The sequence below is a fragment of the Nyctereutes procyonoides genome, unplaced genomic scaffold (genome assembly GCF_905146905.1).
Source record: "Nyctereutes procyonoides isolate TBG_1078 unplaced genomic scaffold, NYPRO_anot_genome, whole genome shotgun sequence".
Classification (NCBI taxonomy): domain Eukaryota; kingdom Metazoa; phylum Chordata; class Mammalia; order Carnivora; family Canidae; genus Nyctereutes; species Nyctereutes procyonoides.
This window is the reverse complement of record NW_026575140.1, coordinates 48,508,580-48,649,517: the sequence shown is the minus strand read 5'-3', so window position 1 is coordinate 48,649,517 and position 140,938 is coordinate 48,508,580. Positions and strand designations below refer to the sequence as shown.

General features: G+C 51.7%; 3 protein-coding genes and 2 pseudogenes across 4 annotated transcripts; 3 read left to right on the top strand and 2 right to left on the bottom strand.

Annotated features, from left to right (window-relative positions):
• The first annotated feature begins 129 nt into the window (after window positions 1-129).
• On the top strand, window positions 130-283 carry LOC129498002 (U4 spliceosomal RNA; annotated as a pseudogene).
• A 42,408-nt stretch (window positions 284-42,691) lies between these two features.
• GRAP (GRB2 related adaptor protein) lies at window positions 42,692-67,447 on the top strand. Of its 2 annotated transcripts, none has more exons than XM_055304822.1 (5): window positions 42,692-42,829; window positions 50,398-50,495; window positions 54,911-55,033; window positions 64,414-64,582; window positions 66,251-67,447. In XM_055304822.1, the coding sequence occupies exons 1-5, from the start codon at window positions 42,752-42,754 to the stop codon at window positions 66,410-66,412; spliced, it is 630 nt and encodes a 209-aa protein (XP_055160797.1). In that variant the 5' UTR covers window positions 42,692-42,751; the 3' UTR covers window positions 66,413-67,447. The 2 variants fall into 2 exon arrangements, with proteins under 2 accessions (XP_055160797.1, XP_055160796.1); XM_055304821.1 differs by having other exon boundaries at window positions 66,227-67,445.
• Window positions 67,448-67,620: 173 nt separating this feature from the next.
• SLC5A10 (solute carrier family 5 member 10) lies at window positions 67,621-123,841 on the bottom strand. Its single transcript, XM_055304819.1, has 15 exons — window positions 123,710-123,841; window positions 118,534-118,605; window positions 118,137-118,241; window positions 117,691-117,750; window positions 116,901-117,005; window positions 113,168-113,273; window positions 112,821-112,901; window positions 111,207-111,412; window positions 107,413-107,548; window positions 74,371-74,478; window positions 72,318-72,468; window positions 68,806-68,974; window positions 68,413-68,628; window positions 68,114-68,171; window positions 67,621-67,992 (listed from the first exon to the last, which is right to left on the bottom strand). The coding sequence occupies exons 1-15, from the start codon at window positions 123,821-123,823 to the stop codon at window positions 67,886-67,888; spliced, it is 1,794 nt and encodes a 597-aa protein (XP_055160794.1). The 5' UTR covers window positions 123,824-123,841; the 3' UTR covers window positions 67,621-67,885.
• FAM83G (family with sequence similarity 83 member G) lies at window positions 83,210-111,168 on the top strand. The gene is made up of 6 exons (XM_055304818.1): window positions 83,210-83,295; window positions 83,757-84,432; window positions 97,338-97,505; window positions 104,789-104,913; window positions 105,665-106,913; window positions 110,631-111,168. The coding sequence occupies exons 2-6, from the start codon at window positions 83,911-83,913 to the stop codon at window positions 111,036-111,038; spliced, it is 2,472 nt and encodes an 823-aa protein (XP_055160793.1). The 5' UTR covers window positions 83,210-83,295; window positions 83,757-83,910; the 3' UTR covers window positions 111,039-111,168.
• Window positions 123,842-137,109: 13,268 nt separating the features above from the next.
• Window positions 137,110-137,838, bottom strand: LOC129496891 (juxtaposed with another zinc finger protein 1-like; annotated as a pseudogene).
• Window positions 137,839-140,938: the final 3,100 nt, after the last annotated feature.

The window sequence follows — 140,938 nt, the reverse complement described above, 5'->3', positions numbered from 1 at the left end:
CTTCCTTTTCTGAGCCCCTACTCCCTGATGCTGGGGACTAGGGCTGGAACAGGATGGTTCCAGGGACTACCAAATCTCCAAATCTTTTTTTTCTCCTGCCTCTTTCTCTTTCTTGTTTCCTCCCTCCCAAGCTTTGTGCAGTGGCAGTATTGTAGCCAATGAGGTTTATCCGAGGCGCAATTATTGCTAATTGAAAACTTATTTCCTCCCTCCCTCTCTCCTTTCTTCTCTCTACTTCTTTCTTTAATCCAAAGGAAATGCAATTTAAGAACATAAAACAATAGCGTTATCAATTTTTGTAAATGTGCTTAGCTGAGAGGCCCCAAGTAGAAGGATGAGAACAAAACTCCATTCTCTTGGTCTGGGCTGTTGGATCAGGGTCTCCCACATACTCAGATGAAGGCAGGAGGGAGAAGTGGGCCAGCCCGGACCTGCCCAGCCAGCCTGAGGCCCTCCCAGTGCCCCTTCCCATCCCTGGTCTCATACTTCCTTCTGATCACCCACTGAATAGATTAGGAAACAGCTCCAGAGTGGGGAAGGGATTGCCCTTTCTTGGCTCATCTATTAGCACTGCTCCCCCACCATCCCACATTATAGGCCCACCAATCATCCCCTTATACGACCTGCACATGCTTGCCTCTGAGCTTCCCTGTGTGCTGTTCCCTCTGCCTGGAGTTTCCTCTCCACCCCCTCAGGCCCCTTCTAGCAGTTGACCTGGCTGAGTGCTGATGGGGCTTTTAGGATTCAGTCGGCATCCTGCCTTTGGTGTGGCCTTCTCCAGCTGCAGATCCTCCGAGCACCTGCTTCCCAGATGGTGACACAGTTTAGTTTCTGTCGCTCTGTGGTTTGGCAGTTTCTTGAGGGAGGACTTGTTGGTACTGGCCCATGCAAGGTTCTGGCCCCAGGCATAATGTCTAAGTATGTGAGTGGCAGAAGCCAGTCTGTAAGCGCTGGGTTAATGGAATGTGGTCCCCTGGGGAGGGCCTTGTAGCTTGCACCCAGCACCACACAAACAGTAGGTTTGGGAGTCTCGGACAAAGGCCTCAGACTTGCTCAGAGATGCTCTCAGAGCTCAGCTTCCTGACTGCAATTCAGGGGCACTAATCCTTGCTGGCAGGGTGGGTAGCTGGGAAGACCAAATAAGATCGAGTCACCTCCTTCATACCCTCCAAGGACTTTGTATGATCCTTAGAATCAAATCCCCAGGCCCTCTCATGGCTAGAAGGCCCTGCCCATCTTGCCCCACCCAACCCTCCCCCTGCACCTGGAGCCTCCCCAACATTGTCCCTCTCATTCCCTTGGCCTGGAATGCCCTCCCCCAGATGTCCACCCAGATGCCCTGTCCTCTGTACCCTTCAGCCCGGTGCTCCATCAGTCTTCCTGAACCACTAAGATGGTGCCGCCCCACCCTGCCCCTACATCTCTCTTCACCCCCTCCCTGCTTTGTGTGGACTTCACAGCATTGATCACCACTTGACTTATGTTATGCACTGATTTCTTTGTTTATTGTGTCTTTCCCTTCTGAGAGGGTGGGCTTTTCATTTGTCTTTATGGTGGCATCCCCAAGATCCTAGATCAGAGCCTGGCACCCCGCGGGTGCTCAACAAAGATCTAGCCAATCAATGGAGAGATCAAAGGCCTGGAGAAATGCTCTCTGACCTCCCTCCCGACCAGCCTGCATACCTAGGCATCCAGGTTCTTGCTGGTGGGTGGAGTCCAGGGCCCAGGGCTAGACACTATGACCTCCAAGAAAGCTGTCCCAGCCGCTCAGGGCATGCAGGCTCTGGGAGAGAGATGAGAGCTCTGTCATGGGGTGTGTGCCTTGCCTGGCCTGGTTTATTGCCCAAGGGTGCCCTGTTCACCAGACATGAGCCCAGGGAGCCCAGGCCCTCCCTAACCCCTACTCTGGCTTCACCTTGGGGTCCTCCAAATTCTGAGTCCACTGATTCACAGCCCTCTAGGCAGGGTGGCCAGCAGAGGTTCACTTATCCTCGCAGCTCACCTCCCCTGGTACTCAAGGAGCCTAAGAGGTCCTGCCTGGGTCTGACATCATACCTCAGGTGCAGGCAGGGCAACAGAGGACTGGGGACTCCAGTGCAAGCCTGGACGTCCCCCACAGTGCTAGAGACTGAGCCCAGGATGTGATCATGACCAGGCCAAGGCCTCAGAGGCCCAGGTTGAAATCCAGCTGCCCCTTCACAGACCACACATTTTCCCACAGCCTTGTCAAGCTGGCTGTGCCGAGGGACTAGGCCCCTTACTGGCTACTCTTGCCTCAACCATACTGTGTGCAGACGTCACCAAGTGCACTTCTATTTCTGAGAAAATAGGCCTTGGATTCCCCTCGGCATCCACTTACCCCTCCCACCTCCCCCTCTTCCTGCAAACTTGAGTCACAGCCGCCCTGTTGGCAGAGGGCCTCGAGGATGTCTGAGTCAGCCTGGCCTGGGTTTCCGTCCTGACACCGTGTCTCACCAGCTGTGAGACTCTGGGCAACCTTCAACTCCCGTCGAATCTCCATCTCCCATCTGTGAAGTGGAGGTGCGGAAGCATTTGCCTCATCGTGACTGTACGGATCGAGCCGGTCTGTGCGGGGCCAGAGCACGCAGTAGGTGCCTAATAATAACAGCAAAGCCCACATAGAGACACCATGGCAGCCCCTCCCCTAAACACTTCCCTATATTATCTCATTTAACTTTCATGCTAATATAGTGGGGAAGGCACCATCGTGCCCCCATTTCACCAATGAGAGAACTGCAGCATAGGGCAAGTGGCTTCGGAGCAGGTGGTGGAGGCCGCATGAGCCCAGAGTCTGCGCCCTTATCCGGTCCCTCCACAAATGGAGGCCAGAGGTAACACTCTTAGGGCCCGTCCTATGTTTGACAATGGGTGGAATGTCTTCAATGGGCACTCCTGGAAGCCCATGGAGAACAGGATTCAAGGGCAAGTTGTTTGTCAGGATGAGATCCCAGGACTCCTCTTTAGGAGAGTGGGAAGATGAGCTGGGGGGAGGGGAGGAGCTGACCACTGGGGGTGCTCCTGGAGCAGCTCTTGTGCTGTGTGACCTTGGCCCGGCTGCTGTCCCTCTCTGAAGCCGAGGTTCCTTCTCTACAAAACAGGGAGGCCAATCCCAGCCTCCCGGGATTGAAAGTGAGGGAGGTCTCCCGGGATTGAGGAGGGGCCCATCTGGACTCCCAGCCCAAGCTCTGGGAAACAGAACAGGCCCCGATGAGGACTGTGTGGGTGAAGAAGCCACAGGAGGCAGGCACAGGGCCCAGGCTGTGACCACAGGGGCCCTGCAAAAACCACATCACGGCCACCACAACCTCCAACATCCCACGGCGATTTCCGCTCCTGCCTGTCCCAGGGCAGCATCTCCTACCACCAGTGGGCTGTCCCCTCCATCAGCACCTGCCATCCCGCGGCCCTGCCTGGCAACAGCTGCCGCAGGAGAGGCTGGCCCTGACTCCCGGAGGGGTGTGCGAAGGGGTGTGTGGCAGTGGGTTGGCGTCAAGGAGCCATGGAGTCCCCTGTGGTTAGCAGCTCCTGTCCCTGCTCAGATCCTGGCTCTACTGCTCATGACCCTGGGCAGGTCACTTCGCTGCCTGGGTCCACTGGCCTTGTTGATCGAATGGAGTTACTAGTCTGTGGTGCCGCCTGGCAGTCTCTGCTCCAGGAGCCGGTCCCCTGCGTCCTCCCAACCTCCAACTTGCACTTGCTGTTCCTCCAATCTGGAACGTCCCCACCCTCCCTCTTGCTGACGTAAGCCTTGCTCATGCCTCCACAGTCATTTGGGAAGGGAGGCCCTGCTGACCACCTACCTCAGGCTAGCACAAGCTCCTTACCCCCCACCCCCCACCCCCGATTTCCTTTCCCTCAGTAGCTCTGCGCCCAGTTTGTCAGTTTACCTCCTCCTCGGACTCCCCTAGTGAAAACCCACGAGAGCACAAACCGATCTTGCCTCCTGCCCAAACCCCACTGGGCCTCCCATTGGGACTGGCACAAAGTAGCTGCTCAATAAATGCTTGTTGAATAAATGAATTCTTGTCTGAAACACTTGTCCTTGCTCAATACCATGCTCTTCCAGTCCAGACATAAACGTCACCTTCCCCAGGCAGCCCTCCCCGATTGCTTCCCTGATTCCTCTTCTGGGTTTCCAGAATGTCCCCAACGTTGCCGCCCATCACAGCAGTCACTTCTCGATGGGGTAGCAGCCTAGTTCCTGAGACCTCAGCCCGCCCCAGCCCTGCTCTCCACCTACCTTCTCCCAGCCTGAGAGTAAAGATTTGGAGGGGGGGGAAGGAGAGGGGAGGAGGCGCCGACCATCCAGAAGGCTCTGGTGGCCAGCGGGTGAGTGTCGAGGGCCAGGCAAGAGAGCGGGCACTGCCCTGGGACCGAGATGTTAGCAAAGGCCAGCGGCCGGAAGGGAAGGGCGGGGAGGAGCGGCGGGCGAGGAGCTGGGGCCAGCGGCTGCCGGCGGTGATGCGCCCCTGCGAGGACCGCGTTGGGGGGGGAGGGCTGGCATTTCCTGAGGCCGCCCCGGAAATGCTGGGGGCGGAACGGGCGGACCGAGTGAGTGCGGCTGGGAGGGGCCCGCGGTCGGTGGGTCGCAGCCCGCACACTGGTCCCGACCCTGCGCCTTTGCCCCCCACCCCACCTGTCCCTCCCCCCTGCACTGTGCCATCATCCCTCAGAACCCTCTCAACAGGTGGCAGAGGGGCTGTTCAAGCCCCAATTTACAGAAGAGGAAGCTGAGCCCCAGAGAGGGCCAGCGGGGTGGGCACAGAGCCTCCGGCATTTCAGCTGACCCTGGATCCAGGACCCGGCTGCTCCTCCGGATCCCCTGCCCCCAGCAGCCATCGTCCCCAGACTCCTTCCACCCCAGTGGGTGGCCGCCGCTCCTGGCAGGGTTCCTGGCTGGGCAGTGGGACCGAGATGGACCTGCAAGCGGAGGTGCCGGCTGGCTGACCCCAAGCCCCAGAAAGCAGTGCCTGCCTCCCCTGGCCTGCTGGGCCAGCGGAGGCCGGTTCACCCTGCTGGCACATCTCAGCACCCACCCCATGCCCCAGTGCCACCCACCCGTCTTGCCTCAGCCCTCACAAGGGCCACTCACAGAACGGCAGGTTCCTATTGCCCCAGTGCTGAGTAAGACGACCAGCCCCATTTCACACAGTGGGAGACTGAGCCCTAAGAGGGGCGTGTGCTTAGTCACCCGCTGCATTCACTAAGGAATCGAAGATTCCATTTTTGGCTGGACTCCATCTACTTGAATGCAGATCTGCCTCCGCTGCCTCATAGCTCTAGGACCTTTGGCCAAGTTGCTTTGCTTCTCTGGGCCAAGGTTCCCTCGGGGTGGTGGGGGCTAGAGCCAGTCCTGGCTCAGAATGTTGTGGTGAGAAATAAGTTGATCTCTGTAAATCCCTGTGCCCCACCCATCGTGTGTGCCCAATAAATATTAGTTATTATAAGAAAAACACATTCATCCCTCCCTTACCTTCAAACAAAGTCTCTGCCCTTGTTCTTGGTCCTCCATTGACTCCTATCCAACCTCTCCTTTTCCCTCCTCTTCTGAATTCTATCAAATATCCATGTTCTGTAAAGTTAAGGATGTATTTAGCTACAAAAAAAAAAAAAATGCAAAGCAGATCACAATGACTTAGACAAATACAAGTTAATTTCACCCCCATCGTGATGAGTTTGAGATGAACTCTGTCTGTCATTGTGTTACCAGGCCAATGATGTCAAGGCTGGTGTCTCTGCGATTTGCTTGGCTTTTCCCTCTTGTTTACAAGATAGCTGCTAGGGCTCCTGGCATTTCATCTGCATCCACTTTTAAGACGGGAAGGAAGGGGCATGGTAACATTTAGGGTTAAGTGAAAGCATTTGTCCTTTTTATCCTGAAGAACTCACACCCACCCCAACAAGACTCCTTAGATCTAATTGGCCAGACCTGGGTCCCATGACCACTCCTGCAACAGAGAGCAAAACTTGAGTCATTTGTCTTTCCATCCTATAAAGTGGGAGGTAGCAGCGGAGAGGAGGATTGGGAAGGCAGACAGGTCAGTCAGCTGGTGCGTCTCGTTCCCCCTCCTTAGATCCCACTCAGGCCACACCCTCCACAGTCACCTTGACCTCCTCCCTCACCCATCAGTCATCACATTCCCATTTCTCTCCTTGGAAAGCTGGAGCTGGGAGCTCAGACAACCTGGGCTGGCACCTCCATAAGGCAGCAAGCTGTTGATCCTGAGTAGGGCTTCCCCTTTAGGGAGAACAGGACTCTGCCTCGGCCCCTTACCACTTCCTAAAGGTGACTGTTTCACTCATTCACATTTGTCTGGCCCCCGGTGGCATTGGGAGTTCAGACCCCTGTTGTTAACATATTTGTTTCCCCCTCCCTGCCCTCGGTCAGGGAGATAACACACAAAATGTCCCTTTTAGATATTTTATTTTATTTAAGATTATTTATTTTTTTATTCATGAGAGACACAGGGAGAGAGGCAGAGACACAGGCAGAGGGAGAAGCAGGCTCCTCACAGGGAGCCGGATGCGGGACTTGATCCCAGAACCTCAGGATCATGCCCTGAGCTGAAGGCAGACGCTCAACCACTGAGCCACGCAGGCAGCCCCATTTTAAATATTTTACAGGTGTGCTGCAAAATACTTCCTTTTGATCGCAGACTCCAGGGACCTAGTTCTTCTCCCTAGGGATAAATAACATAATCCCTTGTTAGAAACTTTAGAGCTATTTTATACATGTACAGGTCAATCTCCCTATAATTTCTATCCTCCTGTCCCCCCCCTTTGTTTTAAGTAAACTCTAGTGTAGGGCTTGAGCCCGTGACCTCAAGATCAGGAGTCACAGGCTTCACCGACTGAGCCACCCAGGCACTCCTGCACAACAATCTTCTAAAGGAGGTGCTCTTATTATCTTCATTCTATAGAAGGGGAAACTGAGGCACAGAGCTGCTAAGTGATTTGCCTGGAATCACATAGCAGAGAGCAGTCATTTGGGATTTTAACCCACACTGTCACTCCAGGGCCTGTACCAGCCAGTACCAGCCAGCCAGGCCCCATCCCCCAACACAGGGCAGGCTGACAGGGAGGCCCTCCCTGGGAGGAGACCTCCAGAGCCACATATGTCTCTGTGCTCAGAGCAGGGCTAAGGTTTGGGGTCTCTTTACCCCTGCTTTAGGGGGCTGGGGCACTCAAATGACCTTAGGGACCCAGAGGCTGGAACCAGATACAGCTCATTCACAGCTGTGAGGCTTTGGCCAAGTCACCTCCCTCTCTGAGTCTGTTTCTTCATGTGTAGAAGAGAATTGGTAATTGTTCCTTACTCATGGTACTGTTGTGGGGATTAACCGATCAAATAAACACACACATCACTTAGAAAGTTCTTGGACTATAGAAACACCAAACAAAGACATTATTGTTATATAATAATTATTATTACTAACAACATTTTCCCTGAAAACTCTTGCAGTAGGAGGCAGGAGGGACAGTTTGCTGGGAGTGGGCCTCCAGGATCCAAGCCTTCCTGCTGACCTCCGACTCAGGGCCGGGAAGGCGCCTCAGACCATTCCCTGGAGCCCCATCCTACAGGTGATGAGACTGAGGCCTGCGGAGAGGCAGTCCCTGGGTCTGGCCACTCAGTGAAGCAGTCTGGGGTGTCTGCCCCCTGCCAGGCCCTCAGGCCCCCTCCCGCTGGGCCCCCTGCCCTACCCCCAAATCTCTCCAGTCTCTCAGGATGAGATGGCTTCAGCCTCTCCGACACTGTGGAGACCACAGACCTTCCAGAAGTTCAGGCAGTCCCCTGCCAGCCTTGATCTCTGAGTGGCAGGGACTTCAGGTTCTGACCCCAGTGTGGCAAAGCACCAGGGGGGGATGCTCTATGTGCCCCCTGGGGCAGCTCCCTGGCAGAGGATGGCCTCGTGGTCCAGACCCTCTGCTCAGATGGCCTCAGAGCAGGGTGGGAGGAGCTGGGACAGGTGGGGTTGCATGCTGCGAGGCAGGCTCCCCTGTGGGAGGCACCACTGTCCCCAGGCTCAGGGCAGGCGTGAGCCCTGGGGGAGCCTAAATGCTGATGCTGCCAGGGGGCCTGGGCCTGGACAGGGTGGGGGAGCCTGCCCAGCTCCTGCTGTGTATTTCTAACACATCCTCCGAGAGACCCATCAAGGCCGCTCATGCGGCGCTGACCAGATCATGGTCCCTGACCGAGCTGTACTTAACGGGTCCTAGACACCTGCTGGGGTCTTTACTGTCCACCCCCCACCCCCACCCCCAGGACTCCAAGCTCTACTCAAACCCCGCCTCCCACTTATTTTTCAGGACAGAGTTAAAAACTCATCACCTGGGAAGCCTGTCCTCATCCTGCTTCCATTCCGGGCTGGTAGAGGTCTCCCAGAGCCCCCTCCGGCCTCCGCGTCCCCATCGCGCCCCCCGCACCCCCATCGCCGACGGTCCGCTCCCTCCTCCCCTGCCGCTTGAGCCCGACGCGCGGCGGCAGCGCCCTCTAGCGGCGGCTCCCACGTCGCGCCGCGTGTCCGCCGACTTGGAACCCAGACCGGAATGGGACCAAATGAGGCCACAAGCGGGGGAAGGGGGTCAGCGGGATCTCGGTCTTGGAGCCTTGGGGCCCCAGGCCTTGCAGAAATCCCTGCCCTGCCTTCCCCCACGGGACCTCTGGAAAATCAACTTGCTTCCCCCTTCTGCAAAATGTGTTCCCCGCCTATCTCCTGTCCAGCGTGAGACTCTAGATACTGACCTGGGCCCTGGGGATACAGCAGTGACAGGGAGGAGTGAAGTCACTGCCTCAGGAAGCAGACACAGAGGGGACAGGCAATAAACAGAGCATGATGGCAGTTATACTGCACAGGGCGAGTGCTCTAATCAAGTAGAGAGGGGGACCGATCGTGCTGGAGGTGATACTCTGGGGGGACGTTGGGGGTGGCCTTGCACAGAGGGGAAGACATCAGTGGCCAGCCAATGGGTGGCAGTGGGATGGCATGGCTGTGCAACATGCTGGCCCTCCTGTCTGGTTCCTCCTTCTCTCTTGGTTAATATTAGGGTACCCCTGGGCACATCCTGGGCCTTTTCTTGGGCTACACTAACTCAGAAAGTGGCCTCAATCTAGAGACTCTAAACGCCAGCCAAGCAAGCCCTGATGATTCCTGAAATATCATCCTCAGACCCTCCCTCACCTCTCGACACTAGGCTTGTGAATCCAACATCTGAAAACAAGCTCTGCATCTTTTCCCCAGACCCGTTCCACCTTCTGTCTTCTCCCTCTCTATAAAACTCTATCCTGCCAACTGCTCAGGGCAAGAAATCCCTCTTTCTTTTAATCCCTGAGTCTGATCCACCAGCAAATCCTGTTGACTCCCTCTGGAATGTACCAGGTTTCTGACCCACCTTCCTCCAGGGCTCCAACACTTCACCTGGACTAGTTCAGTGTCCCTCACCTGCGTCCCTCCCTCCACTCAATCTTTTTTTTTTTTAAGAGATTTTATTTATTTATTTATTTGACAGAGAGAGAGAGAGAGAGAGAACAAGCAGAGATAGTGGGAGAGAAAGCAGGCTCTCTGCTGAGCAGGGAGCCCAATGCAGGACTCGATCCCAGGACCCTAGGATCATGACCTGAGCTGAAGGCAGATGCTTAACTGACTGAGCCACCCAGGCGCCCCCTCCTCCACCCAATCTGATCCACACACCTAACTCAGACCTCATCTCCCCCACCCCCCCGGGCTCAGGACCCTTTATCATCTCCCAGCGCACTCAGAACCTTCCCATCTTCTACAAAGCCACCCCTTTGGAGCAGAGGAAGATTTTTGCAGGGCCTGAAGCGTTTGTAATGTAGGAAGTCCTCTTTAAGAAAAAGAACATAATCTTCAAGTGCAAGATGAGAGACTCTGGGATGAAGGGGAAGCCAGAATGAGAAAAAGTGGTCTTGACCAGTTGTGAGCAGTATTGCTCCTTGTCTTGTAGGAGCACTTTGGAAAACAGCTCGGCAGCACCTAGCGAAGTAGAACACATGGCCACCCCTTAGAGCCAGCAGTTCCACTGTGTCAGCACCAACAGAAATGTGCAAGTGTGTGCACCAAGAGATGTGTTCTAGAATGTTCATGACACTATTCATCACAGCTCCACGCTGGAAACAGCCTAAATAAATGCCCGTCAGCAGAGGACAGGAGGTGAATGGTGGCCTTTTCATACCACCGACAACGATGTAACCACAGGAAGCAGTGATATCTACTCGTGTGAAGTTCAGAACCAGATAAATTAATCTGTGTGGTGAGAAGGCAGGATACGTGGTCACCCCTGTGGGGTGTCAGGGAGCTGGTCACATTCTGTTTTTTGATCTGGCGTTGGCCCCTCTGTGAAAATTCATCGAGCTGTACACTTATAATGCATGGCCTCTTCTGTATGCATATTATATTTCAACAGAAACACTTCCTAAGAGGATAAAATGAATTAAATACAGTAAATTAACTGAACGTGGTGAAATGGAGTGACACACATTACATCGCAATAACTGACCTGTGGTTCTTGGAAAATGTTTAAATTGGCTTTTTTAACACATAGAGTTTGAGAAAAGGCATTTAACTTTGGCAGATTTTACAAAAGCTTGTGACCAGGGTGCCTCGCTGGCTCAGTCAGAGGAAGCCCACGACTCTCCATCTCAGGGTCGTGAGTTCAAGCCCCATGTGGGGTGTAGAGATCACTCAAGTAGAGAAAACTAAAAGAAAAAAAAAAGCATGAACCCATTTCGAGACCCCTGCCACTGCAGCGGATGGCCCGGCAGATGACAGGACTGCAGCTTCAGCTTTATTAACTTCTCAGTGACTATGCCCCTGTCCCACCTCCCTGTTACCTCCCACCCTTTCTCCCTCACCCCGTCCCAGCCACAATGGCCTCCTCACTGCTCCTCAAACCCCCAGGTATACTCTGACCTCAGGGCCTTTGCACCTGCTGTTTCCTTTGCATGGAATGCTCTTCCCCCCAGGTCTTCCTGTGGCTTCCTCCTTCCTTCAGGTTTCTGTTCAAATCAGCTTTAAGGTAGAAGATAGAAGGCAGATGAGGACAGAGAAGAAGAGAGGAAAGCTCAGTGAGGCCATCCCTCCCTGCTCTCCTTATGTCCTCTCCCTGCTCCGCCTTGCTCTCCAGCACTTACTGGTGCTTACAGTCCTCACGTCTGACTTACCCATTGTCCATCTGCCCCATGAGAAGGTGGCCCTATGAGTGCAGGAGTCTGTTGGTCTCCTTCATTAGAGCAGTGCTGTGTAGACAGTAGGGGCCCAATGATGGCTGGTTTATAGATTTCTGTGTTGGCCATGGGCTAGTCCCAGGCCTGGGCAGGACAGTGCCTCTCACTCAGCTGTCCACTCCTCCACCCACATGTCCGAGTGTTGGCTGTGTCCCTTGTGTGTGCCCACCCTCATGCCAGCCCTAGGCTGGGCAGTGCTGGGATTCAGCAGGTGGGGACCCCGCCCTCAGACAGAAGCAACCCATGTGATCAAATGGGAGTGACTGGGAGCCCACGGAACCCAGAGGAGCCTGACCAAGCCTAGGGCAGATGCAGATAAAGCTTTCTGGAGGTGGTGGTGCATGCAGAAGGGAGACTCAAAAGTGGCAGCTACAAGGAGGAAGGGTGTTCAAGGTAGACAGAACAGAGGTGAAAAGTCATGGGTTCTTCCAAGGGTTCGAGTTGGCTGGAGAAGAGAGTGCAAGCGGCAGGGATGAGGCCTGGCAGGGACCAGGTCAGGAAAGGCTTGGATTTCATCCTGGGGCTCGGAGAGGCATTGTGGCCCAGTGTGGTTAGCACGGGGGCGCTGAGCCCTACCTCCTGGGTGGGAATCCTGCTTCTGTTGCATCCTAGCAGGGAGACATGGAGTCAATCACTTGACTGCTCCATGCCTCAGTTTCTCCATCTGTAAAATCAACTTAATGACACCTCAGAGGGGTGTTGGTGAGAAAAATACACCTAGAGTGTGTATCCAGTAAGTGTCCGATAAATGTTGGCTGAGACCATTACATTCCCCCACTGTGAGAGAAAGGAAGTCTGGTAACCCCAACTATTATTAGTATTATAGTTAACCTTTATTGAGTTCTTACTGTCTCAGCTTGGGTTCACCTAAAACCCACCCCGAGACAAGAATTTGGCTGAGGGGCAGTGACCCTCAGGAGCACCAGCAGGCATGGGGGGAAGTGAAGAGGGCAGAAGGAGAGCATAGAAGGAGCAGATCCCTGCTGCAGGCAGCAACTTCTCAGTCCCACCAGGGCCTCAAGAAATGGGTGGAGCACATCTCTGAGTTGTCCCATCAAGGGCCTGGAGGGATAGCATCTGTCCTCAGTGGTTGACATTTGTCCCTTTGCCTTTCACCTGAGCTAAGGGAGGGAGTTCTCAGGTCCTGGAGGTGTGAGGTTGTGCCTGTACCAAATAAAATACAGGACTCCCACTTCCATTTGACCCACAGGTTAATAATGGATAATTTTTTAAAAAGACTTTATCTATTTATTCATGAGAGACACACAGAAAGAGGCAGAAACACAGGCAGAGGGAGAAGCAGGCTCCATGCAGGGAGCTTGATGTGGCACTTGATCCCAGGACCCCAGGACAAAGGCAGACACTCAACCACTGAGCCACCCAGGGACCCCAATAATGAATAATTTTTTAAAAAATATTTTATTTGATGTAATCTCTCCACCCAACATGAGGTTCAAACTTACAACCCAGAGATCGAGAGTAACATATTCCATTGACTGAGCCAGCAAGAATCCCAATAATGAATACTTTTTAGTATAAGTATATCCCATGCAATATTTGAGATATACTTGTACTACAGAATGACTCATTGTCTATTTGAAAATCAAACTTACATGTGTGTCCTCTGATTTATCTGGCGACCTATTCAGGTGGGAAGCATGTATGGGAAATAAGGAGGGGGCAGTTGGTGCTAACTGGGGCTGAGAGTTAGCAGCATAGTTTTCCTCCACATGCATCCTTCTTGACTTTCCCCACAACGTAGTGGCTCATTCCAGGAAGGGGCATTCCAAGAGGAAGGAATCAGAAGCCTCTACTTCTCTTGAGGTCTTGACTCAGAAGTCCCAGAACATTGGGGCACCTGGCTGGCTTAGTTGGTGGAGCACACAATTCTCAGGGTTGTGAGTTTCAGCGCCATGCTGGGAGTAGAGATTACTTCAAAATAAAATCTTAAAAAAAAAAAAAAGACCTGGAACATTACTTAAAAAAAAAAGATTTTATTTATTTTTTCATGAGAGACACACAGAGAGAAGCAGAGACATGGGCAGAGGGAGAAGCAGGCTCCCTACAGGGACCCCGATACAGGACTCAATCCCAGGACCCTGGGCTCACACCCTGAGCTGAAGGTAGATGCTCAACCACTGAGCAACCCAGGCGCGCTGGAACATTATGTCCAGTGCATTCCATTGGTCTAGCCCAGATTCAAGGGGAGAGGAAATAGGCTTCCCTTCCTGATGTGGGAATGGCACATGTGTATGGGGAAGTCATCTTGGGAGATAATCTACTATAGTGAGAAGATATTTCCTTGTTTTTTGTTTTTGTTTTTTTTATTTTATTTATTTAATTGAGAGAGAAAGAGAGAGAGGGAGGCAGAGGGAGAGAGAGAGAATCTCAAGCAGGCTCTGCACTGAGCAGAGATCCTGATGCAAGGATCGATCCCCCAACTCTAAGTTCATGATCTGAGCTGAAACCCAGTCTGATGTTTGACGGAGTCACCCAGCAGCCCCATGGCATTTCCTTCTTAATTCTCTTTGATTCTGTTTAGGTGAAACATTTGCATGGTGTTAGGGTGATTTTAAATCTTCCAAAGGGATTTCCAGTTATGGGTTATGACCTGTTAGTGAGTTGTAAAATCAGTGTACTAAATACAAACCAGTAGTTCTTAAATTTTTAATCTTTTTGGGACACCTGGGTGGCTCAGTGGTTGAGCGCCTGCCTTCTGCCCAGGGTGTGATCCCGGGGTTCTGGGATGGAGCCCCACATCAGGCTCCCTGCATGAAGTCTGCTTCTCCCTTTGCCTGTGTCTCTGCCTCTCTGTGTGTGTCTCTCATGAATAAATACAATCTTTAAAAAAATAAATAAATAAATTTTAAATCTTTTTGACTTGCAATTTTGAGCATGCCCCAAAACAGAAAGTGTGAGCCCCTGTGTACCATCATTCAGTTTCAGTGTTCACCAGTGTTTTTTTCTTACTAGTGTTTTTTATATTTCTGTATCTACCTGCCTTTGAGCATTAAAAAAAATAAATAAATAAAATGAAATAGATTGAATAAAAGAGAAGATATCAGAAAACTAAGGGTATTGTTTTGTGAAATTTTTGTTTCATCTTTACATTCGTCTCCAGGGTTGGAATGTAAAATGCGCTTGAAAATCCCTGCTCTGCACTTCACTAATCTTCCTTTTGAACAAAGAACAGGCCACTGCACAGCTTTTGTGAGAAACAGTATCCGGTAGCATTTAATAACATTGTCTTGTTTTTATCTGAGCTTCATCGTTATTATGTATAAAGTGACACTCATTTTCCACTTAAGAGTAGCGACATGCAAATTCTCCCCTTTGCATACATTTATGGGCATTTTCAAAGACGGGTCCTGGTAAAACTATTTTAAGTTTTATTACAGTGGTGGTTCAGGAGGCGAGATGAAAGCCGGAGGAATGGCAGGAGAACAAAGGGAGGGGTGGGCTGCAGGCCTGGCGTGGGAGACCCCGGTCTGGGAGACCCCGGATCCAGACTGTGGGGGGGTGGTCAGGCTGGTTTCTGGAGACCGGGTTCCAGGCCTGGCTCTGCTTGCAGCGGCCCCCAGGGACATCCCTTCTTCCCTCTGTGCCTCGCTGCCTGCATCTGTGGGAAGCAGAGTAGGTGGGCTCCGTCCTTCTCAGGGGCTCTGGGTCTGCGTGGCCTGGGCACGGAGGAGTCTCCCTCTTCCTGGCTCGGCCCAGGCCACTGACCCCTCGTTTATCAGATGGGAAGGCGACCTGTAGTCCCGAGACGTGCCGCAAGGGGGCAGCGGCGGCCACCGACTGAGGCGCAGCCTGGGGGCTCGGGCCTCGGGATGCGATGACTGTGCGATCCCACCCCCAACCCCAACCCCAGCTCCGACGACCCAAGTTCGAACCCGCATCGAGATCCCGAGGCTGTCTCTTCATCCGGCCCCCGGGAAAATGGGTCACTGTAAGGATTAAATAATGTACCGACTATAGGAGTCTGCTTTCCCCTAACTTCATCTCAGATGGGAACAGTGGACCTCCCACAAGGGCTGGGAGCCCTTTAATAAGCTGGAAGAACTTAAGGTAGTTTTACTTAGCTGTGCGTGGTGTGGAAAGCTTGTGCGCAGAGGAATGGCGTGATTAAAAGTGGCAGGGGAGGGAGGGAGAAAAAAGAAAGAAAAGGAAAAATGAACTTTAAAAAAAGCCACCCATTATCCTATCATCTTGGCCTAAAGCTTGGCCAGTCTTTTATTTCACTGCCAACACATACATACGGATATAAATATATGAATACTTGCCTAGAACTCAGGGGTACAAGAAATGTCACATTACTTCATTAACATTTTTTTGGACTTTAAATTAAGGGAGTATTTATTTATTTATTTATTTATTTACTTATTTATTTAAAGTAGGCTCCACACCCAACTTGGAGCTCTACCAAGGACCAGAGATCAAGAGTTGGATGCTTGTGCTCGCTTCAGCAGTACATATACTAAAAAAAAGAGTTGGATGTTCTAGGAACTGAGCCAGCCAGGCACCCCCTAAATGATGATAGTTGGTTTTATTAAAATATGTAAGTATATATAAAAATAAAACTACATATAAATATATAATTAAAATATATTCAAAGAATATATGCTAATAGAAAAAAATCCAAGCAATTTACAAAGTACAAAGAAAATAAGCAATATACATCATCATAAGTGGGATTTTCTTTTTTTTTCTTTTAGAGAGAACAAGTGCCCAGGCATAAGCAGGGGGGCAGGAGGGGCAGAGGGAGAGAGAGAAAATCTTAAGCAGGCTCCATGCTCAGTGTGGACCCTGAGATCATGACCTGAGCCAAAATCAAGAGTCTGATGCTTAATAGACTGAGCCACCTAGGTGCCCCAAAGTGGGATTTTCTACTTTATGAATATCATTATAGAATTCTCTCTACACAGCCTCATCATATCTCTACAGGATGAAAGGATAGACAGACAGATATGATTGTGAGATCATAATCCATGCTATTTTTTTTCTATGCATAGCCTGTGACTTGCTTGCTCGCATGTGTGTTTAAAATTAATTGACAGATGCCGGGGAACCAGTTTTAGTTTTACAAAAAAGTTGAGCAGAAAGTACAGAGAATTCTTATATACCACTTCATGCATACCTGCACACCTCCATTTTCCTATTACTAATATCTTGCATTATAATGTGGCACATTTTTATAATTGATGAGTCGATATTGATATGTAATTTTTAAAAAGATTTTATTTTATTTTATTAGTTTTTTAAAGGATTTTATTTGTTTATTCATGGTACACAGAGAGAGAGGCAGAGACACAGGCAGAGGGAGAAGCAGGCTCCATGCAGGGAGCCCGATGTGGGCTCCATCCTGGGTCTCCAGGATCACGCCCTGGGCTGAAGGCGGCGCTAAACCGCTGAGCCACCCAGGGATCCCAAAAGATTTTATTTTTAAGTAATTTCTACACCTAATGTGAGGCTCCAGCTCACAACCCCAAGATCAAGAGTCACATGCTTCACTGACTGAGCCAGCCAAGTGCCCCTCGCTGTCTTGTTTCATGTAACTTTATAGTAACTCTTGAAGTTGGGTAATGTCAGTTTTCTGACTTTATTATTCTCTTCCAGTATTGTCATGGCTACTCTGGGTCTTTTGCCTTTCCATATAAACTTTAGTATCAGTTTTTTTTGTCCTAACAAGAGAACTTGCTGGGATTTTTTTTTTAAATTTTTATTTATTTATGATAGTCACACAGATAGAGAGAGAAGCAGAGACACAGGCAGAGGGAGAAGCAGGCTCCATGCACCGGGAGCCCGACGTGGGATTCGATCCTGGGACTCCAGGATCACGCCCTGGGCCAAAGGCAGGCGCCAAACTGCTGCGCCACCCAGGGATCCCACTTGCTGGGATTTTGATTGCGATTGCTTTGTATCTATAGATCAAGCTGGGAAGAACTGACGTTTTGATGTTACGGAGTCTTCTTATTCATGAACAGGGAATCTCTCTCCATTTATTTAGATCTTCTATAATTTCTTGCATTAAAGTCTTATAAACTTCCTCATATAAATTTCATACATTTTTTTAGATTTATCCCTAAGTATTTATCTTTTTTGATGCCAATGTAAAAGTTATTATGTTTTTTTTAATATTTTATTTATTCATGAGAGACACAGAGAGAGAGAGAGAGAGAGAGGCAGAGACACAGGAGGAGGGAGAAGCAGGCTTCATACAGGGAGCCCGACACGGGACTCGATCCCGGGACTCCAGGATCAGGCCCTGGCTGAAGGCGACACTAAACCGCCGAGCCACCCGGGCTGCCCAAGTATTATGTTTCTCATTTCAAATTTCAATTGATTATCGCTGGTATATAAAAGGACAATTGATTTTTATTAAACTTGTATCTTGCATCTTTGCTTTAATTGCTTGCTAGTTCCAGGAGTTTTTGTTGTTGATTCTTTGGGATTTTCTTGTGTTTTTTCCCCCTCTTTTAAAAAAAGATTTTATTTATTTATTTGAGAGAGTGAGAGAAAGAGAGAGAGCTTGAGCAGGGGGAGGGGGAGAGGGAGAAGGAGAGAATCTCAAGCATAATCCTTGCCAAGCATGGAGCCTGACTTGGGGCTCAATCCCATGACCCTGAGATCATCACCTGAGCCAAAATCAAGATCTTGTCAGTCACTCAACTGACTAAGCCACCCAGATGCCCCATTCTTTAGGATTTTCTATTTAGGCAATCATGCCATCTGTGAACAATGACAGTTTTATTTCTTCTTTCACAAGCTATATATCTTTTATTTCCTTTTTTGGTCTTATTGCATTATCTAGAACTTCCAATATAATGCTGAGTAAGAGTAGTCAAAGAGGATATCCTTTTTTTTTTTAAGATTTTATTTATTTATTTATTCATGAGAGACACAGAGAGGGAGAGAGAGGCAGAGACACAGGCAGAGGGAGAAGCAGGCTCCATACAGGGAGCCTGATGTGGAACTTGATCCCAGGACTCCAGGATCTTGCCCTGGGCCAAAGGCAGATGCTCAACCACTGAGCCACTCAGGGATCCCCCAAAGAGGACATCCTTATATTGTTCTTGATCTTAGAAGGAAAGCATCTAGTTTCTTATCCTTAAGAATGATGTTATAGATTTTTTGCGAATGTTCTTTATCAAGTTGAGGAATTTCTCCCCTGTTCCTCGTTTGCTAAGGTTTTTTGTTATGAATAGGTGTTGGATTTTGTTGGATTTTATGCTTTTTCTACATCTATTGATATGATTATATGATTTTTCTGCTTTAGCCTATTGATATGTTACACTAATTAATTTTCAAATGTTGAACCACCCTTGCATACCTGGAATAAATCCCACTTGATCATGGTGTATCTCTTTTTATACATTGTTGAATTTGACTTGTTAATATTTTGCCAAGGATTTTTGCATCTATGTTCACAAGAGATATTGGTAAGTTTTCTTTTCTTGTAATGCCTTTGTCTGGATTTGGTATGAAGATAATGATGACTTTGTAGAATTAGTTGGGAAGTATTACCGCAACTTCTTTTTTTTATTTTTTTATTTTTTCGCAACTTCTTTTTTTAAAAAAAGATTTTATTTATTTATTTGAGAGAGAGAGAGTGATAGAGCATGAGCTGCGGGGCGGGGAGGCACAGAGAGAGAGGGAGAAGCAGGGAACCTGAATGGGGCTTGATTCCAGGACCCCAGGACCATGACTTTAGCTGAAGGCAGACACTTAACTGTCTGAGCCACCCAGGTGTCCCTCTCAACTTCTATCTTTTAGAAAACATTGTAGAGAATTGGTATAATTTCTTCCTTAAATGTTGTCAGAGTTCACCAGTGAACCCGTCTGGGCTGGTGTTTTCTGTTTTGGAAGGTTATTAATTATTGATGCAATTTCTTTAATAGATATAGACCTATTCAGATTGTCCATGTCTTCTTGTGTGTGTTTTGGTAGGTTGTATCTTTCACAGAATTGATCCATTTCATCTAAACTATCAAATTTGTGGACAGAGAGTTGTTCATAGTATTCCTTTCTTATCCTTTTTTTTTTTTTTATGATAGGCACACAGTGAGAGAGAGAGAGGCAGAGACACAGGCAGAAGGAGAAGTAGGCTCCATGCACCGGGAGCCCGACGTGGGACCTGATCCTGGGTCTCCAGGATCGCGCCCTGGGCCAAAGGCAGGCGCCAAACCGCTGCGCCACCCAGGGATCCCCCTTTCTTATCCTTTTAATGTCCATAGGATCAGTAGTGATGGCCCCTCTTTTATTTCTTTTTTTTTTTTTTTTTTTTTTTTTTTTTTTTTTTTATTTACTTATGATAGTCACAGAGAGAGAGAGAGAGGCAGAGACACAGGCAGAGGGAGAAGCAGGCTCCATGCACCGGGAGCCCGACGTGGGATTCGATCCCGGGTCCCCAGGATCGCGCCCTGGGCCAAAGACAGGCGCCAAACCGCTGCGCCACCCAGGGATCCCTCCCTCTTTTATTTCTAATATTAAGAGTTTGTATCTTCTCTCTTTTTTTCTTAATTAACCTGAATAAAGATTTATCAATTTAATCCCTCTTTCAAAGCTTTTAGTTTCATCAATTGTCTCTATTGTCTTCCATTTTAAACTTTATTGTCTCTATTGTCTTCCATTTTAAACTTTATTGGTTTCTACTCTAATTTCCTTTCTTCTGTTTGATTATTTAAATTGTTCTTTTTCTCATTTTGCTTAGATTATTGATTTTAGATCTTCTTTTCTAGTATATACTTTCAATGCTGTGAATTTCCCTCTAAGTACAATTTTCACTGCCTCCCACAAGGTTTGATGAGTTGTATTCTCATTTTCATTTAGTTCAAAGTATTTAAAATTTTCTCTTGAGACGTCTTTGACCCATGTGCTATTTAGAAGTGTATTGTTCAATTTCCAAGTATTTGGGGGGGTATTTCCCAGTCATTTTTTCCTGTTATTGATTTCTATATTAATTCTACTGTGGTACAAGAGCAAAGTTGGTGTGATTTCAATTCTTTTAAAGTTGTCAAGGTACGACCCAGAATGTTATCTATCTTGATGAGTGCTCCATGTGAGCTTGAGAGGTGGGCATATTCTGCTGTTGTTGAATGAAATATTATATAGATGTTAATTAGATCAGTTGATTGATGATGTTATTCAGTTCAACCATGTTCTAACTGGTTTTCTGTCTGTTGGATCCATGAATTAATTATACTGGGGTGTCAAAGTCTCCCATGTAATAGTGGATTTATCTATTTCTGCCTGAAGTTTTGTCAGTATTTGCCTCACATATTTTGATGCTCTGTTGTTAGATGCATATATGTTAAGAGTGTTATGTCTTCTTGGATAATTATGCAATATTCCTCTTTATACCCAATAAATTTCCTTGCTCTGGAATCTGATCTGTCTGACATTAATATAGCTACTCCAAGGGTGGATAGTAGGCTCAAGTGGTAGAGCATGTGACTCTTTATCTCAGGGTTGTGAGTTTGAGCCCCACATTGGATGTAGAGATTGCTTAAAATGCATATATATATATGTGCATTTTAATACATATATACATATATATATTTAAAATATCTATCATCTATATATCTATATCTACATCTACTCTAGCATTCTTATGATAGTGTATGGTATATCTTTCTCTATTCCTTACTTTTAATCTCTCTGTATTTTTATATTTAAAATTAGTTTTTGTAAACACCATATAGTTTGGGTCTTGTTTTTTACTCACCCTGAAAGCTTTTGTCTTTTAATTGGTGTATTTTGACCATTGATTTTTTATATGATTTTTTAAAAGATTTTAAAAATTTATTTATTTTAGAAAGAGAGAGCTCAAGTGCTGAGAGGAGCAGAGGGTGAAAGACATCTATCCACATAGTTGCAAATGTCAAGATTTCATTCTTTTTGATGGCTGAGTAATATTCCATTGTATATATACACCATATCTTTTATTTATTTATTTTTTAAAAAAGATTTTTATTTATTTTCTCATGAGAGACACAGAGAGAGGGCAGAGACATAGGCAGAGGGAGAAGCAAGCTCTCCACCAGGAGCCCAATGCAGGACTCGATCTCGGAACTTGGGGATCACACCCTGAGCTGGAGACAGACACCCAACTACTGAGTCACCCAGGCATCCCTATACCACATCTTCTTTGCCCATTCATTTGTCAATGGATATCAGGGGCTCTTTCTATAGTTCGGCTATTGTGGACATTGCTGCTATAAACACCAGGGTGCATGGTGTCCCTTTGAATCATTATGTTTGTGTCCTTTGGATAAATACTTGATAGTGAAATTGCTGGGTTGTAGAGTAGCTTTACTTTTAACTTTTTGAGGAACCTCCATACTGTTTTCCAGAGTGGCTATACCAGTTTGCATTCCCACCAACAGTGTAAGAGGGTTACTCTTTCTCCACATCCTCACCATATCTGTTGTTTTCTGACTTATTTTAGCCATTCTGACTAATGTGAGGTGGTATCTCATTGTGGTTTTGATTTGTGATTCCCTGATACTGAGCACCGTTGAGCATTTTTTTCATGTGTCTGTTGGCCATTTGTATGTCTTCTTTGAAGAAATGTCGGTTCATGTCTTCTGCCCATTTCTTGACTGGATTTTTTTTTTTAGTTTTTTGGGTGTTGAGTTTTATAAGTTCTTTATAGATTTTGGATACTAGCCCTTTATCTGATGAGTCATTTGCAAATATCTTCTCTCATTCATAGGCTGTGTTTTAGTTTTGTTGACTGTTTCCTTTGCGGTGCAAAAGCTTTTGATCTTGATGAGGTCTCCATAGTTCATCTTTTTATTTGGTTTCTCTTGCCTTTGGAGACATGTCTAGCAAGAACTGAATAATTTCTTTTAATATTTATTTCTTTTTAAAAAATATTTATTTTTCATGAGAGACACACAGAGAGAGAGGCAAAGACATAGGCAGAAGGAGAAATGGGCTACCTGCAGGGAATATGATGTGGGACTCGATCCCAGGACCCCGGGATCACAACCTGAGCCAAAGGCAGACACTCAACCACTAAGCCACCCAGGCACCCCTCTTTTAATATTTCTTGCAGGGGTGATTTATTGGTTACACTCTGAGAAAGTCTTTATCTATTTTGCTTCTCTGAGAAAGTCTTTATCTTCTCCACTCTTAAAGGATAATTGTGCTGTATAGAGAATTCTAGGTTGGTGGTGGTTTTTTCAACACTTTAAATATTTCTCTCCACTCTCTTCTTGCTTGCATGGTTCCTGAAGAGAAGTCTGAAGCAATTCTCCTTGCTTCTCTATAGGCAAGATGGGTTTCCCTTCATCACCTGACTTCTCTTGGGATTTTTTTTCATTGTCTTTGATTTTTCTACCGTTTTTAAAAAAGATTTATTTATTTATTCATGATAGACATAGAGAGAGAGAGGCAGAGACACAGGAGGAGGGAGAAGCAGGCTCCATGCCGGGAGCCTGACGTGGGACTCGATCCCGGGACTCCAGGATCAGGCCCTGGGCCAAAGGCAGGCACTAAACCGCTGAGCCACCCAGGGATCCCCAGATTTTTCTACCATTTAAATATTATATGGTTAGATATAGATTCTTGTTTATCCTGCTTTGTGTTTCTGAGTTCTCTGGATTTCATATTTGAAATATGAAACTCTCTGGAGTTTCATATTTGACATTAATTTTTGGAAATTCTTAGTCATTATTGCTTCAAATATTTCTTTTCTTTGTTTCTCTCCTTTTTATTCTTCTGGTGCTCCTATTGTGTGTATGTTACACCTTTTGTACTTTTCTTACAGTCCTTGGATATTCTGTACTGTCTTTTACTTTTTTAAATTTTTTTTAAAGATTTTATTTATTTATTCATAGAGACAGAGAGAGAGAGAGAGAGGCAGAGACACAGGCAGAGAGAGAAGCAGGCTTCATGCAGAGAGCCTAACCTGGGACTCGATCCAGGGTCTCCAGGATCACACCCTGGGCTGCAGGCGGCACTAAACCGCTGCACCACCGGGGCTGCCTTGTTCTGTCTTTTAAAAATATTTTTTCTTTGCATTTCAGTTTTGGAAGTTTCTATCAATATTTCTTCAAGTGCACTGATTTTTTTCCCTCAGCTATGACCAGTCATTATTCCTTTCTATTCATGTTTTTTTATTCTTTTTCTAAATATTTTATTTATTTATTCATGAGAAACACACACACACACAGGCAGAGACACAAGCAGAGGGAGAAGCTTGACGCAGGACATGATCCCAGGATCCCGAGATCATGACCTGAGCTCAACCACTGAGCCACCCAGGTGCCTCGTGTTTTTTATTCCTTAGAATATCCATTTTTGGTTGCTCGGCTGCTCTTGCATGTTGTCCACTTTTTTCATTACAGCCTTTAGCATATTAATAATCATAGTTGTTTTAAATTTCCAATCTGATAATTCCAACATCTCTGCCATATCTGAGTGTGGTTCTTATGCCTGCTTGGTCTTTTCAAACTGTCTTTTTGTTGTTAGTATACTTTGTAATTTTTAAAATTCTTTCTTTTAAGATTGTATTTATTTATTTGAGAGAGACAGCGTGTATGTGAGAGAGAGATAGAGAGAGAGAACGAGCATGAGCAGGGGGAGGGGCAGAGGAAGAAGCAGACTTCTCACTGAGCAGGAAGCCTGACATGGGGGCTCCATCCCAGGACCTTGGGATCATGACCTGAGCCAAAGGCAGACACTTAGCCAACTGAGCCACGCAAGTGCCCCTAGTTTGTAATTTTTTGTTGAAAGCCAAACGTAATATGCTGGGTAAAAGGAACTGAGGTGGGATCCCTGGGTGGCGCAGCGGTTTGGTGCCTGCCTTTGGCCCAGGGCGCGATCCTGGAGACCCAGGATCAAATCCCACATCGGGTTCCCGGTGCATGGAGCCTGCTTCTCCCTCTGCCTGTGTCTCTGCCTCTCTCTCTGTGTGTGACTATCATAAATAAATAAAAATTAAAAAAAAAAAGGAACTGAGGTGAATAGGCTTTCAGTGTAAGTTTCTATGTTTATCTGGCTAGAAATTAGGCTATAATTACTATTTGTTGTAGTTGTAGGTGTCAGAGGCTAAAATGTCCACTAGGGTCCTTGATTTTGTCTTCTCTCTGGTATTTGGAGTTCCCTAGAGATGTATTAATTAATTATTATTATTTTTAAAATTTTATTAAAGTATAGACTTCTTAAAGTCTGAGATGTGTGTTCTGTCGGTTGGGTTCCTCTGTTATTACACAAGAGCCTTATTTATAAATAATAGGCCTTGTTAAGATAACTAGTTATAAGCCCTTGCTAAGAAAAGCAGAACATTCTGGCATATTTCAAAATAGCTACTTTTGTCCTCCTCCTGCCAGAAACATGAACAGATTTTCTCTAATATTCACTGTGAGAACCTATTCAAGATCTTGGAGGGGCGCCTAGGTGGCTTATTTGGTTGAATGTCTGCATTTGGCTCAGGTCATGATCCCAGGGTCCTGAGATCAAGCCCCATGTTGGGCTCTCTGCTCAGTGGAGAGTCTGCTTCTCTCTCTCCCTTTGCTCCCCCACCCCTCATTCGCTCCTGCTCTCTCTTTCTCTTTCTCTCTCTCTCATAAATAAATAAATAAATAGGCAGAGGGAGAAGCAGGCTCCCTGCGGGGAGCCCAATGCAGGACTCAATCCCAGGACCCCAGGATCACAACCTGAGCTGAAGGCAGATGCTCAACCTTTGAGCCACTGAGGTGCCCCAATAAATAAATCTTAAAACAAAACAAAAAAGATCGTAAAGATAAACTTGAGGATGAGGCCCCCTGGAGATTGTAATTCTCAAACTTGCCCAATGGGCTTCCAGCAATTCATTAACTACAGTTTCAGTTTCCTAACTTTAGTACTGAGTCCACTGTTCCTGAGCCTCTGCTCTGGTCAGCTGTGGCTCTCTGTATCTGTCTTTCTCTCCAGTTTTGGGGGTCGTGACTTGTCCTGTGCTCTCAGTCCTCCAGTAGATCTAAGGAGAGTTGTGATTTTCAGTTTGTCTATCTTTCTTCTTGCTGTGAGATCAGAGGTGTCACTGACTACTTCTGAGCTCCAGGGATGCCCAACCGCAAACCAGAACTCAGCCCATGTTGTTCTTAAAATAAAGGCCTTAAAATTAATTTCATTGGAATTTGGAAGATGAAGAAGAAAAATGAAATTGAATAAATCCTGACCTGAAATATTTTTTTTAAACCACAAGAAATATGAGTTCCTTAAAAAGAATTGTCTGTGGTTAAGATAGAGTTCATGAAAGTCATTAACAAATTGGTGTCTTTTTTTTTTTAATCGTATGTTTAAAATTTAGATGATATGAATAGCTCCCTGCAATGATAGATAAGGTGACTGGGTTTTTTTTTTAATGCTGAGCACTCACAACTTTGGTTGCTTTTAACTTTGTGAACATTCTGTTCTGTAATCACACGTCTCCCAGTTGAGTTTTATTTCTGTGTTGAAATAGATTCAATACACACCTCCACTCCTTTTTTTTTTAGAGAGATTTTATTTATTTATTCATGAGAGACACACAGAGAGAGGCAGAGACAAAGGCAGAGGGAGAAGCAGGTTCCCTGTGGGGAGCCCGATGTGGGACTTGATAACAGGACCCCAGGTGCACGACCTGAGCCAAAGGCAGATGCTCAACCACTGAGCCACCTAGGTGCCCCACCTCCACTCCTTTTAACATGACTTTTTTTGTTTCTGAGTTCTTTCTTTTGATTTATCCATGGGTTCGCCAGATATTATTATTGAGTAGTTTTTAAAGAAGGTCTGAAAGGTGCAGTATTTACTGCATGTAACAGGTAGTGTCTAATCAAGAGAGTGGACACCATATACTAAGCAGGGAAAGCTTGCCACAGTGAATCACTATGATAAAAGAATGACTATAAGGGAACTCTGTATAGTACCCTAGTGCTGAGGGAGAGTACCCAAGGATGAACAAATTTGGAAGAGGTGCAGATCTCACTGAGGAAGGTGTGGTTCAACCAGTGGATAATAGAGGAATTCTCTGGCTTAGTCAGAATGAAGCTGCTGGGCTGAAAAGAGGGCACTCTCCAGTACAGGAGGGAGACCAGGTAATCAGCAACTGCAAGTGGAGGGCAGGACAGTTTTCCAGCATGTGGCTCTCCTGAGGCCTACAGGGTGAGAAACTGCTTGGGGCATGACCCTCCAGGCCACAGGCAGTTGTGTGCAGACTCCGAGTCTTCGGTTTCCATTTTTCAAGAGGCCCACAGGGGGCGCCTGGATGGCCGAGTCAGTTAAGCGTCTGCCTTTGGCTCAGGTCATGATTCCAACGTGCTGGGATGGAGCCCCAAATTGGTTCCCTGCTCAGTGGGGAGCTTGCTTCTCCGTCTCCTCCCCACCCCTGCTCTCTCTAGCTATCTCTCTCTCAAATAAATAAATAAAATTTTAATATACACACAGATATATATAAAAGAGGGCCATAAAAAGGTTATCACCAGACTGAGGCTGAAATATGATCAAGTGGGCATCATTTTCTGGGTCCAAGGCTGGGGCAGGCTCCATCGAATGTCCTCGCGCCCACACTGCTGACCCTTTCCCTTCCCTATGCCAGAAATTGCAAGGAGCCTCTTCCTCCTGCAATGTCCCTCCAGCCTAACACTGTGTTGCTTTACAGAAGTGCCTAAAGAAGTCCCTTCATTTGTCATAGAGCATATTTAAGGGTGCCTTTGCAGCTGTGAGTCAATAAACTGATAACTCACACACTGAGATCATGTTTAGGAACCTCTGCCTACCACGTCCATGCTGGCTTGACATGTTGGCTGGTTATGATCGAGGCCAGCCCCTGGTTAAAAACCTTTGTGTGACTTTCCAGGCCTGAGCACAGGAGATGACAAAAGCTTTCCCAGGCAGGCCTCACAGGAGAAGCTTCCCCTCCACACGAGGCTTGGAGCATGGAGTCTCTGAGGGGAGTTGCAATCAGGGGCTCAGGCCCCCTGGCTAGCCATGCTCTTTGCATATTTCCATTTCCAGCACCCTACCTTCATTTGTAGGTCTTTTCATCAAGACCTCAGGCAGTGGTCTTCTCCAAGCACCTCTGTGAGGCCTCTTTATGGATGAGGGGAAACCCCCAAGGCACTGCTCTAGCTGACCCTCCACAGATGCACCATTCCATGGGGGAAATTAGAACAGGAGGAGTGAGAGCCTTCTCTGGTTTGAGATTCTTGCTTATATCACAATACATGATTAAAGCTCAACACTTTCACTTTTGGCTTGTTGCCTTAATCAGCTACTCTAACACCTTACAGCTCAGCTCTCCCTCCCAGCTCAGCTGAGCTCCTGACAGTGATATTCTTGGGGCACCCTTGCCCTCCAAATCTTGATGCTTTGCTGCAGTGTTTTCTGGTGTGAAGTGTTGCTTTGGAGAAGGCTGAGAACAGACTATTTTTTTCCCTTTGCATGACTTCAATTTTAAGGCAAATATTTTTTTTAATTCTTGCATTTTTACTGAGATATGTTCCTATTGCTATGCACAAACTTTATTAATTTTTTTGATATGTGGTATGCCCTATCAGTAATACGGTTCTTTTTTTTTTTTTTATTTTATTTATTTATTTATGATAGTCACAGAGAGAGAGGGGCAGAGACACAGGCAGAGGGAGAAGCAGGCTCCATGCACCGGGAGCCCGATGTGGGATTCGATCCCGGGTCTCCAGGATCGCACCCTGGGCCAAAGGCAGGCGCCAAACCGCTGCGCCACCCAGGGATCCCAATACGGTTCTTTTTTTATTTATTTTTGTAAATTTTTCCTGCTAAGTATGTCAAAATAGATTTTTAGATCCATGGTGCCTTTTCTTCAGGGGCATTGATCATCCTTATTTTAGATCATCCCCACTTTGATACTTATCACTTCATGCTTATTGCATTAATCTCTTTGTCTTTTGCCTCTGCATTCACTGTGACTTCCTCAACCCTTCCTCCATGTCCCTGATCTTGTTTTTATTCCATGATTGTTCCTTTTTATTTTCTGTTTGTAATTCGTTTAAGCCTGTGGTTGAGTCCTCTGGACCGATTTTCTTATCTTCTACCTCTTTTTGTCACTACAGTCATGTGATCACCTAGTCCATATTCTTTTTTTTTTTTTTTAAGATTTTATTTATTTATTTATTTATTTGAGAGAAAGAGAGAGCATATGAGCATGAATGTGGGGAGAGGCAGAGGGAGAGGGAGAGGTATACTCCCCACTGAGCAGAGAGCTCGACATGGAGTTTGATCCCAGGGCCCCGGATCATTACCTGAGCTGACGGCAGATGCTTAACTGACGAGGCCGGCCAGGTGCCCCTCTGGTCTTGTTAAGTCAAGGCACCTTTCTTAGTCAAGGTACTCATGTAGAATCTGCTTTTCATCATGTAATGTTTTCTTTCAGACCAAGTAGGTTTTGTATTTGTTTCTTTTGTTTTAATTTGTGGATTGAACTCTAAGTATGCCCAGGTTCCCTGAGTATGTGGCTACATCATTTCACCTCCTCTTGCTTGTGGGCCCTTTGGGCATCTCTGTCCAAAGTTTCCACTTGATTTGCCCTATAGCTTCCTGCCACATCCCCTTTCCCTCCACTGTGAGGTGGGGAGAGGTCCTTCTTAGGCCCTGAGATGGGCAACGGTAAATCCCACTCCTAGCTGAGCCTCAGACCTCTGCCCCTCCCCCTTGGATAGGAAGACTTCCTCTTTCCCATCCTTGCTTCTCCTGCTTATACCCCAAAAGGTGCTCACTCCTTCCTCCCTCCTCCAAATCCCCTATCATAATTCCTTATATGGACCCAAATGTCAGGGAGAGGGTCCACCACCTAACTTTGAGCCTCAAAACGTGTCCTGAGGGACCTGAAGGTCCTGGCTTTCTTCCTCGAAAGAAGAAGGACGGAGGCTCTGAGAGCAAAACAAAACCCAAATCATGTGAAGTTAGTAAAGTGTCAACCTAGTGAGCACTTGATGTGTAAACAGGAGAGCCCATGGGTGGTCCAGGACCCTACAAGAACAACTGGGTGGGTGAAGGGCCTTTATGGCTGGAGAACCTGAGAGAGAGAGAGCGCAAGAGGATGAGGAAGTGCTGTGTTCTGGCTGTCCATGGTACATTTGAGGGATGTTCGTATACCATTGTGTATACCACATCTTCTCTGTCCATTTATTTATCGATGGACACTTGGACAGCTTCCATAATTATTAATAAGGCCACTATAAACATAAGGGTGCATGTATCCTTTCAAAATAGCATTCTCATATGCTCTGAGTAAATACCCAGCCTCCCTGCTGGGACTGCAGTCTGACTGGTGTGTGTGCTTATCCTCCTCTCTTCCCTGGGCAAGAGTCACACTTTGGTGCAGTGCTGGCCTCCTTTGGGACTGCTTGCACACTGCGAAGCTTGTGGCACCACTTTGGATGAGCTCTGGCCAAGAGCATCTTGGGGGTGCGTGGGCAGATCTGCAACGTGCATGGGTCTAGAGATGTGGTGTTAACAAGGTTTGCGTACTGGTTTTCCAAGAGAGGGGACCTGCCACCACTGTTGGAACCACAGGCAGCCAGGTCAGAAGGGGGCAGCCCCACAAAGTGCCCCGGTCAGGAGATGTGGTTCCAGCAAGGTTTGTGCCAGTCCTGTGTTGGCAGGGACCTGCAGCCCTGGGACTGAGACAGGCCTGGCCTGAGGAGACAGAATCACTGAAGTGTGTGTGTGTGTGTGTGTGTGTGTGTGTGTGTGTGTGTGTGGCGGGGGGAGGGCAGGGCATGGTGTTAGCAGGTTAGATAGGAATATTGGCCCCACGCTTGTTCCCACAGGTGTCCATGTGTTTATGCTGGAGCATGGGGGAGAGAAATGGCTCCTGCCAGCTCCTTTATTCCTCGAGGAGTCTCCCAAGGATCTCTGTCCCTCCACACAGCTCTGAGATTAGTAACTCTCCCCGGTATTTTTCAAACTGTTGTTTCCATGCTCTATCTGCATGGCCTATTCGTTGCGCTGTCTCTTTAAGGGCAAGACTCAGTTTCCTCTTACTTTCCATACTCTGGGCGCCCCCAGAGCTGAGCCCACTGAATTTTTAAACTTTTTTTTTAAATTTTTATTTATTTATGATAGTCACACAGAGAGAGAGAGAGAGAGGCAGAGACATAGCAGAGGGAGAAGCAGGCTCCATGCACTGGGAGCCCGACGTGGGATTCGATCCCGGGTCTCCAGGATCGCGCCCTGGGCCAAAGGCAGGCGCCAAACCGCTGCGCCACCCAGGGATCCCTGAATTTTTAAATATCAGGTGTTCTCTCTCTCCCTCTCTCTCTCTCTCTCTCTCAAAAGTAAATAAATAAAAGGGAGTGGAGTTCCTGGGTGGTTCACTCAATTAAATGCCAGGCTCTTGATTTTGGCTCAGATCATGATCTCAGGGTTGTAAGATCAAGCCCCATATTGGGCTCTGTGCTGAGAGTGGAGTCTGCTTAAGATTCTCTCTCCCTCTCCTTCTGTACCCCCCTTGCTCAAGTGTGTGCTCTTTCTCTCAAAAATAATAAAATAAAATAAAATAAAAATTAAATTAAATTCCAGGTTTTAAGTCCTGCTGGTGATAAGAACTCATAAAATCTGGCCTCTCTGGTTTTCAAAATCAAGTGTTATGGGAACTTATCTTCCCAGTGTGATAGTCCGTTTCTTTCTTTCCTCTCCACTCTGTGGATGGTTCCAGAGGTCCATCTAGCTCTGCACTACATCTCCATCCTTCCTACCCTCTTTGATGTGGCCTCTTTTCTACCTTTAGTCGTTTTTTTTTTCTTCTGCCAGTCTTTGGGTCATTTTCTGGATTAGTTTCTGGATTAATTACACTTAATTATGCTTAGTGTTATCTATTTGTATCTGTGGGATGAGGTGAGCTTAGGGTTCTCCTACTCCACCATCTTCCCCTATATTTCTTCTAAACTATTATTATTTTTCTAGATTGTTTTGACTATTCTGGGCCACTTACAATTCCATATGCATTTTATTTTATTTTCCATATGAATTTTATTTTATTTTAAAGATTTTGTTTTATTTATTTATATATTCATGAGAGACACACAGAGAGAGGCAGACACACAGGCAGAAGGAGAAGAAGTTTCCTTGCAGGGAGCCTGATATGGGACTGGATCCCGGGACCGAGATTACACCCTGAGCCAAAAGCAGATCCTCAACTGCTGAGCCACCCAGGCACCCTCCATATGAATTTTAGAATAAGCCTGACTTCTGTAAGAAGTCAGCTGGTATTATGGTCATCCTAACAATGTTAAATCCTCTAGGGGCACCTGGGCAGTTCAGTTGGTTAAGCATCTGCCTTCAGCTCTGGTCATGATCCCAGGATCCTGGGATTGAGCCCCACATCTGGCTCCCTGCTCAGTGGACAGCCTGCTTCTCCTTCTCCCTCTGCCACTTTTCCTGCTTGCGCTCTCTTGCTTTCTCTCAAATAAATAAATAAAATCTTTAAAAAAAAACCTTCCAGTCCATGATTCCATAGGATGTTTTTCTAATTATTTTGATCTACTTTAATTTTTTTCAGCAATATTTGTAGTTTTTAAAAATTTTGCACTTTATTTGGTAAATTTATTCATAAGTATTTAATTCTTGCTACTGTAAGTTGAATTGTTTTCTTAATATCACTTTCAAGTTGTTTGATGTGAGTTATAGAAGTAAAATTGCTTTTTATATATTTATCTTTTATCCTGCAATTTTGATGAACTCATTTATTATTTTTAATATTTTTTAGTGAATTCCTTAGTATTTTCTTTATACAAGGTCATGCTCTCTGTAAATAGTTTTACTTTTTCCTTTCCAATGTTGGTGCCTTTTATTTCTTATTCTTACCCAATTGCAATGTCTAGACCCTCCACTAAAAGGTTGAACAGAAGTAGTGAGTATGAACACTCTTGTTTCTGATCCTAGGGGTAAAGCATTCAGTCTTTCACTGAGTATGGTGAGTATTTAAGTATGATGTTAGCTGTGGGTTTTTCACAGATAATTTTTATCATGTTGAGGAAGTTCTCTTCTATTCTTGGTTTGTTTAATGTTTTAATCATAAGAAGCATTGGATTTTTGTCAAAAAAATTTTTCTGAGTCTATTGAAATGACTTGTGGTATTTGTTTTTTGTTCTATTTATATGATATACTGCATTAATTGATTTTAGATGTTGAACAAACCTTATATCCTATGCTAAATCTCACTTAGTCTTGGCATATAATTCTTTTTACATATTGCCAGATTCAGTTTGCTAGTATTTTGTTCAGGATTTTTGCATCCATATTCATCCAGATATTGGTCTATAGTTTTCTTTGGTGTCATGGTTTTGATATCAGGTAATATTGGCCTCATAGGAAGTATTGTGTTGCTTCCTCTTCTGTTTTTTTTTTTTTTTGGAAGAGTTTGTGAGAAATTGGTACTACTTATTCTTTAAATATTTAGTAGAGTTTGGTAATGAAGCCATCTAGGCCTGGACATTTCTTTGTGGATAGTTTTTGTCATTTTTTTTTTTTTAACTATTACTACTTCAAACACTTCATTTATTATAGGTCTCTCAGATGTCTATTTCTCATTGATTCAGTTTGGTAGTTCATGCCTTTCCAGGAATTTTCCCATTTCTTCTTTTTTTTTTTTTAAGATTTATTTATTTATTTATTTATTTATTTATTTATTTATTTATTTATGATGGACATAGAGAGGCAGAGACACAGGAGGAGGGAGAAGCAGGCTCTATGCCTGGAGCCCAACGTGGGACTCGATCCAGGGACTCCAGGATCGCAGCTTAGGCCAAAGGCAGGCACTAAACCGCTGAGCCACCCAGGGATCCCCAATTTTCCCATTTCAACTAAGTTATCTAATTTGTTGGTGAACAATTGTTCATAGTATTCCTTCCTATTCCTTTTTATTACTGTAGGGTAAGTAGTAATGCCAGCCCCCTTTTATTTCTGATTTTAGTAATTTAAGTATTCTCTTTTTTTCTTGGTTGATCTGGCTAAAGGTTTGCCAATTTTGTTGATATTTTCAAAGAACTAGCTTTTTGTTTCAATTATTTCTCTATTTTTTCTATTCCCTACTTCTTTAATTTCATTTCTAAACTTTACTATTTCCTTGCTTCTGATTACTTTAGGTAGTTTGCTCTTCTTCCAATATCTCAGGTGGAAGGCTAAGTTATTGGTTTGATATCTTTCTTTTTTAATATAAGCATTTATAGCTATAAGTTTTCCTTTACTGATTTTATTGCAAAGTTTGGCAAAATATATCTTCATTTTCTTTTTTTAAGAATTTCTTTTTAAAAATATTTATTTATTTGGGAGAGAAAGCATGCATGCAGAACGAGAAAGAGTGAGAGAGAGAGAGAGAGAGAGAGAGAGAGAACAGGGGATGGAGCAGAGGGGAGAAGCAGACTCCCCAGTGAGTGGGAAGCCTGATAAAGGACTCAATCCCAGGACTCTGGGGTCATGACCTGAGCTGAAAGAAGGCAGACACTTAACTGACTGAGCCACCTAGGTGCCCCATATATCTTTATTTTCATTCACCTCAAAGTATTTTATGATTTCTCTTTTGATTTCTTCTATGATCCATTGGTTCTTTATGGTGTGTTGTTAAATTTCCCCATATCTGTGAGTTTCCCAAGTTTTTCGGTTTTGATTTCTTATTTAATTCCACTTTGTATTGTTTCTATCCCTTTATCCTTTTAAGGTTTGTTTTATGGCCTAGCATATGGTTTATCCCGGAGAAAGCTCCATGTTTACTTAAGAAGAATATATATTCTGCTGATGTTGGGTGGAGGGTTTCATAGATGCTTGTTAAATTTAGTTGGTTTATAGTGTTATTCAAGTCTTCTAATTCCTACTTGATCTCTGACCTAATTTTCCTTTTTATTTTGAAAGTGGGGTTTTTTAGTAGTATTTATAGTCTCCAAATTTTTTTTCATTTTCTGTTTTCCCTTTCACTTTGATCATTATGAAGATGTCCCTTTTTGCAGTGCCTGGCTAGCTCAGTCGTGGAGCATATGACTCAGTCTTGGGGTTATGAGTTCAAACCCCACATGGGGCATACAGCTTACTTTTTATTTTTTATTTTTATTTTTTAAGATTTTTTTATTTATTTATTCATGGGAGACACAGAGACAGAGGCAGAGGGAGAAGCAGGTTCCCTGTGGAGAGCCCAGTGTGGGACTCGATCCCAGGACCCTGGGATGACAACCTGAGCCAAAGGCAGATACTCAGATGCTGAACCATCTAGGTGCCCCTAGAGCTTACTTTTTAAAAAAGTCTCTCTTTGTGAAAACCTTGATGGTACAGTTGAGTGTCTAACTCTTGGTTTTAGCTCATGTCATGGTCTTGAGGTCAAGGAATTGAGCCCTGCATAGGGCTCGGCACTCAGTGTGAAGATTGCTTAAGATTTTCTCTTCCTTTGCCCCTTCCCCCTCTCAAATGAATAATTAAATCTTCAAAAAAAATTTAAGTCCCTCTTTGTCTAGTAACATTTTTTGTTTTAAAGTCTATTTTGTCTAAAGAGGGGAAGGTGCAGAAAAAAAATATTCAAAGAGATAATGGCAGAAATATTCCCAAGTTTATTGAAAAACATTAGCCTATACATTAAAGAAGCTCAACAAACTCCAAGTAAGATAAATGCAAAGAGAACCACAAACAGACAGTACATAGCAAAAGCTAGAGTACCACTCTAGCTTTCTAATAGTTGTTGTTTGCATGATATACCTTTAAAACATTTTTTTTACTTTTAATGTATTTGTATCTTTGAAAGTGTCTCCCATAGACAGTGTATAGTTTGATTTTGTTTGTTATTCCAATATGACAGTCTCTGCCTCGTAAATGCATTACTTAATCCATTTACACTTAATGTTATTGCTGATGTAGTTGGATTTATGTTTGCTATTTAACTTGTTGTTTTCTATATTTCATGTCTTTTTGTTTCTGTATTCCTCCTTTATGGCTTTCTTTTGCATTAAGAGAATATTTTCTAATGTGGAACTTTAATTCCTTTAATTATTTTTTAATTATTTTTCACTTTTTTCAAGTATTTTAGTAGTTGCTCTAGGATTTGCCACATACATCATAACTTATCTGAATCAGCTTCTGATTTATATCAGCTTAATTCTAGTGACATATAGAAATGATACTCCTATATAGCTCTATACTCCTCCTCCTTATGGTATTATTGTGTATATTGTTATATTACATCTATTAATGTTATAAACCTAACAATACATTGTTATAATTATTACTTTATATATTTATATATTATACATTTATATATATTTTAAATTTTTATAAATTTATATAAATATATATATATTTATATATATGGAAATATATAGTTATTTCCATAGCCCAACACAGCTTTGCTCAACCCACTTTCTTTGTGCTGTCATTGACAAATACATTGTAAATGTATACAATGTATTTAAATGTTTATAATGTATTTAAAAGTACATTTACAATTTATTTACATTTTACATTTTTTTGCACATATTACATTTTTACCTGTTACAGTCCCAACAAGACATTGTATACATATTGCTTTATACAATTGCTTTATAGAAAAGAGAAAATGTGCACTTCTACTATCTTTTATAATGACATAGTTGCCTTTACCAGTGTGTTTTGTTCATTTTGTTGATTGAAATTATCATTTGCTCTCAGCCTGAAGAGCTTCCTTTAATATTTCTTATAGAGGAGGTCTGCCAGCAAAAAAATTCTCTCATTTTTTGTTTATCTGGGAACACCTATACTTCACCCTCATTTTTGAAAGATAACTTTGCTAGATATGGGGTTTGGGGTTGACAGCTTTTCCTTTGTGGGCTTTGACGGTATTATCCCTCTACTTTCTGTACTCTGTGGTTTTTCCTGAGAAGTCAGCTGTTAGTCTTTTCAGGTTCTTTTGTAAGTAAGAATTTGGGATTTTTGTTGTTGTTGTTGTTACTTTCAAGATTTTCTCCTTGTCTTTGCTTGTAGCATTTTTGCTATGTACTATCTGTTTATGGTTCTCTTTGCATTTATCTTACTTGGAGTTTGTTGAACTTCTTGAATGTATAGGCTAATTTTTTTCAATAAACTTGGGAATATTTCTGCCATTATCTCTTTGAATATTTTTTTTCTGCACCTTTCCCTCTTTCACCTCCTTTTGGTAATCCCTTTATGTGAATGGTGTCCCAAATTTCTCTGGATGCTCTCTTAATTTTTGTTCCTTCTTTTTTATTTCTATTCCTCAGTCTGTATAATCTCTATCAATCTACCTTCAAGTTCACTTATTTTTTCTTCTGCCAGTTCAAATCTACTGTCAAGACCTTCTAGTGAATTTTTCATTTTAGTTATTGTACTTTCCAACTCTGTAACTTCCCTTTGGTTCTTTTCATAATTTCTGTCTTTTTATTGATATTTCCTATTTGGTGAGATATGTCATTTTGCCTTCTTTCACTTCTTAAATCATGGTTTCCTTTAGTTCTGTAAACATGTTTAAAATGACTACTTTAGGGACACCTGTGTGGCTCAGTGGTTGAATATCTGCCTTCGGCTCAGATTGTGATCCTGGGGTCCTGGGTTGGAGTCCTGCATCGGGATCCCCACAGAGAGCCTGCTTCTCCCTCTGCCTGTGTCTTTGCTCTCTCTGTGTGTGTCTGTCATGAATAAATAAATAAAATATTTTTTAAAAATGACCATTTTAAAGTCTTTTTCTGGTAAATCTGACAGCTGGTCTCTCTCACAGGCAGTTTATATTACCTGGGTTTTTTCCTGTGTATGATTGTGCTTTCTTGTTTTTTGGTTTGTTTTGCTGCCGCTGTTGTTGTTTTGCCATATATACATATATTGGACATTTTGGATAATATATTGTGGCAACTCTGGGTATGAGTTTCCCTACTCTGGGGCTTGTTATTGTTATTTTCTCATTGTTTAGGAACAACTGGATAATTTGGGGGAAGTCTCTCCTTCCCACAGTGTTCAGCCTCTATTTTTCTTTTCTTTTCTTTTCTTTTTTTCTTTTTTTCAGGGAAGCATAGCTTTGGAATGGTTGGTAGTCATCCTGGGATGACAGTGGTTTTGGCAGGTCTCCCATTCTTTCTTTCCCTGACCACACCCAGCTGTTAAGCTCCACTAATTTCCAACTGATTTTTCTATTGTTCTCAACAATACCCTAGGGCATACAGTGTTCTACAAAGAATCCAATCAACTCTGGCTCTTTTGAAGAATTTGTGTATGGTCCATAATTGATTATTTGTTCTGACTCCAGAAGGGCTCCTCCTACCTGTATTATTCTCTTGTTCTCTCCTGCAAACCAGCCAGCCTACAGTTCAGCCTGTCTTGAAGATCCTCCTAATTGTCTTCACCCAGTACTTCCACTATTCTTGAGAGCACCTTTATTTTTATTTATTTTTTTATTGGAGTTCAATTTGCCAACATATAGCATAACACCCAGTGCTCATCCCGCCGCAAGTGCCCCCCTCAGTGCCCATCACCCAGTCACCCCAACCCCCACCTTTAGGCTTGAGGTTCTTCTTCATTCTCTGGTGTAGATAAGGTCAGTTCCCTCGGGAAGAGAGTAGGAGCTGTTTTAAGGCCAGTTTCTATCCCCAGGCAAACCTCTGAGCCAGGGTTCTGGAACCAGGGGTGAAGACAAAGGCAAGCTTCTCTCTAAATAATACCCCTACTTTAGATGGGGAGACAGGGGAGGGAGAAGCTTGAGGTCCTCTCAGCTTACCTTTCCTGTTGTGGAACGCCACCTCCTGAACGAGGGCAGGGCTAAGAGGGCCCCAGTATTCTCAGCACACAGCACTCAAGGTGCAATAATAAGGTTGCCTTATTATTGTTCCATGAAAGGAGGGAGGCTGGGCAGAGGGGAGTTGCCACCTCTCAGACACAGTCACCCACTTAGCCTCAGCATTAGGTAGCTGGAACAGCTTGAGAAATGCTGACATCCTGCTCCTCCCAGGAAGAATGGCCTCCCACTGGGGCTAGGGGGAGAGGGGCCCTGTGTTGTCGGTCTGGGAGGAAAGGGGACCAGTGTTCTTGGTCTGAGGTGAAGGGGGGCTCTTTGTTGTTGGTCTGAGGTGAAGGAGGGCCCTGTGTTGTTGGTCTGAGGTGAAGGAGGGACTCTGTATTGTTGGTCTGAGGTGAAGGGGGGCCCCGTGTTGTTGGTCTGAGGTGAAGGAGGGACTCTGTATTGTTGGTCTGAGGTGAAGGGGGGCCTGTGTTGTTGGTCTGGGGAAAGGGGGGCCCTATATCATTGGTCTGGGGGGCAGGAGCCCCATATTGTTGGCCGCAGTGGTCTGGACAGGAGTCTTCACCTCATTGAACCAAAACTAGGGTAAAGGGAAGGAGTGGTCTTGGTTCAAATACCACAGACTCTCATCCTTTTTACCAAATTTTCATGAATGTTCTTAAATGTTTTGTTTTTTTTGTTTTCATTTTCTGTTTACCTTCTGGACCATTTTCAGAAGCTTTAAATATTTTGTGGGCCTCCTGCACTAGTTTTTGCAGGTTTCATGGGGTAGCAGGTCTGAGGAGCCCCTTGTGCCAACCTGCGGGTGTCTATGTCTGAAGGCAGAGGTTTGTTTTGTGTTAGTTTTTTTTCTCAATCTCTCTGTTACATGCACAAAACCTTATGTAGAGCTTGGGCCAGAATAGAGGCTCAGGAAAGAAGTCCTCCAATCTGCCTCCTTGGAGTGTCAAGGGTGTAGTCCAATCAAATGATGACAGAACTCTAGCTTTCACAGAATTCGCGATTCGGGGACCTCCCCACCCCAGCTCCGGACCCGGAGAGGGAGGCCATGATCCATTTCTCTGTCCTTGCCTCCTGGTTTCAAGCTGCCATTTCTGACTCTCTTCCCCATAGGATCAACCCTGAGGGAGACGGAGTGTATTTGTCTCCTGTAGCTTCTATAACAAGTCTCCACAAGCTTTGGAGGCTTCAACAAGGCAAGATTGGGGATGCCTGGGTGGCTCAGTGGTTGAGTGTCTGCCTTTGGCTCAGGTCATGATCCTGGGGTCCTGGGATTGAGTCCCACGTCGGGCTCCCTGCATGGAGCCTGCTTCTCCCTCTGCCTGTGTCTCTGCCTCTCTCTGTGTTTCTCATGAATAAATAAATAAAATCTTCTAAAAAAACCAAAAACAATGCAAGAGTTTTCTCTGTAGTTGTAGAGGCCAGAAGTCCAAAATCAGTGTCACTGGCCTACTGTCAAGGCGTGGGCAGGCTGGCTCCTTCTGGAGCCTCCAGGAGAGAATCCAGGCAGGGCCTCCTTGCTTCCAGAGCTGTGTGACTCACACCCCTTGGCCCAGGGCCCCTTCCTCCATCTTCGAAGTGGGGGTCCGGCCTTGGGCTTGGGGCACAGACCTGCTTCTCCCGGGTCCGATCTGCCCCCCTGGCCTGGATAATCGGGATCCTCTTCCCATCTCAAGATCCATACCTGAGCCACATCTGCAAAGTCCCTTCCTCAGATGAGGGAACATTCACAGGGCTCAGGGATTGGGCTCTGGGTGTCTTGGGGCCATTAATCGGCCTGCCACAGGGAATTAGGGCCTAAAGACCGAGAGAGCCTTGTGTGGCTGGCTCTGCTGTGCATGGCTTGGCTAGTGAGCAATGCTGATTTCTTCCCTCCTGTGGGCAGCTTTTGAGGGACTTCCATTGGGACCCCAGCTATGATTCCCATGGTGGGCTTGATGATCTCCCAGCTGCCAGATCTGATGCCCCCACATTCTAGGCCTCCCATCTACCCTCTGTTGGGGTGCCCGAAGTCCCCAACAGTCTCCCCAGTCAAGTCCCATCTGGTGGGGGTCCTGCTTTGTCTCTGGGAATCTGGTACATTTGTACCCCAGCATGCTCACCCCAGCATGGCTCTCTTGACTGTGTGCAGCCCAGGCTCCAGGCTGAGGTCATGTGACACAAGGATTCCAGCCTGGCCTGGCTCAGGTCTGCCCAGGCTTGAACCCCAGCCCTGCCATGTACTAGCCATAGGCCCTTTCGAGAGAGCTACCTACCTTTTTGCGTGTGACCTGGCACAGAATAAATACTTTGAAAAAGACAAAATAAACCAGCCAGCTGGCCCACAGGCCCCAGGGGACACATGCTTGGCTTCATCAAGAGAACCTTCCCCATGCCTGCATCTGGGTCCCTCAGATTTGGGCTAGGGGTGGATCCCAATCCCCTGGTTGCACCATTCTGAGGCTTTGAAACCTAAGCTAAAACTGAGCCGGAAAGAAGAGCCTTATAACATCCTGTCACGCTGGGGTCTGGGGCAGGAGGAAGACAGGGAGGGGCCAGACAGAGAGACCAGGAAGGGGCCTTGGGATGCTAGCCCAGGCCTGGCTGTCTGGGGCTCCGGGGCGGGCGATGGCTTCTCTATGTTCCTCTTCTTGCCCAACGACTTTTGTCTGTTTTTAAACTGAATCTTTTATTTTGAGATAGCTGTCGATTCACATGTAGCTTATCAACTTTTTACATAGCAAAATTTCAAGCCTTACAGAAAAGCTGTGAGAAAGGCACAAGGATGTGCTCACCTGCTTTCACCAATTCATATCTGATTGAGTTCATGGTTGTTGTTATTGTTGTTTTTGAAAGATTTTATTATTTATTCATGAGAGACACAGAGAGAGGCAGAGACACAGGCAGAGGGAGAAGCAGGCTCCCCGCGGGGAACCCGATGTGGCACTCGATCCCAAGATCCTGGGATCATGACTTGAGCCAAAGGCAGATGCTCAACCGCTGAGCCACCCAGATGTCCTGAGTTCACGGTTTTTAATCTATAGTCTATAACTATACAGACATGCATAGAAATAAATGTGGAAGTCTGGACATACTCTGTCCACCAGGAACTACATTTCTAAAGTCTCGTAGAGGATGAGTCTATTACATATATGTATATAACGAGTTTCTATATGAGTGTGTTTATACATGATGAGTGTGTGTGTTTGTGTCCCCCCAGCTCTGCCTGTGTAGTGGGTCTAGAAACATTGTTAGCCCCCAGAGTGCTAAATGCAGCTAATATCAGCTCAATTCTGGTTAAACACTATCTTCCACCTCTTCAGAAGTGGCTGATTCCAGGGCTGGCACAGGAGAAGTCTAGGATGAGCCTAGAACATACTGGCAGAAGGGAAGTGCTCAGAGAATGACAGGCGCTTGGCAGAAGGACAAGGAGGCAGCCACACAAAGCTGAAAGGGGCTCCACTGGCCAACTCCGGGACAGTTTGAGCATCCCATTTCAATCACTGTAGTCATGGATTCTAACCCATTGACAAAAACAGGAAAACGTGATACAACCATATTGATAGAAATGAAGGAGGAAAAACTCTTACAGAAAAAAACAGTGTGACTTCACACTGATCCATCCAGCTCTTGTCCAAGAGCCCTACAGGGCTCTTCCTCACTTTGTCTTTCTAGGTTTGTGTCTCCTTTCTTTCCTGGAGAGAACCAGGGTTCGAAGCAACACCACCTCATTTATCCATTTATGCTCTTGCCCACCATACTCATGCAGTTGTTGCAGTAATGCTACGCTGATGCCATGGCCTGTAACAAACCTACTCAGGAGAGGTCAACAGTTACTTGCAGTTCTTTTTGACTGCAAAAAAGGTCTTTAAGGTCTCAGTCATGCTGAGGATGCCTGGTGTTTAAACTGGAAGAGGTACTGGGGCCCCTGAGTGGAGTGAGGAGTTGAGCATCTGACTTTGGCTCAGGTCATGATCCTGGGGTCCTGGGATCGAGTCCTGTAATGGGCTCCTGTGGGGAGACTGCTTCTCCCTCTGCCTATGTCTCTGCCTCTTTCTGTGTGTCTCTCATGATGAAATAGATAGAATCTTTAAAAGTAAATAAATAAAAATAAACTGGAAGAGGTCCTTTCTGAATTGGGCTTTGGTGGACGAATAGGAGTCTCCCGGGGAGAGAAAAGAGAAGAGGGCCCAAGGTGAAAGGACACACAGGTACAAAAGGCAGGGGAATGAAAGAGCAATGTGGCCCCCCTACTATGGCTGGGGCCCAGTGTTTGTTCACAACACGAGGGGATATAACAAAGGATGGAGATGAGCAGTGCTGGGTATGGGTAATGGCTTGGAAGAGCCTTGAATGTCAGACAAGGAGCTTGGGGTTGGTGTAACAGGCCCTGAGGGAGTCCTGAGAGGCATCAGAGTTTAGAAAATGTGGGGGACAGATTGGCAAGTTGGTGGGGGTGGTTGGGACCTTGAGACGCCTTGCCTGAGGAGTCAGGAGGGCTCTTCTTCTCTGGAAACCTCCGTATGTCATGTGTAACATGGGTGAGAAGAGGAGACCCACTCCCAGGGCTGCGCAGGGACTCCCCAAGAGCCATATCTGGCCCTTTGGGGTGTGAGGTAGAGGCTGGGCCGCTCACATGCTCTCTGTGCTCAGTGATGTGTCTGCTTCCTGTTTCTCCTCCCTCAGGGGCAGCTTCAAAAGAACAACGCGCTCTCAAAACAAAGGAAGACAGTCCTCCACTGCAGAGGAAGCAGGAAGAGCCGACCCTGCTCGGAGCCCAGCTGCTGGGGCCTGGGGACAGCGCGATGGAGTCGGTGGCCCTGTACAGCTTCCAGGCCACGGAGAGTGATGAGCTGGCTTTCAACAAGGGGGACACACTCAAGGTAGGGTGGCTGACCTGGGTCCACATGGAGTGGGGGGCGGTGGTTAAGAATAGGGGCCTGGGACAGCGCCCCAAACAGAGTCCAGCTTCTGGGGGAGGACAGGCCCGGCTTCTCCAGCTGTCGGCTGCGGGATTCTGGACAAGCCACCTCCGCTGAGCCTCAGTGTTCCCATCTAGGAAATGGGGGGATGACTACGACCCTTCCTTGGAAGGGGGGCCCGCGTTGTGAGGATTCAAGGAGATATTAGCACAGTCCCCGGCAGGGAGTCGCTTCAACACCCAGTTTCCCTGGGAAGAGTTTGAAAAGACAGTTGGAGAGAGAGAGGGAGGGATCGAAAAGCTTTTGGGGTGAAGTGCACACGCTCTACAGGGCGCTAAAAGAACCGTGATTTCGGTGTAGAGAATGGCTTCCCGGCAGCGCGGAGGGAAGGGCAGAGAGCCCGCATCCGGCCCTTTCTGACGAGCACCGCGGCCTTGTCAGGCGGCCGGGCCGGCGCGGCGCGGGACTGTCTCCGGGAAACGTCCCTGCTCACAAGTGGGCCGTGCGCCGAGGTCGGGGCGGTCAGAAGTCTCTGGCGCTGCCGCTGCCAGGCGGGGGGACATCGCTGCCCCTCCCTGGGCCTCAGGCCTGCGCAGCAGAGTAGTGTGCATTAGACCCGCTCTCTCCACCCCGCTGGGCCCCGCTCTCGGCCCCAAGCTTCAGGCACAAACAGGGACAGGGACTCCCATTTGCTGGCACCCTGCTAGAGCCAGGCCCCGAGCTCAGCTACGCACAAGGTCCCGTTCACGCTGCTGAGGTGGGGAGGTGCAGCGCCCCCACTTCACAGGTGTCTAAGCTGAGGCATAGGGAGCTGGCATGACTTGCCTGGCATGGGGTCAAATGTGAACCCACGTTCTTTGATTCTGGAACCTTCGTTCTGTCCCCGTGAGACTGAACAACCGGGGCTGGGGTGCAGGAGTGAGATGCTCCCCAAGAGGAACCCTGTCCCTGTAAGGAATCCTGCTCCTCTCTGTGCCAGGATGCCAGCACCTGCATCCACCTGAGCTGCTGGCTGGGGGCCCTGGGGACATGTGGCCGGCTAGGGACAGGGGCAGGCTTAGCACCAGCACTACCTAGCCAGGGCATGAGATGTAGAGCTAGGTCTACATCAGAGGCCTCATTGACATCTGGGGTCTCTAGACCCAGACTGGGGGCTTGGTGGAGAGTGGGGCAGTGGGGAAATAAGAATGAGGTAGGTGGTAGGCTCCAGCCGAGGCTCAGAGATCAGCCAGTGGTGGGCAGGGTGGATCACATCCCCCAAGGCAATTGTAGCAAAGACTGTGACACCCCACTTCCCTCCTGGACTCCTGTGCCCAGGACCCCAAGATGACTCAAGGTTCCCACTAACTTCTGCTAAAGCGTTTGCCAGCTCCCGGTGTGTTTCTTCTAACAGAGGTGCTGGCTAAGGGAGGTGTGAGCTCATGAGGCAGGGACACCCTGGAGCTCCAGGACCTAAAGCAGTGCCTGGCCCACAGGAGGCTCTTAGTAAGATGTGGGCAATGTTGCAGGAAAGAAGAAAGGATGGAAGGATTTAAGTGTTAGCTGAAACCGGGACATCTCTCCCGGTGGAACTGAGCACCTTGTGTCCACAGAGACCAATGCAGGGCCTTCCAGGCTCAGAGAATGATGGAGGAACGTCAGGCAGTGAGAAGACCTGCCTTTTTCTCCCTCCCTTCCTTCATCCCTCAGACACGTGTCAAGCTATTGAGCACATACCTGTGCCAGGCATTGCCCTAAGTACTGGGGTTACAGCAAGGAACAAAGCAATCTCCCTGCTGTCCTGGAGCTGACACTCCAGAGAGTGAGTGACATCAGCAAGTGGTAAATGGATTGAAGAAATTCATGCAGGGAGATGCGTGAGCATGACAGCGGGTGGGAGGGGGCAGGGGCACAGCTTTAGATGGGCTGGTCAGGATGGTCTCTCAAAAGAGTTCAGACCTAGGGGCACATGGATGGCTCAATCAACGGAACGTGTGACTCTTGATCTTGGGGTCATGAATTCGAGCCCCACGTTGGGCGTAGAGCACAAAAAAAGAGATAACACCTTAGCTGAGCCCCAAAAGATGAGCAGAATCAGCCATGCAAAGAGCCGGAGGAAGAGAACCCTAGGTGCGGGGGTGTCAGGGGGGACCAGCTGGTGCAAAGGCCCTGAGGCAGGACCATTATTAGTGTGTTTGAGGAGTTGAAAGGTCTGTGACTGAAGAGCAGTGAGGGAGAAAGAGAGGGTAAGGATGATGTTGGGAGGTAGGCAGGCATCAGGGCCTGTGAAAGATTTGTATTTCATTCTTAATTTGAGGCATGCTCACTGAAGAGTTTTCAGCAGGGAGAAAAACTTGATCAGATTTACATTTTCAAAAGATAACAGGGGATGGGAATGGAAGCAGAGCTGGGCTCTTGTCTACTAGGCAAAAAATGAAAATGGCTTAAACCAAAAAAAAAAAAAAAAATCCTGACGAAATATCAATGTCCTTGATCTGTAAAGAGCTTTTATAAACCAATAAGAAAAACCACAAACAGCATAACAGAAAAATGGACAAAGGATATGAACTGGAAAGTTGCAAAAGAAACAACGTAAGCCAGTAAGTGCCCAATTTCACCAGTCACAAAAGCCATGCAACTTAAAGCAAGTAACTGTTTTCCATTTGACAGATCAGTAAAATGTTATTAAAAAAAAAAATCTCCGGGATCCCTGGGTGGCGCAGCGGTTTGGCGCCTGCCTTTGGCCCAGGGCGCGATCCTGGAGACCCGGGATCGAATCCCACATCGGGCTCCCGGTGCATGGAGCCTGCTTCTCCCTCTGCCTGTGTCTCTGCCTCTCTCTCTCTGTGACTATCATAAAATAAATTAAAAAAAAAATCTCCAAGGTTATTGACACTGTGGGAAAATACACACTCTTACATGTGAGTGGTGGACAGGTACAATGATACAACCCTTTGGAGGGAACTTGGGGAACATAAAGCCGTAAAAATATCCATGTCCTGTGACCCAGAAATTCTGCCTCTGGGAAACTGAGACATAATCAGAGACATATGTATGTTTCCTCATAAAGGACTCAAGGAGCACTCAGTGTGTCTGCTGTCCTGGTCTAGGCAGTGACAACTGAGCAAGGAGAGAATGGGCACAGTCACTGCTCATGCAGCCGGTGTTCTGGTGGCAGACGAGGGCCACAAACCAGATGAGGAACAGAGTTTGTAACATATAGAGTTTGTCAGATGGAGGCAGCGGGTGGGGCAAAGAAGCCTGTGAAACGTGGGGAAGCTTGGGGCCCAAGCCCGAGTATGGAATCAACCCAGACTGCCTGCTTAGGGATGGTACCAAAGATCAGACAGCCCCGAAAATGCTATTTAATGGCATAAAAAAAGCTCATGATGCAATGTTAAGTGGCAAAACACAGAATGCAAACGTATCTGCACAGAAGGTCAACTCTACATAGATAATCGATAGGTAATAATTTTGTGGAGGGATTGATTTTGGGGAGGGAAAACTGTCTGTCCTGCACTGCATCTGGTGCCCCCCAAAAAAAACTAGAAAGAAATGATCTGAAAAGCTAGCAGTGGTCTGTTTGGGGAGGTGGGCCATGAGCTATTCCTGGTTTTCTTTTTCTTCTCCCCCTTTTTTTTTTTTTTTTAGATTTTATTTATTTATTCATGAGAGAGAGAGAGAGAGAGAGGCGCAGAGACACAGGCAGAAGGAGAAGCAGGCTCCATACAGGGAGCCCGATGCAGGACTCGATCCCGGGACCCCAGATCATGCCCTGGGCTGAAGGCAGATGCTCAGCCACTGAGCCACCCAGGCGTCCCCACATTTTTCTTCTTCACTCTTTCTGCATTTCCCACATGTTGTGCAAGAGGCGAGCATTCCTTCCAGGGCCAGCTGAGGTGGTCACTGGGACGGCGCTGCCATGGCTGTGCAAGTGCAAGGTCACGTTCAGATCTGGATGGAATTTTTTTTTTTTTTTTGCGTTAGCTTTTAAACAGACTTTATTTTTCAAGACAGTTTTAGATTTACAGAAAAATCAAGGAGATAGTACAGAGGCATCTGGACCCATCTCCCCCAGTTGGTAAACGTCGGATGCTCTGAACATCCATCGGCTGTTACATTAAAGGATTGATATTGATACATTACTGCTAATTAATGAATGTAATTGGAGTTTTTGCATTGACTTTATTTATTTTTGCCATGTTGTCTTAAAGTATTCTTTATCTTGATTCCTTGTGTTGACAATCCCTTAAATTTTGCTCCCGAGGTGCCTCAGCCGCTTCACTCCTACAAAGCCATCTTTCTGTATAACCATAAAAATGGGCTGCGATGTCACGCTGTGTCCCCCTCTCTCCCAGCCAGACTGGGGCAGTGGTGTGTGGGTTGGCTGGCCCCCCCTTACCTGGCTAGGCAGGGATGGGGTGCCCCCCCCCCCCAGAGCCATCCTATTCTCTTTTCTAGCGAGTGTTTCCCGCACGGCCCCTCTAGGCCAGGCCATCACAGCCATGCCTGCAGGCGACTCCCACCCAGCCTCTGGGAGTCGCCCCTGAATAAATAAATCTGAGCTCTGGTCTTGGAGGGAGTCTAGGTGGCATGTGAATCCGCTCTGGACAATTGGCCCCAAACATCGTTTCCCTGGAACCAAGCGTCCTCCCTGTCAGGCTGGGCACTTCCAGGGGCCGAGGACCCCTTGCTCCCAGCTGGAAGAGGGAGGTGGGTGGTGGCTGCACCCTTATCTCTCCATGGGTGACCTGGCCCCCAAGGCCCAGACTCAGGGACCCCACAGCCTCCCTGGCATCTCCAGAGGGAAGGTCAATGGCACCTCAGAGCCAATGCAGTCAACCCTGAGCCCACACCTGCTCCCCACAGCCGTTCCTATGGCATTTGAGGCCACGACAGCCTGCCGGCGCTCTGGCCCAAAGCCCTGGACTTGTCCTGGCTGCTCCTTACCTGCCTCGTGCCCGGTCTTCACTGAGGCCGGTCAGCGTCTCTGCCAACACCTATCCTGAACCCTACGGCTTCTCTACACCCCACCTGCCCTGCCCGCACAGTGGGGGCCTTGCTGACCTCGCTTACCTGGACTCACCTGGGCCAGTGCGGAAGCTCCTCACTACCCCGCCTCCCTCTGCTCCCAGCTGTCCCAGTCTCCACACAGCAGCCATGCCCAGAGCTGAGCCTCCCCCGAGGCCCCTCCATGGCTTTTACAGTAAAATCTGAGGTGCTTCCCATGGCATACAACACCAATGCCCTCTTGCCCTGGCAGCCTTCCTCACTTCACCTCACAGCCTTCCCGCCTCAGCTCCAGGCACACTGGCCTCCTCTCTGTTCTGAGAACAGGGCTTGTTCCTACCCCAGGGCCTTTGCACTGGTTGTCCCCTCTGCTCTGGATACTGTTCCCCAAATCTTCTCACATCCAGTCCCTTCCTATGACTTGGGCCTCAGCTCACGTATCACTTACTCAGAGAGGACTCTCTTGAGTGCCCCCATCTGCTTCCTGTTGACACCCCCCAGCCCTCCACCAGACATCTTCCATCTTTTCAGAGCCCTTACCACTACATTAAATTACCTGTTAACTTGTTTCCTTCCTTCTTTATTGTCTGCCTCTGCCTAGCACAATGTAAGCTCTATGCTCCCTGCTGTCTCACTAGGACTTAGCACGGTGTCTGGCACACAGTGGGTGCTCATGACATAGCTGATAAGTGAATACCCGGCCAGGGAACAGAGGGGTAGGGCGGCATCCTGGGTGGAGAGCAAGGTGAGAGCAAAGTCTTGTGGGGAGGCCAAGGTGCAGATTTCACCAGGGTGTGGTGTGAATTCTTATGTCTCAGGGGGGCTGTAGCTTTTGAACAACGTAAACATTAAGAATTCAGTTCACGTAACCAACAAAGAATGTTTCTGGGTGTTCAAAGCAGAAATGACAGGAAAGCAAAAGAAAGCAAAACAAAGATTCTATTCGATACATGACATTCACGGTCACATGGGACATTATAGTTACGAGACATGGCCACATTCAGCAGAGGCCATAAATGTGCCCATTTCACAGATGAAGAGACTGAGGCTGAGACCGTGGAGAGAGGCAGAGGCAGACAGAGGAGTGTGGCCCCGGGCTCCAGAGCATCTTCCCTGAACCGGTGGTCGTGGAAGGCAGCTGACAGGCTCCGGGTGTCCTATTCAATTGAGGAATTGGTTTGGTTTTGTTTTTAGCAAAAGTTGTCCTGAGTCAGCCACCTGCTTCCGTCTGTCCCCGGGTCTGCTGACCTTGCCCAGGCTGCAGAGTCAGGAAGGAAGGAGCTCAACGGGGCCTGGCAGCCAGACAAAGGGGTGCCTGCCTGGGCCCAAGGGAGCACATCTCAGGTCTTCGTGGCAAAATGGAACTAAGCTAGTGGCCTGCGTTGGCTTGCCCCCAAAGCTTTGCTTCTCCAATGCCCTCTACTTGGGATGTGGTTACATATCTGATTTTTTCCCCCCTCAACAAATACCTACAAGGCTTGAACCAATGTTGGCACCTGCTCCAGGACTGGCCTTGGATCCAGACCCAAGTGGGAGGTGGAATGGGGATGAAGACTAGTGCAACACAGTCCCCCCTACACCAGCTGAGCCAAGACCCCAGGCCCCAGAGTCCTGATTCACTGTATGGGCTGTGCCGCCTCCCTGCTGTGTGGCCTTGCTCACCTCTCATGTCTGGGCCTCAGTGTCACCATCTGTGAAATAGGCTTTGGTGATGTGGTGTCCCATGTGGGAGGCTTACCGAGGGAAAGGAGGAAGGAGCCCCAAGATTCATGCTGTAGCTACTCCCCAGGCCCGGCCCGTTCCTCCCTGGGGCCGCTTGACTGCTCACCCACTGCAACTCCCACCCCCCACTCGGGCTGTTTCAGTTCCTCTCAGCCCACCTGTGGACAAGGAGCCCATGTGACCCGAGCAGGCCAGGCCTCACCCTCCTGGTAGCCCAAAGGCCTCCCTTATCTGCTCCCTGGTGCCCAAATCCCTGCTACCCTGAAATCACACCCCGGAGCTCAGATGATAAGGGTTGTTTAAATGCAAGTGACCCCAGGTGACCACCCGTAGGTGCTGAGCTCAGGCTGGGGCTCCCCGACCTTCCAGGGTACCTCAGACCCTCTCCCCATGGATCAGTGTGTGGGATACAGATGCCGTGGAGTCCCCATGCTCAGGGGCACAGCTTGAGAACTGAGGCACCCCTGCATCTGCCCCCTGAGACTGCAGGGTCTGCTGGGGGGCTGGGGGAGAGATCCTGAGAGTCCAGCTCCAGCCTCCTACCAAAGCTCAACCACTAACCACAACCTCCTCTGGGTTCCCAACTATCCAACCTTGGGAGTCAGTGACCCTCCCAGGGACAGGTTGTCCTGGGGCCTGAAAGCAAGCAGGACCGTGAACCAGACATGGCTCTTGTGAACTTGGGCAGGTCCTCAACCCTCCTCTGTGAAATGGGTCCTGCGACCCCCTACCTGGGGTCCTCGAGCAGCAGGAAGACCTCAGCTGGTGGCAGCTGTCCCTCTTCGGTGACCAAGTGACCGTGTCTCTCCTACCCGCAGATCCTGAACATGGAAGATGACCAGAACTGGTACAAGGCTGAGCTCCGAGGCGCTGAGGGCTTTATTCCCAAGAACTACATTCGCATCAAGCCCCACCCGTGAGTGGCTGTCACCCTGGTCCTCTCCTCAGGACACCCCTACCCCAGCCCTGCAGCTAGATGACCCCACTTGGCCTGGCCCAGGTTGAGCTAAGCTCGAGGCACCGCACACCCCTTAGGCCCGGGGATTCCTCGCTCACGGGTTCCATTCACCTGCCTAGGGCCCCCAGTCCCCACCCTGAGCAGGGGCAGGGGACAGAGATGTGAGGACCAAGGTGGTGGCAGAGTCAGGGCCAGCCCAGGCCACAAGGCTGAGGACCTGGAATGCCGGGGAACATCCAGGAGAGAGGTGGAGGAGACAGGCCCCGGGCTCTCAGGTGGCCATGTGGTCTCCGGCAGGTCCCGCTCTCCCTATTCCTGTTTCCCTATATCTGTAACTCAAGGAAGGTGAGGCTTCCATCTGCAGGGGATTCTAGAGCTCTCTCCAAGAGGCTGGCTCAGGCTTTTGTGAGGATAAGAAGTGAGGGTGACAATGGGGGGGGGATGGGTGGCCAGAAAGCAGATCCTGTGGGGCCCTGCCTTGGGGGTTTTGTGGGGAGCTGGACATTGGCCAAACAGACCAATGCCCTGGGACCAGGGCAGAGTGGGAGACACATGTGGGGCCGGTGTCCTGGGACCTGGGACCTGCTGGCCCAGGGCAGCCCCCGTCACGCTCACAGCAGCTGGCATCCCACGCGGCCACCCTGAGAGTGGCTGGGGCAGAGCCCAGCCCCAGAACAGGCCCCCGTGGCCAAGAACCTATGAAAAAACCAACTGGATATGCTTGAGATGGTGGCAGAGGCAGCCCCTCACTCAGTCATTCATCAAACTCTAGCCACAGCCCCAGGGGCCTGGCCTGGGTGATGCTGGAGACACATGAGGAACTGCTGGGGTTGGACCAGCCCCGTCCGGGGGGGGAACACAGGAGATAAAGAAAGTACCAGATGGGGAGGCAGCCAGCACCGAGGTGCCTGGGGAAGGCGTCTCAGAAGAGGTAGCAACGAATGAGGCTTTGAAGGGTGTGTAGGAGTTAGCTAGGTAGAAAACCAGGTGTTCCTGGGAGAGAGGATGGGGGACAATGGGGGTGACCCCGTGGCAGTGGGACTGGTGGAAGGGCCTCAGGTGCGGCAGCTCCCAGGGGGTGGGGAGCCCAGAGATGGCTGAGCAGGGGCCGACTCAGATGTGGAGGCAGGTTACAGGGCCGCGCAGGCTGGAGGGGACAGACTGGAAGCCATGAGGCCTCAGCTGAGCCTGTGTGACTGAGGGGTGGAAGGGGAGGGAGGAGCAGTGCCAGGGTGGGGCCCGGGGGGGTGTTTCCTCTTTATCTGTCTTCGAGTTCTTTCCAAAGCCCTCCGCCTCCAGCTTCCTGTGCTGGGCAAACCCCATCCCACCTGGGGCCCGGCCACCCAGCCGCACCCCGCCGGGGTTCCAGGCATCCCCAGCCTCCCACACAGAGGCGGCTGCCTGCAGCCTGCAGCTCCGGATCCAGGCTCCGCAGTGGCCTCTGGCCTGGGCGATGCGGGGCAGGTGTCTACCCTCCGGCCTCATGGTCCTTCTGTCAATAAAGGGAGGGCACGAGGGGAGAGACCCGGAGAGATGCCAGGCGCCCCAGGGAGTGACCACAGGCAGGGGTCACCGCCTCAGGCCGGTGGGTCGGGGAGAGATCTTGGGGGGGGGGGCAGGCAATGCCCCGGCTAAGGCCAGAAGCCCAGAGGGCCCAGGGCTGCTGGGAAGCCTCGAGCAGACGCTTCCATCTGCTGACACAGGTTTCAGTGTGAGGCCGGGCTTACCTGGGCAATGCTGGTGGTTGAGACAAGACTACCTGTTGGAAGCTCCGGTGGGTCCCAGTTGTCCGATGCCCTTGGGGTCCCCCCCATCAATTCTGGTCACCTGTGTCTGGACAGAGCAGGGACAGGGGTCAGGCCCCCAACCAACCTGTCGGAGGCCCTGCCCAGGTGCGTTCTCGGCTAACCTCAGCACCTGCTGCTGAAATGGGGGGGAGTGCAGTTCAGTATCTGACTCAGCCATCAGGCCCCAGGATGTGGGTGGCGGGGAGGACTGGGGTCCCAGAAAGGAGCTACACCAGCCCCACTCCTTCTCTGGGGACCTGCTGTCTCCCTGCCTGCCCAGGGAGTCCCTGAGGGAGCCATGATGCAGACCAGGTGCCCCAGAAGCACCCACCCGGCAGTGTGCCAGCGGGTGGCAGGGAGGGCTTCCCAGAAGGGCACGGTTCCTTGGGCCTGGGAGTTAGAATAGAAGTTTGCCAGGGAGGGTGGCAGACAGGCCCAAGGGAGTGCCGCGGGAGTGGGGGTGGTGGCAGGGACGCTGGCGTGCAGCAGCGCCCCCAGTCTCCCAAGGGCTCTGCAAGCCTGGTACTGTCATCACCATCTCACAGACAAGGAAACCGAGGCAGAGGGAGGTTGAATGGTTTGTTCAGGGCCACACAGCCAGCAAGAGGCAGAGTGGGATTTGCACCCACCAGGCGTGGGGAAAGGGTGCTCTAGGAGCCTCCGTGGCACTGGGGGAGGGCCTGAGGCCAGGTGCTTAATGTGCATACTTTCAGGGGAATCCCTGCCCTTCTCTGGGCCTCAGTTCCCATATCAGTGAAATGGGGGAGTATGCGAGGTGCTGCTGGCATGGTGGAGGGAGCTGGGTTCTGGGGCTCCGGAAAATGTTGCTCCTGCTGTCCTTGGAGTCACCTGAGGACCAGCCTTGCCTTGTTCCAATGGGGGGCAGGGCTGGCCTCCTCTGAGGGTGTGGCTGCAAAAGCCTTTGAGGGTGACAGCCACCCACACACTGACGCCTCCTGTGGTGTTTTGTGGGTTCTTTGGAGATACCCGGGCCCTCAGGAAACGCCCACTTGGGGCCCCACTGGGCCCCTGCTCCTACATGGTGCCTGCACCTGTCCCGCTGGGGGCTTCCCGGTGGAGAAGCTCCTTGCCACCCCCAGTCCCCCAGCTCAGCTTCTGGCCTGGAAGCCTCCATCCAGGCCTCCTGAACTCCAGAGACCCCAGCTGAACTTTCCAGATGCTCACCTTGAGCCCCCACAGCCAGCAACCATCTTTCACCACCTCCCCTCCCAGGAAATCCACCTGGGCGAGATGGGCTCCAGGGTCCCCACAGTTTGGGGACAGCAGTGGGCCAAGTCTCACTTCTGTGTGTGGGCTCCCCAGAAGCAGTGCCTGAGATGCAATGTGAGGACAGGACTTGATTTCGGAGTGGGAAGTGGGCAGGGAAGGAGCCAGTAATCAGGGCTATCAGCACGGCTGCTGCTGGCCGTGGCAGGCCCCAGGGTGGGCGGGGAGGCAGAACAGCCTCCCCAGAATGTTCCATGGGGGGCAGGGAGCTGAATGTTTATCACCCTCTCCCCTCGGTCATCACTCGACAGCTCTCTGGGGGCTCAGCCCACCCCGCACACAGGCCTTTGTTTGTGGCCAGAACCCCAGTGGGACTGGGGACCAGGCAGGACACCGCGGACCGTGCGGCTGCACCTGTTGCCCCAGCTCTGGGCTTCAAGGGCTCGTCAACATCCTGAGACAACAGGAAAAGTCCCAGCTCACATCCGCCCCCGCTGCCAAGCCCAGACTCAGGAAGCATTTGCTGAAAGAGGGACGGGAAGCTTTCAAGGAACAGTCTCCAGACCCTGCCCTTGGTTGGCCACAGTGCTGCCAGGAGACTCTAGCTGCTCCGGGCCTCAGTTTCCCCATCTGAACCATCAAGGGCCCCGTCAGAGACCACGTGGATGCTACAAGGACTAAAGAGCCGGGGGCTTGCCAGGGCCCCACAGCAGGAGGGGCAGGACTGGCAGGGAAGCTGAGTCCCAGCCCTTCTCCTCCAGGAACTGGGGGATAGAGGGGCAGTGGTGGTCTCGCAAGACCCTAAGCATCTGCCGGGCACTCCCGCATCCCCAGTTCTATGTGGGCAGCCAGGGGAGGGACCTGTACCTTGGAGAAAAAGTCCAGGTGGCCTCAGTCTGTGCATCTGTGAAATGGGTGCAGGGAGCCATCCTTCCTCATCAGACCAAAGCCACTATTGCCTTTGTCATCCGTGTTTATATTTTTTCGCTTTTAAGACTCTATCGTCTAAAACGGAAGAGCTCAGCTGGGGTTGGCTGGGGGGAGGTTCACTAAGGTTTGATTTTTCTCTTTTCACAAGGGGATGTGTTTGCCTGGCAGGGTGGGAAAAGCTTGGGCTCTGGAGCCAGATGCTGGGAGTGGGTCTCAGCCGCCTCCTGCGCTGCGTGTAACACACTGCATGTAACCTTGGGCTTGTTGCTTTGCATCTCTGCGCCTCAGCTTCCTCATCTGTGAAATGGGTGCACTCATATCTCCTGTGTCTCCGGACCACTGGGAGGATCGGCGGCGTTGGGTGCTGGCACAGGGGCAAGGGGCGGCCTGGCCATCCCACCGCCCTCACCAGCCCCCCTCTCGCTGCAGGTGGTACTCGGGCAGGATTTCCCGGCAGCTGGCTGAAGAGATTCTGATGAAGCGGAACCACCTGGGAGCCTTCCTGATCCGGGAGAGTGAGAGCTCCCCAGGGGAGTTCTCAGTGTCCGTGAAGTGAGTTCCGACCCGTGGGGACTGCAGGGGAGGGGACGCAGGGAGGCAGCATGGGCATGGCTCACGGTGCAGGGAGCCTCATCCCTGAAGGGGGGACAGCCGGAGCCCAGAAGCTGGTAACTGTCCAGGGGTCAGGGAATGACAGCCACCCCAGGGTGCGGCCCAGAGCAGTGGGACATGCTCAGAAGGCAGGCGTGGGTGCGCCGCCAGGTCAAGTGTCTGCATGTTCTTCTATGAGCAGCAGGGAGACATCCAAGACTCATCAGAGGGGAGGAAGGAGCACGCCAGAGTTTGATGTGATGGAAGCAACAGTGGGTGAGAGAGCCCCGGGGCACCCAGGGCAGGTGTCCGGGATGCGCCCTGCTCAGCGCTCACCACACGGTGACATAAATGAGATGATGGACTACGGAGCCCTGCTGCTTGGGTTCCAATCCGAGTTCGGCCACTTCCTGGCTGTGTGACCTGGGGCAAGTCACTTAACCTCTCTGGGCCTGTTTCCTCTGATGTGAAATGAGTTATTACAAGGACTATATGAGTCTATAAATATATATTTTGAGTCAATATATTTAAAATAGTGCCCGACATTGAAGCGGGGTTGCCGCGATGGGAGCGTGGGAGAGTCTGACTTTGTGACCCGCAGCAACTCAAGCAGGACCAGCAGCCTCTAGGCCGCGCAGACCCCAATCCCGAAGGCCCATTCTCGAAGGCCACACTTCCCGGGCTGGGAGGTAGAAACGGGAACAGGAGTTGGGGCCCAAGGGGCCTGGTTTCTGACTTTACCTGTTCTCACCGTCGGGAACAGTGGTGTATAGAGGCATACATTCAAGGAATATTCGCTGAGCCACATTGGCGTGTGCCAGGCTACTCTAGAGGCTGGGGAAATGACTGTAAAAACCCCAAAGTTGCTGCCCTTCTGGATTTATGTCTTAGTGGAGGAGACAGTGAACAAGCAAAGACCTATGGCAGGAGTCAAGGTGGTCAGAGACAGCCTCCCTAGAGGTGGTGCTCGAACAAAGATCTGAACCTGGATTTGGAGGCTGCCCAGGTCTCTGGGAGTGATGACCCGGGAGGGGAGATTTCTAGGCAGACAGAACAGCAAATGCAAAGGCCCTGATGTAGGAATGCACGTGGGACGTGCTGGCATCCACAGCGACTGGTGGTGCGACTGGAGCAGAGAAGCCTGGGGGATGCAACCCAAGAGATGGAGCTGACAGATCCTGACAAGGAGATCGAGTTTTCTCTCAGAGCAATAGGGAGCCATGGAGGGTCTTGAGCAGGGGGAGATGTGATTGGCTTCCATTTCTCAGCAGATCCCTCTCCTCTGGCTGCTAGGAGGAGGAAGGATGGTTGGCAGTGAGGAGGGGGACACTGGGAGGCCAGAGGGGAGCCAGGCAGGGGGTGACAGTACCTGGGATGGTGGTGAGGGCTGAAGGCATACAAAGTGGCTGCTGGCTCAGGCCAGGTGAGGGAGTGGCATGGATCTGTGATGTCAAGGCCCCCAACTGTTTGGGTCTCCGTGGACAGTGGGCACAGAGCCTGCACAGAGGAGGCGCTCACTGTGCCAGGTTTTGGGGTCACTAAGAGCAGTAGTGGGGTGACAAGGTTGCCTGGAAGGAAGGCACAAGTGGCAGGTCTGGAACTTGGCGGCATGGCCTCTAAGAGGCCGTTGTCCTAGGACTGGATTGGTTTATGGCCAATGGCTTGATTGTCCAAAGGCTGAATGAACGCGGGATCCCTTTGATGGTTAATGCAGGGGCTGGGGGTGAGGACGTAGGTCGGTGCCGTCCTGGCTCTCTCAGACCCATGGTGAGCTCTGTGGCTGGTGCACTGTCGGGTGGTCCATTTCTGGGGTAAGTGGTGGTGAGCGATCTGCACCCTGGAGCCCTGGGCAGTGGTGATCTCCCTGTCTGGGCCTGGAGAACCCCATGTGGGGCCATCTGCTGAGGGTGGGAAGGCTACTGGGGGGTGGTAATAAGATCTATCCAACATCAGGAGAGGTCACAGCACTTAGCTGATCCCCTCCAAGCTGTGCAAGCAGCATTGGCTCTGTTTACTTCCCTGCTCCCCGAATAGGGAATAGGCTCGTTAGTCCCGGGGATCGCACCCCCTGTGACCCACACACACCAGGAACAGGCTGGTTACCCCAGAGGACCCCACACCCCTCTCACACATAAGGAACAGGCTGGTTACCCCAAGGATCTCCCCCCACACTCAGACATTCAGGAAACAGGCTGGTTATCCCCGGGGGATGGGAATGGTTCTGGCCCTAGTCAAACCTCTACTCCCCCATGTTGAAAATGGGAGCACGGTCAGTGCATCTGTGTGTGGGAGATGCATGGTTGTGGGCATCTGGAGTGCCCGCTGGGTCACCTTGCCCCCGGGTCACCTTCCCACCTCCACAGCCCAGCCCCCACTTCCCCCTGGGGTCCCTGCAAAAGCAGGAAACGGTTATTTTCCATGTGCTGGCGGCCAAGGGCCTGGTCATCTGGGATTGGCGCCCGCCAGGCGGGCTGGTGCAGCTTCGAGGGCCTCCTAGAATCAGCTCCGAAGTCCAAGATCTCCCAGCGAGGCAGGCGCACAGGGGACTCACTGGGACAGCTTCTGCAGCCCTAGCTGGGGGGCAGGGGGGCCCTCCCAACCCCCACCTCTCCCCCTGCCTCTCCCCGCCCTAACTCGTCACGCTGCCTGAACCTCCAGCATTAGGCCTGTGCACTGCCCTCTCCTGGCCTTTCTTCGTAAGTGCAGCCCCGCCAGTGCGCACGCGCAGACTCAGACCCAGGCTCTTGTGATGAATGAATAAATAAGGGGGGGATTCAGGGGCCCCTGGGCGGCTCAGCAGTGGAGGTCTGGCTTCGGCTCAGGGCTTGATCCCGGGGTCCGCGGATCGAGTGCCGCATCAGGCTCCTCCCGGGGAGCCTGCTTCTCCCTCTGCCTGTGTCTCTGCCTCTCTCTCTGTGTCTCCCATGAATAAATAAATAAAATCTAAAAAAAAAAAAAAAAAAAGGGAATTCAGTGACAAGGGACACATTCCACGTGGCGAAGGAGGTGACATCTGAACTGGACCCTAAAGCCTGAGTGGCAGTTTGGTGCACAAAGAGAGGAGAGGGCCTGCCAGGCACAGGGACCAGGCTGTGCAGAGACCTGGAGTTGGGGCAGAGAGGGGTGGGTTTGGATAGTGAATGTGACCAGCAGAGGCAATAGGTGATGGTGGGAAGCAGTTGTTGAGCAGGGGAGCCAGCACCTATGTCCTGGGAAGAGGTCTGGCAGAGTCCTTCAGAGAAATCCTGGCTCCTGCCCCTTGGGGCCTCCCCCAAGGTCTCCTGGCCAAGGCCCCTAAGATCGGCTTCCTGGGATCAGCTGACTGTGGTTTGTGCACAGCGTCACCAGGTGGCGTCCTCCACCCTTGGTTCCGTCCTAGCTTGGTCCATTGTCTCTCATGTGGGCATTTCAGTGGCCCTTGGGGGACCACTGGGCAGGGATTAGAGTAGGAAACAGACTCAGAGGGCGTATATGGCCAGGAATGTGGGCTTTTAAGCAAGACTTTCGACTCTAATACCTACTAGCTGTATAACCCTGGGGAACTTACCCTCTGAGCCTGTTTCCTCATCTGTAAAATGAACATCCACGTAAAGTGCTTAGTATGCTGCTTAGCACATAGCAAGTGCTCCAAAAATGCCAGTTATAGTAATTATCATTATATTACCCTCTAGGGGAGATGCTAGGTGGCTCAAAGGTTGAGCCTTGGGCTTGGGGTATGATCTCAGGGTCCCGAGTTCAAGTCTCACATCGGACTCCTCACAGGGAGCCTGCTTCTCCCTCTGCCTGTGTCTCTGCCCCTCTCTCTGTGTCTCTCATGAGTAAATAAATAAAATCTTTAGAAATATATATATTACCCTGTAAGCACACAGTAAGCACACAGCTTCCCGGCCCCTTGTCCCACAAATCCAGGGCTATTAGAAAAGAGACAGTGACATGGAAGAGGCGGTGACATGGAGCAGCAGGGAACCCAGTTCTTGTCCTGACTTTGCTCAGAACCTGCTGTGAGGCAGGGGCTGGCTTTCTTGTAGCTGTAATGTCCTCATCAACAACGTGGAGACAGTAACCCCAGGTGTTATGAAATCCAGGGACCCAGTGGTCATCCAGAAAAGTGACAGCTATAAAACTTATGTGTGAGAGCATTTCCGGCCTCGCTGACTTGGCTCTTGGGGACTCTGACCCCACTACACGTGGCATCTCCCACGTGCTCATGCCAAGCCCCATAAAGCTGTCAGGGATGGGGTTTATGGGCCTCGGGCCGCCTCATGGAGCGATAGTGGCCACGCTGGCTGCTCTTTACGAGTTTACAGAGGGCTTCCCCCCCCCCCCCACAGGGGCACGTCTGAGCCGGCAGCCAGCAGCCCAAGGACTGAAGCTGGGGCTCAGTGTGACTTTTCTCCACAATCCCATCCAGGCTGCTGTGGACTCCTCTGCTGTCAATGGCAGGTTTTTCCCCCCGCAGTGAGGTATTTTGCTTCCTTTCAGGCCAGAGGTGCCCTGGAGTCATTGCACCTGTGTTTGCTCTGGTCACTGAGTACCTACTGTGCACCCGGATTGTCCCAGGTGCTTAGGATTCAGCCGTGAACAAAATAGGACAAAACTCCCTGTCCTTTAGGCACTCATTTCTACTGGAGTGACAGACAAGAAACAATTAGCACATTATTATTTTTATGTTTATTTTTAAATTTTTAAATGATTTTTTTTTATTTATTCAAGAGAGAGACAGAGACACAGGCAGAGGGAGAAGCAGGCTCTCTGTGGGGAGCCCGATGTGAGACTTGAACTCGGGACCCTGGGATCATACCCCAAGCCCAAGGCAGACACTCAACCGTTGAGCCACCAGGCGCCCCTATTTTTTAATTTTTAAAAAAGATTGTATTTATTTATTCACGAGAGACAGAGGGAGAGGGAGGCAGAGACAGAGGGAGAAGTTCTGTGCTCTGCCCCATGCGGGGCTCCATCTCAGGCCTCTGGGATCCCCACCTGAGCTGAAGGCAGATGTTTGACTGACGGAGCCACTCAGATGCCCAACAATTAGCGGACTACATAAAATCTTGGGAGATGATAAAGGCTCTTGGGAAAATGAAGCAAGAAAGAAGTGGTGCCAGAAGACGGAGGGTGTTATATGTGCAGGCAAAGACAGAGGAAGCGATCTCCAGAAGCCTAGTTTGCAGGAAACAGAAGCTCAGAGAGGTGCAGGGACTTACCCAAGGTCACACAGCAAGGAAGAGCAGAGCAAGGGCCCACTGACCTCCTGTGCCCAGACAGACCCATTCTATCTTCCATCCACCTTTCCTGAGTCCCAAAGGCCCCTGAGTCCCTGTCAAGATCAGTTTGATTCTATTTCATGTCTGCTGCAGTCCATGTATTCCGCCCCTGCCCTTTTCACAGATGGGAAAACTGAGGCTAGACTGCTGATGCCTGAAGGAGATCACCCAGGGGACGGTTAGCACCCAGGCCTCTGTCTAGGGGGGCCCAGGGCCCTGGTTGGGGCAGTCGGGGGGGGGCTCCTGACCTTACCCTAGCCTTGTTTATCCTCACTGGGAGGCCACTGTCACCTTTGCTGCTGCCGCCACCAGGCCAGAAAAACCTGCTGGGCAGGACAGGCTACTGCCAGCATCAGGCCTCACTTGGTCCTTGCTTGAGGCTTTTGTGACAGCCCAGAGGCCGGGCCCTGCCCCTCATCCCCCTGGGTAGGTGGGTGTGGGGGTCACACAGAGACAAACATGCCCGTGGCTGCACAGAAAGGGACTCACATACAGTCACTGTGGCAGAGCAGAGAGAGACCCCACACACACCCAGACACTATAGAGACACACCTGGCACACACAGGCCAGGACACACACACACACACACACACACACACACACACACACACACACCACTCACTGGCCACTGCCCCGGACCAGCTCCAGATGCCCCCTCGTCTGTCCTCGCCTGGGCTTAGACCCCATCCTGGCTGCCCTTCCCTCCCCCGGCTCAGGAGGGCTCACTCAGCAGGGTGCCTGCTCCCAAGCCATCCCTCCCAGGTCAAGGTTCACTTGGACTTGGACGTGGTCTCCCCTATATGCCCTGGAGCTCCCCTGGGCCTGGGAGTGAGGGTTTGAGGTCTAGAGAGGCCACAGAGGGTCTAGGGGGCTCTCAGACCATCTCAAGGCTCCATGAGGCTTTGAAGGATGCCTAAGGCCAAGACCAGGCAGGGGACGGTGCTCCTGGGGAGATAGATCCCCAGCAAGGGCCCCATAAGGCCAGCAGATAGGGGGGCTGCCCTGATGCTGAATCCTGGGGTCGTCTGATGGAGATGGCCCTGCTTGGCCTCAGACAGCTGTGATTGCTGATCCGAAGAGGCCATGCTCAGTCTACGCATCGAGCAGCATCCCCGACATGGCTGTCCCTGGCTGTGGGTAGGCCTCTCTCCTCTCTGGGCCCCAGTCCCTCACCATAGGACAGGGAGTTGGAACCAGCCAGGAGAAGGGACCAGACCTGCCATTTACGGAGCACCTACTGTGTACCATATACAGGTGAGAGGCTGGACCATGCAAACTTCCCCAAGTTGAGAGTTCTCCAATTCTCAGGTTGGACTTTCCTGGGTCCCTTGGCCTTTCCTGCCTCATCTCCTGTCCTCTACTTGCTGATCCTCTTATGTGATCAAGGAATACTTCATTCTGGTTAACTTTCCAGGTGGTCACTTGGGTTTGAGATCTTTTTCACACCTGCCACCTGCTTCTCTGTCCCCTTACCCAGAGGGGGAGGCCGTCCATACCACAGGCTCTTCCCTGGGGACAGCCCAGCCCCGAGTCGGAGCCTCTGCTTCTGCACTGAGTGGCCCACACATGGGGTCCCTGGGGGCCCTGTTTCCTGGCTTTTTGCCTGCCCAGCCTTTGGATGAGAGACCCTCCTCCCCAGGTACCCCCACCAACGTCTAGGGGCTAGGGAAACCCCGATCTGCCTGGGACAGGGCACTAGAGAGTCAGTGGGCTCAGAGGTCCCTCAACAAAAGTGCGTGGCCTGTGGGAGGCTGTGGCAAGTCAGACAGAGCAGGAAGCACCATCCTCCTGCCCGCCTAGTTCCATGGGCCTACATGTCCCACGGCTGCCAGCACGAGCCACTTAGTCACCTGGGAACAATGCTTGCTGACAGCACACAAGTGGCTTTGTCTCAGGGTTGGGGATCATTGCTTCATCTGCTCACAGAGCCTCCTGGGGGGCACTGGCCCCCTTTGCAGCTAAGCAGCCCTGAGACCAGACACGTCTTAGAGAGGGTGTCAGGTCTATTTCAGGGCCAGGACACCTGGAGGGCTGGACTTGAAGCCCAGAACCAACAGGAGAGGGGTTTCAAGAACAAACCACCCTGAAGAGCACTTAGCCGGGGGCCCTGACGCTCTGTTCCCTGAGTCCCGCCTCTCTCAACTTGGACTAGACCCCCAGGGCCTCCTCCTACCTCCCTGCATTTTCTGGGTCTAGCATGCAAGCCATTGTGAGCAGTGGGCTAGAGGAATGCTGTACAAGGGGCTGGGGAACCCAAGGAGACCTTTGACTCTGAGTTGGGCCATTTTTCCTGGGCTTTCAAGCATGAGTAGGAGTTTGACTGCAGAAGAAATTGGAGAAAATCATGTGTGCAAAGGCCTGGAGGGGAGATATGTTTGAATGGAGACAGACGGGCACTGGGTGGCTTGGACTCCTTAAAATGGGGGGGCGCATCCCAGCTTGCCCTCCACCCCACCCCAAACCCACACACCTTGAACAATTCTTTGTCTTCCGTCTTTAATCTTAAGCCTTTAAGAAGGCTGGCGCTGACCGTTGGAGGCGGTGAACGGCAGGCAGGGATGAGATAGCAGGCCTGGGTGGCCGTGGGTGACAAAATCATGCTCCTATTCGGGGCCTGCCAAGACCCTGGACTGTGGGCCAGGGGACTCGGGTGGCACGCAAACCCTGGCTTACAGAATGACTTCATAAGATTAAATTTAGAGCCCAGGAGGTGTTTTTTGTTTGTTTGTTTGTTTGTTTTTCTTTTTACTGTCAAGTCTCCAGACCACTATTTGGTTCTCACTGAGCCCTAAACAGAATGAGAATGTAGCCTGTGGTTCAGGAGGCCGAGAGGCCATTGCCCACTCTGGGGCCATCCCGGGGCCCCACATACATGCCGGGCCATGCCCACAGGCCCCAAGGCTTTCTGGGCTCTCAGCTCCATCAGCCACAGGGGGCAGGTTCCTAAACTGGCTTCTTCCTGCTGGGGAGCTGGGGCTCTTCTGGATTCTCCCTGCAGCTGCCAGCCCCTTGCCCCCATTGGGCAGGTGAGGACATTGAGGTCCAGCTGGGCTGACCAGAGCCAGCAAGGATGGCTGCCTGCCACTAGGCCAGGCATAAAGGCTGAGAGAGGGGAGGGCCTCCTGGGGATCACAGCCCAGGAATGACATGGTGGCATGGTCCTAGGCTTGGGATGACAAGGTCCAGGACATTATCAACCCCATATTTGGAATAATCATTATTCCTATTGTTATACAACAAGAACCAACAGGGGAACATGCTGGAGTGACTCTTGACAGGAGGCCCTAGCTCTGGGGCTTTGCTGCTGTGCGACCCTAGGGATGGCATGGTTTGCAGCAGGGTGTCAGTTTCCCCACTGCACAAATGGCTGGATTGGCACCTCCTGAGCCATGTGGTGGGTCCGGCCACCCCTGCAGCAGCGAGGGGAATCACAATGGTTTGTGCTGCCCACGTGGGTTGGGACAACGGGCAGCACCTCCAGTCCCAGTCCGTCATGGCCTGTCCTGGCATGGGACCTGAGGCGTACGGCAAGAGGTTAAAGTATATGAAGGAAACGGGGCTGGGCACTGGAGCCACATATCTAGTCCGAGGTGTTAAGATTTTATCTGGAGGGCAATGGGGAGCCATAGAAGGTTCTTGAGGTAGGGGGCAGGGACAGACACGAAGCATCCAATACACGGGCAGGCTTTGGTCTGAGTCAGGAGGTCTTAGGACTCACTCCTCACTGGTCTGCCGGCCCGGGAGGGGCCTGGGGGAGATGTTGAAGGGATGGGAGAGGAGGAGCTGTCTGACCACCTCTGCCTCAGAGAAACCGTGTCACGTTATTGACCCCGGGCAGCACTTTCTGAACACTTACCCAGAAGGGAGGAGCTACCTTATAAAGAAGCGGAGGATTAGAGAAGTCCGGTGGTTTGCCCAAGGTCACACAGCAGCCCAGTGGCCTGTCCCAGCGCCCACACCCTTGCCTCCAGCCCCCACGTCCCCACCAGGTCAGTGGGCCCCGGAGCTGCCAGCTGCAGGTGGGGGTGGGGACAGGGCCACCCAGGCCGGGTGGCTCAGGTGGCTGCCCTCCCCCAGCTACGGCGACCAGGTGCAGCACTTCAAGGTGCTGCGGGAGGCCTCGGGGAAGTACTTCCTGTGGGAAGAGAAGTTCAACTCCCTGAATGAGCTGGTGGACTTCTATCGCACCACCACCATCGCCAAGCAGCGGCAGGTCTTCCTGCGGGACGAGGAGCCCCTGGTCAAGGTAGGCGCCCCCCCAGGGGTTGGGGGGCGAGGGGGGGCTCTCTGCACCTGCTCCTTCTGCCACCCGCCGCGGCATCAACCCGGGTCCCGGGGCAGGGCTCTAAAGTCCCCCTTTTGCAGTAATACAGGCCGGGGTGGGGAAGCAGGGGGAAGGAGGAGGAAGGCACAGAGTGGACGGGGCCGGGGCCACACCGCGGTGGGCTTGCTCTCAGCCCCAGCGCCGTGCGTGGCCATCATGGGGACTCTGCGCACTCTGAGTGCACGAAGGTCTCGCCACCTACTGAGGCTTCTGGGGCCGCTCGCTGAGCTGGCTTCGTCCGCAGGGGCCTGGTCTTCGTCTTGAGGCTCCCCCAAGACCACTTGGGGGTAGGCTCGGCCCTGGTTTCTGCCCCCAGGAGCTGGCCCCGGGTGGAGTGGGGGCGGTGTGAGCATCTGTGGGCGAGGTCCTGGCCAGGCTCAGGGTGTGATTAGAATGATGACACCAGCCAACCGGGTTATTAGCCCCGACAAGTGCTGTCTTCTTTGGGAAGGGGGGTGTCTGCAAGGCCCCAGGGCCAGAGGTCTGGACCCCAGGCCTGCCCAGTTGAGCCTGGGGAGGGGCTGCCGCCTGCCACAGAGAAGCTCTGGTCCTGCTTGTGTTAGACCCCCACGATGTGTGATCTCAGCTGGGCCTCAGTTTCCCCACTATGTGATAGGATGAGGCCTGGGTCTCAGGAGCCAGGAGAGGCAAAGGGTGCCTTGGGAGCCCCCCATTAGTGAACCATGTGTGCCGCCAGGATGTTGGGCCTCCTCTGCCACCCTGGGGGCTGGGGCAACTGTGAGCTCCCAGCCTTGGAGACCTCTTCCCCACTACTAGGCGTCTGTCCCAGACCTCCATCCTCTCTGCTCCCCTGCCTGGGCCAGCACTGCCCTTGGAGAATGTGAGGGAGCCAGGACAGAGCGGGGGGCTGCCTGAGGGCTCCCCACACCCACTGCTTCACTCAGGCCTGGGCTCTGTGGGCACCCACCCTGTGGGATGATTCCAGAACTGGCTCAGTCTCCTAGGACCCATGGTACCACCTCCTCCTCCCTGGGCTGAGAACCGCTAATTAGAGCCTGTCTGCTGATCCTATCACCCATCCTGGATAAGATTCCACAGGCTCTGAAGAGAGATCCAGGTGGGGCAGGCAGGGCCAGGACACTGGGTATAATTGTCACGGCGCCGGGATGATATGCCTGCAGAAAGCTTTGTCCAGCTGCCCTTTGCAGGTGGGGAAACTAAGTCCCATAAGGGCAGGGTCTTACTTGAGGTCACCTTGGGGTATACATAGGACAGGAATCTGGGCCGGAGAGCTGGGAGCAGCTCTGAGGGACATCCTCTGCCTCAAAACCCGGTCAAATGCAATAGCAGTAAACTCTGCTCTTAGCTACACATCACTTTACAGCTTATAGGGCCTGTTCCGTGGCCGAGACAGTCCTGTTGGTCTATGCAGATCGCAGCCTCTGAACTGCAGACATTCAGGAGGCAGTAGGGGGTTCATGGGGTGGGGTGGCCATCTAACTGGATTTGGAATGAGAAGTAAGTCTGTCCTCCCACCCACAGCCAACCACTTCTCTTGTTGGGGCCTCTGGAGAAATCCCCACTAACCACTTCCTCTCCTCACAGTCGCCCCGGGCCTACTTTGCCCAGGCCCAGTTTGACTTCTCGGCCCAGGACTCCTCACAGCTCAGTTTCCACCACGGTGACATCATCGAGGTCCTGGAGCACCTTGACCCCCACTGGTGGCGGGGCCGGTTGGGTGGACGCATTGGCTTCTTCCCTCGGAGCTACGTACAGCCAGTGCAACTGTGACCAGAGTGGGGCCCGGGGGTGGGGGCGGAGCCAGAAGACCCTCCATCCACCAGACACTGAGGTCCAGAGAGAGGACATGGACGCCCCGTCTCCGGGGTCCCACAGGGCTCAGCCAAGGGTCTTGGACTAGAGCAACAAAAGCCAGGCCCCCGGCTCAGGCTGCTTCACACAAACTGGGCCCATCCCAAGAATCACGGCGATATTCGGTGCCTAGCAGGCAACGGGAGCTCCCGGTGCTTCCTCCTGGCCTCTTCCCATTGGCTACCAGCTGCGGGGGCTCTGGGGCAGGGCGGCAGAGGCCCCACTCTCTCCAACCATGAGTGGCCCCAGCCTCAGGGAGAGTTGAAGGTTGCTGGGTTACATGCATTTGGGGGCTCTGCCCAAGGAAGCACGGGTGTGGTGGATGGGTTCCACCTCGGCTGACCATCTGCTGGGCTGCTTGCCTGCCCCACCCTCAGATGGCCCCTTGAGGTGTCCTGGCTCCTAGTGGTGAGGGCCAGGCCCGGGGGCTGCACACCTCCTGACCTGGACCAATGGACTGATTCCAGGTTGACACCGATTTCTGGGCTGCCCCACAAAACTTTGGGCTCCACTTGGGTGTCTAGCACCCCCTCACTCTCCGCCTCGCCACAGACACTTTGGAGAGGGGCTGGGAGGCCCAGAGCAGGTGGGCAGTGATGAGAGAAACAGGAGCCGCTCCCCTCCCGCTGGCCGGACACAGTGGACAAGCTCTGAGGTGCAGGCCCTGGGCACAGCCCCTTGGAAGGACCCTCTACCCTGGCTCTTGTTTGTTCTGCTCAGACTGGGGTGCCCCCCCACCGAGTTCGGGGAAACTATAGGCCAGGTGGGCGGTCAGGGCCACGACTGGACTTGGAGCTCTCACGGAATGGGACCCTGGCTTGAGGAAAGGCAGGGTGTGCAGACAAGATGGGCAAGCAGCAGCAGGTAGCGAGCAGCACTGGCCTGGGGCCTGGGCACCTTTGGGAGCAGGGAGAGTGAGGGGGGCTCTGAGAGCGCTTTGAATGCCAGGCTGGTGGTGGAGGGGGCAGTGAGTGGGGAGGAGGGGAGAGGAAAATGTTGTGGCGGCTGGGAGCAGGTGGGATGGGGGCTGTAGGTCCCTGTGGTAGGCACCGGGCGGGCCAGAGACCCTGTGAGTCCTGAGCTGCTCCTGACCTGGGCCCGAGTTTTCAAAATAAAAACAGTAAAATGAGGATAAGGGTGTTCATCAGAAATCTAATTCTCCTTGTAGTTATGACTACTTGGTGCTATTTTCGAAACATCTTGTTCTTTCTGTTCATTGCCCCCCTACTTTCTTCGCGGCTCTTGCTTCGTAGGCTCAGCCAGTCCCTGGGCACCGACTGGCTATGTAGTCGTGAGGTGAGTCTGTACCTCTCTGGGCCTCGGTGTCCTCATCAGTGAAAGCAAGGTGGACATGGGGACTCCAAGGGCTTGGCCTTGCCCACAGGGCCAGCGTCAGGCAAAGTAGGCGTAGAAGAAGATGTTGACACACATGAGCAGAATGGCATTGAAGCCACACACACGGGCCCAAAAAGCATGTTTCTGGGGTGTCTGGCTGTCACCTGGATGCAGGAGGGGGGAAGAGGGGAGAGGCAGATGAGGGCCAGAGGACCGCCCTCCTGTTTCCACTCCCACACTCCCCCAGGTGGGAGTGAGCATCAGGGCCTCGGGTCAGCCGCATACCTCCTTTTGCTCCCACGAGCACATCCTGAGCCAAGGTCCACCAGGTGAGGTTCTCAATCTGCAGAGGATGATCAGGAGGGGAGTGAGGCAGGACAGGGTGAGCCCAGTTGGGGCTGGGGGTCAGGGATGGGAAGTGAGCAGCGGAGGTCAAGAAGGGATGGAGGTCAAGAGCTAGAAAGTTCTCAAGTCACAGAGGGTCAGGGAGAGAATGGGACCTGAGTCCAAGTGTGTTAAAGGTCAGGGATCAGAGTCAGGGATAGGACATGCGGGGTCAGGGTCAGGGCCCAGGGCAGGCTCACCTGGATTCCCTGGGGGGGTGGTGTCAGCAGGCTCCCGGCCACCACCACAGCTCCACTGAGCACAAAGAGGGCAACAGCGAAGTGCAGGTAGTGGATACTGCCCAGGATGGCTGGCCGCGTGTCCAGGTCACCACACGGTGGGGCAGGGTGCAGGAATTCCAGGACCAGCCTGGTGGCGCCCAGTGCCAGCCCCACCATGAGGCCCCAGAAGGCCCCCTGGGGAAGAGGAGGCAGGGCCAGTGGGCGGTGAGGGGGAGGCCAAGTCCCCTCCAATCCCAATCAGCACATAGGCAGCAGGGAAAGGGATGGGCCAGATGCAGCTCATCTGCAGGAAGAGGACCCCGCCCGGCCCCCACATCCTGGCTGCCCCAGCTCTCTCCGTCACCCACCCACCTGCTCGTTGGCACGCTGCCAGAAGATTCCCAGAACGAAGACTGCGGTCACGGGGGGCGCCAGGGAGCTGGTCACTGACTGCATGTAGATGAAGAGTTGCCCGCTGTTGGAGCCCTGCAGGACGGGGATCCAGGCCACGCTCACACCGATGAGCACCACGATGACCAGCCTGCGGGAGGCAGGGGGTGTGCTCGTCCCCTGGGACCCTTCCTCACTTCTCTACCATCTCCCGCAGACTTCAAGCCACCTCCCTGGCCTCTGGGGATGTGGCCAGCCTGGCCCTGCCCCAAACCCTTCTGTGGCTACCTGCCACCTGCAGGTACAGCCCCCGACTCAGCCTGGGTGCTCCTTCGTATCCCTGGGGAGACCCCCAAGCCCCCCACCCCAGGTTCTCCCCTTGATCCTCAAGTACTCATCCCACCTGTTTACTTCCTTACTGTCTGTCTCCTTGTCTGGGCTGGACACCCGAGGAGAGCAGGAGCCTCACGTCTTCAGCCCACCACTGCGGCCCCCAACACACAGTAGGTGCTCAATAAATACTTGGTGGCTTTGTGAATGGCCCACTGCCCTTAGTCCAGCCAGACTGACCCTTTGGTGTTTCTCTCACACTGGTGGGGCTTGGCAGGAGCTGTGGCCTCTGGCTGGCACACTTCTTACACCTGTAGCCCCCAGGCTGCTGACCTGCACCCTCACGGGGTGGCCTCTGTCCTCAGAATGCAAGGTTTGGGGTTGGGCAGTCTGGGTTTGGGTTGGGACGTGGCCTCCTCAGCTCTGAAGCCTGAGATGTCTACCAGAACGAGCCCCTGTGCCTGCCTACCCCGTGTGGACTCCTTTTGGCTCCTGCCTGCCTTCCCCCTCGGTGTGCATCCTCCACCACAGGGACATGCTTCATGTAGTGAGCAAGCGCCCCTCGGGACCCCTCCTGAGTGCAGAGCACTGTGCTGAACCCAGACTCAGTGATGAGTCCCTTCCCAGCTCTGAGAGTGGAGTAAAGAAAGCAGATGAGCCTGTTATCCTGTGCAAAGGGCTGCACTCAGGGGCCCCAGAGGAGGCATTAATCCAGGAGGGCGTCTAGGCAGAGGAGGGCCTTGAAGAGTGTGGGGCCCAGCTAAGGAGACAGAGGAGGGGCAAGGTGTCCCATCTGCTCCTCCTTAGCTCAGTGCCCCTCTCCCCTGTGTCAATTGGACACCCTTCTCCACCAAAGTGGGTGGCAGGGGAGGCCTGAGACCCTGGACAGGCCAGCATGTGTGCAGCTGGGGCGGGCCCTTCCTGTCTGCCCGCCTGCCCGCCTCCCTTTCTTCCCTTCCAGGCCTAAGGGAGAGGGTGGAGGGAGGAGGTGCCACCTTGATTAAGGCTAATTAACCCTTAGCCTGGCAGGCGGGCGGGCGGGCGCTGCCCTCTTCAAAGGCATAGGCAGGCTCCATTAACACCCGCACCCTGCTCTCCCCACACAGCCTTCTGCGTCCAACACTGGACTCAGCATCTCTGCACAGGGCCTGGCCTCTCCTGAGCAGCCCAGACTTTGGCCCTGGCCTCCCCCCTGGTCTCCAGGGCTTTCCCTTCCGGGGGTACCACAAACCCACAGGCTGTTCCTTCTGTCTAGAAAATCCTCTCCAACTCCTCCCCTTGCCGCCCCCCCCCCAACAAGGCTCAGCTCAAGGCCCTCCTCCTCCAGGAAGCCTTCCAGCCCCACCATCCCTCCCTGTGCACACATGCTGCCTTCAGGAAGACTGACTGTCATCCTTGGGCTGCAGCTGTAGCTGCAGGGGACCCCCTGCAGGGCTCAAGGTAGGGGCTTGGAGATCTCTCTGGGTCCCCTATATTGTTCCGCTCGATGCAGGATGCTGCGGAGGCATCGGGCACTGTTTGTGGACTGAATAGTAGACAGAAGGTAGGATGTAGACAGAAGAGGGTAGCAGGGGAGGGAAATGAAGGAGCAGAAGGAACAGGCAGAGGGGCCTGGTGCTAGCAAAGCCCAGGGCCCCAGATGTGGGACTGTCACTTCCCCCAGACCTGCGATGGCTCCTCTGGCCCCTCCTCAGTCCTCATCAGGCTGTCAGGGTCGCTGGCATGCCCCTGCCTGTCCCTGCCCCAGGACGGCCTCCTCCCCAAGGCTTCTGGACATGCTCTCTCTGTAAATCCCATATCCCCTTGGATCGGGGCTCCAGAGACCCAGGACCCCATACACTCCAGGAAACGCAGTGTAAACAATGTTGTTTCAGGCAGGAGGAGGCTGGAGGTGTTGTAGGGGGTGGGGGTGGGGGTGATCCTGGCCCAACACCTAGTGTAGGATCCTTTCCACTTGACCAAACTGGCAGCGGAGAGAACTGGGACCCAGAGAGGGTGAGCAACCCGCCCGTGTCACACAGCCGGGTGCCCACAAGCGGGCTGCGGGGCCCGGGTTGGGTGGGGCTGGACTTGGCAGGAGAGGTGAGAAGAGGGTCAGGGTGCCGTAGCCGGGGGCGAGCTGATGTAGAGGTCAGGGAAGGAAGGGCTTCAGAGGATTCTGTCGGACAAGGGCAGGGGCTTCCAGGGCCACACAGCCACCAGGGGTGAGGGGGGACCACATGGTGGGGAGAGGAGGTCAAGGGGCCAGGACCTGCTGACACAGAAGCATCCTGCCAGGTAGGAGGGAGAGGCTCGTTGTTTTGGAGGAGGCTGTGAGCCTGCAGATGAGCTCACACTCGCCTGCTGAGTGGCGTGTCCCAACAGGGCCCTTCTGACAGGAGCTCAGCTGTTTTGCATCACGGAGACAACTGCCTGGAGCTCCTGGGGGGGGACCCCGCCCTGAGGATGGGTGCCAGGGGCCGGGAGCCTGAGGGGAGCTGGGGGTCAAGCCAGGCCCCGGAGGCTGGGCCCCTCAGCCAGCGGAGTGGGGGGGCCACATGGCTCGGAGGGACACAGGCCCATGCACCCCCAAAGACTCCCTGGTACTCTCCGAGTCCAGGGATGGAGGGCTGGGCCACACACAACCCTGCCCATCCTGGAGTGGGGGGGGGCATTAAGGAGGAGTCTGCACTGTGGGAGGAGTCTGACCATGATCCCCTGTGGGAGGCTGAGAGGGGACAGAGGCTCATTCCTTGGTCTGGGTTATCAAGGAGGGCTACACGGAGGAGGGGACAGTTGGGCAGAGTCTACAGAGATCAAGGGGTGACTCATTAACAATGCTACGAGGAAATGGCAGCAGCTCTGTGGCCTGAGCGGGACCCCCTGGAGAGCTGGCTTGGGGCCCTCCTTGGGGCAGCCCGAAAGCATCAGGAGGGGAAGACAGAGAGGTCTCTGGGACGGTTGGGGAAGGGGCCCTGAACCGGCAGGGAGTCCTTCAGAGACGCAGCTCAGAGTAAGATGAGGGCCGTGACCCTGAAGCGGTGGCCGGAGCCACGTGGGAGGCGGGCTGGCCCTTCCTCCAGCCTGCAAATTCCTTCTTACCCTCGAAGCCCCCTCTGGTGGGACCTCAGGGGCCTCCACCGTGTGGCCGCGGAGACCCAGGCCCCAGCCTGCCCCCCCCTTACCGGCCCACCAGCAGCAGCTCCCGCTCGCCGGCGCGGGGCCTCAGCCGCCTCCAGATGTCCATGGTGAAGAGCGTGCTGCTGCTGTTGAAGATGGAGGTCAGCGATGACATGAGTGCGGCCATCATCACTGCGATCATCAGCCCCCGCAGACCTGGGGGTCGGGGACAGGGCCGCTGTGACCCTGCTCGGGAGCCCCCCCACCCCAGGCCCCGAGGTGGGCATTGGCCACCCACAAGTCCCTGGGAGCAGAGCCCCAGGAGGAAGGAGGCTGGAGGTGCTCCCCCAAGAGCGGCTGGAGGCCACGGGCAAATGCAGGGGTGGGGGTGAGGGGTGAGGGGCTTCGGGATTTGCTGCGGGAGCCCGTGGTCTGCTGGCCCCGTCTCACCCTGTCGTCACCACCGTGACGGCTTGTGCTGTCCTGGGTGCAGTTATGAGCCTCGCAGGTGACAAAGCACTTTCACACCCGGGACTTCATTTGACGGAAGCATTATTAACCCGTTTGACAGATGAGGAAGTGGAGGCTCCTAGCGGGAGGAGAGGTGCCCAGGGACTCACAGAGGCCAGAAGCAAAACTCGGGTGGGGTGGGGTGGGAAGGCCCGGGGCGACCCTCTGCTCGGAAGTCATGGCCCGGGCAAGGCACGGTGGCCCCGTGTCGGGGGGTCTCCTGCAACTTCCTGCAGGCACAGGGGGGTCCCCTTTCTTGTTGCCTCTGTGGAAAAGGAGATGCCGTTCTCCCGGGGAGACAGAGTCTCTCCTCCAGCCCCTGCCCTGGGATAAACCCGACGAGGGCCCCCCACCCTCCCGAGTGCTCGGCCTCCTTGGTACTATTTTTCACCTGGCCTTGGTTCTGTGTCTGACCCGCTGTGTGACTACCAGGCATCCCATGGCCCTCTCTGTTTACTTATCATGCTGACTGGGCTGGGCCCCAAAGAAAAGTGAGTTAGATCATGGTTTTCCCCAAAGCCTTTCTCCATCCTGTTTCTCTTGCTCAGGGAAGTGGATTAACTTGGAGTTTATTCTCCACCCATTTTCAGACAGGGAGCTCAAGGTCTAGAGAGAGGTTACAGCCCAACAGTGGCTGGGTGTCAGCACTCGGGGGCCTAGTGAGTGTCCCCTCACCCTGTCCCCCGGAACAGAAGAGGAAGGTGAGGCCCAGAGGTGGGAACCCACAGGGAGGCAAAGTCTTGCACCCGGCTGTGTCCCAGCATTATTATACTTAATCTCAGCAACAACACGCCAAGGGGTGGGTAGGCGTCATTATCTCGAATTTACAAATGAGGACACTGCAGCTTCAAGCAGGGAAGTGACACACCCCAAATATCTCAGCCAGCGAGTGGCAGAGCTGAGATTTGATCCCAGGTCTGTGAACTCACATCCCCTGGGCCTCTGCACCCCAGGACAGAGGGAAAGCTGGCAGGGCCTGGAAGCTTCTAGAAGGGAAGCCACAGAGGGGGTGGGAGACACTCAGGGTCTGAGGATCTGGAGGTGAAATCGGGCTGCAAAGGATCTCAGAAGGGCTCTCTGCTCTTCTTGCTTTGATGGGACAAGAAATGTGAAAAAAGCTAAAACCTGCCCCCCTAGTGCTACCAGTTGTGGGGAGGCAGGAGGTGTGGGCTTCGGGGGGCTTGAGATCCTGATCCCGGCAGTGGGCTTGGGGCCAGACAGACTGGGGTTTGTGTCTCAGCCACTCTGCAGCCCTGGCGAAGGCACTTTCGCCACATGACCTTGGGCAGGTCTCTTCAACCTCTCTGGGTCTCAGTTTCCCCATGATAAATTAAAATGGGGATGATAATAGCAGTTCTAAGGGTTCTTGGAAGAAGATGGAAGTTTATTATATGTAAAGTCCTTGGAATTGTGCCTGGTCCTTAAGGGGTGACATGTGAGTGTTTTCTAGCATTATTATGTTCCTCTCTTCCCCTACAAGTGGAACGTCCCACTTGGGTGTCACGCTGGATCCAGAGTGGCCTCCACAGCCCCCAGTGCCCCTCACCCTCACTGGTCCCACCCGAGGCCTCACTGCACAGCCTGCCCGCACACCACCCAGAGTCTCACCTATGGGCATCAGTTCCATGACCAGCTTGGGGTAGGCGATGTTGGAGCAGCCAATCTCAGCCCCACAGGCCCGTAGGCACTCAGACGGCACCACACAGCCCACGTCATCTGCATGAGAGGGATGCCCAGTATGTCCCAGCTGCCCCACCCCGGCCTTCCGACAGGTGTGAACACCTGGGGTCAGCAGGACCCGGACCCGGCCCAGCTCTGTCACTGCCTCTTACCAGGATCTACTTGGTCCTTGGTCCGTTTCCCAGCCTGGGTCACAAGGAGGGGGCTGGCCTCTGAGAACTTTCTGGGCCCTAAAGCCTTGACTCTTCCTGCCCATTGTCTTCCATTACAATGCCTTCTTGTGGTCCCAGGCCAGGCCAGGAGGGTCACTTGCAGTGTGGCACTGCCCGTGCATGAGCAGTCGCTGTTAGAAGTCACCTGGGCACTGGTCTCCCTCACCCTCCTCCTGCCCCTAGCCCTTCCCAGAGGGGCAAATACAGGCTAGTGGGGCACCTTCCCCCATCCCTGGGTCAGAGCTTTAGGCCAGACCTGTTCCCCTGACCTCCCACCTGGAGTCTCCAGCAGCTTCTGGAAGATGCTGGACCAATCGTACTGCCCAATAGTTCCACTGTCAACAAGCCCTTCCAGTCATGGAGATGCCAGCTCCTCCTGGCTTGCCCCTTCTTTGCCCCCGCCCCTCACCTTGCTCCAGCCACAGGAGGCCTCCCTGTCACCTGGGCCTTCCTCAGCAGCCCCTCTGCCCAGGCCTTCCCAGGAGGACTGGCTCAGCACTGACTCTGGAGTACATCCCCTGATCCTCATCTCTTTACTAGGGACCCCTGGGGCCTGCTGGTTTGTTTCTTACTCTTCCCAGTGAGTGGTGGGTGCTGAGCCGGTAAGAAGGGGGCCAGTCTCAATGGGGCCACCTCCCCAGCCACAGGAGCGCGCACACGCTCACCTATTGAGTGAATGCAGATTAACAAGCGTCCTGGACTGAACCCTACATGGGGCCTCCCTAGCAAGCTGCCCCAGCCGACCCCTGTTTGGGGGCAGGAAGCTCGGGCCTCACTCCCAGAGCTGGTGCGGCTCCCGTGGGACCCTGCTCCTCGGCGGCAGCAAGGTTCCCCAGCACAGTGTGGGGAACGGCAGTCAACCCCATGTGCGGGTGCTCCTCCAAAAAATTCTCTCTGAATGCCCTAAGGCCCCTGTCCCTTGGGATTTTCAGCAGGGGCCCAAAGATTGCAGAAGGATCGAGAAGACTGTGACGGTGAGGGAAGTTCAGAAACAGAAGCTGCCCCACCAGCACTCCGGGGGCACTGGAGGCGTTTGGGGGCTTACATTTCTATATGGCAGTGGGAATCAGCTGCCCACGGGGCTCCACTCGCAGACCAGGCACTTCTGAGTTAAGTACTGTCCCCTCCAAATGCCCCTTCTGAGAAGTCCTTCCACAGATGCCCAGCCCAGTGCAGTGGTTCTCAGATTCCCTTCCTCTAGGCTAGCAGGGCTGGGGCAGCTTCACTCCAGCTCAATGTCCTGGCATCCGCGTCTCTAGCACAGCCCGTGTTTTAAGCTCCAGGCACCCAGGACATCGGCTGCCTGTTGTCCCCTGGCACCTCCCACTCAGGGTGTCCAATCACACTTGTCGGTGTCCCCCACCTTGGCCTGGTAATAGCTCCCTGTCCTTTCTCCCCCACAACCCCCAGCCCCATGGCTCCTCTACCCACAGCCCTGCCTGCTTCGCTTGGCTCCCTGCCCTGCTCCCGGGCACCAGCTCCTCCCCGCCTCCCTTCCATCCTCCCATCCTTGCAAAATTATACCTCCTCCGCTCACATCCCTTACTTCTCAGGAGCCCCCCTCCCCCTGCACTCCTGGAGCCCATGCCTTCCTAGGAAAAAATCCTTTCCGTGGCCTTTCAGTCCTTGACAACTGGTCTCAGGTCCTCCCATCCAGCATGCGTCCAACAGCCACCCCGACTTGCTTGTGTTTTGTGGGATACACCCAGCACTTTGCCACCTCCAGGCCTTTGCAGACCAGGTCCCCTCCTCCCAGGACTCCGTCCACCCTTATTTACCTCCTGCTTCCTGGCCTATCACAAAAGGCTTGTCCTCTGAGGCTTTCTCAGGCTCCCCCTGCACTGTCCCCACCCCCCTCCCCAAGTAGGCAAAGCAGCTTCCTCTCAAAGGCTCCTATGGCCAAAGATTGAATCACAGTTGTTTGTATGCATATTTTACCTCCCCTACCAGACTGGGAGCTCCCCAAGGTTCTGACACTGGGTTTGAATCATCTCCAGGTCCCAGGTATCACTCAGTTCAGGGCTGGGCCCAGAGGAGAGATCTTGTGAACATTTGTGAATGAATGAGTGAGTAATGGTGTGAATGGTTGGGAGGAAGGAGGCAAGACACAGGAGTGGAGGAGGAGAAGGAGGAGATAGGATGCGAGAAAGAGCCATGAAGAAGTTCAGGCACTGCTTGATCCAGCTGCCCTGTTCTACCACCCAAGCCCAGTAGGTGTGCAGATGAGAACTCGAGACCACAAAGTGGTGGAACTTGTCTGGGACCCACAGTTGGACACAGGACATAGCCCCAGCCTGTTGGCAGGACTTGAGGGGGGCACTGAGGGTCCAGCATACAGAGGGCAGGTGATGGGCACCCTGACAGGTTCTGGGCCTGGACCGGCCGGCTCTGGGGCTGGGACTCAGCCCTCCTGGGAGAGACAGGTGAGGAGTCACAGCCACATAATGGCTCAGAAAGCCCGAGTCAGGAGATTCTGGCCAAGTTTATTCAGCCCATTCCAAACTCTGGGCATGGGCCTCCGCCTCTGGCACCACTGGCTTGCTGGCGCGAGTTTGTGCTGAACAGTGAAAGAACCACCTCTCCTTTATGACAGCGGCAGCAGCTTCTGAGTTTGTCAAGGAACCAGCTTCTGTGGGCCTGAGAGCTTCCCAACTGGGCTCTACTTTTGCCTTGGCACCTCCATCCAGCCAGGGGCCACACCAGAAGCCTGGGAGCTGCCCCTCACTTTATCCCCCACGTCCTCCCTCCCTGTGGCCAATACCAAGTCCAGCAGCTGGGCCTTGGTGACCGGGTGAACTGCACCACCTCCTTACTGCACTGCCTTGCCCCCTCTAGTCCATCCCTCATGCAAGCTGCAGAGGGAACTTCTAAAACCACCAGTCTGCACATGATCCTTCCTGCTCACACACTTCTGTGGCTCTCCATCTCCTGCAGGAGGGATCACAAGCCTCTATTGTGCCATTCATGGCTTTCTACCTACTTAGCCACTTTTAGCCACACCTCTGAGCCTCTGTGTTTGCTATTCCCTCTCTCTGGAATACCCTTCCCTCCTTCACAAATTCAGGGAATTCATATGCATTCATACTGTCAGCTTGTGGATATCTGTGCAGGCTTTGGGCAATGTCCTCATGGCACCAATAACTCTGTGACCTGTGACAGCCTCTGCCAGTGTTTGCTGATGGACTGAATTACCCTTTTTATTTAAAAAATGTATTCATGAGAGACACAGAGAAAGAGGCAGAGACATAGGCAGAGGGAGAAGCAGGCTTCCCATGGGGGGTCTGATGTGGAACTCATCCCAGGACCCTGGGATCATGATCTGATCTGAAGGCAGACACTCAACCACTGAGCCACCCAGGCGTCCCATGAATTACCTTTTCTCATGGAGGCCAATGCACATAACACCATGAGGGCTAATCAAGTTGCTCCCTACTCCCTAACCAGGTGTGGCCCATCCCTGGGAGTCAGTCCAGATGTGGATGTTGCAGTAAGGAGGAGGAGGTTTAAGTCCAACTATCCCAATGCCCTACTGTGTGATCCTGGGTGATTAGTTAAGGTCTCTGAGGCTGTTTCTTCCCCCCTCTAAAGTCCTTCAAAGGATATCCAGAGGCCAAAACTCAACTGCAACCTCAATGTCATACCTGACGCAAAAATTCATTCAAAATAGATCACAGATTTAAATGTAAGATGTAAAAACTATCACACTTTTGGGGGGAAAATCTAAAAAGTAGGAGAAAATCTTCAGGACCTAGGGCTAGGGAAAGAGTTCTTAGACTTAACATCAAAAGCAGTGTCCATAAAAGAAAAAATGGATAAAGTAGATCTCATCAAAATTAAAAGTTCAGTGTAGGACACCTATGAAAAGAATGAAAAGAAAAGCTACAGAACAAAATCAGTCAAGTTGTAGGATACACAGCCAATACACAAAGTTTGGTTATGTTTCTACACACTAACAATGAACCATCAGAAAAAGTAATTAAGAATATAATCCCATTCGTGATGGCATCAAAAATAATAAAATACCTATAAATAAATTTAACCAAAGAGGGGAAAGACCTATACAATGAAAATCATAAGACACTGATGAAAGAAATTGCAAATGACACAAATAAATGGAAAGATATACCATGTTCATGGATTCAAAGAATTCATGTTGTTAAAATGTCCATACCACCGAAAGCCATCTGCAGATTCAATGCAGTCCCTATCAAAATTCCAATAGCCTTTTTCACACAAATAGAAAAAAAAATCCTAAAAATTTGTATAGAACCACAAAAGACACCCCAAACAGCCAAAGCAATCTTAAGAAAGAAGAGAAAAACTGAAGACAACATGTCCCTGATTTCAAACTATATTACAAAGCTATAGTAATCAAAACAATACAGTATTAGCACAAAAACAGACATAGAAATCAATTCAACACAATAGAGACCACAGAAATAAACCTACACATGTATAGTCAATTAACTAATGACAAGAGTCAATAATATACAATGGGAAAAGGACAGTCTCTTCAATAAATGATGTTGGGAAAACAGGACAGCTGCATGCAAAACAATGAAACTGGGCTACTATCTCAAACCATACATAAACACCAACTCAAAATGGATTAAGTATTTCAATGTCAAACTCCTAGAAGAAAACATGAAGGGTAAGCTCCTTGACATTATCATGGTGATGATTTTTTTTTATTTGACACCAAAAGGAAAAGTAAAAAAAAAAAAAAAAAAAAAACCCACAAATGAGATTACAACAGATTAAAAAGCTTCCACAGAGCAAAGGAAACCATCAACAAAAGCAAAAGGCAATTTATGGATTGGGAAGAAATATTTGCAACTGTATATCTGATAAGGGGTTAATAGCCAAAATATATAAATAGCTCATACAACTCAACAGCAACCCCCCCAAATAAAATCCAATTATAAAGTGGGCAGAAGATCTGAATATACATTTCTCTGAAGGAGACAAATGACCAACATGTACATGAAAAGGTGCTCAACATTACTAGTCACTGGGGCTATGCAAACCAAAACCACAATGAAATATCACCTCACACCTGTTAGAATGGCTATCATAAAAAAGAGATCACATGTGTTGGCAAGGATGTAGAGAAAAGAGAACCCTTTTGTATGTGTGGGTGTGATACTGATATCGGTTTCTCAAAGTAAAAATAGAACTACCATATGACCCAGCAATGCTACTTCTGGGTATATACCTTAAGGAAATGAAATCACTAACTTGAAGAGATATCTGTACTCCATGTTCATTGAAGCATTAGTCACAATAGCCAAGATGTGGAAACAACCTAAAGGGTCCATCAACAGATGGATAGATAAAGATATGGCATACACACACACACACACATACACACACACACACACAGAAATATTATTCAGCCCCGAGAAAGAAGAGAATCCTACCATTTGTGACAATATTGCTGGTCCTTGAGGGCATTACGCTAAGAGAACTAAGTCAGACAAAGAAAGACAAATATTGTTTGATCTCATAAGTGGAATCCAAAAAAAACCCCCAAACTTATAGAAAAAGAGAATAGAAGGATGAGACTGTGGGGTAGGGGAAAAGGGCGATATTAGTCAAAAGGTACAAACTTCCGATTATAAGATGAATAAATTCTGGAGATTCAATATACAGCATAGTGATTATAGTTAATAATAGTGTTCTACCCTTAAAAAACAAAAAGTTACAGACCAGCAGAAAATATGTGCAGATCACAGACCTAACAAAGACCTTGTTTTCAGAATATATAAAGAGCAGGAATGCCCTGGGTGGCTCAGTTGGTTAGGCATCTGACTCTTGGTTTTGGTTCAAGTCATGGTTTTGGGGTCATGGGATAGATCCCCATGTTGGGCTCCGTGCTGGGTGTGAAGCCTGCCTGAGATTATCTCCCTCTCCCTCTGCTCCTCCCCCTCATCCTGCTCACACTCTCACTCACTCTCTATTTCTCTTAAAAGAAAAAGAATATATAAAGAGCTCTCAACACTTAACAGTAAACACCAAACAATGCACTTTGAAAATGGGCAAAACACATGAACAGGCATTTCACTGAAGAGGACAGACAGCTGGCAAATAAGCACATGAGAATATGTTCTATATCATTAGTCATCAAGAAGTTGAAAACTAACAGCATAGTAAGATATTATTATCACATCCTTATCAACTAAAATAAAAAAGTAAATTAAAATAAAAAAAACTGTGACAACATAAAATGTTGGCAAGGATGTGGAGAAATTGGATCACTCGTATGTTATAGGTATGTAAAATATACATGATACAATATATATACAAATGAATATGTATATGAATGTTCATAGCAGCTTAATTCATAATAGCCCCCAAACTGGAAACAACCCATTGTCCTTGAACAGGAGAAATGGTTGAACAAACTCTGATCCATCCATGCCATGAATATTAGCCAGCAACAGAAATGAACAAGCTACAAGATACACACAACAGCCTGGATGACCTTGCCAGAAAAAGCTAATCCCCAAAGGTTATATACTGTATCTTCCATTTATGTAACAGTGTTGAAATAAAAAAAAATTGTAGAGATAGAGAACAGATATAGTAGTTGCCAGGGGTTAGGGATGGAGATGTGGGAATGGTCGTAGAGAGGGAGGTCTCAGTAATGGTGGAATAGTTCTGCATCCCAGTTGCAGTGGTGGCCACACAAATCTACATGTGCGGTAAGATTGCATCCACACACACACAATGAATGCAGGTAAGCTGGTGAAATCTGAAAAAGTCCTAGATCACACTGACATCAATTTTCTGGCTATAGTATTATTGGACTACAGTTCTACAAGATGATACTGCTGGGAGAAACTGGGTAAAGGCTGCCTGTGGCCTCCGTTGGTGTTTTGCTGTTGTTGTTGTTGTTGTTGTTGTTAACTTCCTGTGCATCTGTAAACATGGGCAGGGAACTGTAAGGTTGAATGAAAGGCTGTATGCCTCTCAGCCGGGAAAGCCAAGATTCCCATCATGATCCCCTGGACCTCTGTGCAGTCATAAGAGCAAAAGGAGAAGCTGAGGTCCAGAGACGCTTGGGCAGGGGCCTGGCTTCTGGGGTCACTATGTCCAGACACAGTGTGCTGGGGCTGCAGTGGGGGGCCGCAGGGTAGGGAGTATAGGATGTGAGGCTTGAGGGGATCCCTGGGTGGCGCAGCAGTTTAGCGCCTGCCTTTGGCCCAGGGTGTGATCCTGGAGACCCGGGATCAAGTCCCACGTCAGACTCCCGGTGCATGGAGCCTGCTTCTCCCTCTGCCTGTGTCTCTGCCTCTCTCTCTCTCTCTGTATGACTATCATAAATAAATAAAAATTAAAAAAAAAGAAAAAAAAAAGGACTTGAGTCTTGAGGGGTCAGTGATGGAAACCACAGACACTGCTCAGGGCCTGTGGATAGACAGTGGTGCGTTCTGGGCCCAGGTCTAGAGACATCACCAGCCAACCTTCAGCAACACAGAGCAGTGTCCTCAGGGCTCCAACTGCCACCCAAGCTGCAGCGGCCCTGTCCAGATCCAGGGCAAATGGTGGGGGAAGAGGGGGAGGGCTGGGCCAAGTACCTGGCCAGCTAGCTGTGGCACACAATGGGATAGGGGCTGTTTATCGGGTCAGGTTTAATGCGCTTTGTTGTCCCTGCCCTAGCAACCTGCTTTTAGATTTAGTTGGCACTCCCGCACCTCCCAACCAGGTGGGGCCTGACGCCAGCCTGACTCCAGTGCTCTCTGAAGGCTCTTTTCAATAATTTTTTTTTATTTTATTTTATTTAATTTATGATAGGCACACACAGAGAGAGAGAGGCAGAGACATAGGCAGAGGGAGAAGCAGGCTCCATGCACCGGGAGCCCGACGTGGGATTCGATCCCGCGTCTCCAGGATCGCGCCCTGAGCCAAAGGCAGGCGCCAAACCGCTGCGCCACCCAGGGATCCCTGAAGGCTCTTTTCATCCCAGGGTCCAGGTGGGCGCTGCTCATCATACCGGACCAGTCCTGGGGGGGTACCCCTCCCAGCAGGGAGAAGCGCTAGGGACTAAGGGCTGGGTATCCATCTGCTCTCTGCACACCAGGCTCTGTACAAGGCTCCTTCCGGAGTTTAGTTGCCCCGTTGGTGCCCTACCCTTGCCTTGGGGCCTCCCAGTCTAGTACCCTAACTCTCCTCCAACAACTGGACAGCTGGCTATCTGCGCAGACTTGCCGTCCCACCTGGGAAGCTGGACACTGGCAGGGTTGGACCCGGGTTACCAACAGGCCCCAGGGGCAGTGCAAAGGTTGTCGACGCTGTGTTCCCAGTAAGAACGCCGTCCCTCTCCAGGCTGCGGAGTTCCCGGAGCTCTCGGGCTCTGGCCCCTGAGCTTCCCAGAATCCGGCCGCCCGGGGTGGGAAGCAGCGGGGGGTACAAGGGGCGCACGACCGCCCCGGCCGCCGGTGTCCCTCGGGTTGGGGGGGGGATGGGGGCGGTGAATCAGCTTCCGGCCCCGCCCCCGGGGCGGCACGTGACCGCAGGTGGCGGCGGCGGCGGCGGCGGCGGGGGGGCGGGGCGCATTAGTCACCCGGCCGCCGCCGCCGGTGCGCACCGCTCCGCCCGCGCGCGCCCCTCCTTGCCGGCTCTGCCCCGCGCCCGCCCGGTAAGCGAGTCCCGGCCCGCGGCCCCGGATCCCGGGCCCCCAGGGCGGCGCCGCCCCGAGCCTCCCTCCTCCCGGCAGGCCCCCCGGGTTGCGGCCGTGGCCCCCGCAGATTTTAAGACCCCGCTCCCTTCCGCGAAGCCGTCGGAATGCGGGGCGCCGCTGAGCCGGGCCAAAGGCCACCCGTGTTGTCCCGGCCTCCCCCTCTTGGAAACTTCTGGGAAGTTTCCCGCCTGCCCTGGTTCCTCCCAGACGTTGCCTGGGACTTTTTAGGCAGCTCCACAGCCCCTCTGGGACGTGGGTCCCTCGGCCCCTACTGATAGAGGCGCACCGCGCCCAGGCGTGGGTCCCGCCCCGCCGTCTCGCCCACTGCCACCCCACCCCCGCCCTGTCGCCCTGTCGCCCCTCCCCGGTCCCGCCTGCACCCTGACCTGACCTCTGCGTTCACTTGGGCTCTCCCGCAGGCTCCCTATGGGCAGAGCTGCCAGGCCGCTGCTGGAGCCCAGCGAGCGCCGCGCCGGAGTCGGGGAGTCGGGAGCCTGACCTTGCGGAGCGCCCTGCCGCCCCCCCACCCGGCCCAGGCACAGGCACAGGCACAGGCGTCGGGGCAGTGGCAACATGGCCTTCTCCCAGGTGCAGTGTCTGGACGACAGCCACGTCAACTGGCGCTCCAGTGAGTCCAAGCCCGAGTTCTTCTACAGCGAGGAGCAGCGGCTGGCCCTGGAGGCCCTGGTGGCGCGCGGCAGGGAGGCTTTCTACGAGGTGCTCAAGCGGGAGAACATTCGGGATTTCCTATCGGAGCTGGAACTCAAGCGCATCCTGGAGACCATTGAGGTGTACGACCCAGGCTCTGAGGACCTGAGGGGCGACGTCCCGTCGCGGGGCCCTGAGGACGATGGCGTTGGTGACAGCGAGGAGGCCAGCAGGGCAGGTGGGGACGCCACCCAGGCTGAGCCGCCGCCCTCTCTGGAGTACTGGCCCCAGAAGTCCGACCGATCCATCCCACAGCTGGACCTGGGCTGGCCCGACACCATTGCCTACCGTGGGGTCACCCGGGCCAGTGTCTACATGCAGCCCCCCATCGATGGGCAGGCTCACATCAAGGAGGTGGTGCGGAAGATGATCAGCCAGGCCCAGAAGGTGAGCCAGCTGCTGGGAGGGGGTCCCCGGACGGAGAGCTGGCCCAGGGGCCTGAGCCGGCCCCCAGCATCTCTGTCACCGCGGTGTCTGCTCACTCACAGCACCGATTCGGAAACCCCAACACTGTCCTCTGTGGTTCCCTTGGCTGCCTCCCTGGCTGCCTTCCCCCTTGCTCTCTTGGGGTCCTCAGTTTCTCTGCACGGGGTTAGGGTGCCCAGGTCTTCTGGCAGGTGATGGTGGGCTGCCTCATCTCAAAGGGCCTTTGTACATTATTTGGGGGGGGGTGTTCAAGTTCTGATTTCCCCAGACCTGGGAAGCAGGTTCCTCAGAAGAAAGTGCTGTGATGGGGTGGGGCAGGGAGGGATCTCGGGCTTTTCTCTCAGTGTCCGTTGAGATGGCTCTGATTCACACCTGAGAAGTAGGAAGCTCTCACACACACCGTGAACCTCTGCTGTTGCTCTTTCCCGGGTGGTGGAGACAGTCTGAAGTGGTGCAGGAGTTACGGAGGCAAAAAAGTGGCTTGGGTCCATCTGAGGCTGGCCTGGAGGTCGAGTTCAAAGGTGTCTTTTTCCTGGCTGTGCTGGGCAACTGAGAGTGACTTGCTCACCCTCTCTGAGCCTCTCTGTGAGCTTTTCCAATGGCAGGATCTTTCCAGGCTGGGAGGTTGGGGCTGGGGATGGTCCCTGGGTGGAAGCAGAGCGAAGTCAGCTGAGAGTTATCTACCGGGGTTGAATTTTGCCAGTGGAGGGACCTGGAGCATTGCTTCTTCTCGATCCCTGCCTCGATGTGTGGTATCCCTGGTGTGGGAAGTCATTCTCAGCTGACACACTGACACACATCCCGAGAAGGGCTGCTCACCACTTGTAGAGCCGGGCCATGAGCTGTCCTTTTTCGTGGTTTCAAAGCACATCCCGAAATGTTTGATAAAGCCTGCCCAGGAGAGCTGTGTTGAGAAAGATTCTGAGGCCAGGTCTGAGCTCCGTAGAGGATGGTGAGCGATTAGCAATGTGTGTTCTGGTGAAGTTATTTCTAGCAGAGTCTAATCCTTCCTTCACCAGGCCCAGAGCGGGCCAGCAAATCGCACAAGCCCAAAACGCTGGTTTTGGGGACCATCCGGGCTGATAGAGCCTGGGCAAGCTCTTGGTTCAGAGAAACCAGAACTGGGTCAGGAGCTGACAAGGTGGCCATGGGTTAGGTTTCTAGAAAGGTAGAGTCCCTGTTCCCCAAGGGGGCTGGCGGAGTCAGATAGCCTGTGTCTCAGAGCCTGGCTCTCAGCCTGATCCCAGGCAGCTTTGAGGCTTCGGGTTTCGGGTGTGTAAAGTGGAGGTGGCGAGGATGGAAGCTACGTCTTTGGCTGTTGTGAAGATGGAATCAGGTGACGGGAGTGAGGAAGAGTTGCAGGAAGAGGAGGGAAAGGGGGAGGGGGATGGGGCCTTCAGAGCTCTTGGGCTGAATAACCTGCCCCACACCTGCCTTGGGGTAGGCAGGTGCTGCTGACCTTGTGCCTGACTTGAGACTGTGGAACCCAGTCCTCTGGAAGGGCCTGTTGGGATCCCATGGACCCCTTTTTAAAAATGGGGAAACTGAGGCCCAGGGTGGGGCTTGACCTGCTGTGCCAGGGCTCCCTCTCCACCACACCTCTCTTCCCCACTGGGAGTAGAAAGGAAGCAGACACCAGATCTGTGCTTGGCATGGGAACAACAGCCAGAGTCTAATCTCCCCCAGACAGGAAGACTGATGGCCTGGCTCAGTGATGGGGCCCGATAGGAGCACCTGGGGCCAGGCTGGGCACCAGGGCCTTCTCCTCACATTCCCATGGCCAGGGCTGAGACCCAGCCACCCCACGCAGGCCCACAAGCCCCCGTAACTTCATTTGCTCCCCATGAAAGCCCCACCAGGTTATTGGCATCACCTCTCTAAGGTGATATGGCCAGGGGGATGTCCACCTTGGGTTTGAACCATGGTCTGTGGGGTACCACCATCGGCTGGTCCCACTGAGAATGGGGCCCCACTGCTGAGACTGTCCGCTGCTCTCCAACAGCAGAGAGCCTCCCAGACCAAGCAGGAGGGTCTGGGGTCTTCCAGATGAGAGCACGGACGCAGGGAGGGTAGGGACTTGTTCATACCCCACAGCACCATGGGGAGCCATGCCTCTGCTTTCCATCCTTTGTGCTTCCCAGTCCCATCCATCCAGGGACCTGAGGCCAGCATGCCGTGTGTGTGGGCGGGCAGTAATGACTATAGCTCCCGGTTTTTGAGTGCGAGGCACTTTATAATTTCAGGTAGTCGGATCTGCCCATTTTTCAGATGTAGAAACTGAGACCCAACTGGTTAGTCCCTGCCATTGTCACTTAGCTAGTTTTTGGGTGGAGGGTGGGGACAGGCCTGTGTTGTCCTCAGACTCCAGGATGGGTCCCCTGCCCATCCTGGCCTCGACAGAGCACAGTGACAGGCAGGGCAGGGAGGGGCAGCTCACCCGTGCCACTTGCAACCCTCCCGTCTGCCCGCTCCTGCTGCTTCCCAGGCTCCAGCGCTGGGCTGTGCCGCTGACGGATGCTGACGGATGCTGACGAGGTGCTTTGCGTGGCCCGCCCGCCACCACCGCCACCACCGCCACCGCCACTGGGAGCTCTCCCTGCCTTATCTCTCCCCATGAATCACCTCTTTCCCTTCGCCCCCGCATCTTCATCTGCACGCCCCCCACAACAGCAATGTGGGGAGAACCCTCCCCCTCCCCAGCCCTGAGATGGGGAGCCCACTGTCCTGCCGCCTGGCCCCATGCTGACCCCCTGCCCAGCAGGACACCTGGGCTGGGGCTGCTGGTGCTGACTCAGGGCGACCCAGCCCGCCACCTCCCCAGCCTGGCCTGTCAGCAGGGCAGGCAGACCCTGGGGCAGGGAAGTGACGCAGCACACACTCAGCCCGCCCCAGCGGGCCACTGGGGAGTGGCTGTGTTCCCAGCAGGGCTTCTGAACTCCCTGCTTCCCCCAGAGGCTAGAACAAAACTAGTGGGCCGTGATCCCACCGCTGTGGGACCCGGGACAAGCCCCGGCTCTCCTCTGAGCCTCATTCGTTTCATCTGTACAATGGGTACAGACCTTAAAGACTGCTGAGGGTCCCTTCAGCTCTGGCGCCCTGTTGCCCTGCGATTCTGGACACTGCTGGGACGAGAGAGCAGAGGGGCCTGGGTCTAACCATACCAGTCCCACGTAGGCAGCTTGTGCTCTGTGAGGTGTCTTCCGGCCCCAGACTCTGAGATGGAAGGTCATTTGCCTGCCCCTCCCCTACCCCCCACCCCCAGTACCAGTGATTTACCTGGGGAAAAAACCTGCTTCGGGGTTCCAGCTGCATACCAGAGGCCGGGCCTGTAGCATCATGCCCAGGAGGGATGAGCCCCAGCCTCGCTCCACTACAGCCTCTGAGAGAGGGGTGAGGCTGGGCTGGGTCCCGGAGGGGGGCTGAGGAGGGAGTGCTCCCCCTTCACGATGTGGGTGCAGGGGATCCCACCCGAGGCGGTCCGGAGAAGACCCCAGGGGCAGGGCTGAGCCCTGTAAACACTGAGGGAGCACGAGGGAGAACGAGTGTGGAAGGCTGGACTAGAACCCACTCCTCGGGCCTGCCAGGCCAGGGCTTGGGAACAGACACCCAGAGAAGTTCAGTTTCTCGCCTAGGGCTACACAGCAGGAAGAGACTGGAACCGGGTTTCATGCTGCCTGATTAACCCTGCAGTCTTTTCTGTCAGCCCCCTGCCTTCACACGCTGAAGCGCTGGCTCACGGCTCGGCTCACGGAGAATAAAAGCAGCTTAATGAGGCGTTCATTAAGTGCCAGCTGTATGCCAGGTGCTGAGCGGGCACTTTGGCTGCGCTCTGACCCTCCCAGCGACTCCATCAAGGAGGTGTTGGCTCCTCGGTGCTGACGACGAGCCCGAGGCTCAGAGAGCGCAGGTGTTCTGGAAGAGCTGTGCCCAGAACCCCGGTCTTCGGGCTCGGAGCCCCGTGTCCCAGGGGAAGCAGCATCTTGGCTGTACTCGGAGCCCTGCCCCTAATGGGAGCACTGGCGCCCTGCTGCTGGCTCCAGCCTGACTCAGGACAGTAAAAGCCCTTTCATGAGGCTCCTTGTCCCCCTCAGGCTTGCAAACACCGGGATCTCCCTGGGGTGGGGGGGTGGGGTGGGTAGAAGTATGACCGCACTGGGCCAGGAGAACACGGCCACCGGACCTGAGACCCCTGCAGCTCCCTCTGGAGCACGAGGGAGGGCTCTCGTTTCCCCAGAGCTTGGTGGCACCAGGATAGCTTCAGCGTCTCCAGGGGCCACAAGGACATAGTGGTCCCTATGTTCCTAGGGCCCACTGCGCTGTTCCCAGGTGCAGCAGGAGCCCAGACAGAGCAGCAGCCGGGCCAGGCCCAGGCTCATGCCACGAAGCAGGGAGTTGCCTCCTGCCCATTCCAGCAGTTCCCAGCCCAGGCCCAGGGCCCTGTCGCCTGCCAGGTGGGGAGCGATCTGATAACATAATCCCAGGTGTCAGCTCCATTTTCTCCAAAGGCTTCCTACCCAACGGTGTTTGCATCTTAATTGAGAGTTTGAGGAGAGCCAGGAGCAGCTCTGCCAGGAAGGAGGCAGCGCTGGGCAGGCAGCCTCACTCCCGCTGGTGCTGGCACAGCCCTCCTTCCCTGACCCTGCAAGGTGGGGCCTGTCACCTTGATGACAGGTGAGGGTACTGAGGTCAGGGCACCGACAGTGGGCCAGGGGCCTGCTGGCCTTCACATGAAGGTCTCTCATGTGGCAGGCCTGTGTGGTGCTCTGCAGAGCCCTGGTCTCCCGGGTTCAACAGGCTCATCCTGAGGGGCCAGTGCTCTCAGTCCCCTGGCTCCCCAATGGCTCAGCCATCCCCTTGTTGTGTGACCTTGGGCCTCAGTTTCTTCATCTGCAAAATTGGAATTGGGCACTTGCCTTGGAACAGTAATAGTTGTGAGTGCCCACGAGCTACTGAGTGATCGGAGGGTGCTGAGTGCGGGGCTGGGCGCCTCTCCACGCCAGGACCCTGCCCTGTGTCCTGGCAGGTGCTGGCCTGCGTGGGCTGTACTAGCGCCCTTCGTGGCCTCCGAGTGATCGCTGGGCTTAGGTGTCTTCCCAGGCTAAATGCCATGTGGGGCCGTGGGAAGAGGGGCTTCTGTACCATGCAGACCCACCCTCAAACCTCAGCTCTGCTGTTACCTCACTGGCCGCCTCAGGATAGCCACTTTGCCCCTCTGACCCTCTGTTCCTGCCTCCTCATTGCCACGGTGACGTCTCTGTCATGCCTCAGAGTCATGCAGAGTGCAGTGCGGTGTCTGGCACAGAGCTGGCATTTCGTAAATGCTGGTTCTCTCTTCTCTGCCCGCATCATCCCCTCTCCTTACAGCCTCTCTCTGGGAATAGTCTGGGTTGAGAAGTGGTGAGCTCCCCATCCTGGGGGAGTTCAAGCAGGGGCTTGGTGGAAAGCAGTAGAGAGGAGTGGCCTTCAGGTGGCCCAGGGGCCTCAGGCCCTCCCTGGCTTGCTGTGTGACCTTGGGCAAGTTCTTTCCAGGCCATCCTCCTGCGGGATTAGGATGCTCAATGACACCACAGCATCTGTGACTCTTGGATCCTGGAGAACTTGAGGCTTTTGAATTAACAAGTCTGAGATTTTCCAAGTTGAAAATCCTCAGCTTGTGCCACTCACTGATGACTTTGTGGGGGTCTGGTTGGCTAGACATTATGCCTACAGGCCTGGAAATTCGCAGGACTCTGAGGCCCCTTGGGTGCTGGTGGGAAGGGGGCGGGGCCTGTCCACTCATCCCCAGGCACAGCCCGGGTCAGCTGACGGCCTCTTTACTCTGCAGCATTCCTGAGCCGTGGTGATGTGTATCTGGGGAAGGCTGGAGACTCAGGGCAGGGCCCACGCTGCTGGGCTGGGCTGGGCTGGGCCGGGTCCCTGGACAGAGGGCTCTGGGTGTGACCAGTATGTGCCTCTTCAACCCATCCTGCTGCAGCCATTTGACACTTGGGAGGCCCCAGCCTCCTTTAATTGGCCTTAATGAGGCTTATGTTTTAATAGTCCAGAGGGCGGGGAAGGCGCCATGGTTAATGCATGTCAGAGGGAGAGACTCAGGCTACCCACTGCATCCCCCCATGTTACCGAGAAGAGCAGCTAAAGCTTCTAGAGTGGAAGAACTGTGCCATGGGCCACCCAAGGAAGGAGTGGCAGAGCCAGGAGGCCCTGGGACTTTACCACCCGGGCAGAGCTGATGCTCAGGAGTTGCTCTAGGACTCAGAGTGGGCTCTGCAGGGCAGCAGGTGGAGTCAGCTAGAGTGTACACAGGATCCCCTGCCAGGGGAAGAGCCCTGGACAGGAGGCCTCTGATACCAGCCGACTGTGTGGCTCTGGGACAAGGACTCCCTCCCTGGAAAATGGGAGTAGTCATTGCTGCCTTCCCTTAATCCCCGGAAAAGGGACACCTGTGTGAGTGTCAGAAAGCTGGCCTGGTTATCCTGTCCCTGGTTTGGGTCAGCAGGTGTCATGACAGACATGGACTTGCTCCCTAAGAGGCAGGACCAGGCTTTTCCCTCGGTGACAGGCTTTGGAGCCAGATGGGCAAACTGGTTTGGAGAGTGCCAGAGTAAGGAGAACGCCACCCACGGTGGGGCCAGGGGCTCCCAGGAATCCTCCCTAGTACCTGGAGAACCTTCTCGGCCTTTTAATCTCCTTAATCCTGGTTTGCGATGATTCTGTGGAGAAGTCGGTTTATTTTCGTTCCTCATTATGTAATGGTCTTATTCCCTCTGGCTTCTTTTCAGATTTTCTTTTTATCCTGGGCTTTAAATGATGTGATTATGATGTGCTTTAGTGAGTTTTTCTTCCTGTCTCTTCTGCTTGGAACTCACTGAACTTCTCTGACTGTGGATGGATAGTTTTCTTCAAATGGGGAAAAATCATGGACATTATTTTCTTCAAACATTTTTCTGTCTTGCCCACCCTTTCTCCACCTCGAAACCTCTTGAGACTCCAGTTCTGTGTATCCTAGACCTTCTAACTGGACCCCCAGTTCATTGCTGCTTTGAGCCGATCCTGCTTTTTCAGTCCCTTTCCATGGGTCATTTTGGATAGTTCTACTGGTATGTCTTCAAGTCCACACATTTTTTCTTCTGTGTTGTCTAATCTGTTATTCATCCCATCCAGTGTATTCTTCATCTTAAATGTTGACTAGTTTTACATTTTGAGATTCAACTTCGTGTTTTTTAAAGTTTTATTAGGTGAGACCAGAGCAGATTTAGTCCAGGGTAAGGGTTGGACTATGGACCACCTATTATTACAGCAGAGTCAAGGGTGTCAGAGACATATGGTTTGCAAAGCCTGAAGTCTTTACCATGTGGCCTTTACAGAAAAAAATTGTTGGTGCCTCTCCTAGGGCTTATTTGCCCACTATTCAGGTAATACTCCTCCGAGGACTCTCCTAAATGCCCTGAGTTTTAAATGGGCCTGCACTCTAGTCAGGGGGGGTGGGGAGATGTAAATCATTCCTGGTTCTGCCTGAGCACTGGTGTCCATTCCAGCTGCCCTTTTTTCCAGCAGTTTTGTCCCAGCCTGGGTGGTTTCCTCCATGCATGTGATGCTTGGTCACCAGCTGAAGGGTCAAGGGGACGCCCTGTGTAGGTGTCTACAGGTGTTCACTCTCTGCAGCCCTCTCTTCTCCAGTATTCCGTTTGAAAAATTCTGGCTGCTGTGCTGTGAGCACACCCTGTCTCCTCGACTCCGGGAGACTCAGGGAGGCCGCTGAACCCCAGCAGGGGCCCTTCCCCATTCTGCAGTCCAGAGGTGGCTGAGGCAATCCTAGGGCTGATCTCAACTGTTCCCCTTCTCTCAAGGATCACTGTATTCGCTGCAATCCTGTTGGCCCAGTTTCATAGATTTTTGCCTCTGTGTGTGTTTTTTGTTTTTTTCAATTATTAAGGCAGGAAGGTTAGTATAGGCTCTGTTATTCTGCTGTGACTGGAAGTGGAAGTCGAATCCAGGATGTTATGGCTATTGTTCCAAAACTTAGAATGGTCTATACCATTCTCTGTGTCATCCCCATGAGTTACCAGGTGGCACCAGCCTTCCAGCAGGAGGGGAGTGGGGATGGTGAGTGATGATTCCTGGCCTGTCCACTGTGGAGGGTGCTGTGGGTCTGGTGGGTCAAGACTCCAGTTGGTGTGACGAAGAGGCAGGAAAAGCGGCACCTGCTGAGCACAGGCCCTCGGGCCCTGAGCCGGCTCTGTGCCTATACTAATTCACTCTTCCCGTCAACAGCTGTACAGGTGTGCATTATTACTGCCCCCATCCCCCAGGAGACTAAGGCTCTTGCCCAAGGTCACACGTCTTCCCAGAACAGTCTGGAGCCCATGCTTCCATCATCTGGGTGTCCACCAGAGCTTTAGAGTGACAGACCCAGAGCACTGGGGTCCTCTTCATCTCCTACACTTTCCAGGTGGTGAAACAATGCCCGTGGAGGGCCAGGGACTTGTGTGCTTGTGCCCTGTGTCTGTGGCTGCTTTTGGTTTTCAGGGTGGGTGGGGTGTGTCTGTCTCCCTCATCTGTTCTGGGACACTTTGAGGGGAGAAACCAGGGCCACCTCTCTCTGAGCCTCCTCCACGCATCTCTGTGGCCAGGGAGGGTGGAGCAGGTATTACAGCTGGAGCTCCCACTAGGAACCTGCTGGACCCTGGCCTGGCTCTCAGAGTCCAGACCTTCAGGAGACAGCACGCCACTTGGTAGGTTGTTGTGTCATGCAGAAATGATACCTGCCCAGATGGCTGAGAGGAGCTAGAGAGGAGCTAGGAGTGGTATTTAAATTGGGCTTTGAAGTATGGTAGGAATTGTCAGCATAGAGGAGGAGAGGAAGGAGGCCTGGCAAGAGATGAGCGTGTGTGGCTCCAGGCTAGGCGTTTCAGGGACGAATCAGCAGGGTCAGGGCCCCCTGGGGAGAGATATGGCCACTGAGGCTGGGCCCATGGCCAGCGGTCCTCCAGCTGCATGTGGAACCCCTGGGCCATCTCACCCCGTCCTTCTTCACCCAGCACTTTCACGGGCCTGTTCTACCCACTGGTCCGGTGAGCACACTTATGCTCCAGGAGTGGATTCTGTGGTCACAGCGAATCTAAGAGACAGCCCTAGGGGTGCTGGGAGCTGTAGGCTGGGTGTCAACCTACTAAGGCATTGGGAGTCCCATGTGGGTAGTGCAGAGCGGGGGTGAGGCAGTGGTGGGCACAGCAAGATGCTCTAGCTGGCCCAGACCAGCCAGTCAGGGCATCCAGGCAGGGCCCAGGGAGTCAGGGATCCCTTGGCAGGTCCAACCTTGGGCCTCCCATCCACCTTCCTTATTTTACAGATGAGGAGACAGACCCAGAGAGAAACATGGCTCTCCCCTGGCTTGCAGCCCAGAGCTCCAACTCTGGGTCCACTCTACCCTCATCCAGGGGCTCAGACTGCTGTGGCGGCCCCAGGGAGGATGGGGGGTAGATACACCTGCACCCCCGCCCATGCCAGCAGCACCAGTAGTAGGTTTAATGAGGCTTCAGGCTGTGTCTGTTGGAGACTGCAGCCACGGTTGGGGGAAGGCTGCTCTTTTGTGGGTCAGACACTGCCCGCCTTGTTCAAGTCCCCCCAGTAGCCGCCTGGGTGATGGAAGTGCTCAGGGCAGGATGTGGGAGGCCTATGCCAGAGACCCATGTCCACAATCCCACTGGTTCAAGGTGGGACCTGGAGCCCATCTCATCCTCCTCCGGGCCCCACTGTCTGCGTCTCTGACATGGGGGTGGGTGTCCACCCTTCCCAAGGATATTTCAGGAATTCCGAAACCATCAGGAGGTTGGTGGGATGCCAGGAGGCCAGAGAGAGGGGCAGAATGGGATCTGTTGGATTGGGGAAGGCATGAGAAGAGGGGGTGTGGGGAATCATGGGACAAACATATTTTGGGAGCTTGCACGTCACTGCACCCCCAAGAGACGTGGGGTCATTGGGTATAGAGCACACTCAAGCCCAGTTCCTACACCAGTGCCGTGTTTCCCTCTGCTCCAGGCTCATCCATGTCTATACTGTGTGGCTGGCCCCCTATGTGGGCACAGCCATCCTCCTGCTGCCCCCAGCGTGCTGCCCCTGGGCGCTGGGAACAGGAGGGTTGGCATGGGTATTTGGCTGCTCCTGGTTCTGTGCCCGCATCTTCAGGGAAGGCCTTTCCCATCAGTAAGACACACGGGTAGGCCTGGGGACCTTCCTTCCCTTGGGAGCTGGTCTGTGCGATCTGGGTAGGTTCTGTGTTGTGGGGCTGGCACTGCCCCATCAGTTCCCCAGTGACGCCAGGCCTGGAATACAGGATGTACATGTGCCTGCCACCCCCGCCCCCTGGCACCTGGCAGTTGGTCCAGCTGCTCATGTGGACACACTGGTTCCTGTGGTCATGAGGCTCGAGCTTCAGGGCTAGAACCCAGGCCACCCACCTCTCCCCAGCGCATTCCCTGTACACATGGGCCAAGGACCGTCTCCAGATCCCAGCCTCCCCTCCATCGTCCCCTCTCCTCGCTCCCAGCATCACCTGTGACAAGCTCTCCTTTGACCGCCCCTGGAACCTAACCCAGTGCTGGTAAGAACCGGCGCTCGGCCCCAGGACCCCATGAGGGATCCACTGGGGGGGGGGGGGGCGGGCCCTAACAGATCAGCCCAATGACAGATGATCCCTGGATCCACTACCCTACCTGCCAGAGGGCGATGTGGGGAAGGACACATTGGGTTCTGCTGGGGCACGTCCCCCAGCCCAGGCCCAGGGCAAGTCCCCATCTGCCATGGCAGGCCGGTTCTGGAAGCAGGCCTGACCAATCTGGTCGGGGGCAGCGGTGACAAGGAAGCAAGAGGTGATGTGATGTCTGCTCCAGGGAGGAACGTGTCGGCTGTGCCCTTCCCAGGGTGGCACATGAAGCTGTTTGCCTCCAGGAGAGCCTTATGCAAGGGGATCCCCGGGCTGACTCTGGGGCTGTGGAGTCCCCAGCAAGGAAGGCCCTGCTTCCACCCCTCCCACCTCAGGATCTCCTCACACTCAACGGGTGAAATCAAAGGCTGTGCGAGCCTACCCAGCTGTCCTTTTGGCTCATCTGCCCCCTCATCCACCTCCTTGCCAAGCAGTCTCTGGCCTTTCCTTAAACACCTCCTGGGATGGGGAGCTCACTCCCTATCAAGACCTCTGCCTCACTTGGGGTCAGAAAGCACCTCCTCAAGTGGCACCAACGTCTGCCTCTGTCAGCTTCCCCCTGCTGGCCCTGGCTCTCATAGACTGTACCCGCTCCCCCTGCCCCACCTGAAACAGCCCTTTGGAGACTCAAAGCCAGCAAGCGGTTGTCTCCCAGAGTACGGTGTCAATCCTGGGCCCCTGCCTCCCGGAGCCCGGCTGGTCCTGTGGCTACACTACCCATTGTACCAGAGAAAGCTGGGTGTCTTGCTCGGGTTCACACAGATGGTGTCCAGGGCAGGGCAGGGCAAGGAGGAGCCCAGATGGGCCTGCGGGGGCCAGCAGGGTTGAGCTCACTACAGCGTGCAGACTCATCCCCAGCAGGCCCCAGGCTGCCTGTCCTTCACCCTGTGCCTACAGGTCCCAGTGAGGGGAGCCTGTCAGGCTGCCCTCATGGTGGGGGTGGGTGTGGGGGTGTACTTGGCTCCCTAGCTGGCCTGGGTAGGCTCTAGCCTGACCATTCCCAGCTCATTGTATGGCCTAGTCCTCAGCTTCTTAAGTCTTCTTCAGAAGGTCCTCAGGCCCTGGACAGGGCAGTGGCGCCAGTCTCAAATGTTTGGAGGGGCTGGATGTCTGCGTTGGTTGTCAGCATCAGACCCTGGTCCCATGTGCTCCCCATTGCTGCCCCATAGGACGGGGGCGGGGGAGGACAAGAGAGGGCCTAAGATGGTCACTGAGCCCCAGTGGTCCCAAACATCTGCTGCTGTCAAGGTGAGCAAGGCAGGTGAGCTCATCCCAACCACCCTGTTCTCTCCTGATGCCTCTTCAGTCCTTGTGCTTTGACTCAGGCCTGCCAGGCCTGGGGCCTGTCACTGCCCACGCTGGGCTAGGGCTTGGGGCAGATGCACTCTGACCTCTGGGGCCCCACCCTGAGCCAGGTCCAGGAGGCTGGAGGACAGCGGCTGTGGGGACAGATGTCACGTAATAGGAAGAACATATGCTGGTTTGGGCTCCGTTCAGAGAGACAGAAGAGGTGGTGGCGGAAAGCCTGCCAAAGTCCACAGCAGCCCAGGGACACACAAGTGGCTTCATGAACGGCTGTGCCAGCTGCTGCCTCTTTCCGGCTGTTGACACATCTGGTTCAACTCGGCATCCCAGTGTGGCAGGCACCAGGGATGGTGTGGGCTGCTGTGGTTCAGGAAGGCAACCCAGGAAGGAGCTGAAACAGGGCACTGCTGTGCGGAGCCCTGGTGCCTACAGGAAGGCAGGCTGCCCTGGGGGCCAGCCCCACACGCTCCAGGCCTCAGGATGCAGACCGTCCCTGGTTCCACGGCACGGTCTCTTCCCTCCACACCACAGGCCTCGTTGGCCAGGATACTGGGCTTTGTTTTCTGTGGTCTTGTATTACAGAGACAGCGGGCACGATGACTGCTGCTCCATTCCCACTGTTCCAGGCTGTTTCACCTATTTAGAACCTTGTATCCTACATGCTGAGTGCACCCTAGAACTTCGGGACCAGAGAAGCCCCCAGCCCACTGCTTCCCAGTCCCAGTGCTGAGGCAGGGGGAGCAGGGCTAGCAGGGGGCGCCCAGAGACAGTGGTGGGTGTGGGAGGCCTGCGTGTCCTGCTGCAGCATCTGTCCCTACTGCCGCGCCACCCGACAGCTCTGCTCTCTTCCCGCTTACAGGTGATCGCCGTGGTCATGGACATGTTCACCGATGTGGACATCTTCAAGGACCTGCTGGATGCCGGCTTCAAGAGGAAGGTCGCCGTGTACATCATCGTGGACGAGAGTAACGTCAAGTACTTCCTGCACATGTGTGAGCGGGCCCGCATGCATCTGGGGCACCTCAAGGTGAGCTGGCTGGTTGGTCAGTCCACAAACACCTGGAGCACCTCTCTTTTAGGGATGGAGCCTTGTGTAGGGCACAGAGAGTTTCAGTAATCCTAGGGCCTCCTGCCAGGTGATCACCTGACCCCTGCCTGACCGCCCAGAGGGACAGGACACTGCCTCCGGCAGGCAGAGATAAGACAAACATTGGCTAAGGGCTGATGCAGTGCTGGGGCCTCCACAGGTGCTGTATCACATGTTATTTCAAAGCAGCCCATATGCCACATTGATTACCTGTCTTTGCTTGCACTCCTCCAGTGATGGGGTGCTCACCACCCTGGCTCCAGCAGCTCCCATCCTACCTGGAGGGCTCTGACTCCCAGGAAGTTATTTTGGGGGCTTAGCTGGAATCTGTCTCTGTAGGACGTCCACCCAGGACGTTTAGGGTTTAGGATCTGGCTCTGACAGAGGCAGGCAGCTTCCTTGGGCTGAGGTCAGGGAAGCCTTCCTTGAGGACTGCAGAGTTGAAATAAATTTGAGGATGGAGAGCAAAAAGGGCTTTCTAGGGAAGGACACCATGGAGCAGAGGTGGAGGGATCGGGATGAGCCTGGGTTCCTAGAGCCGCTTTGCTGCGTGTCCTTGAGCCCATCACTTCCTGTCCCTGGGCTCCAGGATCTCATTGGTCCACCCAGAGGGGCAGAGAGGCCACTGTGGCTGGGCTTTTCCACTCTGAGACCTTGCATTGGATCCCTTGTTGGGGGGCAGGAGGAGCCCTCCTTCCACTCAGCTATGACTTGCCACCTGCTGTGTGCAGGACGCTCCCCAGAGAGTACAGATCAGTATGCATGACAGCAGCAAATATTTTCACAGCACTTGGCTGGGGTCGGCCCCATCCTAGGGACTTTACATGATTCTTTACTCCACATGATGACCCAGTGGGATAGGGCAGTTGTCCCCATCTTGGAAATAAGGAAATTGAGGCTCTTGTCCAGGTGTTATTCACTGCCAGTAAGTTAAGCATAAGGGGCATGGGGGCCAGCACCAGAGCTCCCTGGCTGAGCCCCAACCTCTGACAGGTCAGATTTCCGTGGGCTTCTGGCCTGTGATCTGAACATAGAAGGGGCGACGCCAGGCTAGTTAACAAGGGGCTGGGTTCCTGCGCTTGTAATTTGTCAGTATTTGTCAGGTGTGCCCACCCATCCCAGCTGAGTCCTTTTAAGTGGGTATGAGCTCTCCGGGCGGTGAGTCTGTGGCTGTTGGGACATTTTCATGTGGTCTCCCTGGTGGGTTGACCCCAAGCCCCACACTCACCCGCCGCGCTGCCCGCCATGTAATTAGCACCGGGAATAGACTCCCGGGGCAGACAGCTCATGCTGGAGAGGTCCAGAGTGTGGACAAGGCGTCGTTTGAAAGGTGACTGCAAAAGCCTCTGCCCCGTGGGCAGCAGATCAGAGAACCCCTGGCCCACCCCATTGCACCCTGGCCACAAAGCCGGTGGGTGCTTCATACATGTCACTTGGCTCAGCACCCATGTGTTCCTGGTGCAGGAGGAAGAAGCAGGAGATGGGCTTGTCCATGCTGAGTGGGATCTAAACACAGGACTGGCCTCGCCCCTGTTGGCTGCCTCTTCTCAGTAGGGAAGACTCAGGGGGAGGTCTGCTCAGAGCTTTTGGAGCTCTGGGGCAGCTGGAGGCAGGCAGGATTGGGCTGAGAAAGTGGCTCCTGGGCTGCCCGGCTCCCTCCCCGGGGGGCTGGCTCCTGCCCCTCAGCCCTCCCACCCTGCCCTCTGCTCCCCAGTGTGAAGCCCTGCAGCTTTGGAGGGGCTGGAGGCCACCCGGCCTAGGCTCCCACGGGGCAGATGGGAGACTCGGGCCAGGGGAGGCTGGGACTTGCCCAAAGGCATCCCGCCAAGTCAGCAGCTGAAACTAACAGCCACTGAGGGGAAGTTGGCACAGACGAGGAGGGCAGAGGTGCCTGGTGCCCGACGGCCTGGCCGAGGCTGCCCACGGGGCTCCCCGGGCCGACCACGGTGGGACTTGGGCACGTGGCTCCACCTGTCCGAGCCTCCAGCGCCTCGTGGCCATAATGATGCCTCATAGGCTGTCGGAGGATTAAATTACAGGAGACAATGGTTGTAAAAGCGCTCTGTGCGCCCAGGGGAGTTACGCGGCTGCTGGCAATAACAAGAAATTATAAACCCCAGGCCCGGGGCAGGGGAGGGTGTGGCGAGGCCTCCCCCGCCCCCCCCCCACTTCAGCTTGAGATGAGCGCATAGCCCGAAGCATGGGCGGCGCAGCTCAGACCAGGGGTCCCTGGCACAGTCTGCCCTGCTCTGGGGGCGGTGCAGGGGCTGCCCTGACGTTGCCCAGGGGCGGGCACCTTCGTGGGAAAGAGTGGATGACCCTGACCTCCCCATTCTTGCTGTTGAGCCCGCCCCCTCCACAGCCCAGGCAGGTGGCCAGAGGCGCCTGTGCGCCTGGCCCTGGCCAAGTGTCACCTTGTTGAGGGCCTGCCTGCCCGGCCTGCCTCCCTGCCCGCGGGCCAGCTGGGCCCGGACCTGTCTCAGGAGCACTTCCTCTGCCGGTAATCCCTGGGCCCGCCCTCGGCCACCCGCCGCCCCTGCCCAGCTCTGCAGTGACCTGCCCTCAGCTCACACGGGCCCCGGGGTACAGGCTGTGCCTGGTGGGGTCATCCTTGTGACCACAAGGTTGAGCCCAGCCTGAGCCCTAGCTCTGCTGCCTGCACTAGGACCCTGAGCCGAGATACTGAATCTTTTTGGGGCTCAATTTCCTTTCTGAAAAATGGGAATTTCCACCATGTGTTTGACAAGGCTGCTCCAAAGGGTAAAAGGAAGCCATGTGGGGGCAGGGCACTCAGTAAGGAACTTAGTGAGCCTTCTTCGTGAGACCTCTGTGCTTATCTAAGAGCCAAGGGGCTCCCCTTCCCCTTCAAAGTGTGTTTGGGCTAGAGGCCACCCTCACCCCCTCACCTTGGGGTCATCAACCACCCCTACCCCAGCCTCATGCCTCCTGACCTCTGAGCTCACCGAGCACATTCTGCAGACAGCTGCTGTGGTGCTTGGCCCAAGCCAACTCCTGCTTTCTAGGTGGGGTGAAGGCCATGCCCCAGTCCCCCTTCCGGGTGTGAGGGTTCCAGTCGCCCCCAGCACCCCAGCCTGCTGGCTCAGCTGGCCCCTGACTCCTTCAGGCAGGGAGTGTGGGAATGAGTGCCCCATGTTCCAAGCAGAGAATAGGCCCAGAGAAAAGGAGCCAGCCCTCTTGTCCCCACACAATGCTACACCGGGTGACCCAGGCACATTTGGGTTGAGACTCAGTACTGATGGATGCCCCAGAGGCAGGGGGAGCAGGGGAAGGCTAGGCCAGGCCTTGAGCCTCATCGCTGAGACAGGACCGGAGCAGCAAGATGCCTGGCTGATCTGAAAAGGTAGACTTTGTGCTGCCAAACTGGAAAAACCAGCGGCCACTTGGGCTAGGGCTGGACCTGTTTCTGATGAACAAGGAAACTCCAGCCACCATAGCCACGATGGTGAGGATGCAGGGGTTCAGCCTGTGGCTCCGGTTACACGCTGGCCAGGCCAGCCTTGGCCCCCTTCCAGTGCCCACGGCTTCCCCTGCTGCTGTCCTGCCTTCTCTGATCCTGGCCTGGCTCTGTGATGGACTCAGGGCATGGGGCAGCGCTTCTCGACCAAGCAGGGTCTCCCTGGCCCGGGCCATTTGTCAACGTCCGGAGGCTTTTTTTAATGGTTGTGACTGGGAGGCTACTGTTTGTGTCCAGTGTATAGAAGGCAAGGACGCCGTTAAAAATGTGGGGTGCAGTGTACGGGTCAGGCCCCACCACAGGGTACCACCTGGCCCAGAATGTCAGCAGTGCCGAGGCTCCCACTCCCCGGTGTTGCTCCCACTCCCCGGTGTTGCTCCCACTCCCCGGTTACAGGGGGTGAAACGGGTCCTTTGGAAGAGAGCAGAGGCTGGCTGGGTGCCCCAAACACCGGATATGGGCTCTGTGTCCCCTGCAGCCAGGGTAGCTGGCCTGATCTCACTGTCACCAGCCAGGCCCAATCGGGGTGCATCTCTGGGCCTCCCCACTCCCCCTCAGGCCCCTGCAGAGAGCCACCATGGTACAGCTGGGGGCGAGACCCCATGGGCTGGGAGACTGCGGGCCAGTCGCTCCCCCTCCCACATCTGGCTGACAGTCCTGACCTCCCTGGGCCTGAGCCATGACACACTAGGTATTTCCAGGTCCTCTGTGTCAATCCCCTCTTGGTTCCCGAGCAGAAGAGATCCCATCCATCCCTGTCACACTGCATGTGCTGTCACGTCCTTTGTCACCTCATTCATGGAGCACCCAGAGTGCAGGGCACCTTGCCGGCCCTTACCCACTCGTATCCTGGCTCTGGTTAGTCCTCACAGCAGCCCTGAAGCAGAAGGCTGCATAGGCCCATTTCCCAGGTAAGAAAACCGAGGCCCAAGGAGGCTCAGCTGGCATCCATTTGGTGCTAGGACTAGAACCATGTATGACCAGAGCTCAGTGACCCACTCTGCCCCAGTGGGGGGCCCTGGCCAGCTTGGGACAGGTTCAGGTTCTTCTTTGTGAGCATAAGAGCCCCAGTGGGGGTGCAGGCAGGGCACTGCCATGGCCTAGTGGCCATCCGCTGTGCCCTCTATGTGGTCAGGAGAAAAGCTACTCTAGGAGCGGATGGAGCACTGCCCAGCCATCCTCCCCGGATGTCCTCTCAGGGCCTCCCTGCCTATCTTTCATGCCCGAGGAAATTGAGAGTCCACAGGGTCCAGGGACTTACCCCAGACGCCCCACTTGGGCCAGCCTGGCTGTGTTCCACCCTGCCTGCTACATGCTCTGCTGGGGGTGCCGCAGGGCTCAGAGACAATGCGGCTTTGTGGGATCCTCTACCTCTGCTCACCTGAGCCCTGACTCCTGAGACGTTACCTCATCGGGGCCAGGCCCCATGGGGCGGGGCCCACCCAGGAACAAACAGGCTGGGGTGCTGCCACGAGCCCCCACCCTCTGCTGGCCCCAGGGTTGGATGGTCTTAGAGTCTGAGGCCACAGCATATGGACAGGATGATTAAAGCCCAGAGAGGGCTAGAGACCTGCTCGTAGTCACACAGCAAATCTGGCGGAGCCAAGGCTGCCTGTTACATGGAGTTGAGTCACTCTGAGATACAGGTGGTGACCGGAGCCCTTCATGGGGACAGGCTTTGGGGTGGACGGGGGCAGATGCTGGTGAGAGCTGGCAGCTCTTCTAGCCCACAGAGAGGCCTATGGCCCCAGCATGCAGAGCTCTGGGCCAGGAGCCCATAGAAGCCACAGAGCTGGGCTGTGGTCGGGCCCCAGTGACAGGGGAAGGCCTCAAACCACCTCCAGGATCTTTGTTCCACTCGAGCATGCTCGGTGTTGGGTACAAAGTCACGAGCACTAATTGTCCTGGGTCATGGCCAGCTTCCTGCTGAGCTGGCAGTGTAGAGACAGGCAGCCGGGGGGGGGGGGGGGGGGGGGGGGGGGGGCGGCAGGGGAGCCAGCCCTGGGAGCAGAGGTTTATCCACCTCCTGGGCTCGGCCCGGCAACAAATGATTGCTCCCCACACAGCCAGGTGGGCATCCATGCCCGCCCCATAATGTCTGGTGACTGCCCCGGGGTTGCCTGGCTGAGAGTGTCTGGGACCTTCACAGAAGGAACAGACAAAGGAGCGCCCTTGGGCTGGGGCCCGAGTGGAGGGTAGGCTCTGGCCCTCTCAGACCCACCCATTCCCTTCTCCCCGTTACCCCTGCCCTGACTCAGGCCATGCACTCCCTCACCCACAGAAGCCCCCTCCCTATCCACCTCCTGCTCCCTGTTCACTTCATGCACCCCCCCCTGCTGGATGCCAGGACTGTTCTTACGGGCAGCTCTAACCCGGTCACTTCCTGCCCTGAATCCCTTCTTGGCTCCCTGCTGCCCCCAGGCCCGAGCCAGGCCCTTAAGCAGGTGTAGGGTCTTTCTTCGGTATGTGGCCCAGCCCACTCTGCAGGCTCTGTCACCCACCCTCCTCCTGCAAAGTCCTCGCAGGTCCTAGATGCTGTTCTTGTTGCCAGGCCTTTGTGTTCCTGTATTTGGAATGCTGCACCCTCTTCCCACCCGACCCACTCATCCTCGTCTTCCAGATGTCCGCCGCCTCCGGGAGCCTGCCCCAGCCCCCCAGACCTATAGTTCTTACTCATCTGCCTCCTCCCCTACCTCCAGCGTGGGGTCCTTGTCACAGCCCTCTTGGTCTGCTGCTGGGGTCTTGGCAGGGGTCAAGGAGTGCGTGAACAGGTGGGCATTTAATAACCCAGTGAATGGGCGAGGGTGATGGGAGGCACAGAAGGGGTAACAGCCCCGTGCTTGAAGTTGGCACGGATCCCTTTTGGAGGGAGTGACTCGTCCCTGGGCAGGTGTCAGACCCACTGGGGTTTGGGTGCAAAATGAAATTTCCAGCCTGACACCAGTCCTCCTGGTGGAAGGGAAGCCAGCACTCAGCCCTGCAGTACCCCACAGAGCACACACCGGGGAGGGAGGAAGGGCCCTTCCGTGGCCGGGGTCCAGAGAAAGGCAGGAGCTACCCGGCTCGGACCTGAGGTAGGGGTGGGCCGGTCGGCTCCTGACACCTGGGAGACTCCATCTCCTCCCTCTGGGTCTTAGTTCCCCTTCCCATTGTCCCTGGGGGCCTCTCCAACTGGCTCTGAGCCACAGTGCAAGCCCAGTGAGGAGTGCATAGCAGGTAGTGAGCGGCCTGTCAGGAAGTAGGGGAGTTTGCTGGGAGCCCTGTCCTCAGTGAGTGGGGCTCAGCAGGGACAGTGAGACAGCCGTGTAGGGAAGACTGGGAGAGAGGCCCGGCCGATTACTTGCCCTGGGAAAGCCTGAAGGCAGGCCTCCCTCCTCCCCGGCCGCACAGACCCTGTGGGATTTTGCTAAAATGCGTCTGCATGCCCCTTCCGCTCAAGACCCTGCAGCAGCTTGTCCCGTGCTGGCCTGGCCCCACAGGTCTTGTCCTGCCCATGTCTGCTCTGTGGACACCCTGCAGGCCACGCCCTTTGTCGCTGGCCCCACCCCTTCTGTCTTCCCACCACTTTCCACTTTGGGCCAGACCCTGTGGTCCCCACATTCACCACCCCTTTCTCCAGGGCTTACTGCTTTGTCCTTCCCCATCCAACCCTCCAACCCCCCGAAGCCCTTCCTGAGCCCCAGGCGGAGGTTGCTGCCCACCCCCAGCCCCGCCAACATGTAATTGTGCCTCCTGTCCCCCAACACAGAATCTCAGGGTGCGGAGCAGTGGGGGAACAGAGTTCTTCACACGGTCAGCTACCAAGTTCAAGGGGGCCCTGGCCCAGAAGTTCATGTTCGTGGATGGAGACCGGGCCATCTGTGGCTCCTACAGGTGACTCTCGAACTTTCTGGGGGCTGGGGACAGAGGTGGCTCCTGTTCCCAGATGGTTTCTGCCCTTAATCCTGCCTTATGACATCCTGGTTATTCCGGTTCATTGGTCCCCAAACTGCTAAGGTGTAAGCAGGGCTGGGGCACACCCGCACACTGCCAGCCTATCTCCAGAAGCAGGCAGGGGAGAGCTTTTGTCCTTAAGACTGGTGTTCCAGCCAGTGGTGTCACTGGCCTGGACGTGGGTGTGGGCCAGGCACACAGGGCGGTCACTCAGAGAGCCGCCTCCAGGATGGGCCAGGATGGCCGTAGCCCAGCTCCACAAACCCCGCTGTATGGGGGCCAGCAGGGTGGGGGCTGTTCCTAGCCATGCCCATCCACGCAGCAAAGCCACTGGTGCCAGCACCTGCCGCCTGGGTGCTGGAGGACAGCAGGGCTGTACCAGGCATTCTGCAACCGGCCTTACAGGGTGCTTGCACAGCCCAGAGAAGTGCCACATTGTGCTGTGTTACACAGGTGGGGGCAGCCCCAGCACAAGCGACTCATCCCGGGCTCAGGTCTGACCCCAAGGCTCGTGCTCTTCTCTGCCCCTGCTCACTTGTTTCCATCCAGGCCCCCATCACCAGTCCGATGAGCCCCGGCCTGTGAGTGCGCAGTGGCTGGGGAGGACTCCCTAGACCGGGGACCCAAGGCTGGAGGGAGGAAACTGTCCCCCGTGTGCCTGACCAGGCCACCCTGTCTCTCTGTGCTGCAGCTTCACGTGGTCGGCTGCAAGGACGGACCGGAACGTGATCTCCGTGCTATCCGGCCAGGTGGTGGAGATGTTTGACCGGCAGTTCCAGGAGCTGTACCTCATGTCCCATGGCGTCAGCCTCAAGGGCATCCCCATGGAGAAGGAGCCAGAGCCAGACCCCGTCGTGCTGCCCTCCGTGGTACCGCTGGTGCCCTCAGGCACCGTAGCCAAGAAGCTAGTCAACCCCAAGTACGCGCTGGTCAAGGCCAAGAGCGCCGACGAAATCGCCAAGACCTCCTCTGAGAAGCAGGAGGTGAAGAAGCCCCCTGGGCTGCGGGGCGCTGCACTGGCTGAGCGGCCCGGAGACCTCCCGGAGGCACCCCCGCCCGTCCACCCTGGGCTGCTCCACCTGGAACGAGCCAACATGTTCGAATACCTGCCCACGTGGGTGGAGCCGGACCCGGAGCCCGGCAGTGACATCCTGGGCTACATCAATATCATTGACCCGAACATCTGGAACCCCCAGCCCAGCCAGATGAACCGCATCAAGATCCGAGACACATCCCAGGCTGGCACCCAACTGTGGAGGCAAAGCCAGGACTGCAGCCCCGCCCCCGGGCCCAGTACCCCCCAGGACGGGGCCCTGGCTGAGAATGGCCTTTCCCAGGGGGACCCCGAGCCACAGCCCCCCGTGCCCAAGCCCCGGACGGTCCCTGTGGCAGACCTACTTGCCCAGGACAACGGCGGTGTTGACTGGGCCCTGGAGACCCCAGCAGAGAAGATGCCCCAGAATGGGACAGACCACGCACCCGCCCGGACACAGAGCTCAGGCCATGCCCCACTCCAGAGGCAGCTGTCTTTGATGACCCAGGATGACCCTGGTGGCCAGGGAACAGCGATCCCCAACGGGCTAGATGGGGAGGAGGATGAAGATGATGATGACTATGTGACCCTCAGTGACCAGGACAGCCTCTCAGGCAGCTCTGGCCACGGCCCTGGCCCCCAGCGGCCCTCGGCGGCCTCCTCTTCTGTGTCAGACGAGTATTTTGAGGTGAGGGGGCGCTCGGTTCCTCTCCAGAGGCGCCACTCAGAGAAGGTAGCCAACGGGCCAGCCCAGACCCCCCGCCGACAGCTGAGTGCTCCCCACATGACCCGAGGGACCTTTGGTGGACCCCTGGGTGGTTTGCCGTGGGCCCCAGGTCGGGAGAGAGAAGAGGCAGCTACACCGAGGAGGACACAGGCTCCGCATTCCATGGACAAGGAGACACAGGTGAGTGGGGGTCCTTGCACACGAGGGGTCCCCACCAGGGCAGGGGGTAGGTAGCAACCACCCAGGGCCGTGTGACTAGTCCTTACCAACACTGGGACCCACCGCCCCAGCACCCCATAAGGGCAACCGAAGCCGGCTGCTGGGAGCTGAGAGGAAACGTACTTAAAATACAGAAATTTCCGACGCTCGAGTTTCAGGGAGTCGACTCTGCCCTGCCGTCGGGTGGTTCACTCCCTGTTTGCCGACAGCACAGACATGGCCCTGTACGCCCCCCAAGGTCACATGGCAGCAAGTGGTCCTCGTCTGGACCTTTTATGTCAAGCCACTACCATGCCAGTCCCTTTGATTATGGCCCTGGGGACCATTGTCCTCCCTTCTCCCCTGGACCAGGAAACAGCCCACATTTGTGCTTTGCCTCTCCTCCTAGTGACTGCTGTAGGTCAAGGACACAGAAGTGTGGGCGCCCTGCAGCCTCGGCCCAGCCCCGTGGCCGTCCTACCTGGGAAGAGCGCACGGCTGATCATGCCTGGCATGATGATCAGGCCCATGGGCAGCATCTTGAGGTAGCTGGCCAGGATGGAGCCTGCCTTGGCGTGGTTCAGGTCCCTGGCGGACAGCGAGCGCTGCACGATGACCTGGGGGCGTGAGAAGGGGGTGAGCCCCAGGCCCCCTCAGGAGCACCTGGGCTGGGGTTTCTCCGTGCTGTGCTCGGGGTGGCAAGAGAGAGGGTGCTGTCCTGCTAGCCCTCGGGCTGCCGGAGGCAATGGCAGCCTGATCCCCGACAGCATTCCCACCAGAAGCAAGATCATGCTGTTCCAGGGGCTCAGACTGTCTCCTCATGTGTCTGTTGAGGAGGGAAGGCATGATCCTGCCTGGCCTGACACACTGGCACTTGTCAGGGCCGGAGGCCACCCTGGTGGGACGGGACCTGGGACCCCTCACCCCCATCTCCTGCGCCCCGTGAGAGTGGCTGCACACTCTTGCATGTGCCAGGAGCACACACTGACACCAATGTTACATCCCTGGCCGAGGTCTGGAGCTTTAAACCCTGGGGTTTGGGGGAGCTTGTGGTCAGGCAGTGGAGGGATGCTAGGAGCTGCCCCAGCGCCGCTCCGCATGTAGCCCTAGGCAAATCCTGACTGGGCCTCAGTTTCCAGATCTGCAGGACGGGAAGAGGGACAGAACCAATCATTGGAAGCAATGGCATCTCTGAGATCCCTCCCAGCTCTGAAGTGATTTTCCGTTGTGTTTTTTTTTTAAGCGTAACTTTGAACAGCTTTATAGAGATACATTCATGTAAACCATACGATTCAGTGGTTTCAGTATGTTTACAGGGTTGTACAGTCTATAACCGTTACGTTTAAGTATTTTTCATTGGGTGTTTTGCAATTTATTTATTTTTAAAACTTTATTTTTAAAATTTTATTTATTTATTCATGAGACACACAGAGAGAGAGGCAGAGACACAGGCAGAGGGAGAAGCAAGCTCCCTATGGGGGGAGCCCGATGCAGGACTCGATCCCAGAAGTGATCCTGGGATCACGCCCTGAGCCGAAGGCAGATGCTCAACCACTGAGCCACCCAGGTGCCCCAGGTGTTCTGCGCTGTAAATCACCACCTGCAGTTCAGGAGTGAGAATCTATGATTTTTCACTTATTTTCCAAACATGCTAGTTGAATGGATAATTCCCAGCATTTCCTCTGAGACTCAGCTCCTGGTGGAACAGGGTGCTGAAGTGGGGGTCCTGAGTGTGCAGGACATGCTGGCTTCACTCCTGCTTCTCCAGCAGCTGCCTCTGACTTGGGACAAGTCCCTGCCTCACCTTGGGCCTCAGTGTCCCTGTCTGGGCAGTGAGTGGGTTAGATACAGCTCTCTGTAGACCCTTCCCCTCAGATATCCTGTGGTTGCAAGAGCCCTGCACTCTTCATGAGAGAGAAAAAGCATTTTCCTAAAACCCCATGCATCAAATCCCACTATTTCATTCAATACTCACGGTGGCCCGTTCTAGGAGGCAGTGGGGGAAGCTGCTGTCACCCCATTCTGCAGCTGGAGGAGCTGAGGCTCACTGCCCCGGCAGAGCAAGCATCAAGCAGCGAGGCCGGGACCTTCCCTGCGGGGTCAGCGGGCTACCACATCCCCAGCACCTCTGAGCACAGGCTTAGCCAGAGCTGGCACTCACTCCTCGTGCTCAGCCACTTAACCTCCCCGAGCCCCTGGGTCCTCATCTGCAAACTGGGATACTACCACTGACCCGCGGGCTTGCTGCCGTGTAGATGGCCAAACCCATGCTTGGCTGCTTACGAGTTCCCTGAGTGCCACTCTTTGGGAAAGTCCTGAGCTGGCCTGGTGGTCACAACACCGTGCCCACTGTGTGATTGATGCAGGTGCTTTCACCTCCTAAGAGGGAGACTCCCTGTGACATGGAGCAGCAGCAGGTGCCAGAAGGTATGCTGCTGGAGAGGGCAGGACCCCAGAAGGCCTCCTGGCCCGTGTGCCTCCCCGCGTTTCTGACAGGGCCACCGAGACCAGGGAGGGGCAGAGTAGGACCAGGCACACACAGGATCCGGTGCAAAGGCACCCACGTTGTGAGGGTGCTGGGCCAGGACCTGGCCGTCCCCCGGGCAGACCCTGAGCGAGAAGACGACAGGGAAGTAAGGCTGTGGCCAGGCTGTGGGGCCCCAATGTTGGTGGTAGTCAGGACCACCTTGGGGTCAGCCGGGGCCTGCCTTGGCCTCCTTGTGTGACCTTCCTATCCAGGCAGTAGGGCCCAGCCAGCCCTGATCTTGAGGCCAGGCGGTGTGCTGACTCACTTGGCCTTCATGGGAAACTCTCCTGATTGACATCCCGCCTCGAAATGCCTGTGCCACACCAGGCCCATGCTGAGTGGGGAAAAGAGAGGTGTCCTGGAGAGGAGGGGCATGGGTGAGTGCTCCGCTCTCCCGAGATGCTGGGCAGACACCTGCTGTCAGCTCATCTGTGCCCTAGAGACCCACATGGGAGACAGCAATCTTGGAGCATCATGTTATAGCTGGGGAAACTGAGGCCCAGCCTCTCAGGGTTCCTGAAGCCTCCTAACCTGGATTACTCCCCACTGACACAGCCCAGAGACGATCCTCCTCCCTGGGCCAGGGCTGAGCCCACTGAGCACTTTGCTCGCTGGGCGGGAGCCATGGCCATGGGGGACATCACTCAGTTCTGGGTGCAGATCCCAGTTCTACCTGCTGGGCCTATCTCACAGGGAAGGCTCTCCTCCATTCCGTGGTGGTGGGGCCCTTGGGGGTGCAGGTCCAGAGGCAGGATGGCTGTGTCTTGCCTCACAGAGTGCTTCCTAGAGCTGCCCCCGGCCTTCTGGGGCAGGCAGAACTTCTGCTCGGAGGGGGCGGTCTGTCTGGGGTCCCCTGGTGTGTTCACGGCTCAGGGAGAACAAGAGTCAGACTCCAGAAGATGACCCAGCCCCTGCCCTCACCCGAACTCCTGGCCCAGATATAGGTGCCAACCCCATTGACAGATGGAGGAAGCTGGGGCAGGAACAGCAGAAACCTCCCTTACTGTAACCATAAAAGGCGGGATTATTCCCATATGACATGGGGAAACTGAGGCACGAGGTAGTGAAACAAACCTGTCGAGGACCGCCAGCTGGTGTGCAGCAAGGCCAAGAGGCAAAGCCAGGCGTGCCAGCTTGGGGTGTCCTCACTGTCTCTGCTCTTTCTCCTCTAGGGCCAGCAGAGCCCCCACTACAGAGTCCCTGTCTCGGGGACAAGGGATAAAGATGGCTTCCTGCGGCCGATGAGGACCTCGGGACCCCTGCGGTACCGCCCTGCTGCTGACGGCGCCCAGAGCTCGGCCAGGAAAGCGGGCCCCGCCGTGGCAAGCCCATACCCCTGGCAGGTCAAGGGTGGCCCCATGCCCCGCACGCTGGCAGATCCTGGGACCCCAAGGCCGGCCCGAAATGCCAGCCCCCAGGCGGATGGTAGAGTCCCTGAGGAGCACCCAAGTCCTTTTGGAATCCCGTACTCCAAACTGTCCCAGTCGAAGCACCTCAAGGCCAGGACGGGCAGTGGCCAGTGGGCCTCCTCTGATTCTAAACGGAGGCCTCAGGCCCCCCGGGACCACAAGGACCCCTAGCATCCTGTCCCTGGGCCTGGGGCCATGCGGTCCGTGGCCTCTGCCCCAGCCCAGACTCACCAAGCAGGTGTTTGCGGGGCTGCTCCAGGGATTGGCAGATGGACCGCCCGGACCAGAGCCCACCCCAGAAGGCGGGAAGGTGGGGTGGATGGCGACATTGACACTCACCTGGTCAGTGCACCAGTACCAGGTGGCCATGATGGTCAAACCGAAGGTCATCCCAGTCCACGGGAGGTCCCCTGTGTAGGGGTCTCGGAACATGTGCATGGCATCTGCACGTGGCACGTGGCAGGTTGTGTTGGCGATGATCCTGGATGGGATGGCCTGGGCGTAGGCGACCGCCAGCTGCTCATACCCGCCGATGTGGTCAAAAGCTGGAGGGGGTGGGACAGGGACGGGTTGGTGGCTGGTGGCCCTGACTCCGGGCCCCCACTTCCCAATGCATCAAACTTGACTTTTTCCCACTCACCTTTCCTGGTGTCTAGAAAGGCATGGAGGGTACAGGGTTTTAAAAAATCGGGGAATTCAAATGGCTGTTTTATTTGTATTTAAAATAATACTATTAAATGAGCATTTTGCACTGGACACCACAGTGTCCTCTTGGCCCTGGATACCTGTTGGCCCCGGGCAAGGGGTTCTCTGCCAAGCTTCAGGTTGTCAAATCAAGGGAGCCCAAGTATTCTTTCTTGGCATTTGAGGACCTTCCGGGGAGTCTAAAGTGTTAAAGTCCTGAGCTGAGGCTTCCGAAGGATGTGATTTTGGCAAAGCTGAGGATGGCTGGCAGTCATGTAGCACTGAGAACAGAAACAAGTCCCAGCAGGGGCAGGGGAGTGACCAGGGCCACGTGGCCAGCCGGCTGGGCTCAGGCCGGAAGGCTTTTCTCTTGAGACCAGACCACTTTCACTCCCTCACTGTTTCTGTCTACCTCAGGGTCAGGGCCCTGTGTGGCCAAATCCTGGCCCATCTGTGGCTTTTGCTGTGTCTACAATCAGTCCCCTCCCATCCAGGCTGTCCCTGGCTGCCTGGGTCCCCCTCCTGCAGTGGCTCCTGGGGACACAGGCCCCTGGTCTGAAAGGAGGCAGATACAGAGACGACTGAATACAGGAAACCCTCTGTCTCATCTGTCCCCGACCCTGCCTTTCCCAACCGGGAAGCCTGCTGCCTGGACCCTGGGTCCCTGCCTCACCACCACCTGGAGCCTGGGCCGGGCGAGTACTTGGGGCAAATGTACAAACACTGTACAGAGGTCCGAGATTGCCTGGCCACAGGATCCTATAGCCTGCATCTGGAGGAGGCTCGAGAGTTCTTGTGTACTTCTAGGGACGGGGAGTTCACTACCTATTGGGGCAGCCCTCCAGGTTACCAGACCAGTAGCACCGACCGGTCTAAACCCTCTTCTCTCCTTCCCTGCCACGGCCAGCGGGCTGTAGCAGCACTTCTTGGGGTTACGGACGTGAGTTTGAACAGTTGGAGCAGGCGCCCAGGCAGCTCTGTGGTCTCCTGATTGTGTGCACACCTGCCCTCGGCCCCACCTCACCATCAAGCCCTGAGCCAGGACGGGGGCAGTGGCCCTGCATTCCTGGGTCAGCTCCACACCAGACCTGAGGCCAGAGCTGGTGACAAACACAGCTGGGTGCTGGCGGTCGGAGAGGACAGGCAGCCTCTGTCATCCAGGGGAGACCGTCCGGGGGTGCTGACTGCCTGGTGGCTTGTCCTTGGGAGTCCACCCCCACCCAGTGCTGGCACCTGGGTCCGGGCAGGCCAGCCCCCAGACAGCCTCACCTTTGACAGTCAGGATGATGGCCCCCACCACCATGATGAGCGTTTGCAGGGCGTCTGTGTAGATCACAGCAGCCAGGCCTCCTGTGGGTAGAAACAAGGAGGCTGGAGGGAGGGACCGCTTTCCCGCAGACGTGTCCCCTGCCCGCTCACGGGCGGCTGAGCTGTGGGACCCATCAGCTGGGCCCGCAGAGCCAGCTTCCCATCCACACTGGGCCGGGCCATCGGGGAGGCGGCCCCCTGAGCCCCGCCAGCCCCTCAGGCTCCGGCACGCATCTGCCCGACCACACGGTGCGCGGGCTGGGGGGAAGCTCCCCTCGCTGCGGGCCCGCCGCTGGCTGGGCATGTACCTGCGATGGTGTACAGGGCCGTGATGACGAGCATGAGGATGGTGGAGAGGTAGAAGTTCCAGCCCAGGCAGATGTGCACAAAGAGGGCGCCCGCGTATAGGTCGATCTGGGGAACCGGAAAGAAACTTGTGTGGAGGCTCAAGGTGACCGCAGGAGCCAGGGCAGCACTCATGTGACATGTGGCCACGATGCCCCATGGACAGGGAGGGACAGATGCGCACTCCCTCCCCTGCACACCTGTCGGCGCTGTCACAAGGGTGGGAGGGGGTCCCGGGTGTGGACAGGCTGTGTGCAGGGGATGTTGCTGATGTTAATAAAGTCCGAAGTGGCTACCAAGGAGCAGAGTTGTTATTGAGTCTGGCCCCTGGGGGGTATGTGAAGGGAGGAGCCCTGTACCCTGGCTTCCCAGAGGTCCTTGACAAGGCGGAGTCCAGGAGGGCTCCCTGAGGGAGGCGCAAGGAGATGGGTCTGCAGCTTTGGTCTCCAGGCCAGTCCCATCTGGGTGTGCCCCCCTATTCTCTGCTCCTCATTAGACTGGGGAGTGGTGGTGTGAAAAGAGACCAGAAGTGTTGAGGGTGGCAGGCTGGGGAACAGACGGGCAGTCTTGCTTACTGCCCTCTGGTGGGGTTGGAAGTGAAGCCAGGACCATGCCTCAGGCCGAGGCTGGTCCCCTGGGCCGGATCCCGCCGCACCTATCCCTGACTATGGGGCAGCATAAGGGGCTGGAGCCCTCGTCCTGCAGTGAGCCTTCCAACCATAATTCCACCCCCAGGGGTGAGCCCAGGGAAGGAAGGCAGGACTCTGTCCTGTGGGACCTGGGGTTGGGCAAGGGGCTCTATATCTGCCATTCTGCGCCTGCTTAGTGCAGGAGAGCTGACTCGAAATACAGCCTTTGGGGCCAACAGGCTCCTGAGAAGCCTGGTAAGGCGATGGGTCAGCCGAGCCTGCGTGTGGGGGGAAGCACAAGGCCCAGGGGCGCGGGCCCGGGCCTGCAGCGCCTGGCCCAACACCAAGCTGGTGTTGAGCTGGCCCAACACCAAGCCAGCCAGCACTGCCCAGTCGGCATGTGGACCCTCTGCCCCGGCCCCAGCCCTGAGGACACAGCCCCCACAGAACCTGGGTCTCACTCCACAGCCTCTGTCCCCTGTAGCTTTCCCGCCAGGCTCCTCCTCTACCCTCCCTGGGAGAGACCAGCCAGTGTGGACTCTAACAAGGTGCTTTTGGAAGAAGAGTGGCCGCTCACTCTGGCTGGCTTGGTGGTGTGTATGTGTGTGAGCGTGCACGGGTGTGGGGAACAGTGTGTCTACCTCCAGCCTGAGGACAGAAGCCCAAGGTGGTGAATGTCAGAGCAGGAAGGATTCTTCGAGCCCCTGTCCCATCAGACCAGAGAAGAAACTGAGGCCTGGGGAGAGGAGGGACTTCCTGCCAGGTATCAGAGGTGAGAGTGGCCAGTGAAAGGGGACAGGAGTCCTCTAGAAAGAAACAGCCCCTCCCCCTGCCTGCTCATCCTCCAGCCACCACTCAGGACCCTCCCTGGACCCAGGCCGCCTCAATGGGAGCCTTCAGGCCCCAGCCATAGGTCTGTCTGAGGCTGGGTGACTTGGTCACACCGGGCTGGCCACCGTTGCACCCCCAGCACTGGCTGAGTCCCTGTGCCCTGGAGCTGCCCAGTCTGCACCCCCCATCTTCCAGAACTGTCTACCCAGATGCAGCTCCTGTAACCTCTCCTCCTCAGGAACATTCTTCTGTGAGAGTAGGCCCTAAGGAGTGATGAGGACCTGGACAGGGGTCAGGAGCCACACAGGCCAAGGTGTGGAGGTAGGACTCTGGCTGCTGTCTTCCCTCTGGGACCCTGCACAGTGTCCAGGAAGGACTTGCTGCCGCAGTGAGTATAAGATTGCCTACAGGCTCCCAGGGAGGCCCCAACGGGAGCTTTTGATGGCAACCAACCCAATCCGACCTCTCCTGCAGCCTGAGCCCTGTCTTCTGTGGGTCCCCGGAGAGCTGTGGCTCAGTAGAAGCTAGAAATCCTAAACCCAGAGCCGCACAGCCCCGGTCTGTGTCCCTGGTCAGCTGTGTGCTGGCCGCACAGCTTTGAGCAGGTCACGTCACCCCCTGGGCCTCAGGGGCCCTTATCTGGAGGGTGGGGTTGCGGATGTGGAGAGAGGGGACGCAGATACAGGCCCTCCATCCCTCTGCAGAGACCTGCCCTCCGGGAGGTTGGAGGGAGGGCAGGCAAGACCCCCAAAGGAGCCTGTCCTGCCCCTTGCCCCCTCCATCGAGGCCACCACTGCCCCTTCAGGGCTCCAGAAACTTCTCACCTTTGCCATACTGCCTACACCCGACCCTCTGGCCACTGCTGTTTCCAAAACACTCCACGTCAGCCGTTCCCACCCTCTGCCCCATCCCTTATCCAGAGGAAAATCAAGTTCTCAGCATTTCCATAGCACATAGAACAAAATCCAGCTAACCAGGCCCAGCAGCCCTATGCCACCTGGCAGGCCGTCCCTGCCATCCCCTGCGTCACTCACCCCTCCCTGAGCTCCAGCCTCACCTCTACCTTCACCCCTTCCTTCCGCCGCTGCGAGCCTGGCATGTTCAATGCGGACCAGTCTCTCCGAAGGGAGCCTGACCTCTGCCCCTGCTCTCATCGCTCTAGAATTCAGCCCCGCCTTTGCTCCTTTCACCACACTTTTACTATTGTGATTATATTGGCCTGTGTACTTATCTTTCTGGAACACAAAGCTCCCTGAACATAAGGAATGTGTTTATTGCCCAGGGCCCGGCACACAGTAGGTGCTCAAGTCGATACGTTTACATGTGTATCCCAGGGGTTGGCACAGCAGAGCCCACAGGCCAAGTCCAGTCACACACATTGGTAGGTATCGTGTTTCTCACCCCAGCAGCAAAGTCCAGTAACTGGTGTGTGTCCTGTGAAGCCAAAAATATTTACTTTTCTGGCCCTTCATGGAAACAATTAGCTGGCCCCTGGCATATTTTGTCATTCAATCTCATGACGTATGCCAGGCCCATAGAAGCAACGGGGACACATCAATGAACAGAGAGAAGAAATGGGGGAGACACTGACGTGGGGTGGTGAACAGATGTCAAGGAGAGAGGCGGGCGGGCCGTGTAGGATGTGTCCAGGAGAGTCGGGTCAGGGGGCCTGGATTCTAGGTATCTCTAGGTCAGATACTTCTGGGACCAGAGAGGGGACAGTGTGAAGAGCTGGCCTAAGTGGGCCCTGGTTGGCATTCAGGGTGTGCTTTCCACTCTTACCCTCCTAGGGGGACAAGTCCAGGCCCCCAGGGGAAAGAGGCCTGGAGGGCCCACCGGGGTGGCGCCGCAGTGCCCGAAGGGCGCCGCCAGGGGTCAGCTGTGTGAAGGAGCTGACGGGCCACAGGCCGGGTCCCGCAGCTTGGGAGCCGCCAGAAACCGCGCGCTCAGCGCCCCCTAGGGGACAGTCCTGGCTCACCTCCGCGCCCCCACCAGTGACCTCTCCCGGGGAGAACGCCGACACTCTCATATCTAGACCTGGGGCCGAGCAGAAGGCAGAAGGCCTGCTAGGCCAGCCTCACTGGGTGGGCAACTTCTTGCCCCTCTCTGGACCTCAGTTTCCCCAGTTAGGGACCCAGAGACAGAGGTGGGCATGTCAGGTGTGTTTGAGGGGCCCCCAGAGTAGGGAGGATTCCAGGCTGTGTTGGCTAGACGCTGGGAGTAGGGCGCAGCTCACCGATATCTTGGTGAAGACAGACAGCAGCAGGGACAGGACAGACAGGTAGGTGCGGATCCGCTGGCCTCCATAGCGCTTCTGAATGTATTCGGGCATGGTGACGATCTGGGGAGACACGGGGGGTGGGACTAAGCTCTTGCCCGAGTTCAGGGCCCAGAGCTGCTCCAGGACAGAGCCAGGCCCGCTTACCACCGTCCCAGAACCTGGACTGTGACTAGGGACAGAGAGACAAGTCTGGGGGCTGTTGTGACAAACCCAGATGAGCTATGACACAGCTGAATGGGGAAGATGGCCATGAGATCCAGGAAGTGGAAGGCACTGGAGGTCAGTAACTGCCCAGCTGGGGCTGAAGGAGTGGGCCGGTCAGGGACAGAATCACCTGGGGGGGGCCCCCACGTGTGCCCCCTAGGTGTGCCGCCCACGTGTGCCCCCCAGGTATGCCCCCCAGGTGTGCTGCCCAGGTGTGGTCCCCCAGATATGCCCCCACCCCCCGTGTGTCCCCCAGGTCTGCAGCCTGTGTGCTCAAGCAGATGGAGCCTATCCCCCAGGCACAGCAAGCAGGGACAGGAGAAACCAACAGACAAAGCCCCCAGGCTGAGGTCCTCGGGGACGTGTCTTCATGAGTCCATAGGGATATTAGTTGCATTAATAACAAATCCACCCCTGAGAGCAGTGGGTTCGCACACCAACTCGTGAGCAAAGCCAGGGTTGCTGCTCATCCGCTCCGCCGAGCCCGACCAAGGCTCCCGAGCCAGACGAGGCCATCCCGAGGCCCCAGGTGTAGACTCACCTCCGAGGAGATGTAGATGGGCACAAACACCCAGGCCAGGGCCAGCAGCACATATGTGGCCTGAGGGGGACAGAGGCAGAGTGAGGACGGCAGGCACAGCTCCCACAAACCCTGCTCTAGAAACATGGCCCAGACCAGTTGTCTGGAGGCCTGCCTGGCCACGGGACCCCGCAGCGGCCTCGTCCTCTTTCTGGGCCTCTGTAAGCAGATGGCCCCAGGCCAAGGCTAACAGCTCCCCTCCCATGGGCCTGTCCAGTGCTTCGGCCATCCGAGGACCAGCCTGTCCCAGGAACACCACCCGTCCAGACACTGGCCACCCTGAGGTGCCGGGAGCTGCTCCTTGGGCCGAGGGCAGACTCCCGTGAAGCCCCACTGGCGTCCTCTGGGGCTGCTGCCCCTCTCACACCTGCCCGCCACCCCCCTATCACCAACCCCCGGCAGCTCACGTTCCATTCAAAGCCCGCCACGGCCAGGCCCCCGGCCGCACCCGAGCCCGCCAGTCCAATAAAGAGGCCCGAGCCCTCGCTGCTGGCAAAGAGAGAAGCTCCGATCTGGAGGACAGAGAGGACAAGGAATCAGCAGCAGCCCCCCTCCCCAGACTCCGAAGCCCCCACCCTTTACACAATTCCCAGCACCCCATCCCTGCATTCCCAGCTCCAGGACTCCCGCCAGCCTCCACCCGGCCCATCATTGCCTGCCTGGGCCCGGGGGGCGGTGGGGGTGACCTTGGGTGAGGAAGGCACAACACAAGGTGACCTCAGGGATGGGCCCCTAGCGGGCACCTGCACCAAGGGTCCAGTCCCACCAGAAGGAAGGGCTGTGGCGGGGGAGGAGAGCACTCACCGGCCACCAGGTCATGTCCCGGCCCGCCAGGAAGTAGCCTCTCACCGTGTTCCTGCTGGCCCGGCATGAAGACTGCAAGAGCAGAGACAGAAATGGGCATACGATGAGATGAGCACTGGGTGTTATGCTATATGTTGGCAAATTGGATTTAAATTTAAAAAAAAAAAAAAAAGGAAAAGGGCAGCCTGGGTGGCTTAGCGGTTTAGCGCTGCCTTCAGCCCAGGGTGTGATCCTGGAGACCCAGGATTGAGTCCCACGTCGGGCTCCCTGCATGGAGCCTGCTTCTCCCTCTGCCTATGTCTCTGCCTCTCTCTGTGTCTCTCATGAGTAAATAAATAAAATCTAAAAATAAATAAATAAAATAAAAATAAATTTTAAAAAAAGGAAAAGAAATTGGAACCCTCACAACCACTGCAGAGAACATAAAATGGTGCCCTTGCAGTGGAAGACAGTCTGAGAGCTCCTCAAAGACTTAAACAGTCAACACTTAATTGGGCACTCAATGACCCAGCATTCCACTGCACCTCCGAGAGAACTGGAAACCTACGTTCAAACAAAACTTGGACCTGAATGTTCATAGCAGCATATTCACAACAGCCCAATTGTTGCCCAATTGATGGACACAACCAGATGCCCATCACCTGACGAACAGACAAAAGGTGAACTGTCCATACAACGGAATATTACCCGACCACAGGATCGAATGCGGTTCTGACACCTGTCACGACACAGATGGCCCTCAAGAACATTCTGCCAAATAAAAGGAGTCAGATGCAAAAGGCCACATGTGGTAATGATCCCATAGGAATGAAATGTCCAGAACAGGTGAATCCATAGAGGCAGAAAGTACAGTAGTGGTTTCCAGGGGCTGAGGAGAGGGGGCAAAGGGGAATGACTATTAATAGGTGTGGGGTTCCTTGCGGGGTGATGAAAAAGTTTTGGAACCAGATGAGGTAATGGTTGTACAATATGTGAATGTTCTAAATACCATCGAGCTATACACTTTCAAATGGCTTAAGTAGGCTCCATGTTCAATGTGGGGCTTGGTCTCACACATGCTCTACCGCCTGAGCCAGCCAGGCGCCCCTAAGCGGTGGGATTTTTGTCTCTGTGTGACGACTTTTGAGTCAAGGATTCTGAGAGCTTCTTGGCCTTGATTCCTTCTATTTTTTGAAAAAGATTTTATTTATTTATTCATGAGAGACACAGAGAGAGAGGGGCAGAAACACAGGCAGAGGGAGAAGCAGGCCCCAGGCAGGGAGCCTGATGTGGAACTCGATCCCAGGACCCCAGGATCATGACCTGAGCTGAAGGCAGACGCTCAACCACTGAACCACCCAGTGCCCCCTAATATTTTAAAGATTTTATTTATTTGAGAGACAGAGCAAGCATGGAGGGGGGGAGGGGCAGAGACAGATGGAAAGAGAGAATCCCAAGCAGACTCCCTGCTGAGCATGGAGCCCAGAGCCTGACATGACACGGGGGGCTCGATCCCAGGACCCTGAGATCATGACGAGATCATGCCTGAGCCAAAACCAAGAGTTGGACACTTAACCAACTGAGCTACTCAACACCCTCTCTTACTTCTAATATTTTAATCTCTGATACATTTCAAAGAATTATCACTCAAGTATTCCTGCATACCTTTTGTTTTGGGAGGAGTATGGAATTTTGTGCTCCATAATATAATTTTTAAAAACCTGAAATCAGAGTGCCTGGGAGCAAATCCCAGCTTCTCTGCTTCTTGGCTGTGTGATCTTGGGCAAGTTACCTCACTGGTGCCTCAGTTTCTTCATCTGTAATATGGGCCTAATAAAAGTTCTTCCCTCATAGGCTTCTATGAGGTTTAATGAGTTAATACTCGTAACAGTCTGACAATGGTGACTGGTACCTAGGAGGTGACCAATAAGGGTCAGTGATTCTGTGGATTTTTCAAGGCCTCACTGAGTGCTATCTGGACAGGAGAAAATGAAAAGAGGTGAACTTGAGGACAGAAGACATTTGAAAAGAAAAACACAGCAGGTGTATTTATACATTTTGCATTCTTTTTTCAAAGCATACATATCCTAACCTAAGGCTGGATCACACAATCTCAACTGATATACAGGCCTCTTTCTACCTGACTTTAATTGCACACACACACACCCCATCATATTTAAGATGGTTCTCTGGAATTGATTGCATCTGTCATTCAAAGCTTTTGGTATGAGTCCTGCTTGCTTTTCTCCCACCTGAACTCCCATCAGTTTTTGTGAGCTATGATCCAGCCACAGTGAATGCAGTACTATATGAAGGTTCCAGGAGTCTTGGCCAGGATGTTCACATCCAGCTGTGTAGGCTGTGCACTGTGCAACTTCGAGAGCAGCTCTGTTCTCAACCCGTGATTTTTCCTAACATCTCCTCGTCTTCCAAGGATATGGTGGGCATTGCCAATTGCCTCCTTCTTGCCCTTTCCCTTCCTGAAGAGGTCTCATTTCTTCTTGGCAATTGGCTTGAGTGATCCAGACCCAGTGTTGAGTTCCAAGAGTCCTGACTCATCTAAGCCTTGGGACCTATGACATTCCTTGGCTGTCACACCTGGTTCAGGGCAGTTGTGGACTTAAGCTGGGATGGCTCCTGGCCTCCTAGGAGGTGGAGGAGGATGCCAAGGCTCTGGGGATGCTGGCAGCCACGTGTACCTAGTTAATATTCACTGAGTGCCCCTTGGCAGCAGAGTTGATTCCAAGTGCTTTATTTGCATGCAGTGTTTTATTACCTATGAGGAAGTCAAGACTTTTAGAGCTGAGAGTGGCAAGTGATGGAGTCAGGATCTGAACCCAGGCTGAGCAGACAGTCTGGGCATTAGTGCAGGAAACTGGGCTCAGGACAATGCCACACGTGGGTGGAGGCTGAGAAAGCCAAGTGAAATGCACCCATAGCCTTGATGATGTTGTGAACCCCTGGATCCTACTGTGCCTGAAGCCTTATCTATTGTTGGACTTCTCAAGATGGACATCATTACATTTCCTTCGTTGTTCGAAATCATCTGATCTAGGTTTTCTGTCACTTGTTAACAGAGACCCTAATAGATGCAAAGGCTCAGCTCAAGGTCCCTCATCCAGGTTCACCTCCTTAAAGGTCCTCCTCCCCCAGGTTCTCCTAATTGCAACGTCAGAGCACCTTGGCAGGTGCACCTGTCCAACTCAGCTTGTCCCATCTGCATTTGAGTGATGAACACCCACAATCTGGCTCTGGCACCCTTCTCGTCTGGCTCTGTTCTTTGCTGCATATGCTCACAGCCATCCGGCCAGCAGCACCGAGCTGGGCCTGCTTGGAGGGACAGGCCAGAACTCCCACAGCCTCATGGTCCGCGGCACCAGCCAAGCTGGGGGAGGTGGGGCCCGGGCACTGAGGCCGATGGGCCCCAATCACCGGGTGGCTCAGATGCCCAAAACATTTTCTGAGATGTGTGCGTCCAACTAAATCTCCCCAGCCGTGCTGGCCAGGAAGGCCTTCTCCCCACTCCTCTTCCCTCTTTGGAGCTTGCTGACCTCCAACACCTGGCCATCGCCTCACCTCCTCCAGAAAGCCTCTGTCGCTGGCAGCCCCTCCCCTGAATTCCCAGCCACCGGCTCGCCCAGAAACAGAGCGTGCTATGGCTGGCAACAGATTTTCCCATCCACTGGCCCCCTGTGCTCCTTGGAATGGCCATGAGAAGTGGGCTGCACAGATCTGCACTGCGTATTTCAGGAGACGTGCCCAGAGAGGTTAAGTAATTTACTCCGAGTACCCAGAGTGGGGACAAAAGCCAGCGGTCCTGACCACCAGCCCTGACCTGCCTGTGGTTTACTATTCCACCACCTAAGAATCAACTCCAATTACTCCTGCTGCCACCACCCCCCGACCCCAGCGCCCCCAGCACCCCCAGCACCGTCGCACCATTCCTGCTATAGAACCAACAGCAGCAGCAGCAGAATCCGAGCCCATGTAGGCACCTTGGGTAGCAGAACTCCTCTGACTCAGGCACTCGGGGCTTGGGATGAAGTAGGTGCTGAATCCGTCTTATAGATCAAGACCCCAAGGCCCAGAATGCTGAGTGGCTTTTTAGGATGCCAGAGCTGGGAATGTGACATTCTTGCCTCTGGCACTCGGGCTTAAATCAGGGGCTGGAGTGGATAAAAAAGGATACTCATTCTCCCCCCGTGGATGAGACCACCATGTACCATGGCTCAGGGATGCTAGCCTGGGGAGCTCTGAGGACAAGGAGGAAGGGCCTGGCCTCTGCAAACCCAAAGCTGGCTTTTGTGTTCACCTCCCTGCCACAAAGTCCTCCAAGGTCAGCATTATGAGTAGACAGGAGGAACCTCTCCTCCCCTATGCACAAGGACTTGGGGTTCACTGGGTAAGTCCCAAACCCCAGAGCACTGGGGTTCATCTGTAAACGGGGCTGTGGGGACCCGGTGATGAGCACAGGGCCTGCATAGCAGTGGCCTCTGTGATGGCCTAAAACACTTCTCTTCCTCATCGAAGGTGAGAGAAGCTGTCTCAGGAACTAGGCTAGGCTAGTGGACACAGTCCTTTTAAAAATAAAGGTCCTGGGGATCCCTGGGTGGCTCAGAGGTTTAGTGCTGTCTTCAGCCCAGGGTGTGATCCTGGAGACCCTGGATTGAGTCCCACATCAGGCTCCCTGCATGGAGCCTGCTTCTCCCTCTGCCTGTGTCTCTGCCTCTCTCTCTCTCTCTCTCTCTCTCTCTGTCTCTCATGAATAAATAAAATCTTTAAAATAAAATAAAATAAAGGTCCCCAGGCTCTGTGTGCCCCTCCCCTTCTCTGAATACTGACCCAGCCGGTGTGGGAGCAGCTGGGCAGATGTTCACACCGTAGGCCCATCTGACGGAGGAGACAGAGGCCGGAAAGAGGACACGGTACTGGATACCCAGCTTGTCGGCCGAGCGAAAGCCCAGTGAGCTCCCCCCCGCCCCCGCCCCGCCTGCCCACTGGAGAGGACTTCCTCCTCCTCACCTTGGACACTGAGCAGCCACTGCCCAAAGAGAAAGGGACTAGGTCAAAGTCTCGGACAAATCCACCCCAGGGCCGGGAGGAGGACCCCAGCGGACCTCAGGCCTCCAGGAAAGACGATGCCGGGTTCCCAGCCCCAGTGCCCTCCCTGGCCGGCCGCCCCCCGCGGGCCTCTCACCCATATGCCCACGGCCACATTCAGAGCGAAATACACGGTGATGACGATGATGTCGGTGACGCTCAGCTGCGGCCGGGGAGCATGTGGGTCGCCGGTGGAGTTGTCAGCCGTCATTCTGCAGCAGACACCAGCTCTGAGCAAGAGGAACTGAGGCTGGACCGGGTCAGAAAGGGCTTCCCGGCAGGCAGTAAATTGATCATTAAACCGAGCCGGGATGGTGGCATCTCCAGCCCACAAGGCAGCCGCGTGCAGGGAAGCTGCTTCCAACTGCAGCCAGGGTGTCCTCTGCCCCCCAGCGGGAAGCAAATCCTGACTGTGAGAAAGGGGGAGAGTCCCCCCTAAACTCAGAGGAGGTTTGGGAAAAATAAAGGGAGTTAGGGGGCACCTGGTGGGCTCAGTCGGTAAAGTATGTGCCTCTTGATCTCAGGGTTGCGAGTTCGATCCTCATGTTGGGTGTGGAGCCTGCTCAAAATACTTTATAAATAGATAGATGATAGATAGATAGATAGATAGATAGATAGATAGATAGATAGGCAGTTTAGTGCATCCAAAGGCAAACAGAATAGTCCAAGAAAGGGCTCAGTTACCTGACGTGTGGCTCGACCTTTATTTAATTTGTATAAGAAGGGGCACCTGAGTGACTCAATGGTTGAGCATCTGCCTTTGGCTCAGGTCATGACCCTGGGGTCCCTGGATCAAGTCCCATATTGGGTTCCCTGCAGGGAGCCTGCTTCTCCCTCTGCCTGTATCTCTGCCTCTCTCTCTGTGTCTCTCATGAATAAAATATAAAATCTTAAAAAAAATAAAATAATTTGTATAAGAAGCATGGAAGGTTGGAGACAGATGCCTCATGTCTGGGGACACCACTGTGGTGGGCAACCATGTCCTGTGGCTGTTGGGCCATGAGTGGACTTAGAGAGGCTTGGGATGATGACTCTTACATCATGTGGTTCACTTACAGCCACAAGAGTCTCAGCCCCAGAACATCCCAGATTTGGACAATAAAGGCCTGTTGCCAAATATTCTGCTTTCTTTTTCCTTATTATTAAATACTCTTAACCACTGAAAGTCTTTGGGAAGTTTCACAGTTTCATTTTTGCTTTCTTTTTCTAGACCAGTTGAAACAATCTCAAGCCCCTCGTTGTGACCATCTGTTCAGGTCTCCATGGTCTCCTCAGGACGTCCATGGGGGGACACATCCAGCAGGTGCCTGCCAGGAGCTGAGGACAATGTTTCGCCTTTCTGCATGCTGTCGCATTTTGTCGCTCACTCAGAGTAGGTGACATCATATCACAGTCAAGGAATGGAGGCCAGGAGGCTAAGCCATCTGTCATCTGGCCATGTCAGGGGCAGAGCTGGGATTCAGCCCTGCAGATCTGACCCCAGATGTTCCCCATTGGTGACAGTGATGGCTCTGGTTCCACTGGAACCCATAGAGTCTCAGATGCTTACTCACTAATGAAATCATTATCCACAGCCTGGTGGATGTCTCCGACACTGCCCGTGGCTTTGCAAAGCATTTGGAGTTTAACCGGGACACGCAGCTCTTCTAGAAGTGTTAATGAGTGAGCAGTGAGCTGGGAACATACTGACCTGCAAAAACCCAACTGCACCTGTTACTTGGTAACCCGAGGTAGACTGTTTAAAGATTACATGCAAAACTAGACACGGCAGAGCAACTAAGTCACTGTGTATAGTAAATTCAGGCAGGCGCACATTGCCCCCTTCCCAACTACCCACACCGTCAGCCAGCTAGCCTCTCCAATGGTGTTTACTTTCCAAGCCATTGCTAGAAGAAGCATATCGTGAATCAAAAGATCATTTTATACCAGAAGGGCCCAACTGGATACTATCGAAATTTATTAAAGCAGTCTCCTAAAGATAGAGATGTTGAAAAATAGTCTTTGGTCCCCTCTCCTCAGCCTGGGTCTCAGAAGGAAATAAACCATTAGGGATAAAACCGCCTGCCTATGGTAACAAGTTCTGGGGACTAGAGGTCACAAGGAGTGGATGGTCACAAGGACAGGGAGAGGACAGCAGTGAAGGACATGAGAAATTCCACACTTAAGCCCAATCACATTCCATATTACCACCCCATCCTACCCAACATGACCGCACTCGGATCAAAGTCTTCTGGCCCAGCTCACCCAGGACAGGAATGAATGGGACTGCCCAGCCAAGAAGCCAGCCATATCATTAAGCTGCATCCATCCCAAGAGGAAACTCCTATGTCATGTTTTCCAACACCACTGCTGATGCCAAATGTGTGGGGATTTTTTTCCCCACACCAATGAATTCTCCATCTCCCTGGATGCCAACTAGGTGTCCTACAATTTGATTCAATTCTGCCATGACTTACCCAAGTTAGCGAAGACCCCACAGTCTAAGCTCTTAAAGAGTCTTAGTCTTCTGACTGACCATCTATAAATGTTGGAAGTTCCCACGATCCCCTTCTCAGATTTCATAATTTGCTAGAGGGTTTACAGAATTCAGGGAAATGTTTTACTTACAATTATCAGTATATATATGATAAAGATTATTATAAATGTACAGATGAACAGCCAGATGGAGAGGTACATAGAGTGAGATCCAAAAGGGTCCCAGTATATGGGTGTGTCCACCAACCTGAAAGCTCCCTGAACCCTATTCATCATGTAGGGATGTTTACATAAATTTCATCACCCAGGCATTATGGATTAAATCACTGGCCACCAAGGATTAATTAACTCAAGGCTAAAAGTTCCAGACTTCTCATCATACCTTGGTCTTTCTGATGTCTTGTTCCCATCCTGAAGCCATCTAAGGGCCACTGAATGGTATACTTTAAAATGTTTAAAATGATTAATTTTACGTTATGTATATTTTACCTTGATAAAAATAGATTTCTGAGATTTAAAAGGCTTTGGTGGTCTTGGTATCATGTATAAATGTACTGAGCCAAGGTAAAATCCTGTATCCATTAAGAAGTTTCTTTTCAAATAAACAACAATACAATAATAGTTGGGACTTTAATGCCCAACTCCAACAATGGATAGATCATCAAGACAGAGAATCAATAAAGAAACAGCATACGGTTTGAACACTACAAACCAAATGGACCTAACATACACAGAACACTATGTCTAACAATAATAGAATGCATATTCTTCTCAGGTGCACATGAAACAGTTTCTAGAATAGACCATATGCTAGACCAAACATATGTTAGACAAAACAACTTATATTAGACAAAATAAGTCAGCAAATTCAAGAAAACTGAATTCATACCAAGTATCTTCTCTAACCACAATGGTATGAAACTAGAAATCAATAATGAAAAGAATACCCAAAAAATTCATGAATACGTGGGAATTAAAGAACAGTCTCCTAAACAACAATGGATCAAAGATGAAATTAAAGGAGAAATAAAAAAGTATCTTGAAACAAATGAAAATGGAAATACAACATACCAAAACTTATGAGATGCAGCAAAAATCAGTTCTAAAAGAGAACTTCAAAGCAACAAATGCCTACATTAAGAAGTAAGTATGATGAACACTGGGTGATATATGGAATTGTTGCATCACTATACTGTACACATGAAACTAATGTAACATTATATGTTAACTAACTGGAATTAAAATAAAAACTTTTTAAAAATAAGTAAGAAAGATCCTAAATAAACAACCTAACACCATGCCTCAAGGAACGAGAAAAAGAATAAACTGAGCCCAAGGTTAGCAGGAGGAATGAAATAATAAAGATTAGAGAGACATAAATGAAAGAGAAAACAAAAAAACAATAGAAAAGATTAATTAAGCTAAGAGTTGGTTGGGAAAAGATAAACAAAATTGATGAAACTTTATCTAGGTTAACCAGGGAAAACAATAGAGGAGATCCAACCAACAAAATTATAAATGAAAAATGAGACAGTACAACTGATGTCTTAGAAATACAAAGGATCATAAGAAGCTACTATGAAAAATTACACACCAACAAACTGGACAGCCTAGAAGAAAATGACCAAAAAAATTCTTAGAAACAGGGATCCCTGCGTGGCGCAGTGGTTTGGCGCCTGCCTTTGGCCCAGGGCGCGATCCTGGAGACCTGGGATCGAATCCCACATCGGGCTCCCAGTGCATGGAGCCTGCTTCTCCCTCTGCCTGTGTCTCTGCCTCTCTCTCTCTCACTGTGTGCCTAGCATAAATAAATAAAAATTAAAAAAAATTCTTAGAAACATACAAACCACCATGATTGAATCAGGAAGACAGAAAATCTGAATAAACCAATCACTACTAAGGAGATTGAATCAGGAATCAAAAAGCTCCAAATGAAGAAAAACCCAGCACCAGATAGATGGCTTTACTGCTGAATTTTGCCAAACATTTAAAGAATCAACACCAATCCTTCTCAAACTCTTCCAAAAAAGGAAGAGGAAATACTCCCAAATTCATTTTATTAGGCCGACATTCTGATTTCAAAGTCAGAAAAAGACACTACCAGAAAAGTAAAATACAGACCAACATCACTAATGAATATAGTCACAAAAATTCTCAAGAAAATACTTGCAAATGGAATTTAGGAGCACATTAAAAAGATCATTCACCATGATCAATTGGGATTTCTACATGGAATGCAAGGATGGTTCAACATATGCAAATCAATCAATGTGCTACATCACATTAATAGAACAAAAGGAAAAAAATCCTATGATCATTCAGTGGATGCAGAAAAAGCATTTGACAACATTCAGCTTCCATTCATGATAAAAACTCAACAAATTAGGATAACAAGAACTTTGTCAACATAATAAAGGGCATACATGATATGCCCACAGTTAACATCAGATTCAATGATGAAAATTTGAAAGCCTTTCCTCTAAGGAATAAGACAACAGCGCTCACTTTGACCAATCCAATTCACCATAGTGCTAGAATTAATTGCCAGAGCAGTCAGGCAAAAAAAAAAAAAGAAATAAAAAATCAGCATCGGAAAGGAAGAAGTAAAATTATCTATATTTGCAAATGATATGATTTTATATATAGAAAATCCTAAAGACTCCATCAAAAAAGGGTTAGATCTAATCACAAATTCAGTAAAGTTGCGGGATACAAAATTAACATAAAAAACAGTAGTATTTCTTTATGTTAACAATGAATTATCTGAAAAAGAAACTTTACAAAATTTATCCACAATAGCATCAAAAACAATAAAATACTTAGGAATAAATTTAACCAATGAGATGAAAGAGCTCTACTCTGAAAATTAAAACATTTATGAAAGAAATTGAAGAAGATACAAATGAATGAAAGATATCCCATGTTCATGGATTGAAAGAATTAATATTACTAGCATCTCAATACTACCAAAAGCCATCTCTAGATTCAATGCCATCCCTATCAAGATTCCAATGGTATTTTTTCTTTTAAAGAGGTAGGAAAAGACAGTCCTAAAATTTATGTGGAAGCACAAAAGACACCAATAGTCAAAGAAATTCTGAAAAAGAAGAATAAAGTGGGAGGCATCACACTTCTAATTTCAAACTATACTATAATTTATAATTATAATTACATTGTAATCAAAACAGTATGGTACTGGCATAAAAACAGACAAATACATTGATGGAACAGAACTAAGAGCCCGGAAATAAACTCAAGTAAATATTTTACAAGGGAGCCAAGAATATGTAATGGGGAAAAGACAGTCTCTTTAATAAATGGTGTTGGAAAGTTGGACATTCACATATAAAAGAATATAACTAGACTCCTATTTTTCACCAGTCACAAATATTAACCTAAAATGGATTAGACTTAAATATAAGATCCAAAACCATGAGACTCCTAGAAGAAAATGTAGGGGAAAAAAACCTCTTGACATGGCTCTTGGCAATGATTTTTGGACATGACACCTAAAACATAAGCAACAAAATAAAAAATAAGTGGGAGTACATCAAACTCAAAGGTTTCTTCACAGTAAAAGAAACAATCACAAACTAAAAAAACAACCTGTAAAATGGGGAAAAAACATTTGCAAACCTTTATCTGATAAGAAGTTAATACCCAAAACATATAAAGAACTCATACAACTAAATAGCAAGCAAAACAGAACAAAGAAATAATCCAGTTAGAATGGGCACAAGACCCAACTAGATATACAAATGGCCAAAAGGTACATGAAAGACCCTTAACACCATTAGTCGCTAGGTCCACAGCTGGAATGCTTTAGGGTTCTCAGCATAGGGCCAGATTAGCCAATTCAAACCTTGGTTAGTCCCACAGGGGTCTTATGTAAGGAGTGTACAAGGCATATAGATGCTGGGAGGCAGAGAAGACTCTTGACTATTTCTAGTGTATAGAAACACAACTGTTGGTTGTTGGTCTTATATCCTGCAGCTTTGCTGAACTTGTTAGCGCTAATAGGGTTTTGGTGTGGATTCTTCAGGATTTTTTTTTTAAGGATTTTCTATATATGATATTAGGTCATCTGTGAATGGAGTTAGTTTTACTCCTTCCTTTTCAACTTGTATGACTTTTATTTTGTTTTTTGGCCTGATTTCTCTTCCTAGAACTTTCAGTACAATGTTGAATAGAAGTGGTTGAGAGAGTACATCTTATCTTGGTCTCGATTTTAAGGTAAAACTCCAGCCTTTCACCATTAAGTATCTTACTGTGGGCTTTTCATATATACCCCTTTTCATCTTGAGAAACTTCCTTACTATTCCTAGTTTGTTGAATATTTTTATCATGAAAGGGTGTTGGATTGTTTCAAATGTTTTTCTGCAGCCATTGAAAGGATCATGTGTGGGCTTTCCCTCATTATTCTATTTTTTTAAAGATTTTATTTATTTATTTTAGAGAGAGAGCATGAGTGAGAGGGAAGGGAGGAGGGAGAGGGAAAAGCAGGCTTCATATTAAGTAAGGAGCCCAATGCAGGGCTTGATCCCAGGACCCCGGGATCATGATCCAAGCCAAAGGCAGATGCTCAACCGACTGAAACTCCCAGGCTCCCCTCCTCTTTATTCTATTAATATCGTATGTGACATTGATTTTTGTATGTTGATCTACACTTGCATCCTGGAATAAATCCTATTTGGTCATGTGCATAATCCTTTCAATAAAGTACTAGATTTGGTTTGCTACTATTCTGTTGAGAATTTTTCAATTAATATTCAATAAAAGATATTAATCTATCATTTTCTTTTTGTGTGAAATCTTGGCCTGGCTATGGTATCAGGGTAATGCTGGCCTCATAGAATGAGTTAAGAAGTGTTCCCTCCTTGTCTTAGTTTTCTCAGCTTGTCAGCTCAGATTGCCCTGACAAAATATAGAATGGATGGCCGAAACAAGAGAAATTTATTTTCTCACAGTTCTGGAGCCTAGAAGTTCCAAATCAAAATGTTCAGCTGGTTCTGTCCCTGGCAAGAGCTCTCTTTCTGATTTGTGAATGGCCACGTTCTCACTATGTCCTCACATGGAAGGGAGAGAGAGAAAGAGAAAGAGAGAGGGAGAGGTTCTGTTTCTTTTTATAAGGATACTAATCAATTGGATCAGGGCCCCAACATTATGACTTCTCTTAAGCTTAAATAAGACCTCCACAAGGTCTTATTTCCAAAAACAGTCATATTTGGGGGTCGTGGCTTCAACATATGAATTTTGGAAGGACACAAATATTCAACCCGTAACACACCTCTTTAATTTTTTGGAAGAGTTTGGGAAGTATTTGTGTTAATTCTCCTTTAAAAGTTTTGTAGAATTCACCAGTGAAGCCATTTGGTACTGGGCTTCTCTTTGTTGGAGTTTTTTGGATGCCGATTCAATCTCTTTACTTATTATAGGTCTATTCAAATTTTCTATTTCTTCTTGAGTCAGTTTTGATAGTTTGGGTATTTTTAGAACCTGTCCATTTCATCTAGGTTATCCAGTCTGTTGTTGTACTCTCTGAGTGCTCTCTTATAACCAATCCTTCTTGCTTTGGTAACATCAGTAGTAATGTTCTCACTTTCATTTCTGATTTCAGTAATTTGAGTCTTTGCTGATTTTTTTCTTAGGCAATCCAGCTAGAGGTTTGTTGTTTGTGTTGACCTTTTCTTTCTTTCTTTTTTTAAAAAAAGCTGTTATTTATTTATTCATGAGAGACACATGGAGAGAGGCAGAGATATAGGCAGAGGGAGAAGCAGGCTCCTTGTGAGGAACCTGATGCAGGATTCAATCCCAGGACCCTGGGATCACAACCTGAGCCAAAAGCAGACACTCAACCACTGAGCCACCCAGGTGTCACTGTGTTGACCTTTTCAAAGAATCAACTTTTGGCTTCATTTATTTTCTCCACTGTTTTTCTCTTTTTTCTTTTGCTTATCTCCACTTTATACCAGATTATTTCCATCCTTCTGCTCTTTAACTGACTGAGCCACCCAGGCGCCCCTTCTTCTGCTCTTTAAATTTAGTTGTTCTTCTTTTTCTAGTTTCTTAAGGTGTTCAATTAAGTGATTTATATGAGACCTTTCTTCTTTTTTTATTATAGCCATTTACAGCTATACATTTTTTCTGAAGTGTTTTCATAAATCATATAACCTTTGCTATTGTGTCTTCATTTTTGTCTATCTCAAAGTATTTTTTTTTCTAATTCACCTTCTCATTTCTTCATTGACCCAGGGGTTCTTTTTAAAATGTTTTTAAAATTTCCACATATTTATGAATTTTCTGGATTTCCTTCTGTTACTGGTTCCTGTTTTATTTTTATGGTTAGAGAAGATACTTTGTAGGATTTCAGTCATTTTAAACTTATTGAGACTTGTTTTGTGATCTCTTATATGATCTGTCCTGGAGAATGTTCTGTGTGCACCTGAGAAGGATGTATAGTCCACTGCTGTTGGGTGGTATGTCTTGTACATATTCATTGTCTAATTGGTTTATACTGTTGTTCAAATCCTCTTCTTATTGATCTTTTATTTCGTTGTTCTATCCATTATTAAAGTGGGTGCTTAAATATCCAGCTATTATTGTTGAATTGTCCATTTCTCCCTTCAATTCTGTTTTTCTTCCAATGTATTGGGACCTTGTTGTCAGTGTACATATATATTTATAATTATTATATCTTCTAAATGGATTGACCTTTTTATAGTCATATAATGTCCTTTGTCTTGAAGCAATTTTTACCTTAAAGTCTATTTTGCCTGATATTTGTATAAGCCATTCCAATTGTTTTTGGATACTCTTTGCATCAAATATCTTTTTCCATCCTTTCATTTTCAACCTATTTGTGTCTTTGGAGATCAATTCTCTTGTAGACAGCTATAAATGGATCGTGATTTTTTTAAATCTAGTCTCCCAGGGCAGCCTGGGTGGCTCAGCAGTTTAGTGCCTGCCTTCAGTCCAGGGTGTGATCCTGGAGACCAGGGATCAAGTCGGGCTCCCCGCATGGAGCCTGCTTCTCCCTCTGTCTGTGTCTCTGCCTCTCTCTCTGTATGTGTCTCTCATGAATAAATAAATAAAATCTTTTAAAAACTAAAAATAAATAAATAAATAAATAGATAAATAAATAAATAAATAAATCTAGTCTCCCAATTTCTCTGTCTTTTGATTGCAGAGTTTAATCCATTTACATTAATATAATTATTGATAAGGAAGCACTTGTGCCAATGTGCTATTTGTCTTCTATTTCATATCTTTTTTTTTTAAGATTTTATTTATTTATTTGACAGAGAGAGTGAGAGAGCACAAGCAGGGGAAGAGCCAGAGGGCAGAGAGAGAGGCAGAGTCCCCGCTGAGCAGGGAGCCTGATGCAGGCTCAATCTAAGGACACTGGGATCATGACCTGAGCCAAAGGCAGATGCCTTAACCAACTGAGCCACCCAGGTGTCCTGTCATATCTTTCTTGAACCACAATTTCTCCACTAGTCCCTTCTTTTCTGTTGCATAGATATTTTCTAGTCTACCATTTTGATATCCTTCTTCCTTTTGTTATGTATTTTTTACCTGTTTCTTTAGTGGTTTCCCTGGGGATTACAATTAAAATCCTAGTGTCATGGTTATTTTGTGAGTCAGCTTGCCTAGGTACCCAGTTTTTTCATCAAATCAATCTAAACAGGGGATCCCTGGGTGGCACAGCGGTTTGGCGCCTGCCTTTGGCCCAGGGCGCGATCCTGGAGACCCGGGATCAAATCCCACGTCGGGCTCCTGGTGCATGGAGCCCGCTTCTGCCTGTGTCTCTGCCTCTCTCTCTCTCTCTCTCTCTCTCTCTCTCTCTCTCTCTGTGACTATCATAAATAAATAAAAAAAATTTTTAAAAATTTAAAAAAAAATCAGTCTAAACATTTTTGCGAAGTTTTTTTTTTTTAATTTTATAGGGCATTTTTAGGTTAACAGCAATATAGTTTTAGAACTTTCTTTTTTGTTATTATTTTTTATTTTGTGTCAGGGGCAGTTTGTTTTAAATGTGATTTCATTTACATTTATAAGCAGTTTTCCTTTTATTTCTGTTTTTTTTTCTTTTTTCTTTTTTTGGTGGGGGGAGAGAGAACAAAAGGGGGGGGGGTGGAGGAAGAAGGAGAGAGAGAATCCCATGCAAGCTCTACACCCAGCACAGAGCTGGGCTCAGTCTTACAACCCTGACATCACAACCTGAGCCAAAATCAAGTGTCAGCCGCTTAACCAACTGAGCCTTTACTTGGCAGGAATTGTGATTCATTAAGTTGCCTTCGGTTTTAAAACAAACTTCTGTTGCTTTCAAATTTAATGTGCTCTGTCCCCAACAGAACATATGAAAATATCAAAAAAAAAAAAAGAAAAAAAAAGAAAATATCATTTAAAGCACAGTTTTCATGGACACAGTACAATATATTCACTACATATGGTATAGCAAAATATTCCTATCATTCCCTGTTTAGTAATAGTGTCACAATGAATAAGTAAATAAAAATTGAATTTGCTTTATAGTTGAAATTTAACATGTATTATGATTATTTTATGACTGTTCTGCTGTTGAACTGATCTAACCTACAGTTTCTTGCACTAGAAGGAACAAAGCTAAATAAAAATTGCTAGCCTAAAAATTTTTTTGGTCAATTGTAGGTAGATATGAAATAGCCAAGCAGGCCCTTCTTATGCACCAATTAGTTGCTTCTCATGTCTGAATCACCCTTTCAAACATAGAGGGTACACTGTATATTCAGAACCAAGACTACTCTTCAGAGATCTGAGGAAATTTTTAGAGGGTAGTCTTTATAAATACTTTATTTTTTTAATATTTTATTTATTTATTCATGAGAATAGACAGAGAGGAGAGAAAGAGAGAGGCAGAGACACAGACAGAGGGAGAAGCAGGCTCCATGCAGGGAGCCTGACGTCTTTATAAATACTTTAAAATATCTTATTAGGTGGTGCCTGGGTAGCACAGTTGGTTGGGCCTCTGACTCTTGTTTTCAGCTGATGTTGTGATCTCAGGGTTTTGAGATCAAGCCCTAAGTCAGCTCTGTGGTGACTCAGTATGGAGTCTGCCTAAGATTCTCTCTCTCCTTCTCCCTTTGCCCTTCCCATTTATGCGCTCACTCTCTCTCTCAAATTAATAAATAAATATTTTTTTAAAATCCCTCATTATGAGGGATTCACAACTTAAGAATATAGAGGCTTACCCATCTGGCCGCCAGAATTGCCATTCTTTCGAACTGTCTGAAAAACTGAGGAAGGACACCTGCTTCCCAGCTGTAAGATTTTCATCAAATGGGAAGATGGGAAGAAAGTTATTTTATAGGCAATTCTAGTTCACTTTTCACCAGTTTTGTAGGCAGTTAGCCATCTCAAAGCAATTTTTATTGCATAATGAGACAACCGGTAAACTCTCATGTTTAAGGACTAGCACTTGGGAGAAAAGAACACTCAAGTCATGATGGTATTGTTGGTGAGAAAAACTTTAGAGCATGGCCTAGACGTGGATTACTCTAATGGGTCATATTAGCCACTCTTTGGCCACTTGCTGCAAGAAGCAGTTAATTGTCAGTAAGGCTCAATTTCATATTATGGCAAAATATTTCTAAAGCTAAGCAGATTATTTGCAAAGAGAATACAGCCCTCTATGATGTGATGGGGAAAGTACCTTTAAAAAAGTCTAAAAATACAATAAGCATGAAGAAGAGGCAATAGAGGTCTTAACAAAAAATTCTCTTTGAAACATGCTTGGGGGGCGCCTGGGTGGCTCAGCAGTTTGGTGCCTGCCTTCGGCCCAGAGCGTGATCTTGGAGACCCAGGATGGAGTCCCGTGTCAGGCTCCCTGCATGGAGCCTGCTTCTCCCTCTGCCTGTGTCTCTGCCTCTCTTTGTATCTCTCATGAATAAGTAAATGAAACATTTTTTAAAAAAAGAAACATGCTTGGTATTTTAATTATTTGCAAGCCATGGGCTTCTTAGGGCAGCAGTTGAAAGAATTGGCAACACACAAACACACACACAACATTAAATATGTTGGCAATAGAGAACTACAAAGTGCTTTAAAACTTTACCTAAAGATGAAGAATAAAGGTAAATTTCGCACACACAAAATTTGCACTTCAGTATTTCAAAGTGTTTCCTAACAGATTTCAGAGAAAAACATTTTGCTAAACTGGTATCTTGGTCCACAAATATCATGAGGCATAAACTGAATCCTTTGCACCCAGAAGGCACTCATTGAATGTGTGTCGAATTAATGAGTAAACCGAATAGACTATCTTGTACAAAAAAGCCATTTATAACACTAAGATGATCAGATGGCAAGACTTTCAGTTTTTTAACCAGGGAAAGGATTCGAAGGATTCGCAAGATAATAATAAACACAGAAAACATATCTTTTATGAATGTTAGTTAGGCATGAAAATATTTTTAGTATATTATGTTAAGCATTCTTATTTATATTTCCATTACCTAAAGTCTTTTGGCTCACCAATACTAACTCCATTATGTAGGGCATGGTACCAAGTTTGATAATGAATGTATTGCTTTGGTTTTGAACATAGTGAGTTGATGTGTTGAAAACCAATCACATCACAATCTTGGGGGGAAATGAAATCTCAGTTCCAGCCCCTTCTCCCCCCAACTGATATCACTGCAACACAACTAAACAATATGCAATATGGCCTCAATTTTATTTTGTTTTTAGGGAAAATTGCCTAGAGCTTTTTCTGTTTAGCACCTTATATCAAAGTAATGAAAAATGGATATGATGATTACGTGTTCAAATGTACAACATCATTAACTCTGCAAAGATACATCATTGCAAAATTTCAAAAAAAAAATTTAAAGCATACATTTCATTCTTTAAAGGATTGCTGAAAAAAAAAATAAAAATAAATAAAGGGTTGCTGAATGCTTTCCGGGAGGCAGGGGGCTGGCTGTTTTCAAAATCAGCAACAGCCGGGTGAGGATTTCTTGGCAGAGTTAGGACCGCATGCAATTATTGCTGCAATTTCCTGATAATCTCAGCTGACATCTGTGGATGGAAATTGATTGTGTGGTGCCAAGGGTCCCGAGTTATCTTGTAACTACAGGGTCCTTAGCATGGTACTTTATACCATTCACCTTGTATCTCTTTTTACATCCAGGAACCAGACAGACAAAAGGCTTCTCTTCCTCTCCGTTTTTGTGCATGGAGCTGAGGATAGCTTCTGAGCTGATGGCACTCTCTGTGGTCCAGGCTCATCGCTGTCCCATTCCTCATAATCCACCTCCTCCCAGTGGTACTCACTGCCTGTTGGAGCATTGCTGCAGAATGAAGAGGACGGGATGTTGGGCAGAGTAATAGGGGGAGTAAGGCTTCCCCTGCTGTGGCATGGTGGACTGGACACATTCCTTCAAGACACTGAGCTGGACAAGCTCATCAAGAGCTTCGGTTGAATCTTCTTTAGGGACTGGCTCTCAGCAAGTGACAACCGTCATGAATCTATTCATATAACTGAGGGCAACATAGGTTGGCTGCTATAATTCTTGTTCTAAAACGCTTGGATCTGTATCACATTGTGTGAAACTGCTTGACGAGCATTGTCTCCCACCAGCAATTTTTGTTGACTTATTTTTAAAATTTAGGTATAATTAACATACAGTTATAATTAACATACAGTTCTATTAGTTTCAGGTGTACAGTATAATCATGCAACAGTTTTATACATTACACAGTGTGCATCATGTTTCACCCATCCCTTACCCAGCTCCTCTCTGGCATCCACCAGTTTATTCTCTATATTTAAGAGTCTGGTTTTTTTTATTTGTTTCTTTTGTTTGTTCCTTAAATCCCACAAACATGCAAAATCACATGGCATTTGTCTTTCTTTGGCTGACTTGTTTCACTTAGCATTATACCCTGTAGATCCAACCATGTTGTTGCAAATGACAAGATTTCCTTCTTTTTATGGCTAATATTCTATTGTGTATATATATGTGTGTGTGTGTATATATGTATATATATACACAATGCACATATATATGCACACAATTTCTATCACACATATATATACATTTCTCTACACAATTTCTCTACACAATCTTTTCTATCTTCTTTATCCATTCATCTATCGTTGGACATGGGTTGCTTCCATATCTTGGCTATGGTAAATGGTAAATAATGCTGCACTAAACATAGAGGAGCGTATATCTTTTTGAATTAGTGTCTTCATTTCCTTTGGGTAAATATTCAGTAATGGAATTACTAGATCATATGGTAATTCTTTTCTTAATTTTTCAAGGAAACTCCATACTCTTATCCACTGTGGTTGCACCAGCTTGCATTCCCACCAACAGTGCACAAAGGTTCCTTTGCTCTACATCCTTGCCAAAATTTGTATTTCTTCTGTTTTTAATTTTAGCCATTCTGACCAATGTGTGGTGATATCTCATTGTGATTTTGATTTGCATTTCCCTGATGATTAGTGATATTGAGCATCTTCTCATGTATCTGTTGGCCAACTGTATGTCTTCTTGGAAAACTGTTCATGTCTTCTGCCCATTTTTAATTGGATTATTTGTTGGGGTTTGGTGTAGGTTCACAGCAATGCTGAGTAGTAAGTATGGCAGACCTTGAAGATGTTGTGAGATCAATTCCAGACAACTAAAATAAAGTGCATATTGTAATAAAGCAAGTCAAATGAATTTTTTGGCTTCCCAGTGCATATAAGTTATGTTTGGGGGCATCTGGGTGGCACACCCCATCTGGGTGGCACAGCCAGTTAAGCAACCAACTCTTGGTTTCAGCTCAGGTTGTGATCTCAGGATCATGAGATCAAGCCTGACATCATGCTCTGTGCTCAATGTGGTGTCTGCTTAAGACTGTCTCTCAGGACACCTGGGTGGCTCAGCAGTTGAGCATCTGCCTACAGCTCAGGGCGTGACCCTGGGATCTGGGATCGGGTCCCATATCAGGCTCCTTGTGGGAAGCCTGCTTCTCCCTCTGTCTGTCTCTGCCTCTCTCTCTCTCTCTCTCTCTCATGAATAAATAAATAAAATCTTTTTTTTAAATAAATAAAATCTTAAAAAAAAAAGATTCTCTCTTCCCTGACCCTCTGCCTCCCTCCCCACTAAAATAAATAAATAAATCTTTTTAAAAATGTTACATTTGCACTAGCCTGTAATCTATTAAGTGTGTAATAGTATTATGTCTAAAACAATGCACATCTTTTTTTTTTAATTTTTATTTATTTATGATAGTCACACACACACACAGAGAGAGAGGGGCAGAGACACAGGCAGAGGGAGAAGCAGGCTCCATGCACCGGGAGCCCAATGTGGGATTCGATCCCGGGTCTCCAGGATCGCGCCCTGGGCCAAAGGCAGGCACCAAACCGCTGCGCCACCCAGGGATCCCAACAATGCACATCTTAACTTAAATATGCTTTATTGCTAAAAAAAAAAAATGCTAACCATTATCTGAGCTTTCAGGAAGTCATAATCTTGTTACTCACAGAGCATCTTACCTTAATGTTGATGGCTGCTGAAGGCTGGGGTGGCTGTGGCAATTTCCTAAAATAAAACAACAATAAGGTTTGCTGCATTGATTGGCTCTTCCTTTTATGAATGATTTCTCTATAGCACAAGATGCTGTTAGATAGCATTTTACCCACAGTAGAACTTCTTTCAGAATTAGAGTCAATCTTCTCACACTCTGCTGTTGCTTTATCAACTAAGTTTATGGAACATTCTAAATCCTTTGTTGTCATTTCAATAATCTTCACAGCATCTTCCCCAGGAGCAGATTCCATCTCAAGAAACCACTTTCTTTGCTCATGCATAAGAAATAATTCATAATTTGTTGAAGTTTTATTATAATTGTAATACTTCAGTCTCTTCTTCAGGCTCCACTTCTAATTCTAGTTCTCTTGCTAATTCCACCCATCTGCAGTTACCTCCCCTACTGAAGTCTTGAACCCCTCAGAGTCATCCGTAGGGCTGGAATCAACCTCCTCCAATCTCCTGTTACAGTTGACATTTTGACCTCTCCCATGAATCACAAATATCTTTAATGGCATCTAGAATGGTGAATCCTTTCCAGAAGGTCTTTAATTTACTTTGCCCACATCCATCAGAGCAATCACTATCTATGGCAGCTATAGTTTTATGAAACATATTTTCTTAAATAAGAAGGCTTGGAAGTTAAAAATTAGTTTTTGATCCATGGATTGCAGAATGGATGTTACGTTAGCAGGCCTGAAAACAGCATTAATCTCACCGTGCATTTCCATCAGAGCTCTTGGGTGACCAGGTGCATTGTCCTTTTGAAAGAAATCTTTTTTTAAGCAGTAGGTCTCACCAGTGGACTTTAAATATTCAGAAACCATGGTGGAAATAGATGTGCTGTCACACATTTGTTTTTGTTTTTCCACTGATAGAGCATAGACAGAGTACATTTAGCATAGTTTTTTAAGAACCCTAAGATTTTCAAAATGGTAATAAAGCATTGCACTCAAGTTAAAGTCACCAGCCGCATTAACCCCCAACAAAAGAGTCAGCCTGACCTTTGAAGCTTTGAAGCCAGGCACTGATTGCTCCTCTCCAGCTAAGTTCTAGATGGCATCTTCTTCCAAAAGAAAGTTGTCTCATCTCCATTGTAGATCTGTTGTTAAGTGTAGCCATCTTCATTAAGATGAAGCTCAATCTTCTGGAGAACTTGCTGTAGCTTCTACATCAGCTCTTGCTGCTTCACCCTTTTTATTTATGTTATGAAGACAACTTCTTTCCTTAAACTTCCAGAACCAACCTCTGCTAGCTTCAGACTTTTCTCCTGTAGCTTCTTCATC

Excerpts from the sequence above, each read along its gene's own strand:
- FAM83G (XM_055304818.1), top strand. The coding sequence starts at position 83,911 with ATGGCCTTCTCCCAGGTGCAGTGTCTGGACGACAGCCACGTCAACTGG. Across the intron at positions 104,914-105,664 it reads GCCATCTGTGGCTCCTACAG|CTTCACGTGGTCGGCTGCAA; the intron begins GTGACTCTCGAA and ends TCTGTGCTGCAG. Across the intron at positions 106,914-110,630 it reads CCATGGACAAGGAGACACAG|GGCCAGCAGAGCCCCCACTA; the intron begins GTGAGTGGGGGT and ends TTTCTCCTCTAG.
- GRAP (XM_055304821.1), top strand. The coding sequence starts at position 42,752 with ATGGAGTCGGTGGCCCTGTACAGCTTCCAGGCCACGGAGAGTGATGAG. Across the intron at positions 42,830-50,397 it reads ACAAGGGGGACACACTCAAG|ATCCTGAACATGGAAGATGA; the intron begins GTAGGGTGGCTG and ends TCCTACCCGCAG. Across the intron at positions 64,583-66,226 it reads ACGAGGAGCCCCTGGTCAAG|TCGCCCCGGGCCTACTTTGC; the intron begins GTAGGCGCCCCC and ends CTCTCCTCACAG.
- SLC5A10 (XM_055304819.1), bottom strand. The coding sequence starts at position 123,823 with ATGACGGCTGACAACTCCACCGGCGACCCACATGCTCCCCGGCCGCAG. Across the intron at positions 118,242-118,533 it reads GGGACATGACCTGGTGGCCG|ATCGGAGCTTCTCTCTTTGC; the intron begins GTGAGTGCTCTC and ends TCTGTCCTCCAG. Across the intron at positions 67,993-68,113 it reads GCTCGTGGGAGCAAAAGGAG|GTGACAGCCAGACACCCCAG; the intron begins GTATGCGGCTGA and ends TCCTGCATCCAG.